The sequence below is a fragment of the Pieris brassicae genome, chromosome W (assembly GCF_905147105.1).
Source record: "Pieris brassicae chromosome W, ilPieBrab1.1, whole genome shotgun sequence".
In the NCBI taxonomy this organism is placed as follows: Eukaryota; Metazoa; Arthropoda; class Insecta; order Lepidoptera; family Pieridae; genus Pieris; species Pieris brassicae.
Genome location: NC_059679.1, coordinates 634,111 through 778,289, shown reverse-complemented (window position 1 = coordinate 778,289; position 144,179 = coordinate 634,111). Strand labels below are relative to the sequence as shown.

The 144,179-nt window shown below is 35.9% G+C and overlaps 3 protein-coding genes across 3 annotated transcripts; all 3 read right to left on the bottom strand.

Annotated features, from left to right (window-relative positions):
* Window positions 1-33,997: 33,997 nt before the first annotated feature.
* On the bottom strand, window positions 33,998-35,098 carry LOC123718338 (cytochrome b-like). Its single transcript, XM_045674753.1, is given in 1 exon segment — window positions 33,998-35,098. A coding segment is annotated over 1 exon segment (756 nt). The 3' UTR covers window positions 33,998-34,342.
* LOC123718337 (NADH-ubiquinone oxidoreductase chain 6-like) lies at window positions 35,098-111,092 on the bottom strand. The gene is given in 5 exon segments (XM_045674752.1): window positions 35,098-35,367; window positions 35,369-35,688; window positions 110,399-110,513; window positions 110,945-111,006; window positions 111,053-111,092. Coding segments are annotated over 5 exon segments (807 nt in total).
* Window positions 111,093-118,221: 7,129 nt separating this feature from the next.
* LOC123718336 lies at window positions 118,222-119,464 on the bottom strand. Its single transcript, XM_045674751.1, has one exon. It carries the CDS (start codon window positions 119,462-119,464, stop codon window positions 118,871-118,873), a length of 594 nt encoding a protein of 197 aa, XP_045530707.1. The 3' UTR covers window positions 118,222-118,870.
* Between the last annotated feature and the right edge of the window lie 24,715 nt (window positions 119,465-144,179).

The following is a 144,179-nucleotide window of genomic DNA, read 5'->3' as shown; positions in this document are numbered from 1 at the left end:
ATTTATGTTTTTATATCAATTTTACATGATAAATTCACTTTTGTGAATATAAAGGGATCATAATAGATTTAGTTATGTAAACTATATTGTAAATATAAAGGATCAAAATAGAGTTAATTAGACAGTTATGTATTTTTTTTATTTATTATAAAGAGATCACATTAGATTTAGTTATGTAAACTTTATTGTGAATCTGTTGTGAATATGAAAAGGTTACAGCAGATCTGGTTATGTAAGACTATTGTGAATGATCAATTTTACATGATATATTTACTTTTGTGAATATAAAGGGATCACAATAGATTTAGTTATGTAAACTATATTGTGAATATAAAGGATCAAAATAGAGTTAATTAGACAGTTATGTATTTTTTTTATTTATTATAAAGAGATCACATTAGATTTAGTTATGTATACTTTATCGTGAATCTGTTGTGAATATGAAGAGGTTACAGCAGATTTGGTTATGTAAGACTATTGTGAATGATCAATTTTACATGATATATTTACTTTTGTGAATATAAAGGGATCACAATAGATTTAGTTATGTAAACTATATTGTGAATATAAAGGATCAAAATAGAGTTAATTAGACAGTTATGTATTTTTTTTATTTATTATAAAGAGATCACATTAGATTTAGTTATGTATACTTTATCGTGAATCTGTTGTGAATATGAAGAGGTTACAGCAGATTTGGTTATGTAAGACTATTGTGAATGATCAATTTTACATGATATATTTACTTTTGTGAATATAAAGGGATCACAATAGATTTAGTTATGTAAACTATATTGTGAATATAAAGGATCAAAATAGAGTTAATTAGACAGTTATGTATTTTTTTTATTTATTATAAAGAGATCACATTAGATTTAGTTATGTATACTTTATCGTGAATCTGTTGTGAATATGAAGAGGTTACAGCAGATTTGGTTATGTAAGACTATTGTGAATGATCAATTTTACATGATATATTTACTTTTGTGAATATAAAGGGATCACAATAGATTTAGTTATGTAAACTATATTGTGAATATAAAGGATCAAAATAGAGTTAATTAGACAGTTATGTATTTTTTTTATTTATTATAAAGAGATCACATTAGATTTAGTTATGTATACTTTATCGTGAATCTGTTGTGAATATGAAGAGGTTACAGCAGATTTGGTTATGTAAGACTATTGTGAATGATCAATTTTACATGATATATTTACTTTTGTGAATATAAAGGGATCACAATAGATTTAGTTATGTAAACTATATTGTGAATATAAAGGATCAAAATAGAGTTAATTAGACAGTTATGTATTTTTTTTATTTATTATAAAGAGATCACATTAGATTTAGTTATGTATACTTTATCGTGAATCTGTTGTGAATATGAAGAGGTTACAGCAGATTTGGTTATGTAAGACTATTGTGAATGATCAATTTTACATGATATATTTACTTTTGTGAATATAAAGGGATCACAATAGATTTAGTTATGTAAACTATATTGTGAATATAAAGGATCAAAATAGAGTTAATTAGACAGTTATGTATTTTTTTTATTTATTATAAAGAGATCACATTAGATTTAGTTATGTATACTTTATCGTGAATCTGTTGTGAATATGAAGAGGTTACAGCAGATTTGGTTATGTAAGACTATTGTGAATGATCAATTTTACATGATATATTTACTTTTGTGAATATAAAGGGATCACAATAGATTTAGTTATGTAAACTATATTGTGAATATAAAGGATCAAAATAGAGTTAATTAGACAGTTATGTATTTTTTTTATTTATTATAAAGAGATCACATTAGATTTAGTTATGTATACTTTATCGTGAATCTGTTGTGAATATGAAGAGGTTACAGCAGATTTGGTTATGTAAGACTATTGTGAATGTGTAGAGATCACAATAGATTTGGTTATGTAAGACTATTGTGAATGTGAAGAGGTCACAATAGATTTGGTTATGTAAGACTATTGTGAATGTGAAGAGGTCACAATAGATTTGGTTATGTAAGACTATTGTGAATGTGAAGAGGTCACAATAGATTTAGTTAGTAAGACTATTGTAAATTATTGATAAAATTGATGACTTGATATTTTAAAAAGAGTACCGAGAGTTTTTTACGCCGGCTTTTTCTCTCGGCCTACACCCTGTGTCTTCTTTGCCGATGAGTAGGGATGTCTACCGAGACAAATTCATATTACCCATAATAAATAAACATAAATAATTAGTGACGTCACAATGGATTAAATTTAACTCTCTGTAGTTATAGATGTAATTCGAGAGTTAAAGTTAAAATTTCGTTTCAAATTTGAGTTGTATGTTACAAAGCATTCTTTTTGCGAGACGCAAACATTGTCAGGAAAGGCCGACGGTTAGCTTCTAATATTTATTTAATTAAATTCTAAACATTTTTATGAAACATATTCTTAAGAATCTTGCTACAAGTGCGCATGTGCAATAGTTATTCATTTGACTCGTTCGGTTGTTTATGAATTGTTACGAATTGACTCGACCATCTTCACGAAGTGGAATGGTCGAGTCGGAGGAGGGAGTTGTGATTATAAAAGAGGTTGTGACACATGCGCACAGGCCTTTTTCTTTGCACAAGTTTGAAGTTATACAGTTCACGTAAAATCAGTGAAGTAAATTATAGTGAATTAAGTCATCATTGAAGTGTTTAATTTCCTACCCTAAGAACTAAATCAACTACCGCTAACAGTATAATTATAATACCTTTTACTATTTATTATTATATCACAGCCTGTATGGCTAAAATCACAAAAGTAATATCTAAGACAGTCTTTTTTTAAAGGGACATTTATAAATTTTGATAAAAACTTTCGTAATATTTAGGTATAATATTTTTCTCAATAAGTTTGAGTATACCTTGTTTTTACGTCTCCGATATTGTAAGTTTATGATTATACAACTTTTTTGGCACTATGTTGTAATTAGTAGATGATTTAGACATCATTTTTGTCAGCGTGGAGACTGAGATGAATTCTTCGCTTTCGTATGAAGTTTATATAAAAACTGGTGTTTATGTTCCCGGTGGACTTTCAATATTTTTATCTCGGACCATTTTACTTTTTGCCCATCTTCGGATGTGACAAAATTTCCAACACCCAAGCATTTTAAATCTAAAAAACTGTCATGTGCAAGTTCGTGAACTGCGAAAGGTGTGCCCTTTTTCTTTGCTGTCTTAATAAGAGTAATATACTGGTCCGGCACATAAATGGGTGACGATTTTAAAGCCATTGAAATATTTCGTTGAATTAAAGAGTGGGCGGCATCCCCCTCATTTTGGGTATGTCCCTTTATTAAAAACTTATAAATGATACTTCTCAATTTCGAATATATTTTCACAGCATATTGGTATGTTGCTAGCATGTATTTGTTTTTTTGTTGGCCGCAACAATTATCACTATAAAAAACTACGTCGAAATCACTCGCAGCTTCATCGTTCAAACGTTTCAAATACACGAGCACGCATGATCCAATTTCATTCACACCCCGACCCCCTTCCCCCTCGTGCCATACAAAACAATCTGAACCATTCTTTCCTAATTTAGTAATTGTCAAATTAAATAAATTCAATTTAGAAATACAATAAAAGATAGAGACTTCACCTCGCGGACAAGGCATAACTGCTTGTAGATCATATACACACACTACATAATCATCATTAATATTTTGTTTATCCTCTCCTTTTCAGATCTAGCGAGACATTTTTCTTGTAAATGCAAGTCGTACTTTTCTTTCAAAACAAATTTATCATCTGCATTTAGGTAAGCTGTACAGTCTTCACACTGGTCCTTTTTAGGTTGCCAAAAGGAGATGTTAAAGTCCTCCATGAATATATTATAATATATTTTATATAAAACATGTGGCTTATTTTCTTCTTTGCACTTGACAACGTACAGGCGATGCAAAGCAGCAATTGACATGTTTCCCCCAATATATTCACGTTTTGTGTGAGCACGGCAATAATGGCTGTCAATTCTAGGGATTGAATTGATATGTGCTTTGACACCATCTTTCAAAGAGGCCTCTAACTGGAACTGGTTCCCATGTTTCCCTCGATTTTCTTGCATTAATCCAAGTCGTTCAGAATTCTTTTTGACAACAGTTCTTATAGTTTTATCAGAAATAGCAAGTGTATTCATAAAGTATACTTTGCATACTCGAATGCGTCTATCGTTTTTAGGAAAATAATATGCGTGATTAAAGTTCTGACGAGTGCTGCCAACACGGACATAGCAATACTTAGGTTAAATTTTTGTCATGTTGTCGCTAATGAAATGCCTCTGATTTGTCAAGTCACCCATCTTCAAAAAGTTCTCAAATAAAGCCAACCTTTCTTCCCGTGAAAATTGGTTAGCACATTTTAATTTGCATTTATCGGAACATTCAAGTCCAATTTTCTTGGCTTCTATTTGTTAGTTTGATTTGGACATTGTTTCATATACCTTTCCGCTGTTTTAAAGAGCCTTGGATTTATTTATCTTCCAAGATGCTGGGTTACATTTTCTTTTTCGGGATAGCAGCTGAGGTTCCACGCTGGGTGGTTGACAATCAATGCTAGGGGGCTGGGTGTCAATGCTAGTGGGCTGGGTGTCAATGCTAGCGGGCTGGGTGTCAATGCTAGCGGGCTGGGTGTCAATGCTAGCGGGCTGGGTGTCAATGCTAGCGGGCTGGGTGTCAATGCTAGCGGGTTGGGTGTCAATGCTAGCGGGTTGGGTGTCAATGCTAGGAGGCTGGATGTCAATGCTAGGAGGCTGGATGTCAATACTAGGGGTATGGATGTTACTACTGGGTGATTGTGGTTGTTCAGTCTCTAAGATAGGTGCCTCAGTGTTAGAAGGCTGCATTTCCAAGTAGTTGGTTTCATCATTTGCCTTGAAAGGTCCCGGTCGGGGTGAAAAAAAATGGTACTTAGGCCGTTTCAACTCTATGTATTTCTCAAGTAGAAAATTAGGATCCTTTCCACTATCATCCGAGGAAAAATCAGTTAAACTAGATAACGTAGAACAGTTCGCGTCACTGTCGTCAGAATCGCTGTCTGATGAGTCAGTAGGTGGAAGGATTTTAATAGGTTTTTTTCAAGTACTTAAGCTCTCTTCATCATCACTAAACAACGATATATCGTAATCAGGCTGGCTGTCAGGGTAGGAGTCCGTATCAAAACTAAAATTTGCCGTTTCTCTTTGTTGTCTAAACTGTGCTGCTATTTGAGGTTCCTGGGTGATGTCATTTTCAAGATTAATTAAGGTCAAATCGTTAGGGTTAGGTTGACTGATTGGATGGCACTCCGTAATCAAAATAATCCTTACCCGTTGTAATGTCTTGTTAAACTCTTGCTGGAATATCACAATCCTGAATTTGTTCAGAGTTGATAACGGGCAGGTATTGTATGCTTTCTGATTCGTGATGATTTTCTGAATGGCCGATTGCCATGCTTAAAATTATTTTTGCTCTGCTATTCATTCTGTAAATAATTATATAGACTATTATTTCTCGTGAAGCAATGCGTATCATAAATTGGGTGCAAAAATGAGATGAAGGTGTGCGAAGTTTTCATCAAAACTAGCATTTTATTTATCTGTGAGGAAGATAAATTACTTTGGAAATATAAAAACCAACCTAACAATTTTGAAGTGGTAAACTTAACCACCTCTAACTGTGTGAACGTAAACTCTAAGAAGTAAATGTTGATTTAAAGTAAATAAACATTTTATGATACTTCAATTATACCTCTAAAATTTACAAATTTTGAAAACATGCAGTTTAGCTGTATTTAAATTATTATTACCTCTGTAATAATTCAATACAAAAAGTACACATTTGTAAATATGGCATTGTTCTTTTTCAGATTGCAATGCAAAATGTACGTTTTCCAAAATATGGCTCTGTTGCATTAAAAATCAGATTGTACTCACTTGAAATTGGAATGCAAAACGGACGCATTTCAAAAAGTGGCCCCTTTGGACATAATAATTACACATGACCCGGGGGAGGCCCAGCGAGGCGACCAGCGGTCGAAGCCGCGGTTGCTGCCCTGATGTCGTCGGGACCCGCGGAGAAGAGCTCACGCGGGTACTTGTATTGGTCGGGCGGCCTGGAGTGCCACGGCGCGATGTTTTGGAGGTGAGGATGTTGAGAGGCGTCCGCTGGATCAAACATCCTCATCGCGAGCCGTGCGACGAACTTGTCGATCGACTCCATCCGCAAGTCTCGCGCTATGGTTGCGTTCCTCACGTAGCGTGGTGCCTTTACAGCGCGCCGTAAGACGGTGTTTTGTACGGTGCGCAGTCTTCGGCGGTTGGTCTCCTTGGCATAGGAGAACCACGCCGGTGCCGCGTACGTGAGGTGAGGGCGCACATACAATTTGTGTAGCGCGAGCTTGGTGCGGAGAGGTAGGTTGCCTGTGAAGAGTGGGCAAAGCGTGTGCGCCGCCCACTTGGCTCTCCCTACAGCCCTGGAGATGTAGTGCGTCATGGTCAGACTCCGGTCTATAGTGACCCCTAGATAGGTGACCGGCGTCTTCCACGGCACGTCTCGATCCAGGAAGCGTAGGGGTGGTGGCAGCCTACCCCGGCCGAAGGCGGGTCTCCACTTGTCCAGCCACTCTGGCAGGAGGTCCAGAGCGCGTTGGAGTTTTTGAGCAGCGTGCGAGGCCCTCAGCGATGACGCCACGTACGCCGTATCGTCGGCGTAGAGGGCGAGTGTGCTCCCCTCGGGGCACGGAACATCGTCGGTGTAGAGCAAGGGCGATAGCACGCTGCCTTCCGGGACGCCCGCCGTGATGGGTCGCGGTCTCGACGCAGCCTCTCCCGTCGCAACGAAAAACGTGCGCTCGGCGGGGCAGTGGAGACTCGATGAGCTTCAGCACGAGGCCGTCGTGCCAGACACCCATCCCCCAGAACACCCCCAGAACCCCCCCAGAACCCCCAGCGTCAGGATGCCAGTCAGGTTGACGGCCTGGATAGCGCGGTGAGGAATACTCCTTCTAACCAGCACTGCCAGGCCGCGCATGGGCGCCCCGTTGATCGCCTGATGCTCTTCGCGGTAGACGAAGTAGCCCGCAGCACTCAGATGGTCGGTGGGGCGCAGGTGCGTCTCAGAGATGAGCGCAACATCCACGTTGTGTGAGCACAGGATGTTGCGCAGGTAGGGGCCTTTCCCCCTAAGGCCCTCGGCGTTCCAGTGTAGGAGGCGTAAGATCATCCTCTATGTTGTTGAGTTGTTGTGCGTCTTACGCCTCTACTGCGCGGCCGGCGTCCTCCGTAGGTCGGGGCAGGCGCAGTCAGGTAGAGGGCGTTCAACTCATTGTTGACCGGCTCAGCAATCGCTGTCTCGCTGTGGAACATCTGGCCCCTCAAAGGGCCCCCACTGCGGGGGCGTGCGGCGCGCTGTCCGGCGGTCCTGGAGGCTCCAGCAGCTGGAGCGGAGTGAGGAGCGACCCTACTACGGCCCTCTGCGAAGTGCGCGGAATTTTCCGCGCGCGGGGGGGGGGGTTGTAACCCCCCGGCCTCTTCTTTCTCGGGGGCGCCTGCGTTGGCCTCTGGGAGGCTCCGCAGGGTACGAAATTAATTCCACATCCTGCGCTATCGCTATGATCCTCAGCGGCGATTGCTTTGGGATTTAATAAATAAATCCACGGCAATACTTGACGTAAAGGAGGCTCGTTTGCACTATAAAGGCAGAAGACCGTCCGCACGGGTCGCCCCGTTTTTTTTTTTGAATAAGGAATCTCGCTGTTGGCCTTAAGGGCCTTTACAGCTCAGCTCGGGCTGTTTTGGCGAGCGTAGCTCGGCCAGAATGGCGTTTTATCCCGCGGCTAGCGCAAGGGCGTCTCCTGTGAGACTCAAACCTCGGCTTGGGCCGCCGCGGGGCGGTCAATCGCCTGAAGGGCAGGACGGAAGCTCACTGGAGTGAGCGAAGTGCGAAGTAAAGGTCCTCGCCTTCCCCGGTGAAGGCGGTTTTTTACCCTAGTCTGTGAATTTCTATTTTTATTATTGACCGCGCGGGCGGCATTTAATTTATTGTTTGCTACAGTAATTGGATCGTCCGGATCCGTTAGTATGTGTCGGGGCCTCCTACGAGACTTTTTTGTCGGGAAGGGGTAATAGTTGATGCTATTACGCACCAGCGGATTGGGATGGTGTTTAGCCTTGTCAAAGTGGCGTGTGGACGCCAACTTCATCCATTGGGCTTTGGTAGGGAGCTCCATCCAGGTCGTGGTGGAGATCGACGTTTCTCACATAAAAGGGCGCACCGGTCCGACTGAAGCACCTGTAGCCGGTAAATTTAGGAAGGGGCACAATGCAGGTCGGATGCAGGCCTTGTACAGGGTCACCTTGTGTCTGAGAGACATGTGACTCCTTTTATTTAGGAGGAAATGGAGGCGAGAGAGGACAAAATAGGCCTTCTTGCGAACGGCGGCTATGTGCTTACGGAAAGACATGCCGCTATCGAGCGTGACTCCTAGATATTTGACGGACTTTTGCCATGGGATGGCTTGCCCGTATAGGGTTACCTCTGTCTTGAGGTGAAATTTATCCCTAGCTTTAGCACCGGGGTTGCCCCTGGCAAAGAGAACTGCTACGCTTTTCTCGGGATTTGTTTGGAAGCCCCATTTCCGAAATGGCCCGATGTCGCCGGTATACGGCGTGAACAGAAGGGGCGAGAGGACCGAGCCCTGGGGGACTCCGGCCATGATGGGGCGAGGAGACGATAACGTTCCTTCTACGCGATAGCGCATTGAGCGGTCGGACAAGAAGTCGTGTACGATACGCACGAGTCTTAGTGGCACATTAAGGTGGTAGAGCTTGTAAACCAAGCCGTTGTGCCAGACCTTGTCGAAAGCTTTCGCTATGTCGAAGAAGAGCGCACCCGTGGCTCTCGGTTTCAGGGAGCTATTCATCCCGGAGAGGATGTGCTCCGTGATTCGATGGACTTGATGAACGCACGAGTGGGCCGGCCTGAAGCCAAACTGCTCATCGGGAATGAGCCCCTTATCTAGGGCAAAGTCTAGGAGGCGCTTTTTAAGTACCTTCTCGTAAAGCTTGCTAAGCGTATTGAGAAGGCTGATAGGGCGGTAACTGGTGGGGTTGTTACGGGGTTTGCCTGGTTTGTGAATACCAATGACAAGGCCTCTTTCCACTGCGCCGGGAAGGTGCAGTTTTCAAGGAGGCAATTGAATATTGGCACTAGTAGGCATATCAGATGGGGCGGGAGGCACCGGAGGACCTTGTTCGAGATGGCGTCGAGATCTGGAGATTAACGAGGCAGTGAACTATTTATTAGAGTTTTGACCTCGGCGATCGACGTAGGAGGGAGCGGCTCGGGAGGGAGGGGCAGTGCTACGATGCGTTCGACCTCGCGGTTCACTCGTTCGACGTGCGCCGGGTCGCTATGATCGAGATACGGGGTGCACTGCTCCACTAGGTTGACGGCTAAGCACTCGGCTTTTTCGTCGTCGTCGAATGCGTCAGGCAGATTTGGACGCTTGAGAGGGGGCATGGACGCCACCGTGTCGGTTTTAAGGGAACGCGCGAGAGACCAATAGGCCGTGTGCGAAGGTGACAATTCGCTGGTAAGACGGTCCCAGCGTTCGTTTCTAATTTCCCGCAGCTTATTCGCCGTAGCTGTATTTAATGTCACCTATTCACACTTTATAATAAGCGTATGCAGAAAGTACAATTGTGTTTACGGAACATATTTAGGCACATAAATACATTATTAATTATTTACATACATATAGCAGAGCGATTTCTTTATTTTAACACCAAACGCCTTCTTCATGTACAATAGAAAAATAATTTAACGATTAACATTAAACGATTAAGTAAACTAAAAAAAATTTTATGTCGCGGGGGGAAAACATGCAGTTAATAAATAACTGCATTATTCAGCACATTCTAAAGTACACGAACTATTTTAAAATGAATTATTTATTTCATTTTGGTTTTTATTTTTATGTTACTATTTTTAAGATGCTTTCAACATTAATGAACATTAGTACAATTAATTATTTTCATATTAACGGATAAGAGACAGCGACATGGAGACGGTTGAAAACGCGGAACCAACACAACAAGCGGGTTACGGTCATCGAACACGAGTGAAGATTTCAACAAAGGCTACAACTTGCTACCACAACGCACCGCAACGCGCGTCTACGAGACGCTGCAGCTTTACCAGCTTTGCCGACTTTGTGAGGCGCCAGTATGTTCAGATTTCATTTGAACATAGACCAATTGCTGACTCGACTCACTTATGTTCCAAAATGTTAATAGCTGAAGGTGCGCAATACACCAACAGCTCACTTAAATAATTTTTTATTTTATTTATTTACACTTCGCTCGTTACACTACAAAAAAAAAAATAACATAATTAAATCAAAAGGAGGGCAACTGGCGGCCTTATCGCTTACGAGCGATCTCTTCCAGGCAACCACTGTGTGTAAAGAAAAAAGAAATGTATTAAATAAGATAGGCAAGTAGTGCAAAATACATGTAATACACAGTTATTAAAACAAAAACTAAACAGGAATAAAATATTAAAGATACTGTACGGTTCCTGGGTCAACGGGATGCTTCAAATAATAGAGATTTATTGATTTACTCTATATTTACCACTCGCGTGTTACAATAGAATATGAGCGAAATAATGACGTGCTAATTGCTATATACCGAATGAATACAATTTAACAGTCAAAGAGAGTGCCTACGTCTGGCTATGCTCTCGGGGTGTAACTCCGACGATTTGGGAAATCGTCACGCTTATAAGTGATCGAAATGTACATCCATGGCACGTACAAACATAGGAATTTGTCAAGCTTGTAAACGAGCAAGAATGTACGAACCTTGGCACGTACATAGGGATCATCACGCTTATAATTCTAAGATAGCCTGAGTGAGCAAAATGTACAGCTTTGGCTCGTACAGATACATTAAAGAGTAAAAAGACACGTGATTTATCACGATAATTTAAGATAAGTCTCACGTCAGTTAGTAGTTAGTAAGAAAGTTAGGGATACAATGTGGACAGGTAATATTTGTAAAGAAGAAATTTAAAGGAAGATAAAGAAGGAGCTAAGCGAATAGGGACGGGAAGTGAATTCCATAGCCTAACTGCGGAGACCTTAAAGGAATCGCCAAGAAAGGAGGAGTTACGAGATGGGATTTCAAGGGTATAGTTTTCGGAAGAGCGTAAGCTATAGCTATGGGCTCCCAAAAAATGAAATCATTTTTGAGATAGGAAGGAGTTTTAGGGTTGAACAGGATGGAATATAGGAGATGAAGAAAAGGAGCATCACGTCGCTGACGAATTGGCAACCAGCCTAGCCGCTTACGGAACGCAGAGATATGATCGTACTTTCTTAGACCGAATATAAATCTGATACAGAAATTTTGGAGACGATCCAGTCTATTTAGCAATTCCTCGTTAAGATCGGAGGAGCAAGAATCGGCGTAGTCCAGTAAAAGCAGGAGGAGAGATTGCGCCAGTGAGGTTTTGGTACTAAAGGGAAGAAAATTACTGAGACGTCGAAGGATACTGGAGGCACCGTATAATAATCGGCTAACTTCTTTAACATGCTGCTCCCAGGATAAATTTTGATCAAATAAAACCCCCAATTTTTTTACTGTACGGCTAAAATTTAAAATTACACCATCGATATGGATTGGGGGTATCCTGGCCCAATCAATTCTCGTCGTGAAATATGGTCTGCCAATAATTAATACCTTACTCTTTTTGGGATTGATTAGAAGACCAAAATTTTTACTCCAGTCAACTATCTTTGCCAGCTCATTGTTAGTAGATTGTATGGCTTGCGGGAGATCATCGAGACTTGATTGTACGTAGATTTGAAGATCGTCAGCGTATAAATGAAAATTAGTTGAAAGTCGGAAAGTTAAGGAGTTAATATATATAGCAAAAAGAAGAGGAGAAAGTACGCCACCTTGCGGAACGCCAGATTCAATCAAACTCCACTGAGATATGCAATCGCTTGTCTTAATACACTGGCGGCACCCATTAAGATAGTTAGAGAACCAGTTAACAGCATGAGAAGAAATATTAATAGATCTAAGCAACCCCATTATAATTTTAAAATTAATAGTATTAAAAGCGTTGCTGAAATCTAGCAGTGTGAGAATTGTGAGTTGTTTGTGGTCCATGCCTTCGCGAATATCATCGGCTACTCTGACCAGAGCAGTATTCGTGCTATGTCCAGGTCGAAACCCAGACTGAAGTGGATTCAGTATGGAATTTTGGTTTAGGAAATGATTTAATTGCTCATGTATGAGGCGTTCAAATACCTTGGATAGAAATGGCATAATCGAGATGGGTCGAAAATCAGAAAAAGTACTAGGATTAGCCTTTTTGGGGATAGGGATGATAAGTCCATCCTTCCAGCAAGAAGGAAATTCACCTATAGAAATGGAGAAATTAAAAATATGTGTGATTACAGAAAGTATAATAGAGAGAATAGGTATGATCATAGCATGACCAATCAGGTCAGAACCAACACATTGGAATGAATAGATGAAATACTCGATTCAACTTTCTGACTAGAGAATTCAGCGCAAGAGAAAGATGGAAAACTAGGACGAGGGAGAGATGATATATACTCAAGTGATAAGACCAGATCGATATTACTTGAAGTGGAGTGAGAGGTAAAATGGGCGTTTAGGCTGTTTACGTCGATATCGGGAGTCATGACAGTACGTGGTGGCTTACCGATACCCAGAGATTTTAAAAATTTCCATATTTTTGAGGGATCCCCATTAGACACTGAGTCGTGAATGTGTCGTCTCTGCGCATTGCGACAACGCGTGTTGCAAGGGTTGCGCAAGGTTTTGTAAAATACATGTTCCTTATCCGTTTTGGCTGTTCTCATCTTGGCCTTAGCACGGTTTTTTTGTTCAATCAAAGATTTGATTTCACCGTTGAGCCAAGGAGCAGGTAAATGCTTGAGTTTAACGGGCCTCAAAGGAGCATGTATATCAAAAAGATTAGTGATGGAGGCATTTAGTAAATCAACTTTACCATTGAGGGTGGGACACTCGTAAATCGTGCTAAAGTCAATTCTGGCCGCATCTATAAGCAGACGCTCGGTGTCGATCGCAGCAAAATTACGCCTAAGGACTACGGTGGGTTTTAGTTTAGGAGGTTTAAGATTGAGAGATAAATAAATGAGGTCGTGATGAGAAAAAGCAACAGCAGGAAGTTGGCCATGGTTGGTAACTAGGTCAGGAGAAGAGGTTAATATAAGGTCCAATAAGGAAGGAGTGGAGCCTGGGACTTTGTGTGTGGCATTAAGTGGCAGGTTATGAAGATTATAAGATTCGGTGATGGAGAGCAACTTTTTCGATCGGCAGTCGTCTTTGATTAAGCAGGTATTGAAATCACCCAAAACTATTATGTTTTTATAGAGAGGCGAAAACTTTTCAAGAGTATTATCAAAGCCTGCGAAATAGTCGACTAAAAGAGAAGGAGAGCATGACCTCGACCAGAAGATGCTCGCATTCATTAGGTGGTGGTGGTTGAGGAGACATATTGATAATAGTGTAAGGGATGTGCGATCGTAGGTAAATAGCGACGCCACCTCCACGCATTCCAACTCGATCATTTCTTATTAGGTTGAAGCCGGGGATAGAATAGCTGAGCGAGGACAGGGTTGGACACAGCCAAGATTCTGATATAAGGATAGCGTGAATTTCGTTGGATACAAATGTTGTCAACAAGTCCAAATGGTGAGCAGGAACGCTTTGAGCATTAATATGGATGACATTCAAGTGTCGCGATTGGTCTTTGAATAAAGCTGTGAGGATACTATGCAAGGGAGGGGGAGATATCTCAGCGCTATGGAATGATTCGAAATCCGACGAAGAGACCGATGTAAATTCAAGAGATTTACTATCGTGATTAATGAGTTAGCCAATAATATTTATGTATAAGTCTACTAAGTATATAAATTTTTAATTCATGTACAAAAATGATCCTGTGTTCACACTCAATCGCTAATATTAGTGAACAGATAATATAGTTAACTTAACTTAACTTAAAGGGCTTCAATAAACTAATTGTAACTATTTCCAACAAAAAAAAAAAAAAAACAAATTAACAAGAGAATTTATATATCGTTTGCAGTGATAAATTACTGTAAAAGCTTTTTATAAGAGAATAATTTTATGAACTGTGGAAATAGATACAATCTATCATTAATTGACAATCACAACCTTTGTCAGTGTCACATCACTTTTGCTAGTTATTTGTTATAATCTGTCAGTGGGCTTTAAAAACACTAAGTTAACAAAAGTTAAGGTTATGAGATACTAAATAATCATTTTTTAAAACAAAAGGAAAACAAAAAAGAACTGTTTAACACTTAAAATTAATGACATCAAACCAGTTGACAACAAAGTTGATTATAACCCCGGAACCATGGAACACCGACACTGAAGTTAATGACCCTTCTTTGGAGCCTTCTTATTACGGGTCATGTCATGACGGGATGCTGCCCGGGACTGAATCAAGTTCCTTCAACGAAGAGATGCGGCGAAGTTTCCCATCACTTGTACACGTCCATCCTGGTTCCTACATTTTGAGACACCAAACCGCTTTCTCGCCTCCATAAATAGTGAGTGCCTTGTTTTTGTTAGGAACTCAGACAAGGTTATACCAGCGCCTTTAAGGCTAGTCTTGGCAGCCGAGATCCTTAACTTATCGGCATGTTCACGAAACTTTAATAATGTAGGCCTAGGCTTTTCATTGGATCTTAATCCTACTCGATGGCAACGGGTAAGGCACTGCTCCGTGACATTTGGACACTTTAAAAGGATGGATATCATATTTGCAATGGAGGCCAGGCTTTCATCCTTCGCTTCATTTACTCCATGCAGCAACAGACACTTTCGCCTACTACGCATCTCTTGCTCATCCTGCACTTTAAACAGAATCGCCATCTGAGACTGGAGATTCTCTAGGCAGAATAAAACAGAACTTTTAAATGTTTCAAACTCCCTAGCAAGTGGAGTTTGTTCCAGCGATGGGGACCTATTCTGAGCTGCAATAAGGCGCTGCTGGAACTCCTCCATTCTGGTAGACACACATTTCGGATACATCCCTTAAAGACTTTTTAAGATCCTCCATAATAAGGTGCAAGTGAAAAATTAATAGTTCAAATGAAGGTACTTGAAGAAGTGATTATCGAACTTTAAGTTAATTTTAGTTAAATAAAGGATATTATTAAGGAAAAATTGCAATTTATGTGTAGTGGAACATGAATTCATCAATGGAACTGTAAGTAACAAAGTTCAAACCCAAATACTATTTTATTTTAGTACAAATCACAAGACACACCAATACACGTTGCACTACCCACGATTCATTTTGTTTGTTTTGATAATATTACGTATGTGTGTGTCTTTGAACAATAAATCAGATTTGAATATTGCTCTGTCGTATTCATTTCTCGCTTCCTCTCAAAGTGGCGAAGACTACTTCAAGTCCTTAATTATCGTGGTGAGCCTGCCCGATAGTTTTGAGATAATCCCACCACCTCGAACCTGTGATCCTACCCGTAGGGCTCCGCCTGTTACCTTAGGTCTCTTGGTGCAGACATCCCATACTTATTTATAAATTCACTATTTATGTGTCAGTAGTATAGTACAGATGTAGGGCTTAGCGATCCGTAGGGTTGTTAGGTTCTTACATCTCACCCTCTCATTTATTTAGTTATCTAGTGCAGCTTGCTCATACATACATTACATATACAATACAGATACTCCTGACATTCAATACATATAAAGATTAAACAGACATTTCACAGTCCACAAGCTAGCAAGCTGTACAGAGCACTTGGGCGTTCGACGGTAATTTCTTGTTTTAATTATTTTCTCATCGAAATTATTTATGATCTCTGAATTAATAATATTTGCATTATTTTGACAATATAATTGAGATTTAGAATAAGAATAAGCATTATAATTAGGCTATGTATTATGAAGCGTTAAGATCAGGACAAGACAGGACAAGGCGGGACAACGCGGGACAAGGCGAGACAAGAATGTACAAATTCTTGTCACGCCATGTCCCATGTGACAGGACATGGCAATTTTTCAGGCTGGATAATTCCAGGAAGTTTTAGCGTCATTATAAAAGTTTCTTGAAGATTTTTATATTCTTTAGGGAGTTTGGTTTATGTTGATTGGTCCTTATTTGGTTAAAATAAAACTTCCTAATAATTCGTTGAGAAGAGGTGAATATGGAATGTGGAATGTGTTTAATTTTTAAAAACTGTAGATTTATATACAAAAATTATCTTACCTGGCCACTAGTGGTAACATGTGGTACCAAGATGCGAAGGGTGCGTAGACAATAAAATCGAGGCGCGGCAAAAAGTTGTCCTTTTTGTTGCGCGCAACCGTCGAAGGGTACGAACGTGTTCTTCTCGGAACAGTTCGACATCGTGGTCTAACGGTAACGCAATTAACTGTTCTTTTCAGAACAAATTATTGTTTCATGACGACACGTACTAATCACCTACAGGATTCCCCCTCTAGCGAAGCGTACCGGCAGGCGTATAACGCGGCCTCGGCGAGTTGTTCTTGTAGGTATTGAGGTGTTCCCAGTGTCTTGTTGTTTCAGGTTGTTGTCATCTTGATGTTTCAGGGTGTTGTCATTTTGATGTTTCAGGCTATTTGATGGTTCATGTAGTTCGCTCGCACTTGATGTGTTTTGCTTGTTGCAGGTACTCGTTGTTGTATCAGTAGGCACATCTTGCTCGGCGATAGTGTAGGCAGGTTTGAGTCTGTCGATAGAGATATTCATTTCACGGTTAGGTAACTGCAGCGTGAATATCTTGCTGTCTCGTTTCAGCACGCGATAGGGTCCGTCGTAAGGTGCTTGTAATGGCTTCTTTACGGCGTCTACGCGTACGAATACGTATTCACATGTTTGCAGGTCGCGGTGAACAAATATGGGTTTTGTGTTGCTGTGTGGTTGACTCGGCATTGGTTGCAGGTTACGTATTGCGTCGCGCAGCTGATCGATGTAGCCAGAGTCCATGATGACGTCATTGCGGGTCGTTGATAAGAAATCACCGGGTAAGCGTATGTTGCAACCGTAGGTAAGCTGAGCGGCGCTTACGCCGGTGTCACTTCGCATAGCGGCGCGTAATCCGAGTAGGACGGTTGGGAGCTCCTTGATCCAGCTTCTTGCGGTCTGTAGTCTTGCTTTTAATGCGGCTTTAAGGACACGGTGCCATCGTTCGATGATACCGTTACACTGTGCGTGGTATGAAGTTGTACGCGTTTTTTCGATTCCTAGTAAGCGAGAAAGAGATGCAAATACTCTGCTTTCAAATTGGCGTCCTTGGTCCGTTGTTATTGTTACAGGACAACCGAAACGGGAAATCCAACCTTCGTATACCGCTTTGGCGACGTCTTCAGCTGATATTTCGCATAATGGGTATGCTTCGGGCCATCTTGTTGCTCTGTCGATCATTGTCACGAGGTATCGATGACCGCCGGCCGCGGTAGGTAGCGGACCAACAATATCGATGTGAACGTGTTCGAATCGTTCGGTTGGTGAAAAAATTGATAATTGACTTGATGTGTGGCGTTGTATTTTGGCGCGCTGACACTGTAGGCATATTTTTGCCCACTTGCCGACGTCTGCGTTCATTGAGGGCCAGAAGTAACGTTGCGTAATTAATTTTCTCGTAGTTTTTATTCCAGAGTGGCTAACGTTATGTACTGCGTTGAATGCGGTACGTCGATATTCTTCTGGTAGGTACGGACGTAACTGTGAGGTTGAAGTTTCGCAGTGTAATTTGATGTTTGAGACGGGCAGGTTGACTTTCTTGAAACATAAGTTGCTCTGTAGACTGAGTGCTTTAATGGTATCGCTATCGCGTTCTTGAGCTTCTGCAAGTAGATTGTAGTCAATCGGCGATGGACAGGTGATTGCTTCGACACGTGATAATGCATCTGCGGCTGCATTTTGAGATCCACTAACGTGTCGTATATCAGTGGTAAATTCGCTGATATAAAGTAGCTGTCGGGTGCGTCTGGGTGATTCGCTGTTTGTATTTGTTTTTGTGTAAGCGAAAGTTAGCGGCTTGTGGTCGGTAAATATAATTATTTCTCGTCCCTCGAACATTTTGCGGAAATGTTTGACAGCCATGTAGATGGCGAGTAGCTCTCGATCGTAGGTACTGTAGCGAGTCTGTGCGTCGGTGAATTTCTTCGAGAAATAGCCGAGTGGTTGCCATGAGTTGTTGATAAATTGGTTGAGTGCGGCACCAGCTGTTTTGTCGCTAGCGTCGCTGAATATAGCAAGTGTCGCCTGGTGAGACGGATGAGCAAGTAAAGCGGCGTTTTTTATGCTCTCTTTACATGCTTCATAAGCTTGCGTTGATTCAGTGGTCCAGTCGATCTTAGTTTTGTCACGCTTCTTGACGTTGTGCAGGTAGGTAGGTAGGATTTAACGGCGCTTGTATGGTGGCGGCATCTTTGATATTTTCACGGTAAAAGTTTATCATACCGAGAAAACGTCGTAGTTCTTCTACGGTTTGTGGTTTTGGAAAGTCTGTAATAGCTTGTACCTTCTCTTGGGCTGTATTCCTTCCGCTGTGACTTGGTGACCGAGGAATTTCACAGTTGGCTGGCCGAAAACACATTTTGATGGGTTGATGGTGATGCCGTATTCTTCTAGTCGCTGTAATACGATGCGAAGATGTTTTCGGTGCTCTTCCTCGTCGATTGATGCTATGAGTAGATCATCAACGAAAGGAAATACGAAGTCGAGTTCGCGCAGTACTTCGTGAATAAAGCGTTGGAAAGTCTGTCCGGCGTTCTTTAGACCAGGACACATGCGCGGAAACTCGAAAAGACCAAAAGGTGTGATGATAGCGGTTTTCTCCACATCTTGCTCGCTGACTGGCAGTTGTTGGTACGCGCGATTGAGGTCAAGTGTGGAGAAAATTTTCTTCCCTGCGAGTTGGTATGTGAAGTCACGTATACGTGGTATGGGATACCGATCGGGCTTGGTTATGGCGTTGAGCCTTCGGTAATCGCCACACACGCGTAGGTCTCCATTCTTCTTTGGCACGACGTGAAGAGGTGATGCCCAAGGGCTTTTGCTTGGTCTGCATAACCCTTGATCGATCATGTTTTGGAATTCCTTCCTGACCATTTCGTAACGATGCGGTGCAATGGGGCGTGGCTTGCAGTGAAGGGGCGGTCCATTTGTTTCAATGAAGTGTTCAACGGAATGTTTGGGACTAAGCTTCATTGAAGTGATTCTGGTTGTGCCTGGGAAATCTGCTAGAATGCTGTGGTAACTTTGCTCAATGTCTATACTACGAACTGTAGGTGTCTCTGCAGTACTGAGTTGAGCGTTTGTTACCAGCTTTGTTTTTCCGTCGATCAGTCTTCTGTTTTTTACGTCGACAATGAGGTGGTGGTACTGCAAGAAATCTGCTCCCAGGATTGCCTTAGACACATCTGCCACGACGAATTTCCATGTATATGGTCTTCGGAGGTTAAGATCAAGTTGGAGTGACTTCTCTCCGTATGTTGGAATGACCGTGTTGTTGGCGGCGTAGAGTTGAAACGGCAGTGGTTTTTCGCGTGAGCCTTTTGCCTTTGGTAGCACGGAGATATTGGCTCCTGTGTCGACCAAAAACGTAAGTTTCGTTACCCTGTCGGTAACGAAAAGGCGGTGTGATGATTCGGTAACGCCGGTTCCCGCCGCGGCCAGCGTTACTTTTAGTTTTCCGACTGGTTTATGGGCTTGAAACTGCATGGTGGTGCGCATTTCTTCGCGTCCATACCGTAGCGATGATGGTAATAGCAGTACGGCATTGGAGATTTTTTCCGGCTTCGATCTTCCATCTGCGACTCTCGTCGGTTTTCGTCGCGCTTTGTTGATGCGTTCCGCGAGCGTGATTGTGAATGTGAATGGTGGCGAGAACGACTGTTGCGGTAGTTGTCGCGCGGTTGTACTCGTAGCTCGGCAACTTCCAAAGACAACCTTCTTATTTCACCGATGAGGGTGTCGATGGTTGGTTGTTCTGGAATTGGTGGCGATACTACAGGTGTGAAAGGCGTTGCGACGGCAGCGATGTGTTGCGACGGCGTGTGGACTTCCATCATCTTGTCCGCGAGCAAGGTCAGGTCGTCAAGCGTCGTTTTGATTTTAAACGCTTCGCTGACGGCTAGCACGGAACGAATGTGTGGCGGCAGATGCTCGAGCCACATCATTTTGATGGTGCTCTCGGGAAATTTGTCCTTGTTAAGCTGCTTCATTTGCCTCATCAGCTGGCTGGGTTTCTGGTCTCCAAGCTTAACTTGCGACAGTAGCTTCTTCGTTTGTGCGCTGTTAGATTCTTCGTATAGCGATATTAAACGGTCTTTAATGGCGTTGTAGTAATCTGCTTCCGGCGGCGAGCAAATGAGATCAGCGATGTTTTGGATATCTTGCTTTTCAAGCTGTGCGATGACCATCTGGGCGAGCTGGGCCTGGCTTCGTTTCAGATCGGCGGTTGCTGCTTCGAAACTGCAGAACCAGAGCGGCTGGTCGCGCCAGAATGGTGGCACACAGAGTGACAGTGAGATACCGGAGACTTCTTGGCTCGACGGATGTGATGAAACTTGACGCTCTGCACCGGAATTTTCTGTGTTCGACATCTTCAAATTTTTTGGTGATCACGTCGGGATCACCACTTTAGGGAGTTTGGTTTATGTTGATTGGTCCTTATTTGGTTAAAATAAAACTTCCTAATAATTCGTTGAGAAGAGGTGAAGATGGAATGTGGAATGTGTTTAATTTTTAAAAACTGTAGATTTATATACAAAAATTATCCTACCTGGCCACTAGTGGTAACATGTGGTACCAAGATGCGAAGGGTGCGTAGACAATAAAATCGAGGCGCGGCAAAAAGTTGTCCTTTTTGTTGCGCGCAACCGTCGAAGGGTACGAACGTGTTCTTCTCAGAACAGTTCGACATCGTGGTCTAACGGTAACGTAATTAACTGTTATTTTCAGAACAAATTATTGTTTCATGACGACACGTACTAATCACCTACAATTCATTAATATTTACACTGGAATAGATGGACGCACATACAATAGCGCATGCTTTCGTTTGAAAAACTGTCTTCTTGCAACCTTCGCAAAAATTCAATTTGTAAGTGTATGGAAAAATATGATTAAGTTTAGATTTCCGTAATTGCACAAAAATAAATGCTCTCTTTTAAAATGGCACTGCAATAAGTGCTCTGCACAGTTATTTGTACGTATTAGTATACTTTATCTTTAAGTAACTCAATGATATTACATACATACGCCCGTTGTCATGGGCGTTGATACAAAATAACCACATAAATAACCACAGAAAGAGCTGTCAATTTGGGTTCTCATTTCACTTGAATCAATTAGTTCTTAGTTCAATTGTTCAATTTATAGACACTAACACAAAAACACTTTTGAAAAGTCGTATTATTTCTATATATTCCGTACTCTACAAAATACCTATCCCTTCCAGAATAAAATAAATAGCCACTATTTACGTGTTTCTCTCTGGTTTTACAAAAATATTGTTAATAAATGCGTTTCACAATAAGGACTTGCTACCCTCTTTGAGTGTTATTGATGAGAACTATTAGCAACATCCTGGGTTTTAAAAACATCTTGCGTTTGACTTAGTTACACCCTTGAGGAAAGAAACTATGTTTATAACTGATGCCCGCTTCATTGTAATCAAAATATTATTTTCAAATGTTTATGAGATACCAATTTTTAGTTTGGCTTTTTCGTATTAAATACGAATATGACGAGGTAAGTAATTGTTAATTTCAAAGATTCCACGCTTAAAGTAAAATCCTAATTCGCCGAAATAGCATCAATGTAACCTGGACTCATAAAACCTATCTGCACGGTTTTTCAATTATACTAATAAACAAAATGTTTTTGAAAATTTAGCTTATTGGGATAGGGATTAAGTAATTTCAAAGAAAGACAATGGTATCATTGTGTTTTGCATCTCACTCTTTTCTATCAGGTAAAAACGAGATCGGGAGAAACAAAAGAGGTTATATTTGACTATGATCATCCCCCATACTTTTGGCTTTTGATATTTTGCAAATTCGATCAGTGTCTTTTAGCTTATTGGAGTGAAAAGGTCTCGAAGTACCTCAGTGTTCTTTTCATTTGTTTATGTGATTTAACTCGCGTAAAATCTACTTTTTAATGTAAGTACTTGGCAATTTTTTCTATATTGTGAGATGTTAAATTATTTCATTCTAGTAAAATATAATATTAATAAATATACACACTTTTTTCTTTATAAAGAATTGAAAAACTTTTGATTGGAAAAAATAAACCATTTTAGTGTATAAGTGAATCATTTTTAAAAGTTATTTAATAAATCATATCAAAATGTTCGGTATATTTATATGAATTTATATTTATATGTTATAGCGTCGGAGACTATTTTGATTACAACAGTTCCACTTGGGGAATAGGAAAAGCTTCATCAACATGTATTTGTAGTCGGCTTAATTTTTCTGTTTTATTTTTAATACGCAACATAGTCTATGTTGTCGTGACGTGTACAGTCTTTCTAAATAATCTTTTCGGCATGAGGCAAATATTTAGAATTATACTTGCAGAACAAGCTGATTACTGCTGTAAGATTCAATTACGTTCCTTTAAAGTATATGATGTAAGTATAATACTTTCGAGTGTTCCTAAACATCGGAATATTTGTAGAATGTCTATGGAAAGTTTCGAAATCGCCGCCGTCCAAGCTCTGTTGGCGCTGCAGGGATCGATAAGCTTTCCTCCGTTAAATGGTAAGTATACCTATGAGAAAACTGTCGGTTTGTGAAAACCTTGCCACCACCACATAAATCAGTGAATTTAGTCGGAAAATAAGAAAAACACTTTTTGAACGGATTAAAGCTATATATTATTATTAAAAACTTATAATTATTTACATAATTCTAAATTTTAAATTTTCCGACGTTTCGTTTCGTTTTTCTTAATGTGTAAAAGCTATTTTAAATTTTAAATACCATTACTTTTTTAATGACTATTTTGGTTCGAGAAGAAATTTATAATTATTATTTTAACGTAGAGATGGGCATCGCTGAAATTCTCGCCGCAGAAGCCTTATTAAAACTTGGGGGAAGCGGAATTCAGTGTCCTCCAAAGCCTCGTAAGTACTTACTGTGATTATTATATCTCTAATTATATTTTATAGGATCCTATTGAATTCTAATCAGTTCGATGCTAAACGGCTTAATTTGGCATATATACAATTTTAGCTGGTGTTGGTTCGCTTTGCCAGCTCATAATAAAGCCTCCTGCTGTGCCATCAATCCGATGCCTGAACTTCAAAATGGTGGTATGCCAGCTAGGTTTCAGGAAACGGAAGATCTGGGCATGTCAGAGAGGCTTTCTTCAGTAACAGTGGACGAAAGTAGTTCGTCGATGATGATGGAGGAAGAGGGCCCAACAAGGAGTCGTAAACGGACTCGCAGTTGCACTTCAGTAAGTTAAATAATACTAGAATAACTAAACATTCTACTAAACTACATGGGAAAACTATTTAAAATATCAATAAATCTTTTTATAACAGGAACTATCAGACCAGAGTGTAAGTGAAGTAAAAAAATATTTTTAATTGTTATTAAATATTTTGAGACTTCCATTCTAGCTTTCTTCAAAATAAGAAAAATTTCTTCGAAATAAATTTCCTTTATATTAATTTTTATTATTACTATGTAGGTTATGAAAATTGTGAATACTGTAATTGTTTGATTGTTATAACGGCAAATGTCGATCGAAATGTAAGAGTAGACCCGGTGATAGAATCTCGAATCGAAGCACTAGTATAAAACAAGAGTCGAAAATATTATTGATTTATGCTAGTGTTACTTACACTTTGAGATATATATTTTGAAATAATAATGTTATAGATGATAGTCGGCGATGGAAACGCCAAAATCCCAGTGGAAATTTACACATCCATTAAGTGGAATTCCTATATTGTACAGGCTACCAGGAAACTATTGACAGCCGTATTTTCTCGACAGTAAGTGCTTATTATATCAATTTATAAAAGTTGTATAACGCAATTACATTTTTAACGTGATGTGTTTGTTTGTGTAATGCAGCATTCTCGCAACACATTCTCTTACTGGGAAACGATCACCAGCGTTCCTCAACAGACCGGCCAAAGAGAAACTAGACTCCAAGCTTAAATAAAAGTCGATATTTAGCTAAATCAATAGCTAAGTTTAATCAATACGCAGACAATATTTAATATTAATCTTATTGTATATTTACAATTAGAAGTACCATAAAATATAACATATCTATTATGTTTTCAGAATGGCTATCACAAACAAATGCGCCGATGAGAGTAAAATGTTGCGTCAGCGGAAAAAACATAAAATAGAAGATGATGATGATGATGAAGAATAGGTATTTGGTTGGACAAGGGCTCGTCAACAGTCTTCTTGAAAAAGGAAAAACTCGACCGAAAGAAAAAATAAGTATTTTTGTTTTTTCTATCGGAACTGTAATAGACGGCTGTAGATTTTAATATTGTGTTCGTTTTTCAGATGCATCTATTAAGCTTCGATAGGATTGTTCCAGCGATTGTGAAATTCTTCCCAAGTGCACAACGAGGGCGGTAAACGGTAATTGGAAGAAAATAAATTGAGAAGATCTTTGACTGTAGTTTTAAGGATACATTTTGTATTAAGAAATTTATTATCACAATTTTATTATTACAGCTTTGGTTGGGAACCTGTGGTCAGTTATACAATATCACTGTGTATCAAAATAACACTTGTATATTATGTATTTCAAGTATTTCCACCGCTACTCCTTATGTTAAATCTGCAAAGTACTTTAACAGTATTGTGGCGAGGGATAAACATAAATAATCTTTCTTGTACGTAGCGCATCTCTATTTTGTAATTTTCAAAATCTATGATTTGCATACAAATGCAGCAACAGATAATATATTAAGAAATTATTCGTTTTAATTATTAAAATAACGATTGTTTTTAGTTATTTTTCTTCAATATGTTTTAAATATAAACGTATATGTATGTTGACGTAATCACCAATTAATAAATCAAAGACACCCAGAGGCCCTCCTGTAGTGCTTACGAGATGCTTGAAAGGGTGACTATGACTTTTTATTCGTTTCTAATTATTAGATTTATATTTAGTTATTTATAGCCTTATATCAGAAATACAAAATATATTCATTATAACTATTGTTTTTCTTTATCTACGATAACCGATTCTGTGTGCTTCGGGTAAAGGCCTCCCCCATTGTCCTCCATTTTTATTTAAAGTACACTAATGTCTTCCAGGTCATTCCAGCCATTTATTATTAGTTTTAGAACCCCTTAAATACTAGCCTATCAGGCATATTTCACATATTTGATGATCTTATGGCAGACTTTCTCCAGCAGCGATCTGTGTTCAAGCAACAAGTCAGATAGTGCATCCCGGGATAACCTCATGTCATTATCGAGCTCGAGATCGTACCTAACTCTTTCAAAAGTCGGAAAGTAAATGAGAATACCAAGACAGGGACCGACCATACGGTACCATCTTTTGGTCAGTTTGAATCTGTGTGAATAGTGTCCAAAAGCCTCGTGACCAGTATGTACCTGCGCCATGTCTTGATTTGTTTTAAATGCCGCGTTATCCTTGAAAAACATTTTCGTGACACAGGGTGTTTCTTCCCTATAATAGCGACCGTTCCAGGAGTCAAGCGTAGAATCTTGTCAGTCGTCGCAAGTTATCTGTGTGTGATGATCTATTCATAATACACTTATTGAAGTAATCGGGTTGTGTCTTAATTATCACAAATTAAAAGTTCGCTTCTCCACTAAGCAGTCAACAGAGAAAAGCTGCTCGACCTTATGGCCTGTATTCACTTTGATTAGTGCGAGTGCAAGTGATGAGTGATTAGTAGAAAACAAGTGTGGACGGTGTGTTTGCAGTTGCCTGGAAGAAATCACTTGTTAGCGATAATGCCTCCTGTTGCCTAATTACTTATGTAACCTTTTTTTTACATGTATTTTTTTGTAAAAGAAGTGTGAATAAACTGTACCGGTTACAATAGTGATTAGCTTAAGACTTCCGCTGGCCATAAACAGACCGCATATTGCAGCCGAGACCGACTGCCCTAGAGCGGTCGCCGCACGGCGATCTGCAGTTTCCATAGTAAATTCATATCCGCAATACACGGACCGCTCGAGCAATTCCTGAGTGGTCGGAGCAGACGCATTCATCAAGTGAAACCACGGACATTCTAAAATTGGGGATACAAAGTATGAAATATTCCATGCTGTTCTCTTGTTTGTAGTATTGGACGAACCCACATACTACGGTGTCTTCTACGCTTACGCTTGCGTAATAGTAGTACAAGAAGCAGCTTCATCAAAATCTATCTTGTAAATGAACTCGCATCAGCATTATTTTACGGTCGAACATAACTGCTCCAAGCAGACGTAGTCGACTGCATTGTGCGGTCGTGTTGCAGCTGTGTACGACTTCAACGCGACCGCACTACAGCAGTCAGTCTCGATTGCAACATGCGGCCCGTCTATGGCCAGCGTTACTTATTACCTATTATTTGTGACTGGGAGCTAGACAGTCCGTGAGCAGGATTCTTGACAATACGCGTGGGCGTTTCTCATTAAAGATTAGAAAATATTTCTTGGGACTGTGTCAGTTACACATATAGATTAGATAGGTATAGATTTTATTTTTAATTTAGAGCCATAGGTTAGATTAGTGTATGTAGGAAAGTAGATAACTATAATGATGATTTCGTACTGAGTCGGTAATTAGATACAGATTGGGAAGTTGGTTCAGAAAATATTAGCTGATCAGGTGGTGATAAGTAATTAGCCAGGGTTTTGGGAAAGCTATCTCCGGAACGCTTAGAGTAACGGGATATATTTAAATTAAATTGGCTCACGTTCCTCGTTTCAGTGGTGCCTGCCACGCACGCGCGCACGGAATTAGATACCTATTTAGAGCTTACGAAGTATTAGACGAAATACTTAAACACACACATATATATATATATGCGAAAATATATAAAAAAAACAATAATATCTCTGTGTGTTTGGTATGTAATTAAATGTTAAATAACAAAATCAAAATATGAAAACTGCACTAAAAATAATACCAATTTTTTCCTACATGGAGGTACCCGCTATGAAAATTTACAAATAATTTTAAACAATTACTTAATCTCACTATTTTAAAAGATTAGAAAATAAAATACTTATTTGCACAAATAATTAAATTAATGACACAGTTCGGAACACAAAAATAAAAGGACAAGGAACACTTAACTTTTGCTTAAATCTTGGTGGACGTGTGGCACTTTAGCTGTACTACTGCTCGGTCGATTAATTATTGATTAATATTCTATTTCTTCTTTGTTCCCCTCATGGGCCACCATGTTCATTCTTTAGGGAATGACTGGGCCGGTAAATGAAACTTTTTACACTTGTTGTACAATTTGTATTATTTCTTTACACGACCTTTCGCTGGTCAAGTACAATTAGAAGTGATGGAGCATGTCGCCCCACCTTACATACTTTAATTATAATTAAAAAATGCGCCTGATATAAAACTTGTGCAATGCCGCACACTATATGTTGGAGTTTGAATATGAAAATAATGGCAGGCAACACTCGTGACAAGTTAAGAAAAAGTTTTATGGTAAAAATGGTGCGACATTAAAACTCTTTCGAGTAAAAATCTTCACACTTAGTCATAAAATCTAGAACTTAGAAATAAATGTATCATGCAGAATAATATCAATGGAAGAGTTAGCAAGAATTACTCCAGTTAATCCTCCTACTGTAAATAAAAATACAAATCCTAAACTTCATAATATTGAAGGTCTATAATTAATTTGAGTTCCGTATAGTGTAGCTAATCATCTAAAAATTTTAATTCCTGTAAGAACAGCAATAATTATTGTTGCTGATGTAAAATAAGCGCGAGTATCAATATCTATTCCTACAGTAAATATATGATGAGCTCAAACGATAAATCCTAATAACCCAATTGCTATTATTGCATAAATTATTCCTAATGATCCAAAAGTTTCCTTTTTTCTCTTTCTTGAGAAATAATGTGAGAAATTATTCCAAATCCGGGTAAAATTAAAATATAAACTTCTGGATGCCCAAAAAATCAGAATAAATGTTGATATAAAATAGGATCTCCTCCTCCAGCTGGATCAAAAAATGATGTATTTAAATTACGATCTGTTAAAAGTATAGTGATTGCTCCTGCGAGAACAGGGAGAGATAGTAGTAATAATAAAGCAGTAATTCCAACTGCCCAAACAAATAAAGGTATTTGATCAAAAGATATATTTCTAATTCGTATATTGATAATAGTAGTGATAAAATTAATTGCACCTAAAATTGATGAAATTCCAGCTAAATGGAGAGAAAAAATAGCTAAATCTACTGATGCTCCACTATGGGCAATATTGGATGAAAGTGGGGGGTAAACTGTTCATCCTGTTCCTGCTCCATTTTCTACGATTCTTCTTGAAATTAGAAGGGTTAAAGATGGGGGTAATAATCAGAATATTATATTATTTATTCGGGGGAAAGCTATATCAGGAGCTCCTAACATTAAAGGTACTAATCAATTTCCGAATCATCCAATTATAATAGGTATAACTATGAAAAAAATTATAATAAAAGCATGAGCTGTTACAATAGTATTGTAAATTTGATCGTCTCCAATTAAAAATCCTGGATTTCCTAATTCAGTTCGAATTAGTAGACTTAATGATGTTCCTACTATTCCAGATCAAATTCCAAAAATAAAATATAAAGTTCCAATATCTTTATGATTAGTTGAATAAAGTCATTTTCGCTAATAAAATGGCTGAATTATAAGCGATAAATTGTAAATTTATTTACGGGAAATTTCTCTTTTATTAAGTCTTATAGTCAAATTATGATATAAAATTGCAAATTTTAAGGTGAAAATTTCTAAGGCTTAAAGAATTTCTTTATAAATAATTTTGAAGACTATTAGTTTATTTAACTTAAAACCTTAAAAAAATATAAAAGTATTTAAAATTAATCCTGATAAAGAAATTAATAAGAAAAAGTTAATTACTGAGAAAAAAAATATTTTTAATTTTAATTTTAAATCATTTTAATTTAAAAAAAATTAATATAAAAGAAAGATAAATAATACGAATATAAAAAAAATAATATAATTAATCTAGATATAATAAAAATAAAAGAAATAATATATATATTTATTCTTATTAAAAAATTAATAATAATTCATTTAGGGAAAAATCCTAAAAATAGAGGAAAACCTCCTAATGAAAAAAAATTAATTATTTAGATATTTTAATAAATGAAATTAAATTAAAATTTATTATTTGATTAATATAAAAAATATTTAATATAGAGAATATAAAACATAAAATTAAATTTAAAAATGAATATAAAATAAAATATATCAATCAAATATTTTCTCTAATTATTATTCTAGCTATTAATCATCCTAAATTGTTGATAGATGAAAAAGCTATTAATTTTCGAATAGAAGTTTGGTTGAATCCTCTTACTGCCCCAATTATAGCATTTAATATTATGATGATAATAATAAAATTATTATTTATATAATAAGAGAGGAGGATTATGGGTGAATTTTTTTGTCATGTCATTAAAATAAAGCAATTTATTCAAGAAAGTCCTTCCATAATATTAGGGAATCAGAAATAAAATGGGGCTGACCCTATTTTTATTAATAAAGAAGAATTAATTATAATTGAGAGAAAGTTATTTATTTCAAAATTTTTAAATAAAATTATTTTCAAAATAATAGAAAATAAAAAATTAATTGAGGCAATAGATTGAGTTAAAAAATATTTTAATGTTGCTTCTGTATTTATTAAATTTTTTGTATTAGAAATTAGGGGGATAAATCTTAGTAGATTAATTTCTAATCCTATTCAACAACCTAAACACGAATTAGAAGAGATTGAGATTAAAGTTCTAAAAAATAAAATAAAAATAAAAAATATTTTATTAGAATTTCTATAAAAGTAAATTTAAAATAAAAAAAATTTAAAAGAAATTTAAGTTCTATTTATTAAATATTTTAGTGTAAGAAGCACAATAATTTTTGATATTATTAGGTTTAGTTTAATTCTAAAAAATATAATAAAGGTAAAAATTTACATAATTTATCCTATCAGAATAATCTTTTTATCAGGCACTTTATTTAAGAAAAAGTATAAGTTTATATTTGGGGTATGAGCCCAATAGCTTAATTTAGCTTATTCTTAATGTTTATTAATTATATATAAATATTGTTGAGAAAGGTTTAAAAATAAAATAATAGAAAATTATTTTAATATTTTTTTTTATACTATAATTATAAATATTAACTAATATATATATATATATTCGCGCGCGTGTGTGTGTGTGTATATATATATATATATATATTTATATATTAAATATTTAATATATATAAATAATTATATATATATATGAAAAAAAAGAAAGAAAGAATTATATAAAATTTATTATAAATTTAAATATTTAATATAAAAAAAATCTATGCTAAATAAATATAAAAAAGATAAAAATTTATGATTTAAAAAATTTATTTTAAGTTTAATTTACATATAAATTTTAGTGTTAATTTTGTTAAATTTAAATAATTTTACAATAAAATTCATAGTAATTAAAATTAAAAATTTAAGAAATTAAGATTTAGTAATACTAATTTTTAAATAACAATTTTTGTGCCAGCAGTTGCGGTTATACACAAATTTAAATAAATTTTATTAGTAAAAATAAATAATAAAAATTAAATTAAAAATGAAATTATTAAGTGAAATTTTAATTTTGATTAAATTTAAATTAAAATTATGATTTTAAAAATTTTATAAAAAACTAGGATTAGATACCCTATTATAAAAAATTAAATTTTATTACTAAAATAGTATATAATTATTTATTGAAACTTAAATAATTTGGCGGTATTTTAGTTCATTTAGAGGAATCTGTCTAGTAATTGATAATCCACGAATAATCATATTTAATTTAAAATTTTATATATCGTTGTTAAAAAAATATTTTTAAAGAAAAATAATATTTAAAAAAATTTATATAAAATTAATTCAGATCAAGATGTAGATAATAATTAAAATACAAGATGGATTACAATATATTTATATAAATGAATATTAATTTTGAAATAGTTAATTGAAAGTGGATTTAAATGTAATTTTAAATATTTTTTTAAAATGATTAATAATTGAAATATGTACATATTGCCCGTCACTTTCATTTTAAAATTGAAATAAGTCGTAACAAAGTAGGGGTACTGGAAAGTGTTCCAAGAAAGACAAATTAGAGCTTGTTAAGTATTTCATTTACATTGAAAAAAAATTATAAATTTAATTAGTTTGAGGGGTTAATTTAATAAAAGTAAAAAATATGAAAAAAAAATTAATATAATATATTTAATGGGGGTTAAAGTATTTTTATAGAAAAAATTTTAAAATTTATAGTGGAATAGTATTGTAAAAAAAAAAATTTAAAATGTTGAAATAGAAATTTATTTAAAAGTAAATTTAATTTATTGTATCTTGTGTATCAGAGTTTTTTAAGTAAATAAATTCGGGGGAATTTATTTCGAAATTAAAAGAGTTAATTAATTAAGAAAGTTAATATTGCATAATTATTTTTAATAATTAATTGGAAATGAAAAGTTAATCGTTTTTAATGATATCTAATTTTTTTAGAAAAAAGTTAATTATAAATAGTTAATTAGTTTTTTAAAAATTTAATTTTATATTTTAGGGGATAAGCTTTAAATTAAAATATTATAATAAAAATAATAAAATTGAAATTTTTAAAATTTATATTTTTTAAAAATTATAGTTTATTATAAATAATTTCATTTAATTAAAATTTTATTTTAATTTAAATTTTTATAAAAAAATATTTTTTAATAAAATTAGAAAAATTAAAAAAATAGGTATAATGATAAAATTAGTATATAATTTAATAATTAATATAAAAATTATTTAAATTAATAAAAAGGAATTCGGCAAAAATTTATATTCACTTGTCATGTCTTTTTGATAATAATTTAAATTCTAATCTGCCCACTGAATTATTTTAAAGGGCTGCAGTATATTGACTGTACAAAGGTAGCATAATCATTAGTCTTTTAATTGAAGACTTGTATGAATGATTTGATAAAATATAAACTGTCTCTTTATTAATAATAGAAATTAATTTTTTAGTCAAAAAGCTAAAATTTATTTAAAAGACGAGAAGACCCTATAGAGTTTTATATTTAAATTTATATTAATTCTTTATAAAATTTATATTTAATATTTTTTTAATTATTTTATTGGGGTGATAGAAAAATTTATTAAACTTTTTTTAAAATTTTTACATTAATATATGAAATTTTGATCCATAATTTATGATTAAAAGATTAAATTACCTTAGGGATAACAGCGTAATTTTTTTTTTAGTTCTTATAAGAAAAAAAGTTTGCGACCTCGATGTTGGATTAAGATAAAATTTAAATGCAAAAGTTTAAAATTTTGATCTGTTCGATCATTAAAATCTTACATGATCTGAGTTCAAACCGGTGTGAGCCAGGTTGGTTTCTATCTTTACATAAATTTAATGATTTAGTACGAAAGGATCAATTATTAGAAATAATTTTTTAATTAGGAATGTTATTAATTTGTGCTATTTTGGCAGAAAAATGTAATGGTTTTAGAAGTCATAAATATATAATTATTTATATAAGTAGTAATGATATTAATGGAAAGATTTAATGTTATTTTAGGTTTTATTATTTTATTTATTGGGGTTTTAGTAGGAGTTGCTTTTTTAACATTAATGGAGCGGAAAGTTTTAGGTTATATTCAAATTCGAAAGGGTCCGAATAAAATTGGTTATATAGGAATCTTACAGCCTTTTTCAGATGGGATTAAATTATTTAGAAAAGAACAAACTTATTTAAATTATTCTAATTATTTATATTATTATTATTCTCCTATTATTGGTTTTTTTATCTTTAGTTATTTGAATAATAATTCCTTATTCTTTTAATATTATTATATTTAATTTAGGGGCTTTATTTTTTTTTTGTTGCACAAGAGTTGGGGTATATATTTTATTGATGGCAGGTTGGTCCTCAAATTCTAATTACTCTATATTAGGGAGATTACGTGCAGTAGCTCAAACAATTTCTTACGAAGTTAGATTAGCTTTAATATTTGGGTCTTCTTTAATTTTAATTATGGATTTTAATATATTAAGTTTAAAAAATTTTCAGGAAAATATTTGATTTTTATTTTTAATATTTCCTTTATCTTTATGTATATTTTCTTCTATGTTAGCTGAAACTAATCGAACTCCTTTTGATTTTGCTGAGGGGGAAAGAGAGTTAGTTTCAGGGTTTAATATTGAGTATAGAAGAGGGGGTTTTGCTTTAATTTTTTTGGCTGAATATTCTAGAATTTTATTTATAAGATTAATATTTGTTTTACTTTATATAGGTGGTTATACATTAAGTTTTATTTTTTATTTTAAGTTAAGATTTATTTCTTTTTTATTTATTTGAGTTCGAGGTACACTTCCTCGTTATTGTTATGATAAATTAATATATTTATGTTGAAAGGTTTATTTACCTATTTCTTTGAATATAATAATTTTATATTTAGGCTTAAAAATATTTATTATTTAATAAATATTTTTAGTATAAATTAATAGAATTATCATTCTTTCTTAAGTTTTCAAAACAAATGCTTTTACAAGCTCATTAATTAATTAGTTGTTGAAAATTATTTTATCTCATATTTTATTTATTATAGGATTAATAATGTAATATGAAAAGTAAATAATTGTAAGAATTTGTCCTGTTAAAATATAAGGAGTTTCAACTGGTCGTGCCCCAATTCAGGTTAATAGGATAATAGTAATAATTATGGATCAAAAAATAATTTGATTGATAGGGTAAAATTGGATTCCTTGTATTTTTTTGTTAAAAGTAAATGGAAGAATAGCAATAATTAAAATTGATATTAAAAGAGCAATTACTCCCCCTAACTTATTAGGAATGGATCGTAGAATTGCATAAGCAAATAAGAAATATCATTCTGGTTGAATATGGACTGGTGTAACTAATGGATTTGCAGGGATAAAATTATCTGGGTCTCCTAATATATAAGGATTAGTTAGTGTCAGTTAGCAGTAAGATTAAAATAAATATTATAATAATAAATCCAATTAAATCCTTAAAAGTAAAATAAGGATGGAAAGGGATTTTATCTAAATTTCTATTTATTCCTAAAGGGTTATTGGATCCTGTTTGATGTAAAAATAATAAATGAATTATTGTTATTGCTAAAATAATAAATGGTATAAGAAAATGAAAAGTGTAAAATCGAGTTAATGTTGGGTTGTCTACAGCAAATCCTCCTCAAATTCAATTTAAAAGTGAATTTCCTAAATATGGGATGGCTGATAATAGATTTGTAATAACTGTTGCTCCTCAAAAAGATATTTGCCCCCATGGAAGGACGTATCCTATAAATGCTGTTATTATTAGTAAGAATAAAATAATAATACCTATTATTCAAGTATTGATAAAATTAAATGATTCATAGTAAATTCCTCGTCCAATATGAATGTAGATACAAATAAAAAAGAATGATGCTCCATTTGCATGTAAGGTTCGAATTATCCACCCATAATTTACATTTCGACAGACATAATTTACTCTATAGAAAGCTAATTCGATATTTGCATAGTAATATATGGTTAAAAATAATCCAGTTAAGATTTGGGTGATTAAGCATTAAGCTAAAAGTGAACCAAAATTTCACCAAATTGAAATGTTAGATGGGGAAGGTAAATCAATTAAAGAATTATTTAAAAAATTTATTAATGGGTGAGTTTTTCGAAGAGGGTGAAATTTTTTTTTCATTAGTTAAATGATCGTAGTGGCCCAAAAAAAATATTAGTAATTTTAATAACAGCAATTAAAGTAATAAATAAATAGATAATAATTATTATAATTATTAAAAAAGTTTGAGAGTTATATAATTTTGTTAATTTTATTTTATTTTCATTAAAAAATATAAAGTAATTATTTAATTTATTTATTTCATTATTTAGAAAATTATAATTATCTAAAAAAATTATATAGTTTATTAATTTTAAAATTGAAAAAATTATTATTAAAAAAGTTATTATAAAAAAAAATTATTTTTAAGGAGAATTTTATTATTTCATTTGATGCAATTCTTGAGACATAAATAAATAAGACTAATAATCCCCCAAGAAATACTAAAAAAAGAATATAAGAAAATCAATAAGTATTAGCATATACCCCTAAAATTAATGATAGTAGTAAAGTTTGTATTAAGATTATTAACCCTATTCTTAAAGGATGTGAGGAAAAAAGTATAGTAAATGAAATAAAAATTATTAATATTAGTAAAAAAAATATAATATCAAAGAATAGTTTAATGAAAATAATAATTTTGGAGATTATCGATGAGAAAAGATTCTTTTCTTTGAAGTTTTTAAACTTTTTATTATTTTTGGTTTACAAGACCAATGTTTTTTTTTTAACTATAAAAACACAAATGATAAAATTAGTAATTTTAATTATATTTTTTTTTTTTGGTAATATAATTTTTGTTATAAAACATAAACATTTATTAATTGTTTTATTAAGTTTAGAATTATTGTTTTAAGAATTTATTTTTTATTAATATATTATTTTTAATAATAAATTATGATATATATATATATTAATATTTTTTTTAGTTTTTTCTGTTTGTGAGGGGGCTTTAGGGTTATCAATTTTAGTTTCTATAATTCGAACTTTTGGAAATGATTATTTTCAGAGTTATAATTTATTATGATAAAATTTTTATTATATTTATGTTTTATAATACCTTTATGTTTTTTTTTAAATATATTTTGATTGGTTCAGATAATATTGTTTTTTTTTTATTTATGAATATAAGTATAAATTTGATAAATTTTTGTAATATAAGTTATATATTAGGGTGTGATATAATTTCTTTTGGTTTAATTTTATTGAGAATTTGAATTTGTTCTTTAATAATTATAGCTAGAGAAAATTTAATAAAAATAAAATATTATATAAATTTATTTTTAGTAAATATTTAATTTTTATTAATTATATTATATTTAACTTTCAGTTCTATAAATATTTTAATATTTTATTTATTTTTTGAAGGTAGTCTAATTCCTACTTTGATTTTAATTTTAGGGTGAGGCTATCAACCTGAACGAGTTCAAGCAGGCTTATATTTATTATTTTATACTTTATTTGTTTCTTTACCTTCATTAATGGGTTTATTTTATATTTTTAATGATATTAATACAATAATTATCTTTATATATATAAATTCTATTTTAATACTTCTTTAATTTTATATATATCAATGATTTTAGCTTTTTTTGTCAAAATACCTATATATTTTGTTCATTTATGACTTCCTAAGGCTCACGTTGAAGCACCTATTTCAGGTTCAATAATTTTAGCTGGGGTTATGTTAAAATTAGGGGGTTATGGTTTATTACGGGTTACAGTTATTTTTCAAGAAATTAATATAAAAATTGGGGTAATTTGAGTTGCTATTAGTTTATTAGGGGGGGTATTTGTTAGCTTAAAATGTTTTTGTCAGGTTGATATAAAGTCTTTGATTGCATACTCTTCAGTTGCTCATATAGGAATAGTAATTGGGGGTATTATAACTTTAAATTATTGAGGGATTTGTGGTTCTTATATTTTGATAATTGGCCATGGATTATGTTCAACAGGCATATTTTGTCTTTCTAATATTAATTATGAACGTTTAGGAACTCGAAGTTTATTTTTAAATAAGGGTATAATAAATTTTATACCTTCAATAAGATTATGTATGATTTTTATTTATGATTGGGAATATAGCGGCCCCTCCCTCAATAAATTTTTTTGGGGAATTAAAATTAATTAATAGATTAATTAGATGATCTTGAGTGACAATAATTATATTAATAATAATTTCTTTTTTTAGAGCGGGTTATAGATTATACTTATTTTCTTATTCTCAACATGGTCAATTTAATTTAGGCTTATATAGATTTTATTTTGGGGTTTCTCGAGAATATTTATTATTATTTTTACACTGATTTCCTTTAAATATTATAATTTTAAAATTTGATTTTAGAATTTGAATTTAACTTAAATAATTTAATAAAAATATTGATTTGTGGGGTCAAATATGTGGGTTATTCCATTTTAAGTTATTAAAAATTATAATTCTATTTGTTTTATTAGATTTTTTTTTGTTTATTTTTATATTATTAAATTTAGCATTTATATTATATTTCTTAACGGGTAGAACTGTTATTTTTTTAGAGTGGGAAATTTTATCATTTAATTCTATAAATATTGTTTTTTCTATTTTATTAGATTGAATATCTTTGTTATTTATAATATTTGTTTTTTTAATTTCTTCTTCTGTAATTTTTTATAGAAAAAGATATATGAGATCTGAGTTAAACTTAAATCGTTTTATTATTTTAGTTCTTATATTTGTTTTATCAATAATATTATTAATTTTAAGTCCAAATATTATTAGAATTTTCTTAGGTTGGGATGGTTTAGGGTTAGTTTTAGTAATTTTTTATCAAAATACGAAATCATATAATGCTGGAATATTAACTGTTTTGTCAAATCGAGTTGGAGATGTAATATTATTAATAGTAATTGCTTGAATAGTAAATATAGATAAAGTTATATATAGATTTCAATTGTATGACTTCAATAACCCGTAAAATAGCTCAATAGAAATTTTTCGAAATACATAATTTAAATTTAATAATTTTTGATGAAGGTAATCTCAAATATTTTTTCTCGGCCGACCGTCACATTTGTTAGTTGAGTCCTTGTTGAGATTTACTCGGGCTGCGTTAGACACATTTTTATTTTGATATATACTTTTTGTTAATTATAATTGGTAATAGTTACATCCAATATTTGGAATTTCATGGTGAGTGTTTGGTGCGTTTTTGAGAACTATGGTGAGGCAAGGTATTAGCATCAGTCTAACCTCTCTTTGTTCCCAAACTAACAGAATTTCTCCAAATCCTTACGGCTGATAATATTGTGTGCCTTTCTTCCTGGTAAGAAGATATTGTAACGAGGTATGTACTCGGAACTTATTATTCTAGTATAAGATTGTTTAGCGACGGCCACCGAACCGTTCTTTGTGGTACAGAAGTATATTAAGCAATAAAAGGTCACTCAATTGATATAAACCTAAATTATTTTACGAAGTAACGTTGGTTTCGTATTTTAGGTTTTCTCTACATTTGTTATGCTATCAAAAGTAGCTTACGAGTATAAAGTTCTGTTCCTTTATTAACGGAAGACTGTGCTATTGCGTAGGAAGTGTGGAACTGTGCTATGTTTTAGGATTTCTAAAGCGTTTACCAATTATAACCACTCGGCCCTGTCTTGTCGTATTAGTTATATCGATAAAAATCAAAGCTACTTATATATATGAAAGAAAAAAAGGCCTATACTAGTATAATTTCTTGTTTAATTGTAGATATGACTTTGAATTGTCTGATTTCCTTTTCACGCTCTAGGACGCAAAGAACATTTTACGTCATTTTTTATTTTTAAGAGCTGTTACATTATATATTTTTATAATACTTACCGTTTTTATGAAGTCGAAATAAATTTAATAAGTATATAGGAAAGTTTATAATCTTTATTTATAAGAGGTTATTAGGCGAGTGAAGCGTTTATTTAGCTAGTTATAGAGGCGTTATGTGAAATAATATATAGTATTTCTCACGCCTTGGGTGTGAACTGAATGCCATAGTAATTTGTAAAAATATTCTTAGGCTATGTTCACCCGAGATAACGTAGGGTTCTAATCGTAAAATAATTTGTATAATTGATTTCGGGGCCTATTCATAGCAAACAATCAAATCTTGTATTCGTATTTTTTTTTATAATTTTCACAATTTTTAGAGATTCTTAGGTGAGTTGAATATAAAGTTATTTTTTTTTCAGAAATATTTGATTTTAATTTATTATTAATTTTAACCATTAATTTAAAATTTACCTTAATTAAATCTATAATATTTTTATTATTTTTAGAAGTCCCAAGTCAGTTTAATATTTAATATTATAATATTATTATATTTAACAGGACTAATTTATTTTAAATATTTTTTTATAATAATAATTTTACCATTTTTAGAGCTTCTTAGGTGAGTTGAATATTTTATAAAGTTTATTTTTTTACAGAAATAATTGATTTTAACTTATTAATGATTTTAACCATTCTTTTAAACTGACCTTAATTAAATATATAGTAATTTTATTATTTTTAGAAGTCCCAAGTCAGTTTAATATTATAATAAGGTTCTTACCGGACTGATTTCTTTTAATTTTTTTATAATCATAATTTTACCATTTTTAGAGCCTCTTAGGTGAGTTAAATATTTTTAAAAAGTTTAGTTTTACAGAAATAATTGATTTTATTTTTTTTATTAATTTAAACCATTACCTTATTTAAATCTATAATATTTTATTTTTATTTTTAGAAGTTACAAGTCACTTTAATATTATAACAAGGTTCTTACAGAACTAATTTTTTTTTTTGTTTATAATAATAATTTTACCATTTTTAGAGGTTCTTAGGCAAGTTGAATATTTTTATAGTTTTTTTTACAAAAATAATAAATATTAATTGTTATAATATATTTTTTTTACAAATTTTATAAAATCTTAAGATAATAAGGTATTTACATAAGCAATTTACTTTAAATAATTTTACCATTTTGAGAAGTTCGCAGTGATTTTAATATTATGATATGGTGTTTACAGAATTTCTTTATATTTTTATACAATTTTTACTACATTTGCAAATTCTGAGACGAGTCGAATATTATAAAAGGTTTTAACAGAAATAATTAATATTAATTCTTATAATATCTTTTTTTACAAATATAAGAAATTCTTAAGAGACTTTAATATTATAGAGGAAGATAGAGAAGGAGGATAAACTTTCCAATATGGACCGTCGATTTAAATGCCCATATTTTTTTGTAGATAGTACTCACTAAAAGAAAGCGTTTTGCAAAGTTTTAGGTTGAGAAAATTTACAGTTCATAAGATATATTTTTTTAAACGTTTCAAACAAATTGGTATGCATGCAATTACAAAATATATTTGACAAATAATTGATGTCAAACGTCAATCGCTTGGTGTAGGGTTCCTAAAATTTTGAAAGTATCGATACTACTCAGGTATCGACGATAAACTTTCCAACATGGTGCATCGATTTACATGCCCATATTTTTTTTGTAGATACTACTAAAGTATTTGAAAGTATCGATACCTATTGCGGATCATTAAATTTGTTTTTAGGCCATTCTTTTTGTTTAATAGCTACCAGTCATCGTTTGTCAAAAACCAAATCAGAGCACCCCACTATCCACGTGGTCTTGTCTGCCCTACCCCTAGAGTATATTTGAATTTTTCCATTTTAAAAAATTCACAGTGAGTTTAATAAGGTATTTTAAAAAGTAAGTAGTTTTCACCATTTTTATTTTAAGGTCAGATTAATATCAAATTATGCCTATGTTAGACGAAAATTACATTGAAACATAATACAGTATTATATATTAATATAAATTTAAATTTTGATTTAAATAGAAAATATCTTGGTTAGAATCGATGCCAATACTTTTAAGATTCACATGGCGGGAGTAGTAATGTACAATGTTTTTCTTATGTGTAACGTTTGCTTCCAGTAGTATGGCAATAAGAATCCAGGGTTTTAGTCCTGAGTTACGACATGGTTTTAGGGACGAGGCATATAGAAGTCGAACTTCATGTTTATTTCATTGATGAGACTAAAGCAGCTCGCTTCCCAATGCAGTAGGAGCAAGACTATAGGGCAGTCGTAAGTTAACCTTACCACAAAAGTCGCAGTAGAGCGAATAATTACGCAGGCGTTGCCTCACGGAACTACCATCACAGGACTACGCAGTCCCAGAATTTAACCACAAAAGTAAGGCACGCGAACGACGATTGCAAGAATAATGGAGGCCGTGAAAATACAGCAAACAGCTGATTAATTTTTTGCTACATTATTCATTTTGGTTAACCTTACACATAATATGCTTCTATGAGCACTAGTGTTTAAACTAGGCCTAACCTGTATCTTTAACGCTAGTTCCTTCCAGTGTCAAAAAGAAATTGGTTAAGTAGTTTGTCAGTAGATATTTATTAATTTTATTGTTTATTAAATTAAATGAAGGTAGAATCTATTTAAGTTGTTGCAATGGGTTAGACTGTAGTAAGTGTGAACTTCGACAAAGATTTTTAAGTCTTGCGGATGAGAAATTTGAATACGAGATATGAATTTAGTGTCGTTATTTAGGCAATTATGGAAACTAATATTTATTGTTAAGATTTTCTATTTAAATTTAATTTTAAACAATATAACAGATTGAAGTTAGAAGTTTTAAAATACGATCTTGGTCCCAGAATTCAATCCGGATAAAAACATTACAATTTGTCAAAATAGTAAGTCACTAAGTGATATTACGACTCAGTACATTATACGACATACACATATCACGATTATTTTCATTCACGCAAAATATCATCGGTGTACGGTCTAAATTATTGTTTACGTATATCTCACGTAGCGGCTACAAATTTAAATCCGTGGCGAGACAACTAGCAGATCCTTTGCCAAAACGTAAAACATATCTCTTAAAATCGATTGGACAAATGTAGCGTTCCTTTGAAGAAAGATTCAGATCAAAGTTGATGTCTAGAACCTCGAAAGGAAAATGAAAATTTTAAGTGAACATTTACATCGATAACTCGAAACAAATTACACCGTTAGATAGGAAATTTAATGGCGAACAGGGTAGGTTTGGTTCGGTTAGGTTAGGTGAACTTTTTTTTTTTTTTTATGAGATATGAGCGTTTATAATGTTGGAAGGTTTACATCGATTACTCAAAAACTAGTTGATTTATTTTAAAAAAATTACACTGTTAGATAGGAAATTTAATGGCGAACAGGGTAGGTTTGAAAATTAAGAGGAGTTATTTTCATTATTGGCAACCGTTAATAGAACTTGTTATTACACGTCCATAAAGTAGAAAAACGTCAATATGAATGAAGTGAGAATGATAACAGTGGAATCGCTATTACTATTGACTGTTGAATAGTCGTTCATTTGTAAACCCAAATTATGATTAACATTAATAAGGAAATGGAATGAAAATATAGATACTTATTTGTAGTTGGATTCTTCAAATAAGTTTAGCGATTGGTTTTTAAAACATGTACAGAAATTATGATAGAGCTAAGCGACAGGTTTTTACCCGTAATACTGCCTGAAAGAAGATCAAACGGTAAAACAAAAAACAAAAAAATATCCAGAACAGAAGGCCTGGTAATTTGTGCACTGTCCTAGGCTGTGCACTTTGCCCCCTACCGCGAAATGATGATCAAGTGGACAATACTTCAGTCAAGGGTGTTGCATTACACTGGGCCTTGCAACAGGGTACTATTAGAAAGCTGATGGTATTTGTGGTTTTAAGTGAGCAAGGGTGGCAAAGCTGATAAAGATGATATGAAATACTTTTATATATGTCTGATGATAAAAATATCGTTCAACAGAATTGATAAGATATTGCAATGAAATTGATTGTAAGGAAATTATTGTATCAATTTGATTGGTTACCAATGAGTTTGTATTTGACAAATTGATAAAGTAATGTCAAATTTACGTCATCTACAGAAGTAATAATATTGTTACGAAGACGGGTCGACTGCAATGTTTCTAGATTTTTCCACTACTTAGAAAACTTTTCAGCAGGCTGTAATATGATTTCTGACCGTTTCAGGAGAGGGTTAATCACATATTAGAAAATTGTAATTTCCATAATGTTACCTTAGTTTTCAGGAAGCTGAAACCTTTTTTCAGTCAGTTTCAGAACATGTGTAGTCGATTGGTGCAGTTTTCAGGAGACCCGTTTTCAGGCGTTTTCAGGCCTAGGTATACCCCTTTGATGAAGGAATATTCTAGACCGAACTTTCTAGGTGTGAGACAAGGACGAAATGATAAGAGAGAGAGAGAGAGAGAAGATCAGAACTTTCTCAAAACTAGACTGAGCACTCTAGAACGCCGTACAACAAGGACGGAGCAACGTGCGAAAGAGACAAAGAGTGCGGACGTTCTAGAATTGTGCAATCGCTACTCAGTAGCAAGCCCGCCTAGAAAGTTCTCGAATATTGTTTAGAATTATTCCCAGGGATATATAAGCGAGCCGAAACGCGACTAGTCGCTTTTAGTTTTGAATGCGATTACACGAGAGAAACACCGAAGCGATAAAGTGTGAATATAAGTGATAAAGTACTGTGTGAAGTGTGCATAAGTGAAGTATTTAGTCACTGTTTTTGTGTGTGCAATTAGTGCATCTCTGCGATTAATTTGTGCCCATAAATTCCTCATTGATTTACCAAGAAATAAACCCTTGAATAAATCTACGGCATTTTCTATCCGATCCCCTAGCTCGTAACAATATCCTAATAAAAGCGATGGCTCAATATAATATGTAAGTTTTGAGTGAGTTGAAATATCTTGATGAAACATAATACTAAGGATAAGTAGGGTTGTAGTAGTAGTAGTAGTAGTTGTTGGTGTTATTAATAAAATTGTGTATTTTGTGAGAAATGAAAGTGCTTCAAGTAATTGTTGTGCTTACGATAAGTTTATTTTTTTTTAATTTGTGTTTTTAACACAGACTAGAATATCAATTTTACATGATAAATTCACTATTTTGAATATAAAGGGATCACAATAGATTTAGTTATGTAAACTTTATTAGATAGTTATGTTAATTTTTTTAAAGATATCACATCAGAATATCATTGATCACATAAAACTCCCATCCTTAAAGTAGGAAGCTAAGTAAAAGATTTATATGTACACTTACATGAAATACGAATAATTATTGATTTTGAGGCGTCGGGACGTGACGACGCCCACTGGTGAAATAACGTGTGACAGAGGTTATTTCACCAGCGCAATCAGTCAATCCCTTCCTAGTGGGAGTGCCATGCTGTTGCCTCCTGGCTTCAGCCAAACGGGCAGGCACGACCGGGGTAGTACCACTGTCTTTCAGAAAACCGGCGTAAAGTGATACAAAAGGTTCGCCCCTTCTTGTACTCGCGTTTCGTGCGGTGAGAAAGATTCCCGGAGCCCACCCCCCCCCCCTACAAGAAATATGAAGGTGCAGAAGAATCAGAATCTACCCCAGGGGGGTACCACACGTGCTTGCGGTGGAGAATCCCCCTCTGGGCGTCCACCACCGGGACACTCAGCACCCGGTGGTGGACGCACAGGCTGCCCTTCGTATTCTGGGGGGGGGCAATTCTGCGCTCTTTAAAAAAAATAATTATCGGTCTCGGGGCAAACGGAGCAATCCAACAAAGGCACCCCCATCCACACTCGCCGTGGACTTCACAAATATTAGGGGGCTCAACTCCAACATCCACGCTGTCCACTATCATTTAGAGACTGCGAAGCCGGCCTTGCTCTTTCTTACCGAGACTCAGATTTCCTCCCCGGCTGATACTTCTTACCTCTCCTACCCGGGGTACAAATTGGAACATCCGCGATTCTACGCATGCCTGTATAGGTCCCATAGCGGAAATACCGAAACTGACCGACTCATTGAGCACATCCAAATGGCTACAGATTCCCTGCTCGAAGGGGTTCCTACCGCTGAAATCGTGATACTTGGCGATTTTAACGCTCACCATGACGATTGGCTCGGTTCGGAAACCACCGATCACGCGGGAAGATCCTTTCACGACTTTGCTTTAGCTTACGACCTGTCACAAATGGTCGCTGCGATTACGCGAATACCAGATGTGGATGGTCATAAACCCTCTTTGTTGGACCTTCTGCTGACTTCACATCCGGAGACCTATCAAGTCTCTGTTGACCCGCCATTGGGTTCATCAGATCATTGTGTGGTACGGAGCATTGTGCCGCTCACGCGCCCTTTACGGCCTAGCTTTGCGGGCTGTCGCCGTGTGTGGCACTATAAGTCAGCAGATTGGGACGGGATGCGGTCTTTTTTTGCGTCCTACCCTTGGAGACCCATTTGCTTTTCGGTGAGTACTCCGGATGCCGTCGCCGACTCTGTCGCTGATGTGGTCCTGCAGGGCATGGAACTTTTTATTCCATTCTCTGCGGTGCCGGTCGGTGGCAAGTCCCAGCCTTGGTTTAGGCGTTCGGGCAAAGAGGCTTTGCGCCGTAAGCGTGAATGCTCTTTGAAGGCACTCTCCTTAAAGCCTCAGCTAACATCGGAATATTGGGCGTTGACATATCGAATAACGTCCAGTTTCGCGGTCATTTGGAAGGGAAGGCTAAATTAGCCTCCAAAAGCTTGGTGTGCTCAGCAAGGCGAGACGGTACTTCACTCCGGGCCACCGCTTGCAACTCTATAAAGCGCAAATACGGCCCCACATGGAATACTGTTCTCACCTCTGGGCGGGAGCTCCCCAGTACCAGCTCCTTCCACTTGACCGTATTCAACGAAGAGCGGTTCGAATCGTCGACGACCAATCACTTTCCGTGCGGCTTGATCCCTTGGCGTTGCGTAGAGATGTTGGGTCCCTCTGCATCTTCTACCGCATTTACCATGGGGAGTGTTCAGAAGAGTTGTTCGGTCTAATACCCGCAGCTGAGTTTCATTATCGGATGTCAAGGCAAAATACAAAATACCATCCGTATCACCTCGACGTCCGTCGTTCCACAACTGAGCGTTTTCTAAGGGAGTTTTTGCCGCGCACCACCACTATGTGGAACCAGCTGCCCACTGAAGTATTTCCGAACCAATTCGACTTAGGGTCCTTCAAGAAAAGAGCGTACCAATTCTTGAAAGGCCGGCAACGCACTTGCGAGCTTTCTGGCAAAGTGAGTGTCCATGGGCGGCGGTATCGCTTCACATCAGGTGAGCCTCTTGCCCGTTTGCCTGCTATTACATTTAAAAAAAAAGGATTAATACGCTTTTAGAATACATTGGTATCATCCATAAAGTGCCTGTAATGGAAATACTAATTAAAACCACAAGCGCTCTTATAAATAAATACCAACAAGATATTGTTTATGGTAAGAATGAGTTTGATGAAATATTATTCGGTTATTTAAAATGTATAAGGCTACTAAATACTTCACTTCACACGAAAAATGCAACAATCAGTGGTATAAAATAAAAAATAAATCAGTGACGCTACAACCTTTTTAGGTCTGGGTCCAGTAGCGGATCAAGCTAGCGCGGGGCCTGTAGCAAATTCTATCAAGGGACCTTTGGTTTGCTTTAGATTCTCAAGTTTAGGATATTGAATAAAACAAAACCGTTACGAATAAATATTTCTGGATCTAGATTGGCAAATTAAGAGATAGTAACACAATATGGACTATATATTCTTTAAGCAAATCATGCTCTATATTCAACAAAGTAATATGATAAAGACGTTCTTATAAAAAAATATTTCCACTTGAAATGTAGATGTGGTATAGATGCTAGTCTAAAGATATCGATTATAATTAAACATTAGAACATTACGGTAAAAAGTTTGTAATATACCTACTTATCTTCAACGATTTGACGTGATGAATTCGAGTTTTAGATTTTTAAGTGGAAGTGAAGCAAGATATATTACGCTCCTATGTAATATTTTTTTTTATTACGGTAAGGTTAGGTTAGCATGTTGGAAGGCGGGGCCCCCAAATTCGCGAGCCCGTAGAATTTGCTACTCTTGCTATATGGCTAATCCGGCACTGTGCGTAGTTACGGTAACAAATCATCGTGATGAATCCAGCATCTCACAATCTATGACTTATATTATTGATAAGGTCGTTGTAATTCTGTATTTTATATAAAGTAGCTGATTAGGTAGTGATAAGTAATTAGCCAGGGTTTTGAGAAAGCTATCTCCGGAACGATTAGAGATATCGCTGCTGCAGTACTGCTTTCCAAACTTTTTATTTAGTTTTGTTCAGTCATGCGCTCATAGCGGCCAAGAGCAAGTTAGGTTGCGGAACTTTGAAGTGAGCCATAACACGGGAATCCCTACTACTCATAATGCAAATATCACAACTGGGGCGAAACGTAGATTCAGTAGATTTTAGATAACAAGTAGTATTCATTCGAAATTAAAAAAAAACATCAAAGCACTAATGAAAATGATTCGAAATTCAAATCCACACAGCAAAGTACTTTTTAATATCATTCGAAATTCGAAAATTACACCAAAGAACAAATGGAAATGATTCGATTTTCAAAATAAATTTGAAATTCGAAAAATACACTACAGCACAATTGGAAATGATTCGATATTTATAATAAACTAGCGGACCCCACAGACTTCGTTCTGTCAAAAAGATTTGAAATGTGGCAGTTTTTTATATCCAATTTTATAGTCGACGCAAAAAATTCTCATGAACTTAGGGTTCAAACCTGATTGGAAAATAATGTAAAAGAATAGTGGGAACCTAAAAGTAACAAATATTTAAAAATTGTGTGCCTCATTGATATATTTTCCTATAATTATGTATTCAAATAATTTTGCTCAGATAGGGATACTAAATTAATAATTCAAAAATGAAATCCTATTTTTAACGCGATTTGTTTGACAGATGTAATGACGTGAAGACATATGCATTTTATGTCACATGCCGAAACTAAAATAAAAGAAATAATATCGCGAAGCCAACCAAACTAAAAATCAGTAATGATCTATAGCTCTCACATTTTTTGACTTATCGATTTGGTCGGGATCGCGATATTATCTCTTGTTGTGTTTCGGAACGCAACATTGATTAGACATCAGTGAGTGCTTGTAATTTAATATGAACTTTGTTGAATAGCAATAAAGTTCAAATTGACTCTACATTTGATTTACAAAACGTTTGTATGGGAAAATGAATGGCTGTTTTAGGGTTTTCCCGTACATTATTCGAATTTTTCTCGGCGTAAAAACCATCCTTAGACTTCAACGAACATTTAAAAAAAGAATTGGTACAATTGGTCCAGGCGTTGTAGAGTTATGCGCTTACCAACACATTTTGCGATTCATTTTTATATTATAGAAGATTGAAATTCGAAAAATACATCAAAGCACTAATTGACATAATTCGAAATTCAAACCGATACTCCAGATCACTACTCGACATGATCCGAAAAAGGAAAACGCGTGATTGACGTTTAGAAATCATTTTATTGATATTTTTATAATTTATTTTCTAATCATATAACCTATTTATATCGGAACGCTTGTTGTTGTGACAGCATCATTGAGACTGACCCACCTATAAAAAGGAATTATTATTGAAACAGGTGCATTTCTTTTTATATGCAATAAATATCAGGAGTATCTGTATAGTGTATGTATATGTATTACCAAGCTGCACTAGTTTACTAAATATATGAGAAAGGAAGAACAACAACTAACAACACTACGGATAGGTAGTAGCAGACATATGTACATATATGTCTGCACCAAGAGACGAGAAGCGGTTTAGGTATTTAATATTAAAATATAGTATGGACACTCCACCCTCGGACATGCACCAGAGCAGATAAAAATATAAATATATCTTTCCTCCAAATTCGATTTTGTGCCCTTTGGAATAGGCTTGGGGCTTGGTTCAAATGCTATCCTCGTGTAATGATATTGCAAGGGAAATGCCAGCATTAAAAGTCTAGCACAAGGCGTTATTAAAAACCATTATCCACTCACCTTTGGTTACACATCAAGTAATAATTAACCACTGTGGGTGAGTTTAAAGTATGCTGATCTTATTGTATATTTACGCATATTATAAACGCATTAAGTTTCGTTTAAATCGAATTAAGTCTGGGGTCTTATAAGTACTTGAATAAATGTTAGGCTCAAGTAGGCAGAATACAACATACCATCCGTATCACCTTGACGTCCGTCGTTCCACAACTTGTGCAGATCTATATAATGATGTAGAGGTATAAATAAGTGATAACAATCAGAAAAAATATATTATATTTTAAGGAATAATGTTTCATTGTTTTTCTTTGTTATATGCTCTTCATACCTAATTAATTAATTGAATATTATTAAACATAGTTGGTGCAATTGTTTGTATGTGTGATCTTTATTTAATCAGCACATTTTGTTTGGTTTATAAAATCTGTGTAAATGCGAATTTATGACTAAATGCGGTTTTACCTCTTCCACATATAAATAAATGAATAAGATCTTAAGTATCTAAATTAATTTTAATTGAAAATATTTCATAGCCTCGCAGTGAGCGTGATAGGCCAGTTTCACCATAACCTCTAAGAACAAGTCGAATTGTATTAAGATTGTTTGCATTGTATTAATAAAATCGTAATTATATGAAATAATCTTTTAGCCCAATTGTTGATGCTACATTTTTATGTGAGTTACTGCCAACAGCAAAATTTCTGAATTCGAGCTCTGGCTCGAAGTCCGCTCTATGTTTCTTAATTGTGACCTTGAGGTTAGTGTTTAATTTAAAACCCGAAAAGATTCGTTTAACTGGCGTTTACATCTAAGTATGTAGACCTTAGGCAAAGGTGATACATATATGTAGCAGGACAGCTACCACAAAGAAAAAACTATGATAAGAGTACAAAGTGACGTCAAACGACTGGGATATGTGAGCATTTTCATACGATGGAATTTATCCGGTCATGTTTTCGCGTTATCGCGTACCGCGTTTATATATTTATAGTATCGAGTTTAGGATACCTTTAACTGGGGCTGCAGTATCTCTAAATCTATAATGCTTAAAATTTATGAAAAATAGTCATAATAATTTTATGTTAATTATGATTCTCCATCTACACGGTGTCTAATCTTCATTTAGACTGTTTTGATAATTGAACACAAAGGTTAGGAAACTGATTTTTGTCAATATAACGTATCTTGTTAATTACCTATAGACAATATTTTTTTCACTGATTGATTGTGATTCCTGGTGCCGTATCCAGCACAACACGACAAATATTTTTTTTTGCTATAATATAGAAACCACAACAAAGCCACCGGCTTCTACCCACGGTGTAAATTTGTAAATTTTATAGAATAATTATTATACTCGAGCTTTGTCCTCAAGATCAGCATAGATTACATGTAGTACATATCGTGATGCCATTCCGCACTGTGGTTGAGGGTAGATAAAACACATATTTTAACATTTTCACTCATTTTTTAAATTGAAGGTAATGTTGAAAATATTCTGTTCTCTGCCTAACGACGATCGTCATTTACTTTTTAGTGCTCCGCCACTTGGCACATTTATGTCGTTGGCCAGCACAGCGCATTTTTTTCTTAAAAGTTTTCTAGATTAGTAAGCGTAAACTCGAGTGTAACGATTTCGAGTATTTATAGAAAAAACTCAAGAAATTAAAAATTAAATTATATGCACAAGCACAACGTCCTCGACATCGACAACATTGAGGTGATTCAAGATTGGATGTCCCGCCACTGATGCCATCACGAAGCAGATCACCGTCACGTCCCGCTCCAGCTGCGTCGCGTTGTCCTAGGCCTCGTGCTTCTGCTGGAGCCGCTCGCAGCTTTGTCGCTGCCCCTTACACCGTTGCAGGAGCTGTCAAGATACGAAGGTTGGTTTTGTTCTGCATCGACGTTTCTACGTGTTCTTTATAAATCAAATTTGCGGGTAACCTCTGGGGTTATCACTTTATTGAAGAACATGTTATTAACCTTATAACCCTATAACCTTATGTAGGTACTTTTCACGTAAATATTTAGTGCTGCGGGTCGTCTTTGGGATTACCACTTCACTAATTACGTGATTTTAGGTATGGTAGATGTTTTGTGGGCCGTCTCTGGGATTGCCACTCACAATAAATTAGTAATGCGGGTCGCCTTTGGGGTTATCACTTTACTAATACGGTAAGTATTAGTACCTACATACTACCGGTACTGACGTGTGCAAATTGCCACAACTTTTGGAGATATCACTTTACCAATGGGTACCTACGTATCTAGTATAGTTGATAACTTGTGCAGACGTGTGCAAATTGCTACACGATAAATGTAGTAATGCGGGTCGCCTCTGAGGTTATCACTTTACTAAATATTAGGTATATTATACCTACCGTCGGTAGTTACCTACCTGTGCAGACCTGTACACGTGTGTAAATCCAGTTGTAATGTAGCATTTACCTTACTATTCCAGATGTACCCTCGAACGAAGGCGTACATAACCAAAAGCGTTACGCACGGCCGTCGCCCGCGCCGCCGGTATCGGGCGCTAACAACCACTTGTCGCTGGATGAGACGATGAACTGCTGCAGGTATTGGGAGAAGATCCATCAAAGTCTAATACTCCAGGTAAAGACATACAGTCTGATCTTGCAGTACGCCTACAATACATAGCTACAACTGGGTTTTCTAAAGAAACAAGAAAGGAACTTTTATCTAAGTACCTACTGCCAGGGAATTGTACCCCAATCAATGCACCTGCACGATTTATATAGAGACCAAGGTTTCAAATGAAACCAAATGCTACAGCTACTTCTTGTTTAGCAGAGGTACTCACAATGTTCTTGTCTGCGGAAACAAGAAATATGACCCTTATAAAATTACTTATGGATGCGAGTAAGTTGTTGTGACACCCAATACCAAGACTCAGTCAGTCAGTCACACGACAAAACTTCATTCTATATGACCTTAAAAGATCTAAAAGAACAACTTCAAGCAACATAGGTATACAAGTACCTATTTAGTAAGTGATTAGTTGACACTTTGAAAGCGGTGGAAGCCATATTTACATCTGCCGCAGATTAGAAACAACCTACAAGCACGCATCAAACTCAGAAAAGGACAAATAAGGGCAAAAGAATTTAAACTGGTGAGCTCCTCTCCGGAATCATAGGTAAAAGGGGCATCGAGGATGAAGGAGCTTGCTCACAGCCTACTATAGGCATTCGCGTTCAGCGCCGCCGGCAGCTCCGCGCGCGCCACCTCGAGCTCACTCGTAGTTTATCCAACTCTAATAAACAATGCTCACTTATTACTTGTGATACAACTCTATTATCGTGGATAAAAGGTTATAAAATACCATTTTCTTGACTAGTTAATTATATCCTCAAAGTTAATTATATTCAGAGTTCAGTCTCTGAAAGCCAATTCGAACAATCTATAAATGACCATCTCTCTATTGGCGCCATCTCGGAATGTCAGCCTTACGAAGGACAGTTTATATCTCCAGTATTTTTGATTCCGAAACCAAGCGGCAAGAATAAATTTATAAATACATACAAAGCATTATTTCAATAAGAGGATTTAAAAACGGCTTAAAACTTATATCTAATGATTGTTTGATGAGCCCTTTACACCTCCAAGACGCATAATTGATATAATATCTGCGTTTTAGTTTCTCTGCAATACTATACGAATGTAACGTCTTGCCGTTTGGTCTCAACACTGCTCCATTGGTGTTAACAAAAAATATTAAGCCTGTGGACAGTTTACTGAGATCTTGTGGCTATCTACTAGATATTTGGACGATAGTGTTCTCAGTTGATGGGGACTTACAATGGTATTGTGCGATAGACCAACCTATAAATTAAACAAGATGACTTTTTGTTTAGAAATTTATAGTGATTCCTCAACTATGGGGTGTTGCGTAGCATGTGGGGAGGAACGAGCGAGTGCAATGTGGTCTCATTGAGAATGCTCATATCACATTCACCATCTAGAATTACTTGCTGCATAATATTCTGGACAGAACATTTTTGCTAAATAATATTGAAATTGTCAAATACTCCTGCGAATTGATATTGAATTTCGTATATCAATCGCATGGGTGGTGTCCAATTTCGCCATCTTACTAAAATTGCTAAAGAACTTTGGCAATGGTCCGAAGTCCTCAATATTGTGGTTTCCGCATTATACATTAGATTGGCTGACAACAGTGTAGCAGACGCTGTGTTACAAAGAGTTCACATAGACATAGAATGGAAATTGTCAAACTATGCCTTTCATTATTTAAGATTGTACATCACTTTGGTTAACCACAGGTCGACATTTTTGCCAGTAGATTAAATTGCAAATGTACTGTAGTGACGAGTGATAGAGGTGAGGTGAGGTTTCCTGGTCAATTTTTTTATGGCCTTCCACCGTTTGCTATCATATTAAAAACATTAGGGAAAATTATTAACGACAATGAGTTTGGCATCATCGTTGTTTTCCTATGGGCTACTCAACCGTGGTATCCAACTTTCAAAAGGCTCTTAGTTTCAGGACCCATAATTTTCTAACCTAATAAAACCTTATTATCTCTCATTTCAGCAACCGAGATGTACATCAAAGGATTATCCTGGTTGCCGGAGTATCATCGAAATGTCCCTTCTAAGAAGTGTGCCCTTATCATCAGTCTCCACCATGATGTTTGTACCATATGTTTGTTTCTGTGCAACATAACATAATAAGGACATTACTAAAATATAAGATATAAAATTTTGAGCCTCTTAAATAAAGGTACCCAACTAAAATACCTTATTTACTTCGATTGAACCACCCCAAACTATAATTCCTTGTCTAGTAATAGATAAAACATATGCATGATAAGCAGGCAATACCGTATCATGGTTAACAGTTTCTCTTAGTCGTTTTAACACAAAAACGAAACTCTATTTTACATAATATGGGAATTAAAGTTATTGGTCTAGAATTAGTCATTGGTGTTATTGCTTCTTTTTTATGTAATGGATAATTGATATTTAAAATATGTATGTCAGTGGATCAAGTAGGTATAAGCGCATGATTTAATTGTTTTGCTATCAAAATTATCGTATCCTGTAGATTTTGTATTTTTTAAAGACGTAATATTTTTTTAATATATCCGTTCTATTTATGGGGGAGAGAAAAATACTTTTATGATATAGAGCGATTTTGGCTTCTGGCAAATTGTTTGTTTTACTTTTAGTAGGCAGTGAGGTAAAATAGTCATTAAATAAGTTTTATATTTCATGTGGTGATTCATATGTTTTGTTATCGATGTTAATTGCTTCTATCTTCTATAATATAAAAATGAATCGCAAAATGTGTTGGTAAGCGCATAGCTCTACAATACTCTAACGCCTGGACCAATTGTACTATTTTTTTAATGTTCGTTGAAGTCTAAGGATGGTTTTTACAGCGAGAAAAATTCGAATAATTTCTGGGAAAACTCTAAAACAGCCCTATTCTTTTTCCCATAAAAAGTTTTTTATAAATAAAATGTAAATTAAATTTGAACTTTATTGCTATTCAATAAAGTTCATATTAAATTACAAGCACTCACTGTTGTCACAAACAATGCACGACACAAGCAATGTCGCGTTCGAAACACAGCAAGTGATAATATCGCGAACCCGACCAAATTGAATAGTCAAAAAATGTGAGAGCTATAGATCATTATTACTGATTTTTAATTTGGTTGGCTTCGCGATTTTATTTCTCTAATTTTAGTTACGGCATGCGACATAAAATGCATATGTTTTCATGTCATTACATCTGTCAAACAAATCGCGTTAAAAAAAGGATTTACTTTTTGAATTATTAATTTAATATTACTTCCTATTACTAATAGGAAAATATATCAATGAGGCACACAATTTTTAAATATTTGTCACTTTTAGGTTCCCACTATCCTTTTAGATTATTTTCCAATCGGGTTTGAACTCGCCTCTTAGTTTGAAGCCCTCTAGCAGAGATCCCAGTCGGGGTTTTTAGTGGGTCACAGAAGAGTGGCCAAAGTTTGTGGAAGCGAAGATACTTTGGTCACCCGAGCTGAACCTCACACATCGGTTTATCATCAGGGTGATGGCAGAACCAAGGGAACAAAAAACTGCCACATTTCAAATCTTTTTGACAGAACGAAGTATGTGGGGTCCGCTAGTTTCTGAATAAAATGTCATGTCTCGTGTTTTTGTTTTAATTACATTCCAGGCTGCTCTAGTTTTATTTTTTTGCGCAATTTATGTACTCTGCATTAGCAAGTTGATGGGATTTTTGAATACATTTTTTTAAAAATAGATGCTTTTTTATTATATGCTGATTTATTTTGATTTTTATTGTGCTTATTTAAACAATATTTTAGGTGTAACGTTCTTTTTCTTATACATTTCTTTAGCTAAGGTGCTAAATTAGAGTGATAGTATAGTATTTTTGATAGGTTTGAATGTAGTTTTAGTTTTTAAGATCGAAAACAAAAATTGTAAAATAATGTTATAGTGTCATGGAAGTTGTCCAATGCTTCATTTCCCTATTGAGTTCTCGTCTATGTATAATAAACCAGTACTTTGAAGTATCTTTAAAATTTACGTTTCCTTTGAGTGAAAAACAGCGATTGTGCGGTCTCATGGTCGGAAATGCCAAGTAGTGGAGGGCCGATTGTGTGTCATTTATGTTGCTTGCTATAAAGTCGAAGCAGGAGTTTTTACGTGTTGGGCGCTTTACATGATTTTGTGAATTATTATTTTGAAGAGTAGAGAGTAAGTTCGCGGAAACTTTTATTATTTCTTAAAATATCTACGTTCCAGTCTCCAAATAGTAAAAGGTTTTCTTGCGTTTACTGCATAGCTTACCTAGAAGTTGGTCTAAATTATATAAAAAAGTTGTTACATCTAAAGTAGGAGTCCGGTAAATAAATATTATTATTAAGTTGTATTTACTTTTTTCAACGCGACAATATTCGAATGGAAGAGGTATTGGAGGTCTAGAGTAACAAATTTCCTTGTATTTTAAATTATTTTTTATTAAGACGCACAAACCTCCTCGGCGGTGATTAGGCCGAAAATATCAAGAGATTAATCTATAATTATTTATCTTAACGTTGGATTCGCTTCCCCGTTTAATAAAAGTTTATGTCAAACATAACATGATGTTTACATTTCCTAAATGTCTTTGCAGGTCTGTTAATTAATTATTAGTTAATAAAGTTAATTAATTTTACATTTATGTGAGTATTATACTGTATATTCGTTAGTTACCTATTGCTGTCGCAATAGATATAACGCATTACACAATTGTGAGATGAAGGTATAAGGACGTTTCGTCGTTTGCACCAATTATTAATACTATAATGTCTTTTGAGTTGACTTAAAATTTGTGCACTCGTTACATGGGGCTTAATAAACGAAGTAATATTGTAACTGTTATTTTTCATGTTAAGTCTTGATTTTATGAATTTATGTGTCAAGCAACAAGCTTGCTGATCCAAATATTATTATTTTGGGTGGATTTTCTATTGCTTGAGCATTTAAAGTCATGACATTATCGTTTTGAATAACAGATTCTGTTGTTCTTATAGGGACATCTATTGGCAGCTCCTTAATTATCTGAGTGTGAATCTCACATCAGATCCACGGCTATTAAATGAGCTAGTTCGAGATTTAATAGCTATTGTTATAAGAAGTGATTGATTACCAAGAGTAAATCTTCAGAAATGGTTAAAATACGAATGCGACTGATTCTATGACTAAGTGTGAAGATTTTTACTCGAAAGAGTTTGAATGTCGCGCCATTTTTACCATAAGGAACATGGATTATCACATTGGAATGATCTTTATTTCTATATCCGGAATAATCATCATCAGCATCATCATCATCTATTCTTAAAATAGAGAAGTACTAGCAAATAACAGAAAACAATCTTTTTATATAAAATTAAAACAGGTATTCCAATATTCTACACTAAAACTTTTTCTTAAGTTGTCACGAGTGTTGCCTGCCATTATTTTAATATTCAAACTCCAACATATACTGTGCGGCATAACACAAGTTTTATATCAGGCGCATTTTAAATTATAATTGTAAGGTGGGGCGACATGCGCCATCACTTCTAATTGTATTTGACCAGCCAAAGGCCTTGTAAAGAAATAATACAAATTTTACAAGAAGTCTAAAGAGTTTCATTTACCGGCCCAGTCATTCCCTAAAGAATGAACATGGAGGCCCATGAGGGGAACAAAGAAGAAATAGAATTTTAATTAAGAATTAATCAACCGAGCAGTAGTACAGCTAAAGTGCCACATCGAGAGATTTAACCAAAAGTTAAGTGTCCTCAATTTAATTATTTGTGCAAATAAGTATTTTATTTTCTAATATTTTAAAGTAGTGAGATTAAGTAATTGGTTAAAATTATTTGTAAATTTTCATAGCGGGTACCTACAAGTAGGAAAAAAATGGTATTATTTATAGTGTAGTTTTCATCTTTTGATTTTGTTATTTAACATTTAATTAGATACCAAAGACACGGAGATATTATTGTTTTTTATATATTTTCGCATATATATATCTTTAAGTATTTCGTCTAATACTGCGTAAGCACTAAATAGGTATCTAATTCCGTACTTAGGTAGTTAAATTCAAGCGCATTTGCCGACTTTTCCAGGTTTTTCGCGTCGACACGGAAGTTGCATTGCACCGGCCGGGAGCCGTGAGTAAGCAACGAAAGCATTGTGTGGCAGGTACCACTGAAACGAGGAACGTGAGTCTATGTAATTTAATTGAAATATTAAATTTTTTTGTTATTGTTTTCATTGTGGCTTATCATGTCTGTGGAAGCAAAATTAAGACTGAAAGAATTAGATATTAAAAGGTCGTCTACAAAAGGACAAAAAACTAACTTTAAAAATTATTGAAGTAGTATTCATGATAAGTTGGAATTCAATAATATCGAGTTTTATAGAGTTAAAGTTAAAACTAGCTACATTTGAAGCTATGTCGGTTAGGGTTGACGATTTGCTAGGTGAAATAGACGTTTTAAGTCCTGAAAATATAAATATATGTCGGAGAATGAATATTTTAAAATTCCCGCCACTCTGAAGTTAGTCGTAGAATGCGGTGTGTTTAGGTAAGGTAGGCTGTCAACGTTGACAATTGACAATTGACAATGCCTAGTCTGTGTGATCTACCAAATGTCAGTGGCGCGACTGTTTCGTGGCAGTAAGTGAATTCTTTAGTCACTTGAGTTTCGAACGTCGCCTGCGCCGGACGTACGCACTGACTGTATTATAATGTCGGACGACGGTAGTAACACCAATTTTGCAAATATTAATCGCGTTGAATCTGCGACATCAGAAGTGGGATCGCTCCTATCCGTGACAGCAGCAATGGCCAGTACGTTGAGTAATGGATGTTTCACGCCTAATGCAACTCCGGACCAAGTGGCTAACGATCCGTCCACGTCAAGCCGCAATGAACGTGGCACGCTATCATCACCCGAGGCGTGGTCATTATTCCTCAAGAATATGATGACCAGCTTCCAGGATCCTATTCCGCAGCCATCTACATCTGCCGCAGCTGCTAGGAAACTGTGATCGAGTGAAATATTTCTGCCATCTTTTGATCCGGATGAGTGTCAATTCACTGAGTCACAATGGTGTGAAAAGATTGAACATTACATGAAAAATAATTCCTGGAGCAACTACGAAACAAGAAACGCAGCGTTCACGCACCTACAAGGCCGCGCTAAAAGGTGGGCTACGCGTTTATATCCACTGTGCAAAACTTGGACTGAACTGAAGGATCGGCTGACTAGCCAGTTTGTTACGACGAGAAGATTTCACGATTTGTTTCGTGATATGGTGGAGTACACGAGTGATCAGGCCGTGACGTACGTCGAGTATTCTACAACAAATTGGCACTTAAAGACCGACTAGATACTGGATGGGGTGAGTCCAACAAAATTGAAGTTGTGATCTATGGCATTACTGATGTCCAGGTAGAGAAATATTTAAGACGCCAGGTTTGATTTTTGCTCTTGGTAGTCAAGGTGCTGGAATTACTCGCGATGTTTACGTTTGCCTGACTATAACTCAGTGTTGGACCAAATTGGTACCGATTTAACTAACGAAGAAGATATTGATAGGTTAAGATTGATACTGGAAAGATGTAAAACTAATTTTACTACTAACGATTCTAGCACTACTGTTAAAACTGGTGAAATGCAAATAGGGCTAGGGAACCCCGATAAAATTGTGCAGCGACGGCCGTGTAGGCTGGCCCCTTCTGAGCGCGCCGTGATGCGTGAAATAATAGCTGATTTAGAACGTGAAGGTATAATTCGTGAGAGTTCCTCACCTTTTTCTGGTCCGGCTTTGTTCGTCAAGAAGAAGGATGGGTCTGACCGTCTTTGCGTGGACTTTAGAGAACTCAATTCTAACACTGTGCGCGATAGTTACCCTTTACTACTAATATTCGAACAGATGGACACCCGAACATATCAAAGCTCATTCTACTATAATAGGTTACCTCACTTCTGCACCTGTTTTAACCATATTTCATCCCAGTAAACCAATTGAATTGCACACAGATGCAAGTTCAATCGGATATGGTGCAATTTTGTTTCAAAAATTTGATAATCAGCTAAAGATTATTGGATACTTTAGTCAGAGAACAGCTGGTGTAGAAAGTAGGTATCATAGTTACGAGCTCGAAACTTTAGCGTTTTTCAAGGCCCTTAAACATTTTCGCCATTACCTTCTTGGTAGAGAATTCAAAGTTGTCAACGACTGTAATGCTCTTAAGGCATCCCGTCACAAACGCGAACTTTTACCCCGTGTTCACAGATCGTGGGCATATATGCAAACATTCGACTTTGAAATTGAATATCGTAAGGGAGACAGAATTCCACTTGTAGACTACTTAAGTCTTAATCCAATCGACTCCAAACAAGTAAATGTATCCTGTAAACATGACGAATAGTTAAGAGTCGAACAAAGACTAGATCCCGATCTCAAAAACATAGAGTCCATAGAAAATGATACCATCGATGCCAGCCTCAGATCGTCATATTCACTGGAGGACAATTTATTATTTAAAAATTTCCAAATTGATGGCAGGACTTTAAGCCGCGTGATAGTTCCAAAAAAGTTTTCGTTGGCAAATAATTCAGAGATTTCACGACGAATTAAAACACCTCGGTTGGGATAAAACACTGAGTAAAATTAGGGAGTATTTTTGGTTTCCAAATATGACTTCAAATGTTAGAACTTACGTTAATCATTGTTTGCCTTGTAAGATAAATAAAAATCTAACTGGTAAGAAGCAATCCCTTTTACACCCTATTGATAAGGTCGCGGAGCCATTTCATACTGTCCATATAGACACCAGTGGTAAATTAACCGACGGAAGGGTTTCTAAAGAGTACGTTATCGTTATCGTTGACGGTTGAGTTTCGACCGTCGCCTGCGCCGGACGTGCGCACTGACTGTATTATAATGTCGGACGACGGTAGTAACACCAATTTTGCAAATATTAATCGCGTTGAATCTGCGACATATATGTTTAAGTATTTCGTCTAATACTTCGTAAGGTATCTAATCCCGTACTTACGTAGTTAAATTCAAGCGCATTTGCCGACTTTTCCAGATTTTTCGCGTCGACACGACAGTTGCATTGCACCGGCCGGGAGCCGTGAGTAAGCAACGAAAGCATTGTGTGGCAGGTACCACTGAAACGAGGAATGTGAGTCTATGTAATTTAAATGAAATATTAATTTTTTTGTTATTGTTTTAATTGTGGCTTATCATGTCTGTGGAAGCAAAATTAAGATTGAAACAATTAGTTATTAAAAGGCCGTCTACAAAAGGACAAAAAACTAACTTTAAAAATTATTGAAGTAGTATTCATGATAAGTTAGAATTAAATAATATCGAGTTTACAGAGTTATAGTTAAAACTAGCTAAATTTAAAAATAGCGAAATTTATAAGCGTGATAAATACAGCTAATTAAAGATCGACATTCAATCAAGCATTTTGATTCAAATAAAGCAGCGACGAAAACGTTTAATTATCTGTCTAAAACAAGATGGCAAAACAGGACTACGCCATGATTATTTCATTTGTTATTATTTCGGTGTGATCGTAAAGAACTGAGAGCTTGGAAATTCGGTGTTTTGTTTTATTGTAAATGGTTAGGTCTTGTCTTGTTGCCTAGGAACGTTTAGGAAACTTGTTAAACGTTTTCTTTTTTTTTATAAAATAGAGAATAGAAATATATAAAAATGAATTGCTGTTCGTTAGTCTCACTAAAGCTCGAGAACGGATTTATCTTATTTTAGTCTTGAAATGTTCGTGGAGGTCTAGGGAGCGTACCAATTATTACTAGGCCGGCAACGCACTCGCGAGCCCTCTGGCATTGAGTGTCCATGGGCGGTCACTTAACATCAGGTGAGCCTCCTGCCCGTTTGCTATTTTATAAAAAACTAGCGGACTTCGTTCTGTCAAAAAGATTTGAAATGTGGCAGTTTTTTGTTCCTACCAATTTTATAGTCGGCGCAAAAAATTCTCATGGCAGAACCATCACCATGATGATAGGCCGATGTGTGAGGTTCAGCTCGGGTGACCAAAGTATCTTTGCTCCACGAACTTTGGCCACTCTTCTGCGACCCACTAAAAACCCCGACTGGGATGTCTGCTAGAGGGCTTCTAACTAAGAGGCGAACTTAGGGTTCAAACCTGATTGGAAAATAATTTAAAAGGATAGTGGAAACCTAAAAGTGACAAATATTTAAAAATTGTGTGCCTCATTGATATATTTTCCTATTAGTATGTATTTAAATAATTTTGCTCAGATAGGGATATTAAATTAATAATTCAAAATTTAAATCCTTTTTTTAACGCGATGTGCTTGACAGATGTAATGAAAACAAGCATTTTATGTCACATACCGAAACTAAAATAAAAGAAATAATATCGCGAAGCCAACCAAATTAAAAATCAGTAATTATCTATAGCTCTCACATTTTTTGACTATTCAATTTGGTCGGGTTCGCGTTATTGTCACTTGTTGTGTTTCGGAACGTGACAGTGCTTAGACATCAGTCCAGTGCTTGTAATTTAATATGAACTTTATTGAATAGCAATAAGGTTCAAATTGACTCTACATTTGATTTACAAAACGTTTTGTATGGGAAAAAGAAAAAGGCTGTTTTAGGGTTTTCTGTGAATTATTTGAATTTTTTTCGCCGTAAAAACCATACTTAGACTTCAACGAACATTTAAAAAAAAGAATTGGTACAATTGTTCCAGGCGTTAGAGTATTGTAGAGCTATGCGCTTACCAACACATTTTGCGATTCATTTTTATATTCATGAGTAGTAGGGATTCCCGTGTTATGGCTCACTTCAAAGTTCCGCAACCTAACTTGCTCATGGCTGACCAAAAAACTTTGGAAAGCAGCACAACAACAGCGATATCTGTAACCGTACCGGAGATAGCTTTCTCAAAACCCTGGCTAATTACTCATCACATACCGAATAACAAAGATCTTATCAATGTTAATTTTAATTATTAACAGTTATTTATTTTATTTTAATTGAATTATTACACTTAATTCTTAAACCTTTAACCTTATTAAAAGCTTGTGACTGTTTATATTTAACGCGTATCGAATCATCCCTAGTAGCTGTCTAACATACGTCATGTGAGATGCTGGATTCATCACGATGATTTGTTATCGTAACTACGCACAGTGCCGGATTAGCCATATAGCAAGAGTAGCAAATGCTACGGGGTCAATTTGGGGGCCCAACCCTCCAACGTGCTAACCTAACCTTACCGTTATAAAAAATATTACATAGGAGCGTAATATATCTTGCTTCACTTCCACTTAAAAATCTAAAACCCGATTTCGTCACGTCAATTCGTTGAAGATAAGTAGGTATTTTACAAACTCTTTACCGTAATGTTTAATAATAATCGATATCTTCAGACTAACATCTATGCCACATCAACCTTTGAAGTGGCAAGTTTTTTTTTTATAAGAACGTCTTTATCATCTCACTTTGTTGAATATAGAGTATGATTTGCTGAAAGAATATATAGTCTACTAGCTGCCCCCGCGAACTTCGTTTCTCCTTAATGTGGTTTTAGTTAGCCTTAATACCGTGACACGAAATAATAATTTCACTGTATTATCGTCACTATAATTTGAATTTGATTTACACTTCGGTCTAAGTAACACGTGGTTGGCTACGCTATTATGAATACCTACAATTACGATACCACCTCGTTCGAATACTAAACTAAAATATATGCTTACTAAATTAACGTGTTTTATTAAAATATTTTCAAGACTCGGCATTCGAGGTTGGATGAGAATGTTGCAGATACCATGGACTGCAAAATCAATAAATCCATTTTCAACCATCTCAAAATCACCACTAGACTGTCAACTATCATTTACAAATGCTTAGGCCATATTGCCAGGAGAAAACCGAATAGTCTCGAACTGTTAATGGTAGGGAAGGGTGATGGCAGAAGTCGGGGTCTCACCAAATTAGGGCAATTATGATGCCCTCATGCCAGAGCTGAGGATGGAGTTGTGTGGAGGCAGTCGAGGTACGAGATAAGGGCTTTTCAGGCACGTCCGTAATAATTAAGATTTCAATTATAAAATTACAATAACTCGTACAAAACACGAATTAATCATTTAACAACTTGGAATTAATATGATTCTACGAATATGTAAAATACTAGCTGCCCCCGCGAACTTTGGTTCTCCTTAATGTGGTTTTAGTTAACCTTAATACCGTGACACAAAATAATAATTTCACTGTATTATCGTAACTATAATTTGAATTTGATTTACACTTCGGTCTAAGTAACACATGGTTGGCTATGTTAAAACCAAAAATTAATTAGAAATAATTGAATTTCACGGTATTTCGTTTACTACAAAATAAATTTAATTTATACTTTAGACTCAATAACACGTGGTAATCATGGTATTGAATTGTAGCTTATATGACACGTTTGTCGGTTTACCATAGCAGTGCCATCTATTGATTACTTACTCAATCCAGTCGATAAGTATCGACATCCGTTAGAATCTTTTGGAGTTAACAGATAACTGTCAATGATAGACAAATAATTTGCAATAAAATAAAATTGCGACTATAATTCAAGATCTAAGCTATCCTATCTCTTTAGTTCAGACTGCTCACGGTGTGCTAATTTAATTTAAAATCGGTTAAGTAGTTTAGGAATCCATCGCGGACTAACATTAAGCATTAAGCTTGTTATTGAGATTATTCACTCAATTCAAAATACAATTTAAAAAAAGCTTAAAATTAATATTGTAAGGTATAACAAATTGACATCACTTATTATTATTTTTTATTAATTATTATTCATGATATAGACATATTAAGGCCGACAGGGGTCAAGTGCAATCTTGTCTTCATAAAAAATGTAATTTTTTTATTATATCAATCAATATAAATAAATAATCTGTTAAAATATTGTGGCAACATTCAGCATGGGATTAACCAGAAAATCTAAAAAAATATTTAAACCTGATCCAAAATATGAAGCAGCTGACATTTTATTCGAGATTTCAAGTATGCATAACTTAAAGTATGATTCTGACCCAACCTATATAACAAACACGACATAACCTAAAAATATAGCACCGGCAACTTACATTTCCTTGTGTGCAGTACTGAGGTTGTATTGTTCCTTATATTTAGTCCAGGACATAATCCTCGAAGATTCTGACAGTTTGTATCTTATTTTCTTTCAAAAATTCAGTGAAAAACTAACAAAAACGCAGCTCTGACGTTACCGGCTCGGGTCGAAAACTGTAACTTGTAACTTGTTGTAACTAAAGAATATGGCGGAACATCGAGAGATGACGTCACGAGCGAGCGTGCCTGTGATTGGTTCATTTTCGGATATACGGCAAAGAAGCACGCGCTGCGAATTTCGATACTGGATGTTGGTCACTTGTTGGTGGTAAGCCATACAAGCGCGCAGAGTAAAGTTCATAAAGTGGATATTGATTTTTTAAACCGTGTATTGCTCATTTATTTGTATGGTTACATGAGTCGTTCATCTAAACTGTGTAGAATTTGGTTCTTAAGCATACTACATTCAAAGGTCATTTTCGTCAAAATTGGTCTGTTGGCCAAACAAGCACTGAGGCGACGATTTCTATATAATTTGGACATCGTAATTTTAATCGAAGAAAGAGGGAGTTGCGCACTGAGAACACTAGAGCGTAGGTCCATGCAAAAAGCATCATTATAAGATGCCTTCTTATGGCGTTTAACCAGATTTTCGTATTTTTATTTTAATAATCTCAATATATTCAATATAATAATATATATATATATATCAATATAATTTCAATATTTGTAACTCCCTATAGCATCAGTGACTTCAGGATTCGTAGCCAGCCCAAGGTTCCTATATATTGAGGTTGTGGAGGAATGAAGGCCATGGCGAGTCAAACCGGTGACTGGCTTCAAGGCCTAAGTGGCTGAGATTAAGAAGTTGTTTATAACCATAGCAGTGTTGGCCTTGTGGCTCCAGTGTGCGACGCTCATCCCTATGGTCGTAGGTTCGATCCCCGGCTGTGCACCAACGGATTTTCTTTTTATGTGCGCATTTAACATTAGCTCGAACCGTGAAGGAAAACATCGTGAGGAAAACGACTTGCCTTGGACCCAAAAAGTCAAAGGCGTGCCTCAGGCACAGAGGGCTGATCACCTACTTACCTTTTCAATTTACTAATTATCATCAAAGAGATACAGAAATCGCTATATGCTATTTGAAGTATCACCTGTGGTATAATAAAATACGGTCACGAGTTTTATATATTTTATTGGGTTTACAAAACTAATAAGTCATCTATCGAAAATTTTGTGATTTATAAAATTTGTACGCGTTAACGCAGGCTCTGATTGGCACACACACAACGACACAAATAAGTGGCGTCAGAGCAAGATACGTGAAGATCTGTGTTCTCCGCTAAAGTTAATGCCGTGACGAACACCACCTGAAAATATATTATTATGTAAATACCAAAATCTGAGGCCAACGGTAGAAGCTCCAACGTTGTTTTTCGGGTATTTTTTTTGTAATCCCCCTGTAATGAATTGTCGTTTCAAAGAAGAAATAGCTCCAGCATCCTACGCCTGAACATATGGAGACTGTCATGTTTACTGCTGATAGAGATCTGTTTAGAGGAGCATTACAATTCATGGTAGTTCCACCCGAGCATTACAATGGTGGTGGTTCCACCCGAAAGTAAAAAATGTCTGAGTAATTAATGATATAATCTGCCATTGGGCATCGATTCTGTTGAAACACACGTTCTCTTCAGTTGCAATATTTACATCCGAAGTAAAATAATGGCTCCGATACACATAAAGCATTGCAACTTACTCGAATAAACATCAGTGGCATCGTTAATCCAGTCATAATCGAATCCACGCTTTCTAGCAGCGCTATCCCACCCTCGAAATAATGAATTAATTAATAGCCAGAAAGCAAAAACAGTCCAGATAGACTTCGGGATCGAGAGAAATTGTTTTATAAAAAGAAGTCGTCAATTCCTTACAACACAATAATCTATAGCAAAAGATTTTGAGAAAATAATGTATTTTATATGAGTTAAGAACTTGTGAGTTTGTAAGATATTGAAATAGAATTAAATGAAGAAGGAATAACATCCTTAATGCTTAGGAAACAAGATCGATTTAAACTTGTTTCAGAATCATAGAAAAAATTGAAAAAAAAAAACTTAATAACAGAGCACACTCATTTCAGCGTTTCAATGTTTATGAATTGAAACTAAAATGTTCATTTGTTTGTTACAATTCAATTCATTTACCTGAAAAACAAATACTCAGTAATGCAATATATTGAATGAAAAGTGAAGTAAATACTTCAAATCTGTAAAATTTATTAAATTAATTATTAAAGTAATCATTAAAACCAAATTTTATTAAAGTGAAACTTCTTTATTTTTTGGTTACGCGTCACATTTGTACTAGTGTACACACGTAACGGAACTACTTTGTGACCTTATTTTTTGAAAAATTATCTGCAGAATTATTTACAGAAAATGGGTAAATAAAGTTAAATTAGATAAAGTTTAACAAAAGGCTTTTATTATCATAGACATGAATACAAATAATACAATTATTTCATTTTACCTTATTACATTAAGATTAATTAAGAAGAAAGAGAGAAAGAAGAAGAATTTCATTGTAAATTGTAATATAATTATTACTATCATTGTTATCGTTATTATATATTTTTGTTATTAATGGCTTCGAATTATTATATACCTAATCTTTTAAGAAAGAGTACTTACACAAATTTCACTTTATATTCAAATATGTATGGAGAGCCGTTTTAAGTCATAAGTAGGCAACGGTCATATTATATGAAATTGCAAGACTACTAAATACCACCGTTGACATAAAAATCAGTTTGTAAGCTTCTAATAGTTATACAATACCTATGTGAAATTGTGTGGTGTGTGGCGCACAATTCTTTTAAATGCATTAAAAGAATTGTGCGCTATGGCCAGGACATAGCGCACATAGCGCACATAGAATTGTGCGCTATCTACTTATTATAATATTTTTTACATAATAATAATAAATCATTTATTTGCAAATGTGCTACATTCAGATTAAAAAAAACCAGAGTAATATAAGAAAAGCAGGAAATACAGGAAAAATTGGTAAGACAGGAAATACAGGAGTTACTGGAAATACAGAAAAAGCAGGAAAGGCAAAAAAAGATGAAAAGACTGGAAAAGCAGGAAATAAAGGCCAGGGGCGCTGACTCTGAAGAAAATAGTGGAGGGGACCTACTACTACCTCAACTACCGCAAAAGTATTATAAAAGTGAATTATGTAACAATAAGCATTCAACGTAAACCTAACATGTGAGCAAAGTACCTACCTCATTTTCTTTTTAAATAAAAAATTTAAGATTAAAATATTTCGTTTTTTAATAGTAACATATTCAGGTACCTATCATATTGCGTCAGCAAATTCATTTTGGAAATAAATTAAATTAATTGATAAATAAAAAAAAATATTATGACGAGTAGCTAATTTTACTTAATTTAAATTTGTAAATTTTATTTTATTATATTTCATGCCACAAATATTTTTTATTCAGGCCTGTCAAAATTAATTTCTAAAGATTCTTGAAAATTTATAATAGTAGTAGTTTTAATTTCAAACCCTGTATTGTGAAAATAGACTATAGGGCAAACAAGCACAAATTACCTTTGGTTGCTGTTTAGCTAACATCCCAAGGCCTATGGTCTATATCCAATAGCATAATTATATTTTCACTTCGTTGTCCAATATCCATTTTGAAACCGGTTTTTCGCATGTAAAATCGAAAGTTTTTTTTAATGTTTATAGATATTACAAGTCTGTATGTACAATATTTTTGGAAACTACCGTAATATTACTGCTTTGTTTGCGCATAACATGGAAAAACAAAAAACATTTCTCCTGTAAAATTACCCAAATGGTCTGTTGGCCAAACAAGCATTGGGGCGACGAAATAGCTAACTGGATATAGACATCTATAATATTTTTGAAACTCGTTCGAGATGGACTTAAAAGTTTAACAATAAATAGACGCAGAATGATATATTGGTAAATAGTTACGTACCTTTGCTTAAGAAGCTCAAAGTATCTATTCCCTGTCTATATAAATATATATATTACTAAAAATAGTAATGTCCCTATTCGTTCGTAAAAACATAAATATTTCTAAGTCCATTGTCGAGTAGAGATGGAGAGATGTAGACATTCAAAGATCTTACTACTAGTGTTTTTAAAAATCGACATAATGCACTCACTTTTGAAAAAAAAACCTTATTCGATTAATCGTTATTTGCGAGAGACATTATAATTAATGTAATTTTAATAATGTGACGATTGTAGTTATAATAATATCTGCTACTTTGAATGGTCCAGTGAATAGGCTATCTCGCTCTTACAACTTGATTACAAACATCGATGATGATTGATGGGTTTTACAACAGTCTGCCAAGTTACCGTAACCTTGTTTATGTTTATCGTGCTCTTAATGAGGTTTAAGATTTCATTTAGTTGAGGTTATTATTGTTATTTTGTTGTTTTATGTTTTTATTTTTATTATTATATTGTCTTTGTTTGTTTTAATTTCCTCCATTGACAGATTACTTATATTATAATATAATTGATGTGTTTTTTATGTGTGTCAAATTTGTGATGTCATATTTTCTTGTATTTTTTAAGGCATGCACATTGCACATTGTTTTAGAACGTGTAAATAAATAAATAAATAATATGAGAATTCACTTGATATGACTCACGATGTAATTGTAACTTCTAGTCGTCGTCTTACTGATAGCAACTTCTTCCTTCAAAATTATTGTAGTAAAACAAAATGCTTGTAGGAGATTTATTTGGAGAATAAAGCTATTTTTTTTAATAAGTCTTTACTCTTCTGTATTTGTGTTAAGACATAAGCAGTGTCGTCTTGTTCGGAATCGTGGAGTATTTGCTGTTTCAACTTGTTCCTGGTGATGTCATTGAGGAGTGGTTGAATGATCTTAGACTTAACTTTACAATTAACGTTTTCATTTTTGTTTATGTAATAGAAGGCAAATGGGCAGACGGCTCACCTGACGTTATGTGATACCGGCGCCCATGGACACTCACCTTGCCAGAAGGCTCCCATGCGTGATGATTCTGGGGTGTTCTGACGTGAAGGCTCCCATTCAATTGTGTTTCGTTAAAGAAACGGGCAGGCTTGCCGTGTAAGTATGGGAGTTTGAGACGATTGTAAACACCGGAGTTCTGGTTAAGAACCGCTTTATTTTCGAATAATATGACGTGACAAATATAGGTCTTAATTATATACTTAATTGCCATTTAATTCTGCTTCTTTCTAATAGCAATACGATTACAATATTGTGTACTTGTACCACAAAATACGAAAATGAATTTCGTCAGTGGCGGATTTACTTAAAGGTTTTTTGAGCTGCAGCCGAGGGCCCAGTGGATACAAAGGGCACTCATTCCTCACTGAAAACAATAGGAGATATTTTTAATTAAAAAAATATATCTCGAATTCTATAAAATCAAATCATAACGTTGGAATCCCTGAGATCTATCACCTCATGTGCGATGCGCGTCTATCGAACGGATCGGGGAATCACCCATCGCTTGTTTAAGATAAATACGGCTGATTGTGCGGTTTTTTTTAAATTAATAAATCTGAATGTAGTACATCCTTTGCAAATAAATGATTTATAATTATTATCTATAAAATATTATATTAAGTAGATCCCCCTCTGGCCGTGGCGCACAATTCTTTTAAATGCATCGTAGTGCATCACGTGCCCACACACACCACACAACTTCACATAGGTATTGTATAACTGTTTGAAGCTTATATAATTGATTTTTTTTATGTCAAAGGTGGCATTTAGTAGTCTTGCAATTTCATATAATATGACCTTTGCTTATCACTTAAATCGGCTCTGCATACAATCTTTGAATATAAAGTGACATTGGTGAAGCCATTAACAACAAAAATATATAATAACGATAACAATGATATTAATAATTATTTTACTATGAAATTCTGTAATAATCTTAGTAGTAATAAGGTAAAATGAAATAATTGTATTATTTGTATTCATGTGATAATAATAGCCTTTTGTTAAACTTTATCTAATTTAACATTATATAACCAATTTCTATAGAGTTAGTTGCATATAGTAGATCATTTTTCGAAAAATAAGGTCATAAAGAAGTTTCACCCAGTACACCCACGTAACAAGCACTAGTAAACGCAAACATTTTTTTAAATTAATAGTTTTGTACTGTATTAGTATTAAGATACTGTAAAAATAAATAAACCTTTTGCTTCAACACATGTCATTTACACGTTATATACAGAAATAGGCCCAGGCTATATGGTGTGTTAGCATAGTAAAATTCCATATGTTTGTAGGTATTAAAAAAAAACATATTACAGTTACGGAGTTCGCGGGACCGCTAATTGTTAAAGTAAAAATAAAATTTCTTCGTTTAGTTTAATCGTAATCTTGAAATAACTTCCTTGGAAATTCTTATTTTTTATATTGATTAAATATATTAAAAATATTGTAAAGTAAAGACCCAACTTAAATATAAGAACGTATTTATATTAATAAATTAAAAATAAAATGCCTTTCCCGCCATTTACATGAGTCAATGTTGAGATTAATTTTCAGTCTCTTTATCAGTTCATATAGCAAGTATTTGTCTAATAAAGTATACATTATTCAATAATTTTCTCTAATCTAATCTAGGCAAAACAATTAAACTCTAGACCCAAAAATGCGTGTGCTCACGGACTTTAAACAAGGCGGAATGCAATTATAGTTTTACCGAAAAATAATGCTTAGCCATAGTATTTGGCACCACACCGTAAAGTTTGGGTTACATTTATGGTCGTCGGTTCACCATAGTTACAATTTCAATTCAATTGTGAAGATCCGGGATCCAGACTAAAGTTGATTACGAAATAGTTTATAAAAAAGGAAAAATTAGCACAAATGCTTAAACTAAATCCAAATTCTCATTTACCAAATATCGATGACAATTCAAACAATTCTTTGGACGATCAGTTTTCTCAATTATCATTTCCTAAACCACTTTTTTTCAATGATAAAGAAAAACTTTAAACAAAATCCTATTCAGAATGCTTTACTTAATCCTATACTAATCTCTACACTCACATTTCATTGCCAATTAGATTTAGATATTACAAAAGACGACATTAATTTAGATTTTGACTCACTCCAAATTGCGTCACCTAATGAATCCAACTCCGATAATCCTTCCAATACCCATGATGATTATTTACAGTTTATAAAATCAAATTCTAAAACAGACATTACTTATAATACTACATTATAATAACACAACGAATACCAGTTGAAAACAGCAAATAAGAAAAAAACTTTTTGAACGGATTAAAGCTATGTATTATTTTTAAAACTTATAGTTATTTTTAAAACATGTAACACATCATTTCGACCAAATTGAAAGCGGCGCTAGCACCTAAATCAAATTCAAAGTATAATTCGTAGTATAATATATTATACCCAATAATTTCATAAATAAAATTAGCATCTCACATAACATCTTATTCAAGTTATAATTCCATAGGTTAAAATAAACTAAGACGATAAGCAACGAACATTTATTTATATAGTCACTCAAACATATAAATAAAGTTTATATAATTAATCATCTATTATTCAAATTTAAGTAAGGACTATATATATTTTACACGAATTAATTATATTATTCCATTTCAGCGCACTAGGTGAGGTGGACACATCCTCTGGCTATTTTCGTAAAACCAAGGAGAAACACGTAAACGGTGGCTATTTATTAACAGTTTATCTAATCCAAGGCCAAAACAGTTAACAAAAAGTAGTTACTACTTTCGTCCAGTATTCGTCCATCTGTAAGGCGTCCACTTCCACTTCAGTTTTTGGCGTGGCTTAGAGCATCCATTGCTTTGGTCTCTGATCTTATTCATATGTGTATTATCTTGTCTACCTCTTTAATGTTTAGCATGCTCCTTTCCATGCCTCGTTGACATGTATTTATATTGTTTTTTGTTTTATTTGTAAATCTCCATGTTTGAACTAACTAACATATGGTTAGCCATGCAATAAGGTATGAGTCCAGAACTCTCTTCTTAAGCATTATAGATCACTCTTAAATATTTCTACTCTCTATCGGTAGTTCGCGCTAAATCTCGTTTCTGTATCTTACCTCAGGGCCAGCCATTCTGGTCGAGAACCATCTTTAGGCTTTAGAAAGAGTCCAACGTTCTTCCTCCACTTTAAACTAAAATCAAGATTTCTAAATCCGCCTTTGTGATACTGCGCAGGATTTTAACAAAGATTTTAATCATTTTAGAGAAATGGAACTCTGATCGAGAGTGATAAAAGCAAAGGCGACCTGGGATCACACAAATGGATACAATTGAAGATTTGAGGTAATTATTTTTTTTTTAAATACAGCTGACTGTTTAATCTTAGAAATTTATGTGTCTGTCTCTTTTACTGTCGCTTTTTCGTTTCATCGACTTTCAAATCACAATGATACTAAAGAAATTTTCACTTCTATACTTCTTTTATATATAACCAACGGGATAAACAAGGCGGAATGCAATTATAGTGTGACCGAAAGATAATGTGTGTGTCTCTGTGGTAAAAACCTGCTTTTGAACTTAATTTGGGGATAAAGTCAGGACCTAACCCAAAAAACGTCAAATCCAATAAATTTTTAACGTATGGGAGCCATACATAGAGTGGCCATGGGCGGAGCTGTCTCTGCACCTCCTACTTCTTGTCCACTCTTGCATTAACGTTTGCATGAACGTTTTTGCTGATGAAAATATTTCATACATATATATTACTATAACATACTTCTTGTTACAGATATTGATACGAATCGCGCATTATTTGCATTATGCAAAATCACAACTGAGACGTGCGAGGCGTGGATCGAGTAGATTTTCGACAACAAATAGAACACATTTAAAATTCGAAAAATACATCAAAGGACGTGATTCGAAATTCAAATTACCGCACCACAGTTCTGTTCATATTTCGAAATTCAAAACACGCTACAAAGATAAAATTTGAGTATTTGTGTTATTATTGGGAGAAAATAAATAAAAATTATGTTGTATTCCATTTTTTATAATGTATATACATGTATATAATTTAATTGCAAACTATATATCAATTATTTTTCTACGATTCTCCAATGACAACATCTAAAATCATCATTATCATCATCATCATCATCATCCTGGTTGTCGTTTTTAGGACTTATAAACGTCATACCAAGGATGTTAATTTTCTACCAGTTCAATCAAGAGGAAAAGAACTGGCAAGTCCGTGTCATTCTTTTTACTCGCTAAGTTTTGTTCAAGGCAAATGCACTACAACCATGACGCCTCGCTTCACTTGAGATATTGATACATATCTTAACTTGAATTAAATTCAAAAATAGGTTCGAATTTGAGGGAAATTTCAGGATAAAATCATTCAGAACTGAAAACATCCTTCCTTATTAAGACGGGTAGAAATGTAGACAAAAGATGTACAGGCAGTCTTTCTGGCCAGAAATAATAGATCACTGCCGTGTAATGGAAAGTGATTACATTTTTAAAGACAAGGTGTCTACGACCTTCAGGTTGAGAGTCTAATTTTGATTAATGCGCTCAATTACAATATAATATCTTACAATAGATTGATCCATTGCTCAACACTAAATCAATCTGCACTCTTTTAATTTAGAGTTACGGTTCTTGAATGAATGTAGCCTATATTTAAAACCTGTTTAAATAATATAAAAAAAACATGTTGGCAATTTAAACATGGTAGAAGTGAAAGCTTCAAAATTTTTGGTTTCAAAATAATGAGATGAATGTAAATTTAATTTTAAGTTTAATACCGATTATTTGTTTTGATAAAAACTACAAAAATTAAAAAAGTTTTTATAAATAATTATAGTATGTAAATTAGAATATTTTTCACTATCTCAATGTAGTTTGTAGACTTTTCTTAAAATTATTGAAACGAAACTTCTCTATCGACGTTGGAAAAACATTTACCGTCATATATTTCCGTTACGCGCAATCTTTTTCTTGTCATTACCATGGTTGATTCGAATATATTCGAAGCCAATAATACCAAAATTATATAATAACGATAACAATGATAGTAATAATTATATTACAATTAATGAAATTCTGTAATAATCTTAGTAGTATTAAGGTGAAATGAAATAATTGTATTATTCGTATTCATGTCTATGATAATAAAAGCCTTTTGTTAAACTTTATCTATTTTAACCTTATTTAACCAATTTCTGTAAAGTTGCATATAGTAGATCATTTTTCAGAAGTTTATATCATTAATTATATGTAATAAATTTAATAAGTTTCTTTTAAAAATTTTATTATCTCTTATAAAATCATTTATTGATATATGTAGCATAATATACACTTATGAACGTCAAATAAAAGTGTATCGAAGATCAGAAACGATCCGGGCGGTCATGCGTTATTAGAACTAAAAGACTGTTCATGCTGTTAAAGCCAGAATTCGTCGAAATCCCATTAGGAAGCAAAAATCTTCTCGCGAGAAATGAAGATTAGGACACTGTCGAGTATTATAAAATTTGTAAGGAGCTGCAACCATTACATCATTTTCCACGAGATATCTTAAGTAATAAATAATAATAAAATAAATTAAAAACAAAGATTGGTCTCAGATTCAAGATTTTGTCAAAAATCCTCTATCATGCAGTTTCCATACTAAATTCATATCCGCAATACGCGCTCGAGCAGTTCCTGAGCGGTCGGAGTAGACGCTCTACGGTCGACTTTCGCTGTGCGGTCGGCTGCTTAGAGCTGCCGGACCCACCATACACGAAGCGCTACAAGCGGTTGCTGCCGCCCACGTCCCACTCCGGCTCTCGGCTTAAAATACCAATTCATCAAATTAAACCATGGACATTCTAAAATAGTTGAAAAACTCTTCAGTGTCTTCTCTGAGCTGGGGATACAAGGTATGAAATATTCCATACTGTTCTCTGGATTGTAGTATTGGACGCACCGACATAATACGGTGTCTTCAACGCCTACGCTTGCGCAATAGTAGTACAAGAAGCAGTGTTTCAGTCAAGTTCATTGACAAGATGGATTTCGATGACGAAACTTGTATTGACGGTATTATTTTCCGGTCGAACACAACTGCTCCAAGCAGTCGTGTGGTCGCGTTGAAGTCATACACGGCTCTACAGCAGTCCGTCTCGACTGCAATATGCCCAGCATAAGGCGTTGATATAAAAAATTTAAAAAATGGCCGCTTGAAAGGAAGACGTGGTATAGATGTTAGTCAAAATATGTCTGTCGATTATAATTAACCATTACGGTAAAAAGTATGTAAAATACCGACTTATTTCGAATGTAACGTGACTTAATCCACTTTAAGTGCAAAGGATGTTTTGTTACGGTTACAGCTACGTTGGAGTGCGGGGTCCGAAGCAGTTGCTACTCTTGCTATGTAGCTAATCCGGCACTGCTTGCGAGTAGACATTACCTTCAGTATAGATATCGGTAAACATTTTGTACAAATGTGCTGGTCTGCGCAGAAGCGATTTTTAGGTATCACTTCGGCGGGCGGTAGTGCGCGACGGCGCGAGAGTGACGTGTCGATCGCGTGATTGGTAAATCAGTTGACGATTGTGTCCCGCGCTGTATACGATGCGCTAACTTTCCCCCACTCCCTTGTTTAATGCTCAAGAAGTTTGCCGGTATCTGTAATTTGAATTCTTATTAGTCGAGTGGGAAATGAATTTAAAACTAATAAATTAACTTTATTTAATGTCTGAAATAGATGTTTAGCAGCTGGTTTTTCTCCTCATGAAGGAAGAAGACGCGTGCGGTCGGCATGCTGTCCCGATGATGTGACAATTGTTTTTTTGATGAGTTTCTTAGAATAGATCACATTTTTGTTACCATAGTAACGATGTTATGTCAAATATACGGTAACCATGGTAACAGACACGGTTAAGCCTTTTATATTTTATTTATTAATTAGGCTCTCCGAGCATAGTTCACGAGAGAGATTAGGAATTGAAAATGTCATCAATTCATGGTCAAAATCAATTGTTATTAACTAAACAATTTATTTTGGGGTTAGTGAATTGCAAAAACATATAATTATAGTTCATTAATGATTCATGATTGTTTGTAAGCAAGATATATTGTTTGCTTCCATTTTTGTAAGCAGTGTTGGCCTAGTGGCTTCAGCGTGCTGTGGAGTTCCCCAGGGGTCGGTTCTTGGGCCCCTTTTGTGGAACATTGGATTTGATGCAGTCCTTCGAGGTAGACTGATGCCAGGAGTAGGCTTAATATGTTATGCTGACGATACCCTTGTGACGGCCAAGGGATGTAATTATCAAGAGGCGAGTTTGTTAGCTGCTGCTGGAGTAGAACAAGTAGTGACTCGTATAAGGCGACTTGGTCTTCGAGTGGCTTTACAAAAATCTGAAGTCATTTGTTTTGCTAGGAGGTCTCCACCTAGAGGCGCTGAAATAATTGTAGATGGCGTTCATATGGCAGTAAAGTCGACTTTGAAATACCTCGGGTTGGTTCTCGATGCCCGTTGGACTTTCAAAGCTCATTTTGCAGCCCTGGCATCCAAGCCAATGACCAAGAGTCAACTGCAATGGCTTTGGGTCGTATAATGCCAAATATCGGTGGGCCAGGCGAGGGCTGTAGGCTTCTTTATGCTGGTGTAGTACGTGCGAAAGCTCTTTATGGTTGTCCGATATGGGCGGATAAGTTGACATTTTACAACAAAGGTATACCGAGGCGGTCACAGCGTAAAGTTGCCATTAGAATTGCGAGGGCATACCGTACAGTATCATGTGATGCAGCATGTGTCATAGCCGCTACTCCACCTTGGCACTTGGAAGCTCTGGCTTTGGGAGACATTTTTTGGAGAAGAGCTGAAGCCAGGAGTGATGGTTTTGACCCACCTCTGGAGGTAGTCAAGGTGTGGAAGGAGGAGTATCGCCGCTTAATTTTGCAAGAATGGAGGGAAGAGTTAAGTGAATGTCGGTTTGGTTTACATACCGTTGATCTTATTCGTCCCTTTTTGAAACACTGGGTGGACCGACGGTGGGTATCGCTTTCCTATCGGCTCGTGCAGGTTCTCTCTGGCCATGGATGCTTCGGAAGTTATCTGCATCGAATCGTTGGAAGAACGGCGACACCCGCTTGTCATCATTGTGACTGTATAGATGATACGGTGAGGCATACAGTGGAGGAGTGTCCGGCTTGGGACTACTTTCACTCGGTGCTCGCTGATAGCATTGATGGCAATCTATCGCTTCCACTAATTATTCAAAGAATGGTGGAAGCTGACAATGACGGTCCTTGGAATGCCTTCAAGGCTTTTTGTGAGGCCGTCATGAGTCAGAAAGAGAATGCGTCAGCGTGAAAATGATTCAGATGCTCCGCCAGTAAGGAAACGACGACCGGGGCAGCGACGCCGTGTTTTCGCACGTCTGCCCTAAGTTAAGATTTGGAAGATTTGTGTGGGAGAGGAGTCATGTGGCATTGTGGCATTCGCGTTTGGCGGGGCTAAGGATAGGGCTCAGCTGTTACCTGCCGTCACCTTTTGGCGAGCTGAAGTCATCCGTCAGGTTTTAGTGGGTAGGGTTTATTAACTCTGAGTCTCACATAATCCCTGCTGGTGTAAAATACCGTAGTGATATGCGTAAAAGCATTTCCTGACGAAAAAAAAAAATGGCTTCAGCGTGCGACTCGTCGTAGGTTCGTTCCCATGCTGTGCACCAATGGACTTCCTATGTCCCCATTTAATTCACATTCGCTAAAACGTCGAAAGAAAACATCGTGAGGGAACCGGCTTGCCTTAGACCCAAAAAGTCGACGGCGTGCGTCAGGCACAGAAGACTGATCACCTACTTGCCTATTAGATTAACAAATGATCATGAAACAGATACAGAAATCTAAGGCCCCGACCTAAAAAGGTTGTAGCGCAATTGATTTATTTTGTTTTATACATTTTTGTATTGAAGTGTCTCCAATTCATTGATATTAGGTACTACATTGATATACTAAACAGTTAACTGTTTCGTATATCAAACCACGCCCTATAAGTTAATACCAACATAAGTTGTCTAGTGAACACATCAATATTAAAAGTCTTTAATGTTGTAAATAATAACTACCTAACGATCGCACTAAACAACCTAATTTACTGCAATGCCAATATCAATGACAATAAACTAGCTGCTGTGATCTCTGGGAGAATGACCAGCGCTGTGGAACTTTCTGCTCCTCAGCAAATTACCACCTCAACACACACGCATTACACACTTGAAACGTACAGTGTTCTTAAAAAGAAAAAAAATGTGATAACAATTTTGAACAAAAAAAACTTCTTTTCTTTGATTATTGTTATTTTGTGTGTTATGTTACTGATAAATGTTATAGCTTTGTCTTATGTATACAATAGACAAAACCATGGTTCATGGTTACTAAAGGCTTGTGTTGGTATAATTCTGCCATGTGTTGGCTTAATGGGAATGGATTATGTACTAAAGATACCACGAAAGCTGGATCAGTAATATGAAGGTTCTTTGAGAGGCCGACCTGTGGTTTATGATAAGGAGGGGTGGTCTGTTCATCCAGACACCAAAAAGAGAACAGTACGTCTTGTGAGCAAGTATGTATTTAAACAGAGTTGTAACACTTATTTTTAGCCTTATGATTTCTATTTACGTTTATATTTTTATTTTTTCTCCTTGGCTACATATTAATAAAACCTAGTATAATGGTAATACTGTTTCTTGAACTGAAACTTCTTTATTTAATATATATAAATTACGCGTCACACTTTACCGTTATGTGCCATCTTTTCCTGTCCCTGCTACGGTTAAGATTCGAAGCGTTTAATAACAAAATATATACAATAACGAAAAAATGATAGTAATAATTATATTACAATTAATGAAATTCTGTAATAATCTTAGTAGTAATAAGGTAAAATGAAATAATTGTATTATTTGTATTCATGTCTATGATAATAAAAGCCTTTTGTTAAACTTTATCTAATTCAACTGTTTTAAACCAATTTATATAACATAGTAAAAGTTATATAACATAGTAGATAATTTTTCGAAAATGAAGGCCGTAAAGAAGTTTCACTTAGTAAAACACCCCTCAGTCAGATGCGATGCAGACTAAAGTATATTAAATTCGTATTCATAGAATATACAATAGAGGTTTAACTATATTCTTGGTAGAATAATGATGTGATGTGATGAAAACGAATATATATATCTAATACATTTTCAAATTAGTAACATCTTTTACGTAAAATTTCCAACATTAAAAGATTATTTTTGTAGAAACGTTCTATAATATTGTACGTATTTTTTTTGTTCTATCAACAGTTTCCACAGAGCACGTGATGCAGATCCCTATTTTTTTTAAATTTGTTATGCGAGCTGCCTGCAGTGAATTTAGATGGTGTCGCGAAAGACTACTTCCATGTAGATCCTAATACCAGTCACTTAAGAATTGATCAATGTTTTTCATTAATATATTTGCCCGTACACTTCACTTATTTTAACAAAATCACATTAATTGATATTAATATTATCGCGATAAATTTACCTTGTATGTAAGCCGTATCGCTAGACTTATTAGTACTAGACACTAAGGGACTCCCAAAAATGGCCCATGGACACCAATTTTAGTGGATGCGTTCCCGTTTTGACCTGCGGGACAGAGTTTAGTTTAGTTTAGTAATCAAGTTGTAAGAACGAGACAGCCTATTCTTTGGACCATTCAAAGTAGCAGATATTATTATAACTACATCGTCACATTATTAAATTTACATTAATTATAATTTTTCTCGCAAGTAACGATTAATCAAATAAGTTTTTTTTCCAAAAGTAAGTACATTATATCGATTTTTAAAAACACTAGTAGTAAGATCTTTGAATGTCTACATCTCTCCATCTCTACTCGACAATGGACTTAGAAATATTTATGTTTTTACGAACGAATAGGGACATTAATAATTTTAGTAATATATATATTAGGTCCTTACATATGAAATTGGCGTTTTGTATGGGAGGAACAAAAATTCGAATATTTTGAAATATAGAATAAAAATATATTATATATTTAATTAATCAAAGTATGAACCATTGTTTTCTATGCACTTTTGCATCTCATAGGTGGTTCATTGATCCCTTTACAAAAAAAACCAGTCGGACGGGAATCAATAAAATAAATATACATACAGGGAATAGATACTTTGAGCTTCTTAAGCAAAGGTACGTAACTATTTACCATTATACCATTCTGTGTTTATAGTTTAACTTTTAAGTCCATCTCGAACGAGTTTCAAAAATATTATAGATGTCTATATCCAGTTTGCTATTTGTATACACCTTATACATCGTAATTTTAATCGAAGAAAGTGGGAGTTGCGCACCAAGAACAAGAGCGTAGGTCCATGCAAAAAGCATCATTATAAGATGTCTTCTTACGGCGTTCAACCCAATTTGCATATATTTATTTTTATAAGTTCAATATTCAGATCCCTATTGGAAGCTTTCTAGTAAGCGCTAATGTTTTGTAACTCCCTATAGCATCAGTGACTTCGGTTTCGTAGCCAGCCCAAGGCTCCTTTTATATTGAGGCTGTGGAGGAATGAAGGTCATGGCGAGTCAAACCGCTGACTGGCTTCAAGGCCTGAGTGGCTGATATTAAGGAGTTGTTTATAACCATAGCAGTGTTGGCCTTGTGGCTTCAGCGTGCGACGCTCATACGCTGAAGTCGTAGGTTTGATCCCCGACTATGGCAATGGATTTTCTTTTATGTGCGCATTTAAAATTAGCTCTAACGGCGAAGGAAAACATTGTGAGGACAACGACTTGCTTTAGACCCAAAAAGTCAAAGGCGTGCCTCAGGCACAAAAGGCTGATCCTGACCTTTTAAATTTACTAATGGTGTGGTGGTATAATAAAATACGTTCACGAGTTTTTATATATATTTATTGTGTTTACAAAACTAATAAGTCATCTATCGAAAATTTTGTGATTTATAAAATTTGTACGCGTTTACGCAGGCTCTGATTGGCACACACACAACGACACAAATAAAATGGCGTCAGAGCAAGATACGTGGAGATCTGTGACATCTCCGCTGAATTTAATGCCGTGGCTTTCATCACCAACACCACTTGAAAATATATTTTATGTCAATACCAAAATCTTGAGGCCCACGGTCGAAGCTCCAACGTTTTTTTCCATACGGGTTTTTTTTTTAAATCTCCCTGTCGCTTGTTGAGCGGGATCTTATATATATATACGTACATATGTATTTGCAATTATCGTTGCAAAGAAGAAATGGCTCCATCATGGCATCTTACGCCTGAAGATATAGGGACTATCATGTTTACTGCAGGTAGAGATCTGTTTAGAGGAGCATTACAATTCATGGTAGTTCCACCCGACCATTACAATATTGGTGGTTACACCCGATAGTAAAAAATGACTGAGTTTCTTTTAGGTGAAAAGCACGAAACTATAAAGAACACTACAATAAGCAAAATGATATAGTGTACGGTCACAGTTCTAAAGGAGCTGCTCAAGTGGTCGGAAAGGTACAACTACAACTAGGTTACAAATATAATGACAACCGCATACAAGATACCGCAATTCAAGAAATGATGTCGTAATGTTAGTCGTACATTGTGGATTCACCACTAAAGACAGATACTTACAAACGTAATTAATGGTATAATCTGCCATTGGGCATCGATTCTGTTGGAACACAGGTTCTCTTCAGTTGCAATATTCACATCCGAAACCAAAAACATGGCTCTGATACACATAAAGCATTGCAACTAACTCGAATAGACATCAGTGGCATCGTTAATCCAGTCATAATCGAATCCACGCTTTCTAGCAGCGCTATCCCACCCTAGAATTAATGAATAAATTAATAGCCAGAAAGCAAAAATAGTCCAGATAGACTTCGAGATCGAGAGAAATTATTTTATAAAAAGAAGTCATCAATTCCTTACAACACAATAATCTGTAATAATTTTTTATTTCCTTAAGACAAAAAAGAAATTTTTGGGACAAATTTGCCGCCCCCTCAAATCCGCCGCCCTAGGCTCAGGCCTACTCAGTCTGCTGGTAAATCCAGCCCTGCATACTATTTTTATTAATTATAATTCATAATGTTACATTACTTTTTACTTGGGTTGAAATAACGATATTGTACAGCTTGCTAACTAGTGTACTGTGAAATGTGTGTTTAATATTTATATGTATTGAATGTCAGGAGTATCTGTATTGTATATGTCATGTATTTATGAGCAAGCTGCATTAGATAACTAAATATATGAGAGGGTGAAATGTAAGAACCTAACAACCCTACGGATCCCTAAGCCCTACAGATGTACCCTAACACATAAATAGTGAATATATAAATAAGTACAGGATGTCTGCACCAAGAGACCTAAGGTAATAGACGGAGCCCTACGGGTAGGATCAAAGGTTCGAGGTGGTGGGATTATCTCAAATCTATCGGGCAGGCTCACCACGATAATAAGGGCTTGAAATAGTCTTCGCCACTTTGAGAGGAAGCGAGAAATGAATACGACAGAGCAATATTAAAATCTGATTTATTGTTCAAAGACAATATCTTAAATACTACTTACACCTATTCACACATACATAATATTATTTAAGTGAGCTGTTGGTGTATTGCGCACCTTCAGCTATTAACATTTTGGAACACACGTGAGTCGTGTCAGCAATTGCTTAATATAATATCGATCTTTTTTCGCACTCCTCTACTGCTTCATTATCTTTCTTCTTATTTTGGCTACTAGTATATCTGTTGTTCTACCGATCTATAAATTTTGTATTGTCTACTTAAATATTTTGTTCTCTGTCATGTCACGTTTTGTTTTGCTTTATATCCTTTTTTTTATCAGTGAAACTTTTTGTGGATATGTCCAATGCTTTAATTCTTATGTTTATATTTCTTTTCTGACTTCTACTTTTAGAGATGTATCTGTTTGTTTCCCAAATGAATAAATAAATAAATAAATTTGAATAAGATATAATTCAAAATTATTCTTCAGCTAATAATATTTGGAACACACGTGAGCCCTGTCAGCAGTTGGTCAATTTTAAAATGAAATCTGAACAAAAGTTTTTATTAATCAATAGATCCAAAGATTTCACTACAAACAAACATTTTCTATTGAAATTATATTGAATTAAAATGATATTTTATTTTAAAAATATTAATATACAAACACATAAGTACAGAGAACACACGACACTCTTAAAGACAATACATGCACGGGCATCAATAACAGCAGTACACAACGTTTTATGAAAAATAGTACAATGATAGAAAAGAAATACTGTTACAAAAATAAACGACAATAAACTAGTTTGAAAAAAAAATGCAATTTAAATATATACATTTATATGATTAATAATAAACGGCACAAATATAAGTCTTTCCTCAACTTCTGGTGGAAGGTGTTTCTAGTCGTCGGTTAAAGTATGGGGAATCCATCTGGTACAAAGCTTCATGACGCCTAAATGTTCTTGTAATATTTTTTGAACTTGACTCAATACCACTGCCTAGGCTTGCCCGTATCTGCTGATAACTCACTCTCTTATCTTCCTCTATCATGCGTCGCACAGCACTGATGTTATCTTCAGTACTCGCTGTTAAAGGACGTCCCTCATGCGGATCATCATTGCGATTGTAATGTCCACGCAAAAACTCGTTAATCCAATTGTAAATAGTGGCACGAGATGGGGCTAATCGAATCTCGGCTCGAAGCTTTGTTGTTGAGTAAGCCAACTAGAAAGTCATACGAAATCATTGACCGAACATTTTCTCGCGTTAGGTTCCGGCTCAGCTCAGGCTGACGTCCTTATTTAAAACGTTAAATTTGTTTGCCTACCCATATATGTATGTACTTTTTGTTACAACTCAATATGACTTTGCTGTGAATCCATATCACAGGTCCTTACCTAGTTTGGAAACCAGTATCCCAATACCTTCTCAACTGTAATCTTATTTATTGTTGTAAATGTTATATGGAAGAAAATAAATAAATAATAAATTGCTGCCTGCATTAACATAATATGTTTTTAACATATTCAAACTCCAACAATTTTTGAGATAATCTCTAAACTTGAATGAAACTCACTCGCACTCAAAACGGTTCAAACCGATTTGTACGATACTCGCATGAACATAAATAATGTCATACGAGATCGTGTTTATACTAGTCGAGTTTCTCGTAAGTAAGAATCTTCTTACTTTTTAGTAAGACAATTCTTACTCAATGTGTAAACAGACTTAGGAAATTATCGCCTAGCGATAAAGCCCTGGCGATTCTCGTATTACATAATCGTAGGTGTGAATTTAGTTCTTGCCGGTATGTAAACATTTTGATACGATAATACTATGGCGATTATTGCTGGCGATAGTAGCAATAATCTATAAGCAGATCACTGCTGTAGCAGTAATAGCAGATAATAAAGTTCTAACATTTGAAGTCATATTTGGAAACCAAAAATACTCCCTAATTTTACTCAGTGTTTTATCCCAACCGAGGTGTTTTAATTCGTCGTGAAATCTCTGAATTATTTGCCAACGAAAACTTTTTTGGAACTATCACGCGGCTTAAAGTCCTGCCATCAATTTAGAAATTTTTAAATAATAAATTGTCCTCCAGTGAATATGACGATCTGAGGCTGGCATCAATGGTATCATTTTCTATGGACTCTATGTTTTTGAGATCGGGATCTAGTCTTTGTTCGACTCTTAATCATTCGTCATGTTTACAGGATACATTTACTTGTTTGGAGTCGATTGGATTACGACTTAAGTAGTCTACATGTGGAATTCTGTCTCCCTTACGATATTCAATTTCAAAGTCGAATGTTTGCATGTATGCCCACGATTTGTGAACACGGGGTAAAAGTTCGCGTTTGTGACGGGATGCCTTAAGAGCATTACAGTCGTTGACAACTTTGAATTCTCTACCAAGAAGGCAATGGCGAAAATGTTTAAGGGCCTTGAAAAACGCTAAAGTTTCGAGTTCGTAACTATGATACCTACTTTCTACACCAGCTGTTCTCTGACTAAAGTATCCAATAACCTTTAGCTGATTATCAAATTTTTGAAACAAAATTGCACCATATCCTATTGAACTTGCATCTGTGTGCAATTCAATTGGTTTACTGGGATCAAATGTGGTTAAAACAGGTGCAGAAGTGAGGTAACCTATTATAGTAGAATGAGCTTTGATATGTTCGGGTGTCCATCTGTTCGAATATTAGTAGTAAAGGGTAACTATCGCGCACAGTGTTAGAATTGAGTTCTCTAAAGTCCACGCAAAGACGGTCAGACCCATCCTTCTTCTTGACGAGCAAAGCCGGACCAGAAAAAGGTGAGGAACTCTCACGAATTATACCTTCACGTTCTAAATCAGCTATTATTTCACGCATCACGGCGCGCTCAGAAGGGGCCAGCCTATACGGCCGTCGCTGCACAATTTTATCGGGGTTCCCTAGCCCTATTTGCATTTCACCAGTTTTAACAGTAGTGCTAGAATCGTTAGTAGTAAAATTAGTTTTACATCTTTCCAGTATCAATCTCAACCTATCAATATCTTCTTCGTTAGTTAAATCGGTACCAATTTGGTCCAACACTGAGTTATAGTCAGGCAAACTTTAACATCGCGAGTAATTCCAGCACTTTGACTACCAAGAGAAAAAATCAAACCTGGCGTCTTAAATATTTCTCTATCTGGACATCAGTAATGCCATAGATCACAACTTCAATTTTGTTGGGACTCACCCCATCCAGTATCTAGTCGGTCTTTAAGTGCCAATTTGTTGTAGAATACTCGACGTACGTCACGGCCTGATCACTCGTGTACTCCACCATATCACGAAACAAATCGTGAAATCTTCTCGTCGTAACAAACTGGCTAGTCAGCCGATCCTTCAGTTCAGTCCAAGTTTTGCACAGTGGATATAAACGCGTAGCCCACCTTTTAGCGCGGCCTTGTAGGTGCGTGAACGCTGCGTTTCTTGTTTCGTAGTTGCTCCAGGAATTATTTTTCATGTAATGTTCAATCTTTTCACACCATTGTGACTCAGTGAATTGACACTCATCCGGATCAAAAGATGGCAGAAATATTTCACTCGATCACAGTTTCCTAGCAGCTGCGGCAGATGTAGATGGCTGCGGAATAGGATCCTGGAAGCTGGTCATCATATTCTTGAGGAATAATGACCACGCCTCGGGTGATGATAGCGTGCCACGTTCATTGCGGCTTGACGTGGACGGATCGTTAGCCACTTGGTCCGGAGTTGCATTAGGCGTGAAACATCCATTACTCAACGTACTGGCCGTTGCTGCAGTCACGGATAGGAGCGATCCCACTTCTGATGTCGCAGATTCAACGTGATTAATATTTGCAAAATTGGTGTTACTACCGTCGTCCGACATTATAATACAGTCAGTGCGTACGTCCGGCGCAGGCGACGTTCGAAACTCAAGTGACTAAAGAATTCACTTACTGCCACGAAACAGTCGCGCCACTGACATTTGGTAGATCACACAGACTAGGCATTGTCAATTGTCAACGTTGACAGCCTACCTTACCTTAACACACCGCATTCTACGACTAACTTCAGAGTGGCGGGAATTTTAAAATATTCATTCTCCGACATATATTTATATTTTCAGTACTTAAAACGTCTATTTCACCTAGCAAATCGTCAACCCTAACCGACAAAGCTTCAAATGTTTTCTTGCTTACTCACGGCTCCCGGCCGGTTCAATGCAACTGTCGTGTTGACGCGAAAAATCTGGAAAAGTCGGCAAATGCGCTTGAATTTAACTACTTAAGTACGGAATTAGATACCTATTTAGTGCTTACGAAGTATTAGACGAAATACTTAAACATATATTTATATTTTCAGGACTTAAAACTTCTATTTCACCTTGCCAATTGTCAACCCTAACTGACAAAGCTTCAAATTTAGCTAGTTTTAACTTTAACTCTATAAAACTCGATATTATTGAATTCCAACTTATCATGAATACTACTTCAACAATTTTTAAAGTTAGTTTTTTGTCCTTTTGTAGACGACCTTTTAATATCTAATTCTTTCAGTCTTAATTTTGCTTCCACAGACATGATAAGCCACAATTAAAACAATAACAAAAAAAATTTAATATTTCAATTAAATTACATAGACTCACGTTCCTCGTTTCAGTGGTACCTGCCACGCAATGCTTTCGTTGCTTACTCACTGCTCCCGGCCGGTGCAATGCAACTTTCGTGTCGACGCGAAAAACCTGGAAAAGTCGGCAAATGCGCTTGAATTTAACTACCTAAGTACGGAATTAGATACCTATTTAGTGCTTACGCAGTATTAGACGAAATACTTAAAGATATATATATGCGAAAATATATAAAAAACAATAATATCTCCGTGTCTTTGGTATATAATTAAATGTTAAATAACAAAATCAAAAGATGAAAACTACACTATAAATAATACCATTTTTTTCCTACTTGTAGGTACCCGCTATGAAAATTTACAAATAATTTTAACCAATTACTTAATCTCACTACTTTAAAATATTAGAAAATAAAATACTTATTTGCACAAATAATTAAATTGAGGACACTTAACTTTTGGTTAAATCTCTCGATGTGGCACTTTAGCTGTACTACTGCTCGGTTGATTAATTCTTAATTAAAATTCTATTTCTTCTTTGTTCCCCTCATGGGCCTCCATGTTCATTCTTTAGGGAATGACTGGGCCAGTAAATGAAACTCTTTAGACTTCTTGTAAAATTTGTATTATTTCTTTACAAGGCCTTTGGCTGGTCAAATACAATTAGAAGTGATGGCGCATGTCGCCCCACCTTACAATTATAATTTAAAATGTGCTTGATATAAAACTTGTGCTATGCCGCACAGTATATGTTGGAGTTTGAATATTAAAATAATGGCAGGCAACACTCGTGACAACTTAAGAAAAAGTTTTAGTTTAGAATATTGGAATACCTGTTTTAATTTTATATAAAAAGATTCTTTTCTGTTATTTGCTAGTACTTCTCTATTTTAAGAATAGATGATGATGATGCTAATGATGATTATTCCGGATATAGAAATAAACATCATTCCAATGTGATAATCCATGTTCCTTATGGTAAAAATGGCGCGACATTCAAACTCTTTCGAGTAAAAATCTTCACAGTCATAGAATCAGTCGCATTCGTATTTTAACCATTTCTGAAGATTTACTCTTGGTAATCAATCACTTCTTATAACAATAGCTATTTAATCTCGAACTATCTCATTTAATAGCCGTGGATCTGATGTGAGATTCACACTCAGATAATTAAGGAGCTGCCAATAGATGTCCCTATAAGAACAACAGAATCTGTTATTCAAAACGATAATGTCATGACTTTAAATGCTCAAGCAATAGAAAATCCACCCAAAATAATAATATTTGGGGATCAGCAAGCTTGTTGCTGGACACATAAATTCATAAAATCAAGACTTAACATGAAAAATAACAGTTACAATATTACTTCGTTTATTAAGCCCCATGCAACGAGTGCACAAATTTTAAGTCAACTCAAAAGACATTATAGTACTAATAATTGGTGCAAACGACGAAACGTCCTTTTACCTTCATCTCACAATTGTGTAATGCGTTATATCAATTGCGACAGCAATAGGTAACTAACGAATATACAGTATAATACTCACATAAATGTAAATTTAATTAACTTTATTAACTAACAATTAATTAACAGACCTGCAAAGACATTTAGGAAATGTAAACATCATGTTATGTTTCACATAAACTTTTATTAAACGGGGAAGCGAATCCAACGTTAAGATAAATAATTATAGATTAGTCTCTTGATATTATCGGCCTAATCACCGCCGAGGAGGTTTGTGCGTCTTAATAAAAAATAATTTAAAATACAAAGAAATTTGTTACTCTAGACCTCCAATACCTCTTCAATTCGAATATTGTCGCGTTGAAAAAAGTAAATACAACTTAATAATAATATTTATTTACCGGACTCCTACTTTAGATGTAACAACTTTTTTATATAATTTAGACCAACTTCTAGGTAAGCTATGCAGTAAACGCAAGAAAACCTTTTACTATTTGGAGACTGGAATATAGATATTTTAAGAAATAATAAAAGTTTCCGCGAACTTACTCTCTACTCTTCAAAATAATAATTCACAAAATCATGTAAAGCGCCCAACACGTAAAAACTCCTGCTTCGACTTCATAGCAAGCAACATAAATGACACACAATCTGCCCTCCATTACTTGGCATTTCCGACCATGAGACCGCACAATCGCTGTTTTTCACTCAAATAAATCGTAAATTTTAAAGATACTCCAAAGTACTGGTTTATTATACACAGACGAGAACTCAATAGGGAAATGAAGCATTGGACAACTTCCATGACACTATAACATTATTTTACAATTTTTGTTTTCGATCTTAAAAACTAAAACTACATTCAAACCTATCAAAAATACTATACTATCTCTACTAAGGCGCTAAAGAAATGTATAAGAAAAAGAACGTTACACCTAAAATATTGTTTAAATAAGCACAATAAAAATCAAAATAAATCAGCATATAATAAAAAAGCATCTATTTTTAAAAAAATGTATTCATAAATCCCATCAACTTGCTAATGCAGAGTACATAAATTGCGCAAAAAAATAAAACTAGAGCAGCCTGGAATGTAATTAAAACAAAAACACGAGACATGACATTTTATTCAGAAACTAGCGGACCCCACAGACTTCGTTCTGTCAAAAAGATTTGAAATGTGGCAGTTTTTTGTTCCCTTGGTTCTGCCATCACCCTGATGATAGGCCGATGTGTGAGGTTCAGCTCGGGTGACCAAAGTATCTTCGCTTCCACAAACTTTGGCCACTCTTCTGTGACCCACTAAAAACCCCGACTGGGATCTCTGCTAGAGGGCTTCAAACTAAGAGGCGAGTTCAAACCTGATTGGAAAATAATCTAAAAGGATAGTGGGAACCTAAAAGTGACAAATATTTAAAAATTGTGTGCCTCATTGATATATTTTCATATTAGTAATAGGAAGTAATATTAAATTAATAATTCAAAAAGTAAATCCTTTTTTTAACGCGATTTGTTTGACAGATGTAATGACATGAAAACATATGCATTTTATGTCGCATGCCGTAACTAAAATTAGAGAAATAAAATCGCGAAGCCAACCAAATTAAAAATCAGTAATAATGATCTATAGCTCTCACATTTTTTGACTATTCAATTTGGTCGGGTTCGCGATATTATCACTTGCTGTGTTTCGAACGCGACATTGCTTGTGTCGTGCATTGTTTGTGACAACAGTGAGTGCTTGTAATTTAATATGAACTTTATTGAATAGCAATAAAGTTCAAATTTAATTTACATTTTATTTACAAAAACTTTTTATGGGAAAAAGAAAAGGGCTGTTTTAGAGTTTTCCCAGAAATTATTCGAATTTTTCTCGCTGTAAAAACCATCCTTAGACTTCAACGAACATTAAAAAAATAGTACAATTGGTCCAGGCGTTAGAGTATTGTGCGCTTACCAACACATTTTGCGATTCATTTTTATATTATAGAAGATAGAAGCAATTAACATCGATAACAAAACATATGAATCACCACATGAAATATAAAACTTATTTAATGACTATTTTACCTCACTGCCTACTAAAAGTAAAACAAACAATTTGCCAGAAGCCAAAATCGCTCTATATCATAAAAGTATTTTTCTCTCCCCCATAAATAGAACGGATATATTAAAAAAATATTACGTCTTTAAAAAATACAAAATCTACAGGATACGATAATTTTGATAGCAAAACAATTAAATCATGCGCTTATACCTACTTGATCCACTGACATACATATTTTAAATATCAATTATCCATTACATAAAAAAAGAAGCAATAACACCAATGACTAATTCTAGACCAATAACTTTAATTCCCATATTATGTAAAATAGAGTTTCGTTTTTGTGTTAAAACGACTAAGAGAAACTGTTAACCATGATACGGTATTGCCTGCTTATCATGCATATGTTTTATCTATTACTAGACAAGGAATTATAGTTTGGGGTGGTTCAATCGAAGTAAATAAGGTATTTTAGGTGGGTACCTTTATTTAAGAGGCTCAAAATTTTATATCTTATATTTTAGTAATGTCCTTATTATGTTATGTTGCACAGAAACAAACATATGGTACAAACATCATGGTGGAGACTGATGATAAGGGCACACTTCTTAGAAGGGACGTTTCGATGATACTCCGGCAACCAGGATAATCCTTTGATGTACATCTCGGTTGCTGAAATGAGAGATAATAAGGTTTTATTAGGTTAGAAAATTATGGGTCCTGAAACTAAGAGCCTTTTGAAAGTTGGATACCACGGTTGAGTAGCCCATAGGAAAACAACGATGATGCCAAACTCATTGTCGTTAATAATTTTCCCTAATGTTTTTAATATGATAGCAAACGGTGGAAGGCCATAAAAAAATTGACCAGGAAACCTCACCTCACCTCTATCACTCGTCACTACAGTACATTTGCAATTTAATCTACTGGCAAAAATGTCGACCTGTGGTTAACCAAAGTGATGTACAATCTTAAATAATGAAAGGCATAGTTTGACAATTTCCATTCTATGTCTATGTGAACTCTTTGTAACACAGCGTCTGCTACACTGTTGTCAGCCAATCTAATGTATAATGCGGAAACCACAATATTGAGGACTTCGGACCATTGCCAAAGTTCTTTAGCAATTTTAGTAAGATGGCGAAATTGGACACCACCCATGCGATTGATATACGAAATTCAATATCAATTCGCAGGAGTATTTGACAATTTCAATATTATTTAGCAAAAATGTTCTGTTCAGAATATTATGCAGCAAGTAATTCTAGATGGTGAATGTGATATGAGCATTCTCAATGAGACCACATTGCACTCGCACGTTCCTCCCCACATGCTACGCAACACCCCATAGTTGAGGAATCACTATAAATTTCTAAACAAAAAGTCATCTTGTTTAATTTAATTTAATTTATAGGTTGGTCTAACGCACAATACCATTGTAAGTCCCCATCAACTGAGAACACTATCGTCCAAATATCTAGTAGATAGCCACAAGATCTCAGTAAACTGTCCACAGGCTTAATATTTTTTGTTAACACCAATGGAGCATCCTTCATCCTCGATGCCCCTTTTACCTATGATTCCGGAGAGGAGCTCACCAGTTTAAATTCTTTTGCCCTTATTTGTCCTTTTCTGAGTTTGATGCGTGCTTGTAGGTTGTTTCTAATCTGCGGCAGATGTAAATATGGCTTCCACCGCTTTCAAAGTGTCAACTAATCACTTACTGAATAGGTACTTGTATACCTATGTTGCTTGAAGTTGTTCTTTTAGATCTTTTAAGGTCATATAGAATGAAGTTTTGTCGTGTGACTGACTGACTGAGTCTTGGTATTGGGTGTCACAACAACTTACTCGCATCCATAAGTAATTTTATAAGGATCATATTTCTTGTTTCCGCAGACAAGAACATTGTGAGTACCTCTGCTAAACAAGAAGTAGCTGTAGCATTTGGTTTCATTTGAAACCTTGGTCTCTATATAAATCGTGTCTCAGTTAGCGGTCTTTCCCTCTGGGTTCAAATCAGGTGCATTGATTGGGGTACAATTCCCTGGCAGTAGGTACTTGGATAAAAGTTCCTTTCTTGTTTCTTTAGACAACCCAGTTGTAGCTATGTATTGTAGGCGTACTGCAAGATCAGACTGTATGTCTTTACCTGGAGTATTAGACTTTGATGGATCTTCTCCCAATACCTGCAGCAGTTCATCGTCTCATCCAGCGACAAGTGGTTGTTAGGTCCCGATACTGGCGGCGCGGGCGACGGCCGTGCGTAACGCTTTTGGTTATGTACGCCTTCGTTCGAGGGTACATCTGGAATAGTAAGGTAAATGCTACATTACAACTGGATTTACACACGTGTACAGGTCTGCACAGGTAGGTAACTACCGATGGTAGGTATAATATACCTAATATTTAGTAAAGTGATAACCCCAGAGGCGACCCGCATTACTACATTTATCGTGTAGCAATTTGCACACGTCTGCACAAGTTATCAACTATACTAGATTCGTAGGTACCCATTGGTAAAGTGATATCTCCAAAAGTTGTGGCAATTTGCACACGTCAGTACCGGTACTATGTAGGTAGGTAAGTATTAGTAAAGTGATAACCCCAAAGGCGACCCGCATTACTAATTTATTGTGAGTGTTATTACAAAACATCTACCATACCTAAAATCACGTAATTAGTAAAGTGGTAATCCCAAAGACGACCCGCAGCACTAAATATTTACGTGAAAAGTACCTACATAAGGTTATAGGATTATAAGGTTAATAACATGTTCTTCAATAAAGTGATAACCCCAGAGGTTACCCGCAAAATTGATTTATAAAGAACACGCAGAAACGTCGATGCAGAACAAAACCAACCTTCGTAACTTGACAGCTCCTGCGACGGTGTAAGGGGCAGCGACAAAGCTGCGAGCGGCTCCAGCGGAAGCACGATGCCTAGGACAACGCGACGCAGCTGGAGCGGGACGTGACGGTGATCTGCTTCGTGATGGCATCAGTGGCGGGACATCCAATCTTGAATCACCTCAATGTTGTCGATGTCGAGGACGTTGTGCTTGTGCATATAATTTAATTTTTAAACTCTTGAGTTTTTTCTATAAATACTCGAAATCGTTACACTCGAGTTTACGCTTACTAATCTTGAAAACTTTTAAGAAAAAAATGCGCTGTGCTGCCCAACGACATAAATGTGCCAAGTGGCGGAGCACTAAAATGTAAATGACGATCGTCGTTAGGCAGAGAACAGAATCTTTTCAACATTACCTCCATTTTCACAAACGAGTGAAAATGTTAAAATATGTGTTTTATCTACCCTCAACCACAGTGCGGAATGGCATCACGATATGTACTACTACATGTAATCTATGCTAATCTTGAGGACAAAGCTCGAGTATAATAATTATTCTATAAAATTTACAAATTTACACCGTGGGTAGAAGTCGGTGGCTTTGTTGTGGTTTCTATATTATAGCAAAAAAAAATTATTTGTCGTGTTGTGCTGGATACGGCACCAGGAATCACAATCAATCAGTGAAAAAAATATTGTCTATAGGTAATTAACAAGATACGTTATATTGACAAAAATCAGTTTCCTAACCTTTGTGTTCAATTATCAAAACAGTCTAAATGAAGATTAGACACCGTGTAGATGGAGAATCATAATTAACATAAAATTATTATGACTATTTTTCATAAATTTTAAGCATTATAGATTTAGAGATACTGCAGCCCCAGTTAAAGGTATCCTAAACTCGATACTATAAATATATAAACGCGGTACGCGATATCGCAATGACATGACCGGATAAACTCCATCGTATGAAAATGGTCTCATATCCCAGTGATATTTGACGACACTTTGTATCTCTTCTCATAGTTTTTTCTATGTGGTAGCTGTCCTGCTACATATATGTATCACCTTTGCCTAAATTATACATACTTAGATGTAAACGCCAGTTAAACGAATCTTTTCGGGATTTAAATTAAACACTCACCTGAAGGTCACAATTAAGAAACAGAGCGGACTTCGAGCTCTGAATTTTGCTGTTGGCAGTAACTCACATGAAAATGTAGCATCAACAATTGGGCTAAAAAATACATTACTACATTTAATTAAGATTTTATTACTGTATATCATAGGCAAACAATCTTAATACAATTCGACTTGTTCTTAGAGGTTATGGTGAAACTGGCCTATCACGCTCACTGCGAGGCTATAAAATATTTTCAATTATAATTAATTTAGATACTTAAGATCTTATTCATTTATTTATACGTGGAAGAGGTAAAACCGCATTTAGTCATAAATTCGCATTTACACAGATTTTATAAACCAAACAAAATGTGCTGATTAAATAAAGATCACACATACAAACAATTGCACCAACTATGTTTAATAATATTCAATTAATTAATTAGGTATGAAGAGCATATAACAAAGAAAAACAATGAAATATTATTCCTTAAAATATAATATATTTTTTCTGATTGTTATCACTTATTTATACCTCTACATCATTATATAGATCTGCACAAGTTGTGGAACGACCGACGTCAAGGTGATACGGATGGTATTTTGTATTCTGCCTACTTGAGCCTAACATTTATTCAAGTACTTATAAGACCCCAGACTTAATTCGATTTAAACGAAACTTAATGCGTTTATAATATTTATAATATGCGTAAATATACAATAAGATCAGCATACTTTAAACTCACCCACAGTGGTTAATTATTGCTTGATGTGTAACCAAAGGTGAGTGGATAATGGTTTTTAATAACGCCTTGTGCTAGACTTTTAATGCTGGCATTTCCCTTGCAATATCATTACACGAGGATAGCATTTGAACCAAGCCCCAAGCCTATTCCAAAGGGCACAAAATCGAATTTGGAGGAAAGATATATTTATATTTTTATCTGCTCTGGTGCATGTCCGAGGGTGGAGTGTCCATCCTATATTTTAATATTAAATACCTAAACCGCTTCTCGTCTCTTGGTGCAGACATTTATATATGTACATATGTCTGCTACTACCTATCCGTAGTGTTGTTAGTTGTTGTTCTTCCTTTCTCATATATTTAGTTAACTAGTGCAGCTTGGTAATACATATACATACACTATACAGATACTCCTGATATTTATTGCATATAAAAAGAAATGCACCTGTTTCAATAATAATTCCTTTTTATAGGTGGGTCAGTCTCAATGATGCTGTCACAACAACAAGCGTTCCGATATAAATAGGTTATATGATTAGAAAATAAATTATAAAAAAATCAATAAAATGATTTCTAAACGTCAATCACGCGTTTTCCTTTTTCGGATCATGTCGAGTAGTGATCTGGAGTATCGGTTTGAATTTCGAATTATGACAATTAGTGCTTTGATGTATTTTTCGAATTTAAATCTTCTATAATATAAAAATGAATCGCAAAATATGTTGGTAAGCGCATAACTCTACAACGCCTGGACCAATTGTACCAATTCTTTTTTTTAAATGTTCGTTGAAGTCTAAGGATGGTTTTTACGCCGAGAAGAATTCGAATAATGTACGGGAAAACCCTAAAACAGCCATTCATTTTCCCATACAAACGTTTTGTAAATCAAATGTAGAGTCAATTTGAACTTTATTGCTATTTAACAAAGTTCATATTAAATTACAAGCACTCACTGATTGCGTTCCGAAACACAACAAGAGATAATATCGCGATCCCGACCAAATTGATAAGTCCAAAAATGTGAGAGCTATAGATCATTATTACTGATTTTTAGTTTGGTTGGCTTCGCGATATTATTTATTTTATTTTAGTTTTGGAATGCGACATAAAATGCATATGTTTTCTCGTCATTACATCTGTCAAACAAATCGCGTTAAAAAAAGGATTTAATTTTTGAATTATTAATTTAGTATCCCTATCTGAGCAAAATTATTTGAATACATAATTATAGGAAAATATATCAATGAGGCACACAATTTTAAATATTTGTTACTTTTAGGTTCCCACTATTCTTTTAGATTATTTTCCAATCAGGTTTGAACCCTAAGTTCATGAGAATTTTTTGCGTCGACTATAAAATTGGATATAAAAAACTGCCACATTTCAAATCTTTTTGACAGAACGAAGTCTGTGGGGTCCGCTAGTTTATTATAAATATCGAATCATTTCCAATTGTGCTGTAGTGTATTTTTCGAATTTCAAATTTATTTTGAAAATCGAATCATTTCCATTTGTTCTTTGGTGTAATTTTCGAATTTCGAATGATATTAAAAAGTACTTTGCTGTGTGGATTTGAATTTCGAATTATTTTCATTAGTGCTTTGGTGTTTTTTTTAAAATTTCGAATGAATACTACTAGTTATCTAAAATCTACTGAATCCACGTTTCGCCCCAGTTGTGATATTTGCATTATGAGTAGTAGGGATTCCCGTGTTATGGCTCACTTCAAAGTTCCGCAACCTAACTTGCTCTTGGCCGCTATGAGCGCATGACTGAACAAAACTAAATAAAAAGTTTGGAAAGCAGTACTGCAGCAGCGATATCTCTAACCGTTCCGGAGATAGCTTTCTCAAAACCCTGGCTAATTACTTATCACTATCTAATCAGCTACTTTATATAAAATACAGAATTACAACGACCTTATCAATGTTAATTTTAATTATTAACAGTTATTTATTTTATTTCAATTTAATTATTACACTTAATTCTTAAACCTTTAATCTTATTTGAAGCGTGTGACTTCGATTCGATACGCGTTAAATATGTTTATATTTAAAGCGTATCGAATCATCCCATGTAGCTACCTAATATAAGTCATAGATTGTGAGATGCTGGATTCATCACGATGATTTGTTACCGTAACTACGCACAGTGCCGGATTAGCCATATAGCAAGAGTAGCAAATTCTACGGGCTCGCGAATTTGGGGGCCCCGTCTTCCAACATGCTATCCTAACCTTACCGTAATAAAAAAAATATTACATAGGAGCGTAATATATCTTGCTTCACTTCCACTTAAAAATCTAAAACTCGAATTCATCACGTCAAATCGTTGAAGATAAGTAGGTATATTACAAACTTTTTACCGTAATGTTCTAATGTTTAATTATAATCGATATCTTTAGACTAGCATCTATACCACATCTACATTTCAAGTGGCAAGATTTTTTTATAAGAACGTCTTTATCATATTACTTTGTTGAATATAGAGCATGATTTGCTTAAAGAATATATAGTCTATATTGTGTTACTATCTCTTAATTTGCCAATCTAGATCCAGAAATATTTATTCGTAACGGTTTTGTTTTATTCAATATCCTAAACTTGAGAAACTAAAGCAAACCAAAGGTCCCTTGATAGAATTTGCTACAGGCCCCGCGCTAGCTTGATCCGGTACTGGACCCAGACCTAAAAAGGTTGTAGCGTCACTGATTTATTTTTTATTTTATACCACTGATTGTTGCATTTTTCGTGTGAAGTGAAGTATTTAGTAGCCTTATACATTTTAAATAACCGAATAATATTTCATCAAACTCATTGTTACCATAAACAATATCTTTTTGGTATTTATTTATAAGAGCGCTTGTGGTTTTAATTAGTATTTCCATTACAGGCACTTTATGGATGATTGTATTCCAATGTATTCTAAAAGCGTATTAATCCTTTTTTTTTTAATGTAATAGCAGGCAAACGGGCAAGAGGCTCACCTGATGTGAAGCGATACCGCCGCCCATGGACACTCACATTGCCAGAAGGCTCGCAAGTGCGTTGCCGGCCTTTCAAGAATTGGTACGCTCTTTTCTTGAAGGACCCTAAGTCGAATTGGTTCGGAAATACTTCAGTGGGCAGCTGGTTCCACATAGTGGTGGTGTGCGGCAAAAACTGCCTTAGAAAACGCTCATTTGTGGAACGACGGACGTCGAGGTGATACGCATACTTGTGTCTTCTTGGGGTTAAATTGGACTAGATTTAGTCTACCCCAGTCCGAGACTCCACGTAAAAGAGTTTCGACTTCAGACACAAGTTTGTTCCGGCACTCATCAACAACAGCCCAAGAAATATCTGCCCGGCCCGTGTAAAAAGTATCCCCAGTGCTGTCGTCCGCATAGCAATGAAGGTTGCTAAGTTGCAACATATCATTAATATGCAGAATAAACAGGGTCGGGGATAGGACACAGCCTTGTGGGACATCAGCATTAACGGGTTTAAGGTCGGAGCATGCTCCGGCGATGACGACCTTAATGCTCCGATCAGCGAGAAAGCTGGAAATCCAGTTGCATAAATTCTCGGGGAGCCCATAGGCTGGAAGCTTCGAGAGCAGTGCTCTATGCCACACCCGATCGAAGGCTTTCGCGATGTCCAAACTTACCGCCAGCGCCTCCCCCTTGGACTCAATTGCCTCTGCCCACCTATGTGTAAGGTATACAAGGAGGTCACCAGCTGAGTGACCACGACGAAAGCCGTACTGAGAATCGCTAATCAGCTGGCTGCCCTCTAGATACCTCAAGAGCTGGCCGTTAATAATGGTTTGCATTATTTTGGAGAACAAGGAGGTTATTGCGATTGGGCGATAGTTGGACGGATCAGAGCGATCGCCTTTTTTAAGGATCGGGTGTATCAAAGCTGTCTTCCAGCACTTCGGAACAGTGTTGAGGGAGCACAGGTACCGGAAAAGGCGCGTAAGGACCGGAGCCAACTCAGGAGCACAAGTATGCAGCATAATTGGGAGGATGCCATTAGGCCCGCTCGACTTATGGATGTCCAGGGAAAATAAATGTTTACGGATAGCACGTTGCCGGATTGTAACTTTAGGCATCGTAGTATCACACCGCAATAATGTTGGTGGTTCCTTCCCCTGATCATCCAAAGTTGAGTTCGACGTAAAGAGACAGCCTAGAAGATCGGCCTTCTCTTTTGCAGTATAGCCGCATCACAGGATGTCGCCGCTTCTGCCCAGGCTTTGAAGCATTCACACTTACGGCGCAAAGCCTCTTTGCACGAACGCCTAAACCAAGGCTGGGACTTGCCACCGACCGGCACCGCAGAGAATGGAATAAAAAGTTCCATGCCCTGCAGGACCACATCAGCGACAGAGTCAGCGACGGCATCCGGAGTACTCAACGAAAAGCAAATGGGCCTCCAAGGGTAGGACGCAAAAAAAGACCGCATCCCGTCCCAATCTGCTGACTTATAGTGCCACACACGGCGACAGCCCGCAAAGCTAGGCCGTAAAGGGCGCGTGAGTGGCACAATGCTCCGTACCACACAATGATCTGATGAACCCAATGGCGGGTCAACAGAGACTTGATAGGTCTCCGGATGTGAAGTCAGCAGAAGGTCCAACAAAGAGGGTTTATGACCATCCACATCTGGTATTCGCGTAATCGCAAGGACCATTTGTGACAGGTCGTAAGCTAAAGCAAAGTCGTGAAAGGATCTTGCCGCGTGATCAGTGGTTTCCGAACCGAGCCAATCGGCATGGTGAGCGTTAAAATCGCCAAGTATCACGATTTCAGCGGTAGGAACCCCTTAGAGCAGGGAATCTGTAGCTATTTGGATGTGCTCAATGAGTCGGTCAGTTTCGGTATTTCCGCTATGGGACCTATACAGGTATGCGTAGAATCGCGGATGTTCCAATTTGTACCCCGGGTAGGAGAGGTAAGAAGTATCAGCCGGGGAGGAAATCTGAGTCTCGGTAAGATAGAGCAAGGCCGGCTTCGCAGTCTTTAAATGATAGTGGACAGCGTGGATGTTGGAGTTGAGCCCCCTAATATTTGTGAAGTCCACGGCGAATGTGGATGGGGGTGCCTTTGTTGGTTTGCTCCGTTTGCCCCGAGACCGATAATTATTTTTTTTAAAGAGCGCAGAATTGCCCCCCCCAGAATACGAAGGGCAGCCTGTGCGTCCACCACCGGGTGCTAAGTGTCCCGTTGGTGGACGCCCAGAGGGGGATTCTCTACCGCAAGCGCGTGTGGTACCCCCCTGGGGTAGATTCTGATTCTTCTGCACCTTCATATTTCTTGTAGGGGGGGGGATGGGCTCCGGGAATCTTTCTCACCGCACGAAACGCGAGTACAAGAAGGCGAACCTTTTGTATCACTTTACGCCGGTTTTCTGAAAGACAGTGGTACTACCGGTCGTGCCTGCCCATTTGGCTGAAGCAACAGCATGGCACTCCCACTAGGAAGGTATTGACTGATTGCGCTTATGAAATAACCTCTGTCACAGGTTATTTCACCAGTGGGCGATCGGGTCGTCACGTCCCGACGCCTCAAAATCAATAATTATTCGTATTTCATGTAAGTGTACATCTAAATCTTTTACTTAGCTTCCTACTTTAAGGATGGGAGTTTTATGTGATCTATGATATTCTAATGTGATATCTTTAAAAGAATTAACATAACTATCTAATTAACTCTATTTTGATCCTTTATATTCACAATAAAGTTTACATAACTAAATCTATTGTGATCCCTTTATATTCAAAATAGTGAATTTTTAATGTAAAATTGATATTCTAGTCTGTGTTAAAAACACAAATTAAAACAAAATATTAAAATTAAAAAAAATAAACTTATCGTAAGCACAACAATTACTTGAAGCACTTTCATTTCTCACAAAATACACAATTGTATTTGTACGGTTCCTGGGTCAACGGGATGCTTAAAATAATAGAGATTTATTGATTTACTCTATATTTACCACTCGCGTGTTACAACAGAATATGAGCGAAATAATGACGTGCTAATTGCTATATACCGAAGGAATACAGTTTAACAGTCAAAGAGAGTGCCTACGTCTGGCTATGCTCTCGGGGTGTAACTCCCATGATTTAGTTCGCTATGAACGAATGTAGAAGAGAGTGCCTGCGTCGGGCTATACTCTCGGGACGTAACTCCGACGATTTGGGAAATCGTCACGCTTATAAGTGATCGATATGTACAGCCATGGCACGTATAAACATAGGAATTTGTCAAGCTTGTAAATGAGCAAGAATGTACGAACCTTGGCACGTACATAGGGATCATCACGCTTATAAACTAAGAAAGCCTGAGTGAGCAAAATGTACAGCCGTGGCTCGTACATACTCCCCCAGGCAAAAAGTGCAAGATAAATATGTAGTGCTTTACAAGATGAATCCATTATATGCTTAACTTAAGGAAATGTTTAACAGTCTCTACACTTATGTTATCACTTCTTACACTATTCCACGGCACTATCACTAACACTTCCGTCCGGTCCCGGGTGGGTCTCCCTAACGCTACTGCGAAACCGGTTGCTGCTTCAGCTGATGCTACACCTACTGCTTCGTGACGTCTCTTGATCTTTATATGATCGTAATGTCCTATCCACTACCTGTCTTGAGCACATTCTGAGAACTATCATGAGCATAAAAAGTAGATTACTGTGTTGTTGAATGAAACCATGACCTAGGTTAAATATGATTGTTATAAAATGCAACCGTACCTCGGTAATTTGATATCTACATAATATTATTCATTGTATTTGACGTCTTTCACAGTAGGTCAATCCACTAGCTAACATATGATATTTTGCTGAACTGGCATTCCATGTATTGTTTATGATATTATATTAATCATCCTTTTTCACGTTATAAAATTAAATATGAATAGTTACATATGTAATAATAACTTTCACTCAATATTGAATGTAAAGTTTCGACGATGTATGTTATACATAAATGGAAGTGTATTTATGTATGCTTTAAGGAATTTTAAGTATAATTTTATAGATGGTGCTTTTCTTTCTTTTCCTTTGGTTACTCATATTGGACTCATAGGATTGCATTACTGAATAAGTTTGCTGTATGTTACTTTTATGAAATCCTGAATCGGTGAACCTGCGATAGTGCGGAGCGATAACGCTTCGCAATCTTCCCCTTTTACGAAAGATATCACTCTTTCTGACCTTTCTTTTTGACCTTCCTGTAAATTCCTTTCTATTTTTAACTCCTTTTTTACTTCGAACCTTCTGCTTTTTCACGAATGCTTGTTGCTTAATATATTTCTTGCCTTTATTGATAGGCAAAACATTTAATTTGTGTACCACCTTTTCTGATCCATGCGAACGTTTCCTATTACTGTTTCTAGTTATGATTCTATTGTTTCTTACAACTTTGTCGGATCCTTGTGTTAAGTTGCGTTGCTAATGCGGTCGCGTATGCAACTGAATCGGTGCTTCTGACAAAGGCTTAGAGAATACTAAGCTGCGATTTAGGTTTTTATTATTCTTAGAAGACATGGACGAAGACAAGTTTTGATTATCTTCTGTTTCTTGCTTGACTTGTAAGCATTTCATTCTCTTGATACCCACATTAACGCGATGTGATTTATCTTCTCCGCTTACTTTACAATCAAGTTGCGTTTGCTGCTCTATGGGTTGCCATGTCGGCTTGCTAATGGATTCAATGGATAATTTACTATCAATTTTCTTTTTAGTACTCACATTGAGGTTATTATTATGAACTGAACAACTGGTCATTGTAACTTGACCTGTATTATGTTTTAAGGAACCCCCTTCTGCCCCGGATATGATGCCATGATGCTCCATGCTATCTGAAGTTAACGATTGTACTACGCTCTTTACTAATTTGGATAATTCTCCTCCTTGGCCAATATCTGCATAAGTACTGTGCTTATCCATAGGTAATTTACTACCAGTTTTCTTCTTAGTAGAGAGTAGCGGAATTTGATCCGTACTTTTGTGAAAGGTCTCTCCTACCCCGGAAATGAAGCTGTGATGTTATATGCTGTCTGAAGATAACGATTGTACTACGCTCTTTACTAATTTGGATAATTCTCCTCCTTGACCAATATCTGCACGTAAACTGTGCTTGTCACCATTTCCTGCTATTTCTTTCACCCTTGCCGAAGACGAAGAATTTTTCTTTTCCATTTTATATTGAAATGATTGCTCTTCTTGCGTAGTAGAATAATTTAAATTTAAATTAAATAGTGCATCGTGCAGGATCGTGTTATGTTTTTGAGAACAAATCATGCATCTTTTATGCGAGAAGCAAACTTCCACTTCATGTTTAAGTAAACAATTTGTGCAAAGCTGCAATCTTAAAATTGTATCAACCCTGTCATTAAAATGTTTTGCTAAAAATGATTGACAATTAAACAGGCCATGGTTAGATAAGTTGCATAATTGACAATATTGTATTTTATTTACATTTCCTCGTTTATTTAAATTCGTCGACAGCGATTTTTTGCTGATGCTACATTTTGATGAAGGTCGCTGTTGTTTTGCAATTAAATCTTGTCCGGTTTGATTATTAGCCATTTCCAAGGCATATAATGAATTTTTTGAATTATGTGAATCCCTAAGTACCAGTGATTCCATATGAATTTCTAGAAAATTCTTCTGTAGGCTTTTAGAATGTAATTTGAGATTTATCTCTCTTCTATGGTGCCTATATATAGCTTTCTGCTCGTAAAATTTATTCTGATACTCCGTGTTGGAGCCTCCAAGATCAGCATCTATTTCGATATGGGTTTTAAAGATTAACCCCCATCGGAATTTTAATATTTCTAGGGCTTCTTCAACATCATATTTATCCGATGACGAGTATCCATTAGATCTATACTATCAAAGGACCCAAATAAAGCTGCTTGTTTACGAAGCAATTCTTCGGTTTTTTTTGAATACCTGAAGGATTTCAGGCTGTCAGTGAAAGAAGCTTGGAACAAATTCTCCATTATGGTATATATTATTAACTAGTTTATATATAATATACTTAGTAAATTCTTAAACGAATGTTTTATAAAATACGTAGTAACAATGCGTTACCATACGCTTCTGCCTGATAAAATGCTCAGAATAAATGAGATAATTCTCAGAATTATAGTGCTCAAAACAAATGGAAAGGACTTACCTACTGCAATGGCTGCTTTCCTCTTCTTGTTATGTTGCGTGTAGATTAGTACCCGAAGTCTTCCGCCACACCGTGTTGACGGATACGGGATTGTTTATTATCTTTTAAAAGGACTTCTTAGACCTTTTGCTTGCTTCTCTACTACGCTCCTCTGTAAATGCTTGTACCTCCAGGATACATTCTGTGCTTTAAACAATTGGAGAGGACTTACTGTATCGAGCGCTGTCGCTTGCCTCTATATGTTGAGCTTGACGTCCGTCGCCTTGTTCTCGGTTGAAAGGACGCCGATACATTTTGACCCGTCTGGATTCTTGAAAAAAATTGGGAGAGGGCTTACTGCAGTTTACCTCTCTCCGTTGAAGATTGACGTCCGTCGCCTTGTTCTAGGTTGAAAGGACGCCTATATATTTGGACTAGTCTGGATCCTTGAATACGTTGCTCTCCTCTTTTCTATTGATGCGGATGATGGTATTTGATTTGCTTGATGACCCAACGAACCAGTAGTGGGATGTTTTTCCACGGCGCCGATTTTCAGTAAAACGGAGAAAAACGCGAACGCGATCAACTGAACGCGAAAGACCCGCTATTCCCGGATAGCTCGAAGGACCAAAATGTACGATTCTGGATGGCTCGAAGGACCAAAATGTACGGTTCCTGGGTCAACGGGATGCTTCAAATAATAGAGATTTATTGATTTACTCTATATTTACCACTCGCGTGTTACAATAGAATATGAGCGAAATAATGACGTGCTAATTGCTATATACCGAATGAATACAATTTAACAGTCAAAGAGAGTGCCTACGTCTGGCTATGCTCTCGGTGTGTAACTCCCATGATTTAGTTCGCTATCAACGAATGTAGAAGAGAGTGCCTGCGTCGGGCTATACTCTCGGGACGTAACTCCGACGATTTGGGAAATCGTCACGCTAATAAGTGATCGATATGTACAGCCATGGCACGTACAAACATAGGAATTTGTCAAGCTTGTAAATGAGCAAGAATGTACGAACCTTGGCACGTACATAGGGATCATCACGCTTATAAACTAAGAAAGCCTGAGCAAAATGTACAGCCTTGGCTCGTACAGTATTAATAACACCAACAACTACTACTACTACTACAACCCTACTTATTCTTAGTATTATGTTTCATCAAGATATTTCAACTCACTCAAAACTTACATATTATATTGAGCCATCGCTTTTATTAGGATATTATTACTTCTGTAGATGACGTAAATTTGACATTACTTTATCAATTTGTCAAATACAAACTCATTGGTAACCAATCAAATTGATTCAATAATTTCCTTACAATCAATTTCATTGCAATATCTTATCAATTCTGTTGAACGATATTTTTATCATCAGACATATATAAAAGTATTTCATATCATCTTTATCAGCTTTGCCACCCTTGCTCACTTAAAACCACAAATACCATCAGCTTTCTAATAGTACCCTGTTGCAAGGCCCAGTGTAATGCAACACCCTTGACTGAAGTATTGTCCACTTGATCATCAATTCGCGGTAGGGGGCAAAGTGTACAGCCTAGGACAGTGCACAAATTACCAGGCCTTCTGTTCTGGATATTTTTTTTGTTTTACCGTTTGATCTTCTTTCAGGCAGTATTATGGGTAAAAACCTGTCGCTTAGCTCTATCATAATTTCTGTACATGTTTTAAAAACCTAAAAAAATGTCCTAAAAACAAATTTAATGATCCGCAATAGGTATCGATACTTTCAAATACTTTAGTAGTGTCTACAAAAAAAATATGGGCATTTAAATCGATGCACCATGTTGGAAAGTTTATCGTCGATACCTGAGTAGTATCGATACTTTTAAAATTTTAGGAACCCTACACCAAGCGATTGACGTTTGACATCAATTATTTGTCAAATATATTTTGTAATTGCATGCATACCAATTTGTTTGAAACGTTTAAAAAAATATATCTTATGAACTGTAAGTTTTCTCAACCTAAAACTTTGCAAAACGCTTTCTTTTAGTGAGTACTATCTACAAAAAAATATGGGCATTTAAATCGACGGTCCATATTGGAAAGTTTATCCTCCTTCTCTATCTTCCTCTATAATATTAAAGTCTCTTAAGAATTTATTATATTTGTAAAAAAAGATATTATAAGAATTAATATTAATTATTTCTGTTAAAACCTTTTATAATATTCGACTCGTCTCAGAATTTGCAAATGTAGTAAAAATTGTATAAAAATATAAAGAAATTCTGTAAACACCATATTAAAATCACAGCGAACTTCTCAAAATGGTAAAATTATTTAAAGTAAATTGCTTATATAAATACCTTATTATCTTAAGATTTTATAAAATTTGTAAAAAAAATATATTATAACAATTAATATTTATTATTTTTGTAAAAAAAAACTATAAAAATATTCAACTTGCCTAAGAACCTCTAAAAATGGTAAAATTATTATTATAAACAAAAAAATAAAATAAATTAGTTCTGTAAGAACCTTGTTATAATATAAAAGTGACTTGTAACTTCTAAAAATAAAAATAAAATATTATAGATTTAAATAAGGTAATGGTTTAAATTAATAAAAAAATTAAAATCAATTATTTCTGTAAAACTAAACTTTTTAAAAATATTTAACTCACCTAAGAGGCTCTAAAAATGGTAAAATTATGATTATAAAAAAATTAAAAGAAATCAGTTCGGTAAGAACCTTATTATAATATTAAACTGACTTGGGACTTCTAAAAATAATAAAATTACTATATATTTAATTAAGGTCAGTTTAAAAGAATAGTTAAAATCATTAATAAGTTAAAATCAATTATTTCTGTAAAAAAATAAACTTTATAAAATATTCAACTCACCTAAGAAGCTCTAAAAATGGTAAAATTATTATTATAAAAAAATATTTAAAATAAATTAGTCCTGTTAAATATAATAATATTATATTAAATATTAAACTGACTTGGGACTTCTAAAAATAATAAAAATATTATAGATTTAATTAAGTTAAATTTTAAATTAATGGTTAAAATTAATAATAAATTAAAATCAAATATTTCTGAAAAAAAAAATAACTTTATATTCAAATCACCTAAGAATCTCTAAAAATTGTGAAAATTATAAAAAAAAATACGAATACAAGATTTGATTGTTTGCTATGAATAGGCCCCGAAATCAATTATACAAATTATTTTACGATTAGAACCCTACGTTATCTCGGGTGAACATAGCCTAAGAATATTTTTACAAATTACTATGGCATTCAGTTCACACCCAAGGCGTGAGAAATACTATATATTATTTCACATAACGCCTCTATAACTAGCTAAATAAACGCTTCACTCGCCTAATAACCTCTTATAAATAAAGATTATAAACTTTCCTATATACTTATTAAATTTATTTCGACTTCATAAAAACGGTAAGTATTATAAAAATATATAATGCAACAGCTCTTAAAAATAAAAAATGACGTAAAATGTTCTTTGCGTCCTAGAGCGTTAAAAGGAAATCAGACAATTCAAAGTCATATCTACAATTAAACAAGAAATTATACTAGTATAGGCCTTTTTTTCTTTCATATATATAAGTAGCTTTGATTTTTATCGATATAACTAATACGACAAGACAGGGCCGAGAGGTTATAATTGGTAAAATCTTTAGAAATCCTAAAACATAGCACAGTTCCACACTTCCTACGCAATAGCACAGTCTTCCGTTAATAAAGGAACAGAACTTTATACTCGTAAGCTACTTTTGATAGCATAACAAATGTAGAGAAAACCTAAAATACGAAACCAACGTTACTTCGTAAAATAATTTAGGTTTATATCAATTGAGTGACCTTTTATTGCTTATTATACTTCTGTACCACAAAGAACGGTTCGGTGGCCGTCGCTAAACAATCTTATACTAGAATAATAAGTTCCGAGTACATACCTCGTTACAATATCTTCTTACCAGGAAGAAAGGCACACAATATTATCAGCCGTAAGGATTTGGAGAAATTCTGTTAGTTTGGGAACAAAGAGAGGTTAGACTGATGCTAATACCTTGCCTCACCATAGTTCTCAAAAACGCACCAAACACTCACCATGAAATTCCAAATATTGGATGTAACTATTACCAATTATAATTAACAAAAAGTATATATCAAAATAAAAATGTGTCTAACGCAGCCCGAGTAAATCTCAACAAGGACTCAACTAACAAATGTGACGGTCGGCCGAGAAAAAATATTTGATATTACCTTCATCAAAAATTATTAAATTTAAATTATGTATTTCGAAAAACTTCTATTGAGCTATTTTACGGAATAGTGAAGTCATACAATTGACTGATTTATGTATTAATTTAGATAATATTGCGATAAATAGCTAAAAGTTTGTTGTTAACTTTTTACATACAGGTAGGTAAAAAAAGATGCAATTTTGTATTAAATAACAAATTTAGGTGCATAAAAGGCTGTAATTGTTGATTATAAATGGCTAAATATTGCTTTTTTAATATTCTGTCAGGGTCAGTAGAAATAAAGAGCAAATAAATTATAATTCACTTTATTTAACATTTCTAATCACTTAATACATATACTACAACTATAACGAGTAATATAAAATAACTCAAGTTACTTCTGCAGAGCTATTAAATGATGTAAAGGTTACGTAGGGTATTAACAATAATAAATTTATGGGCTAAATGTCTAAGAGCTATATAATATTAATACAATTTACTCAAGTAAAACACAGAAATACAGTTTTTAAGTGTTTTCTTTCGATCAGCGACATCTCGTTAGCTTAAACCTATCAATGTTAACAGTTTACAAACTTGACGTGGTGTCAGTACTATCATAGAAAAAAAATAACAGCGCTAATGTGATAGGCGTAGTAAAAATGATTAATATTCATTTGAAGTTTCGCGCAAATTTTATTCTGGGGGACTGTTTTGAGTAAGCATGTGACGTATGTTGCGAAGTTTTCGATTTCCCGCTCTTCGTTCTCCTTTAGATAGATCATGTACCAGTATTCTTTGTGGTAGCTGATTCGTCGCTTGGGTCGTTTGGGGGTGCGCGTGTTTGATTTGTTTCGAATTCGCTGGAGGTCGTCGTGTCTAACTCGTCGTTGTTTTCCTGATTCTGAAAAAGAAAAATTATGTGTAAACTCATATGTAATTATATCTTCATTGTGTCAACTATGCTTCCAATAATATAAATTAAAGTACTGGAACTATAATCTATTTAAATAATAATATCTTTGGTTTAGTATTTATTTATTTATTAACACTTCATTGCATACAGAAATATAACACAGTTGATATAATTGAATGAAGAATACAACGTGCGGCCTTATCGCTTTCGAGCGATATCTTCCAGGCAACAACTGTGAGAAAAAATTACAACGCTAACGGATGAATGAGAAACGGTTTACAATCGGGATATACAACGGAGAAGGGAAAAACATTCCCAGAAATGATGAGCCTGCATGTTAATTGTCATGAAGGTGGATGAAGTGAGAGGTATGTCAGTCTCTCTGGAAGCATTTCATTCAAATACTAAGTAATTTTTACCTCTTGTCCTATATCCGGCAGATCAATTTCCTTACTTCTTTCACCCACATCTCTGTCTATATCTGATGTTGTTTATAAATTAATTATTGTATTCATAATCAACGTCACAATTTCCATTTAAAGCTTTGAACTCTCTGCATTGGTACATCTTGAAATTTTGTACCGGATTAAAACTGATAAGATTTTTCTATTATTCCTACAGCTAACTAAAATTATACATTACTATATGTAACATAATTATACATACACTAAAAATAAAGCCAACAATGAAATACGTAATATATATAAAAATGTTCATAGTTAACCAAACATACAAGATATACTTAATGTTTTACCAAATGAAAATTGAACTTAGTATTATTTAATTTAATTAGTATTAATCTTGTTTAGATTTATTACTGGTATCATATCGCCCTACAATTGTGAAGATTTATTGAGGAAAATAAATTTATATGAAAAATATGCTTAATACAAACATTCAGAACATATACCTTTCAGTAATCCTGTGTTATATTTCCAAAGTTTTCAATTTCCTTACTTTGGTTTTTATTCGGTTCAATATATTAAACGTCTCTCTCATCTCATCTCTTGGGTTGCACTTCAAAAAACTGTATCCTGATCCTCCTTTATCGATTCTTCTTCTAGGTAAATTAATTACTTCTGTAAAATTTTATTCATTGTCTTTGTACTCCAGGTTCTGGGATTTTTAAGTGATATATTACATACACATGAGCCAAAGGGTATATTTTGGATGTGACCTAAGCCTATATCTCACCTTCCAGTAAGATGCTGGCAATCCTGTAAGATAAGAAAAACACATATTTTATCAGAAATAGACAAATTGGTACTGTTCTTAAATTATATTATATTGCTACTCTCTATCGGTAGTTCGCGCTAAATCTAGTTTCTGTATCTTACATATCAGGACCTGCCATTCGGGTCAAGGATCATCCCTCCCTCAGGAGTCCAACGTTCCTTCTCCACTTTAAACTAAGATCTAAATTTCTAAATCAGCTCTTGGAATACTGCGCAGGATTTTAACAATTAATATAAAGAAATGGAACTCTGATCGAGAGTGATTAAAGCAAAGGCGACCTGGGATCACGCAAATGGATACAGTTGAAGATTTGAGGTAATTGTCGATGTCCAGAGAATTGTTTTAAATACAGCTGTCTGTTTAATCTTATGAATTTATGTATCTGTCTCTTTTACTGTCGCTTTTTCGTTTCATCGACTTTCAAATCATAACGATGCTAAAGAAGATTTCACTTCTATACTTATTTTTTATATAACAAACGGGATAAACAACGGAATGCAATTATAGTGTTACCGAAAGATAATGTGTGTGTCTCTGTGGTAAAAACCTGCTTTTGAACTTAATTTGGGGATAAAGTCAGGACCTAACCCAAAAAACGTCAAATCCAATAAATTTTTAACATATGGGAGCCATACATTGAGTGGCCATGGGCGGAGCTGTCTCTGCACCTCCTACTTCTTGTCCACTCTGGCATTAAAGAACGTTTCTGCTGATGAAAATATTTCATACATATATATTACTATAACATACTTCTTGTTACAGATATTGATACAAATCGCGCATTATTATCATTAATCACAACTGACACGTGCGAGGCGCGATTTCGACAACAAGTAAAACTCATTCAAAATTCGAAAAATACACCAAAGGACGTGATTCGAAATTCAAATTACCACACCACAGTTCTGTTCATATTTCGAAATTCAAAATGCGCTACATAGATAAAATTTGACTATTTGTTTATTGGGAGAAAATGAATAAAAAATATTTTGTATTACGTATTTCATTTTTTTAATGTATATAATTTAAATGTAAGTGATATATCAATTATTTTTCTACGGTTCTCCAATGACAACATCTTAAAGTGCTCCTAGTTGTCATTCTTAGGACGTATGAACGTCATACCAACGATCTAAATTTTCTATCAGTTCCCAAATCAAGGCAAAAAGCGGGGGGAAAGAATTGGCAAGTCTTGGTCATTATTTTTCCTCGCTAAGTTTTGCGCAAGGCAAATGCACTGCAACCATAACGCCTCGCTTCGCGTGAGATATTGAAACATATCTTAACTTGAATTAAATTCAAAAATAAGTTTGACTTTGAGGGAACTTTCAGGAAATCATTCAGAACTGAAAACATCCTTCCTTATTAAGACAGCCAAAAATGTAGACAAAAGATGTACAGGTAGTCTTTCTGGCCAGAAGTAATAGATCATTGCCGTGTAATGAAAGTGATTACATTTTAAAAGACAAGGTGTCTACGACCTTCAGGTTGAGAGTCTAATTTTGATTAATGCGCTCAATTAAAATATAATATCTTACAATAGATTGATCCATTGCTCAACACTAAAACAATCTGCACTCTTTTAATTTAGAGTTACGGTTCTTGAATGACTGTAGCCTATATTTAAAACCTGTTTAAATAATAAAAAAAAACATGTTGGCAATTTACACATGGTAGAAGTGAAAGCGAAACATTTTTGGTTTCAAAATAATGAGATGAATGTAAATTTAATTTTAAGTTTAATACTAAATTGTTTTGATAAAAACTACAAAAATTAAAAAAGTTTTTATAAATAATTATATAATGTAAATTAGAATTTTTTTCACTCTCTCAATGTAGTATGTAAACTTTTGTTTAATTATTGAAATGAAACTTCTTTATCGGCGTTGGAAAAACAATTACCGTCATATATTCCCGTCACGCGCAATCTTTTTCTTGTCCTTACGGTGGTAGATTCGAATAGATTCGATGTTGATGTCTTTGATAATAAAAGCCTTTTGTTAAACTTTATCAAATTTAACCTTATTTAACCAATTTCTGTAAAGTTGCATCATTTTCATTGATCATTTTTCAAAAGTTTATATCATTAATTATATGTAATATCGAATTTCTATTTAAAAAAATATTAAATTAACGTCTTATTTAATTTTTTTGCACATCTTTGTTTTTTTTAATTCAGAAAATGATCAAATACACACTTACTAGTCTGGCCATGAATACCGTTACATAAAATTACAATATGGATCCATTCCAGTGTTGAAGAAAATAGGATTGCAGTGATCGCCTTGCACAAAATGGGAATGGAGCCGTCGGTCATATTCCAGACGCTTTAAAAGCTTGGTACGTATATCGTACTATCAACAGATACAAAAACTCTTCGTTTTAAAATTCAAAATCACTTATTCATATATGTAGCATAATATACACTTATAAACGTCAAAAAAAAGTCTTTCGAAAATCAGAAACGATCGGGGCGGTCGTGCGTAATTCGAACTACAAAGGCTGTTCATGCTGTTAAAGCCAGAATTCGTCGAAATCCCATTTCCTCGCGAGAAATGAAGATTAGGACACTGTCGAGTATTATAAAATTTTGTAAGGAGCTGCAACCATTACATCATGTTCCAAGAGATATCTTAAATAATAAATAATAATAAAATAAATTAAAAACAAAGATTGGTCTCAGATTGTCAAAAATCCTCTATCATGCAGTTTCCATACTAAATTCATATCAGCAATACACGCTCGAGCAGTTCCTGAGCGGTCGGAGTAGACGCTCTTCGGTCGAGTTTCGCCGTGCGGTCGACTGCTTACAGCTGCCGGACCCACCAAACACAGACTGCTACAAGCGGTTGCTGCCGACCGCGTGCCACTCCGGCTCTCGGCTTAAAATACCAATTCATCAAATGAAACCATGGACATTCTAAAATAGTTGAAAAACTCTTCAGTGTCTTCTCTGTGCTGGGGATACAAAGTATGAAATATTCCATACTGTTCTCTTGATTGTAGTATTAGACGCACCCACATGCAAGAAGCAGTGTTTCGTCATCGAAATCCATCTTGTAAATGAACTCGCATTGACGGTATTATTTTGCGGTCGAACACAGTTGTGTGGAGCAGTTGCTCCAAGCAGTCGTGTGGTCGCGTTGAAGTCGTACACGGCTCTACAGCAGTCCGTCTCGACTGCAACATGCCCAGCGTAAGGCGTTGATATAAAAAATATAAAAAATTGGCCGCTTGAAAGGGAGATGTGGTATATATAGTTGTTAGTCAAAATATGTCTGTCGATTATAATTTACGGTAAAAAGTATGTAAAATACCAACTTATTTCGAATGTAACGTGACTTAATCGACTTTTAGATTTTTAAGTGCAAAGGATGTTTTGTTACGGTTACAGCTACGTTGGAGCGCGGGGCCCGTAGCATTTGCTACTCTTGCTACGTAGCTAATCCGGCACTGCTTGCGAGTAGACATTACCTTCAGTATAGATATCGGCAAACATCTGGTACAAATGTGCTTGCCTGCGCAGAAGCCATTTTTAGGTATTACTTCGGCGGGCGGTAGTGCGCGACGGCGCGAGAGTGACGTGTCGATCGCGTGATTGGTAAATCAGTTGACGTTTGTGTCCCGCGCTGTATGCCGGTGAAGTTTGCCGGTATCTGTACTACAGCGGTTCCAGAACTCACTTCTATAACTAGCAAAGCGCTCTAATTTTATTGCGTTCTGACAAGTCCCATTTATTTATTTTTATTTTATTTATTTATTTATTGTTGTATAAGTGTTCTTAATATAAAGGTAGTTGATGTGGTGGAAACACAAACTGTGTACAGTTTTTCTATCCACCAGGACGTCGAACATAATTAAATCATTAACACACATATATATATACTAAGGCCAGTGACATATACGCTGTAAATTTAAATTTATAACAATCAAACCATTCAAACGATTTAAAATTGCACGTAAAACGTCATAAACAAATCTAAACACTGACGCGCCATAGTTAGCCGACGCAAGAAACCTGTTCTTGTCGAGAATTCTCATTCACATACAGGATGAGTTCCTATATTCGAATATATATATATTTTAATGACGTATATGGCATAATTTATGTTATGCATAATTTATAATTGTTTGACTTATGTAGTATTTTTTTAATTTAAATTTAATATTGTTTCTTGTTATATTCGTAAGAAGTGTAGCTGGTATCGAGTTTATTAAATTTGGAATAATGTAATCTAATGTTTTTTTCCCATATAAATTATTGTATTTGGGTAATAGAAATTCGTTTTTTAATTTTCTACGTGTTGAGTAGTGATAGTGAGTTTTAATTGTTTTGAGGTAATTTTCTGTAAAGTAGTTTTCATTTAATAATCCTAGTTGTACTTTCTCGTGTATAGGTATAATTTTGAAAAATGCAAATAGCTTTCTGTAGTCCGCTTTATATTGTGATTTTAATTTTAAGGGAGCAATTGTTTTTAAAATACGTATTTGTATTGCAAATATTTGATTTAGATAAGTTTTGCATGTTCTCCCATAGCTTGTAAGTCCATATGTTATAATGGATTCGGCTAGTGCTTTGTATAATAGTAGCAGAGTTTTAAGTGGTATTTTATTTTTTATTAAAGTGAATTTGGCAAGTATCGCTCTTAGCCTATCACAGACAGAATTAATGTGCATTTTCCAGGACATTCGGTCATCTATTGTAAGCCCCAGGTACTTATGGTTATGAACTAATTCTAAGGCGTTGCAGTTGCAGCTATTGGGGTACGAGTTATAAGAATGTGCACATGTGTGGTTGTGTAAGATTAAGATGGGTGTACGTGAATTTAGATTGTGACTGGATCGGATATGCATGAACTTTGTTTTGTTAGGATTTAGTACAAGTCCTACGTCGTGGGACCATTTAGCCAATGTATCGAAATCAGATTGTAGCTTTGTTTCTGCTTCTTGGATGTTAGGCCCTGCAGCTACTAGGCATGTATCATCTGCAAATTGGAATATCTGACAATACTTTATTATGTTAGCTAATGTGTTAACATAGGTAAGGTAGTGTAAAGGCCCAATGACTGAGCCCTGAGCCGTACCTTCTGTAATAGATATTGGAAAACTTTCTTCGTTGCACACTTTAACACGATAAGTTCTGTCTTGCAGATAGTTTTCACACCACTTGAGTAGGTTTCCTCGTACTCCGCAGTCATTTAAGTTCTGCAGGATTACGCTGTGCTTTAATGTGTCGAATGCCTTACTGTAGTCAATAAACACTACTAGAACATGATCTTTTTTATTTAAATGTTTATAAATGTGGTCTGTGAATGCGGATAGCAATTGTGTGGTATTTTTATTTGGTTGGAATCCATATTGTTTGTTAGAAAGAATATTGTGTTTTTTATAATAATTTTGAATTTGTCCACATATGTATTTTTCTATTATTTTGTTAATTGTTGGCAATATAGTTATTGGACGATAATTATTATAGATTTTTTTGCTACCATTTTTGTATATTGGTCGAACTATGCCTGTTTTTAGTAAGTTAGGATATTTTCCAGTATAAATGCTCGTATTAATAAGGTTAGCTATGACTACGTTGATTTTATTACATAATGTTTTAATATCCATAGCTCGTATTTTATCTGCACCTGGAGACTTTCTGTCGTTTAATGATTTAATTATCTTTGCAACTGATTTAGGGTCTGCTGACTGAAATCTCATACTAGTATTTTCTGTATGCTGGTAGGAGCTTTTATCTAACAGTGGATTTACACAGTTGGTTGCTATATTACTAATACTATTGTGGAAGGAAGTTGCAAAATTATTTGCAGTATCTTTACATGTAATATTTTGGTTTGCAAATGCGTTTTGTATAGCTACGTCCATGGATGTTTTAATTTTTCCTGTTAGTTGGTTTAATATGTCCCATAGATTTTTTAGATTATTTTTATTAGCTTCTATATTGATTCTAATTGTTTTATTTTTAGTTTTATTTATTAATTTATTGACATAATTTCTGGTTTTATTATATTTTTGTTTGAGTATTAAGTTGTTTGGATCTTTTATATATTGAGTAAAAAGTTTATCTCTGTACTGACATCCTTTAATAATTCTATTATTAATCCAATGGTTACTATTTCGAAGAGAGTTAGATTTAAGTTTAACTGTACATTCAGATTTTTTATATGCTTGTGTTAAGTTATTTTGTATGAAGTTATATATACCAATAGGACACTTCATTTCTAATGTCGGCTTCCAATCAATTTGCTCTAGAAGGATCGTTAATTTATTATTGTCAATTAATGTTTTATATGTTGGAACATCCTGTGACTGTGTTTTAGTGCAAGCAAGCACGATCGCTCGATGGTCCGCTAGTTTTGTGCCAACCGTTGCCGTGTATAGGTCGTGTGTTTGGGATCGAGCGTATATGTGGTCTATGCATGATTTTGTAATGGTTCCTTGGTATAGTTCCGCCCTAGTGTAAGTTGTGATCCCACACATAAGGCCTAAACTGTGTAATGTGTTGCAATATTTATGTTTTATAGGAATGTCTAGCTTTAGATTTATATTAACGTCTCCCAATAGATACAAATCAATATTTTTCTGACAGTTGTTCTTAATAATATTATGAAGTTCGTCAATAAACAGGTTCTTGCTTAGGCTAGGTGGGCGGTAAATAGCACAAATTTGAGCAGTGTATTTTGTCTGAGTTGTGATGGTAAAAAGTATATTCTCGAAATGTTGGCTTTTTACAATTTTCATATTAAATTTATGTTTCTTTTTTACATATACTACGATACCTCCACCTTTCCTACCGTTTCTGAGTGCCGAAAACATATGGTATCCATCTAAATTATACAGACAACTGATTTTATCAGAAATGTTTACTTCTGTAAGCACAATAACGTCAACAGCGCCAGCCGCATAAATACATTGCTCAAGACTATCAAAGTATTTTATGATTGACCTTATGTTTATGTGTACACACAATAGATTTAAATGTCTACTGGGAATTTTACTCACAAAATCACTTATGTTTATACAGTCTTCTAATTCACAAATATCACTAGTTAAACTATCCATCTTAATAATAATAATTTATATGCATTTAAATTGGTCAGTTAATTGGCATTCTGTCTTTTTTTTAGCACTTGTATATCCAACACTGATCTTAGGTTTTGTATTTTAGTGTTTTCATCCTTTCTTGCACGCACCATACCGTTTTTAAACCATACGTATTTATATCCTTGTTTATTCTTTAATTCCTGTTTGGCTTCCCATAAAACGCTTTTGTTGTGTTTAGTCATTGCTTCCCTGATGAATACTATTTTGTTATTGTTGGGTTCATAGGGGCAAACATCGGCCACCATAGTTTTAATGGTTTTTGCAGCTTTAATCCACTTTTCTTGGGTTGCTTTATCATTAAGTTTTACTTGTATAATGCCCGGTTGGTCGTTTTTACCTTGGTATCGCATTGTGTTACGGATACTGTCGAAGGGCTGTTTAAGTTTTAATGCTACATTTTCAACTAATTTTCTCACATTCTCTTCACTCGCAGGGGGGACGTTTGCTATTTCTATAAAATTAGAAAGTTTCTCCTGTTCCATCTCATGGAAACGCTGCTCCAATGCACCTACCCTCAATTCCAGATTGTTGTTTTTGTGTATTAGTTCCGTGTTTTTTCTTTCTAAAACTTTTATGGTGTTTGTAGACATGGACACATTCAATTTTAATTGCTGTCCAGATCTTGGATGAAGCTAAAAAAAAACCTTACAAGTATTGTATTAAACCGAAGAATTTATTTTGGTTAATTAGAAGAACTTGCATATACTTTATAGGTGTCATTGATAGCTTAATAAAAAATAGTAATTTTAGTTTGTCATTCTTTATATTACAAAATAATATAATATAATCATTAGAAAACCGCTGTGGTTTGTGTAAATGTAACCATAGCAGTCTTGTTTAGGGAACAAATGCATATAAAAATAGTTTTTCAATTTCATTTCACATCGGATTCGCATTTGGAAGTTATATATTAATTGTTATTGAGACGATAAAAATGTTTTATCAAAATTGAGACCAATTTGAATGACTGGGAAATGAAAATAAAACTAATAAATTAACTTTATTTAAAATATTTATTGACTGGATTTTATGAATTTTTGGAATATATGCTCTAAGGTGACGATGGCATGCTATCCCGACGATGTGACAATTAACATGTCTATTATTTTTATTGGCGTTTTATTTTTATTCCTTCTATTTGGTGAGTTTCTTAGAATAGATTTCATTTTTTGTTACCATGGTAACGATGTTATGTCCAATATACGGTGACCATGGTAACAGACACGGTAAAGCCTTTTATATTTTATTTATTAATTAGGCTCTCCGAGCATAGTTCACGAGAGAGATTCGGAATTAAAAATGTCATCAATTCATGGTCAAAATCAATTGTTATTAACTAAACAATTTATTTTGGGGTTAGTGAATTGCAAAAACATATAATTATAGTTCATTAATGATTCATGATTGTTTGTAAGCAAGATATATTGTTTGCTTCCATTTTTGTAAGCAGTGTTGGCCTAGTAGCTTCAGCGTGCGACCCTCATCCCTGAGGTCGTAGGTTCGTTCTCATGCTGTTCACTATTGGACTTTCTTTCTCCGCATTTAATTCACATTCGCTAAACAGTGTTCTTTAAAATAAAAAAAGTGTGATAACAATTTTGAAATAAAAAAACAATAGGAATTTTCTTTTCTTTGACTATTGTTATTTTGTGTGATTTGTTAGTGATAAATGTTATAGCTTTGTCTTATGTATACAATAGACAAAAGCTTTTTTTCAGGGTAATTAAAGACTTGTGTTGGTATAATTCTGCCATGTGTTGGCTTAATGGGATTGGATTATGTACTAAAGATACCATGAAAGCTGGATCAGTAATATGAAGGTTCTTTGAGAGGCCGACCTGTGGTTTATGATAAGGAGGGGTGGCCTGTTCATCCAGACACCAAAAAGAGAACAGTACGTCTTGTGAGCAAGTATGTTTATTTAAACAGAGTTGTAACACTTATTTTTCGCTTTATGATTTCTATTTACGTTTATCGTTAGCTGTGTCCTTGATATTTATTCTCCTTGGCTACATTTTAATAAAATCTAGTATAATAGTTATACTGTTTTTTGAACTTAAACTTCTTTATCGTCGTTGGAAAAAAAATTGCGCGTCACATTTTACCGTTACGTGCCATCTTTTCTTGTCCCTACCACGGTTAAGATTCGAAGCGTTTAATAACAAAAATTTATAATAGCGATAACAATGATAGAAATGGGGAAGATCCTTTCACGACTTTGCTTTAGCTTACGACCTGTCACAAATGGTCCCTGCGATTACGCGAATACCAGATGTGGATGGTCATAAACCCTCTTTGTTGGACCTTCTGCTGACCTCACATCCGGAGACCTATCAAGTCTCTGTTGACCCGCCATTGGGTTCATCGGATCATTGTGTGGTCCGGAGTACTGTGCCTACTACGCGCCCTCCTCGGCCCCGTTTTTCGGGTTGTCGTCGTATTTGGCACTATCGGTCAGCAGATTGGGATGGGATGCGGTCTTTCTTTGCGTTCTACCCTTGGGGGCCTATGTGCTTTTCGTCGGTAGCTCCAGATTCCGTCGCTGCCTCTGTCGCCGAAGTGGTTCTGCAGGGCATGGAACTTTTTATTCCATTCTCTGCGGTGCCGATCGGTGGCAGGTCAGAGCCCTGGTTTAAGCATTCTTGCAAGGCGGCATCGCGTCGAAAGCGAGAATGCTTTAATGCATGGGCGGAGGCGGCGATATCTCGTGATGCCAATACCAGCGAACATAAAAAAGCATATAACTCAGCCTCCAGGTCCTTCAAACGGGAAATCGCTAAGGCAAAGTCAGAGCACATCGCCAGATTTGGCGAGAGATTGGCCCAACTCCCTTCTGGGACCCGAGCCTTCTGGTCTCTCGCCAAAGCTGTACAAGGGAATTTTTGTCAGCCATCGATACCACCGCTGCACAGAGAGGATGACTCGCTCGCCCACACTGCGAAGGAGAAGGCCGACCTCTTGGGCTGTCTCTTTGCGTCCAACTCGACTTTGGATGACCGGGGGAGATCACCACCGGCGATTTCGCGGTGTGATAACTCAATGCCGGAAATCACATTCCAGCAACGTGCTGTTCGCAGAGCACTATCTTCCTTGGACATTCATAAGTCGAGCGGGCCGGATGGTATCCCTCCAATTGTGCTGCGTACATGTGCTCCTGAGTTGGCTCCGGTCCTGACGCGCCTTTTCCGGTACCTGTACTCGCTCGGCACTGTCCCGAAGTGCTGGAAGACCGCTTCGATACATCCGATCCCTAAAAAAGGCGATCGCACTGATCCATCCAACTATCGCCCAATCGCAATAACCTCCTTGTTCTCCAAAATAATGGAATCCATTATTAATGGCCAGCTCTTGAGTTATCTAGAGGGCCACCAGCTGATTAGCGATTATCAGTACGGCTTTCGTCGTGGTCGTTCAGCTGGTGACCTTCTAGTATACCTTACTCATAGATGGGCAGAGGCAATTGAGTCCAAGGGGGAGGCACTAGCGGTTAGTTTGGACATAGCGAAAGCCTTCGATCGGGTGTGGCACAAAGCACTGCTCTCGAAGCTACCAGCCTACGGGCTTCCTGAGAAATTATGCGACTGGATCTCCAGCTTTCTAGCCGATCGGAGCATCAAGGTCGTCGTCGACGGAGCATGTTCCGACCTTAAACCCGTGAATGCTGGGGTCCCACAAGGCTGTGTTCTGTCCCCGACCCTGTTTCTTCTGCATATCAATGACATGTTGCAACTTAGCAACATTCATTGCTATGCGGACGACAGCACTGGGGATACTCTTTACACTGGCCGGGCAGGTATTTCTCGGGCAGTTGTCGATGAGTACCGGAACAAACTTGTGTCTGAAGTCGAAACTCTTTTACGTGGAGTCTCGGACTGGGGTAGACTAAACCTAGTCCAATTTAACCCCAAGAAGACACAAGTTTGCGCGTTTACCGCGAAAAAAATACCCTTTGTCGCTACTCCTCTTTTCGAAAACACTCTTCTTGAAGCCACAGCCAGCATCGGAATACTTGGCGTTGACATATCGAACGACGTTCAGTTTCGCGGTCATTTGGAGGGAAAGGCTAAATTAGCCTCCAAAAAGCTTGGTGTGCTCAGCAAGGCGAGACGGTACTTCACTCCGGGCCACCGCTTGCAACTCTATAAAGCGCAAATACGGCCCCACATGGAATACTGTTCTCACCTCTGGGCGGGGGCTCCCCAGTACCAGCTCCTTCCACTTGACCGTATCCAACGAAGAGCGGTTCGAATCGTCGATGACCAATCCCTCTCCGAGCGGCTCGATCCTTTGGCGTTGCGTAGAGATGTGGGGTCACTCTGCATCTTCTACCGCATTTACCATGGAGAGTGTTCAGAGGAGTTGTTCGGATTAATACCTGCAGCTGAGTTTCAGCATCGGACGTCGAGGCAAAATACAAAATTCCACCCGTATCACCTCGACGTCCGACGTTCCACGACTGAGCGTTTCTCAAGGCAATTTTTGCCGCGCACCACCGCTATGTGGAACCAGCTGCCCACTGAAGTATTTCCGAACCAATTCGACTTAGGGTCCTTCAAGAAAAGAGCGTACAAATTCTTAAAAGGCCGGCAACGCACTCGCGAGCCCTCTGGCATTGAGAGTGTCCATGGGCGGCGGTATCACTTAACATCAGGTGAGCCTCCTGCCCGTTTGCCCCCTATTTTATAAAAAAAAAAAACTTATTGTAACAAAATCACATTAATTGATATTAATATTATCGCGATAAATTTACCTGGTATGTAAGCCGTATCGCTAGACTTGTTAGTACAAGACACTAAGCGACTCCCAATTTTCCCAAGTGTGCATTTGGGCCCTAAAGTTTCGTAAAGATTTTATATTATTATTAATTCACTTGACAAAATACATTTTTATTGCTTATTTTATTTATTGTTCAGTCAAGATTATGTTGATCTTTCTATTTGCTTTTTACTTATCGTATCCACTGTACCTACTTCTACTGATGTCACGTACGTTTTCACTAGTACTCGACCTCCGACGTAATGAAGGCCTCCTCCAGCTTTTTCCATTTGTCCCTATTCCTTGCGACAATGTATCCCTTATATTTCCCAAGTTTTCGGTGGGCATTCTGTCTTTTCTTCCCAGTGGGAAGAAACATTTCAATGCCATTCCAATTAAGGTTCTTTTTGATTCAGCTGCCATCACAAATGCCTCATTAATATTAATTAGAAAAGAAAGAGTCAAAATGTTCTAGAACGTGGAGCCAAGACGGCGGAGGCGTAAGGGTGACATGAGGAAATGGATGACACCTCAAGTGCTTCGGCACTAAGTGCAGATATTTGGGACTACGGTCTATCTCCAAAAGGCGAGAATAAATGCGATTGTGTAAGATTTTTTATATAATAATTCGTGCAGATAAGGTTTTTATTATATACACTAGTTGTTAACCAAAATTTCTTTGAGAGAAATGTTTCCTAGTCGCAATAACCAAAACAATATTTGTTTAATGTTATTCAACATTCACAGAACAAAAAATTAAATTCATTCGACTTAGTGTCCTTCAAGGAAAGAGCGTACCTAGTCTTGAAATGCCGGCAACGCACTTGCGAGCCTTTTGGCAAGGTGAGTGTCCGTCCGCGGCGGTATCACTTAACATCAGGTGAGCCGTCTGCCCATTTGTCTTCTAAAACATAAACAAAAATGAATTTATTATATTTGTGTCTCACACAGACAAGCACTCCTCAACAGCATCACCAGGAACAAAGAGAAACAGCAAATACTCCACGATTCCGAACAAGTCGACACTGATTATGTCTCAACACAAATACAGAAGAGCAAAAAGTCCTTAAACACATAGCTTAATTATTTCAAATACATATCTTACAAACATTTTATTTTACCACAATAATTTTGAAGGAAGAAATCGCTATCGGTAAGACGACGGATATTTATATTAGCGACGTTGTTATTTAGGAAAATAAATATTTTTTATCAGTTACGTTTTCACGCTTATGGTCGTTGCTCAAAATTTAGACAGCTGGAATTACGGGCTATAGATAGTCTGTGCGGAATAAAAATCAACAACTTGAACCATTCGCTAGGAAGAGAAGTGTCTAGGCAGTCTATAATATAAACTTGCAACAACTAGAGCCGTTGTATTAATAATAATAATTTATTGGCAAGAAAACGGTACGAAAATGTTATGGTTATCTAAAGTTCGCATATTCTGCCACACATATTTTCCTTAAAAGGTAGACTAGAAGTTACTATTACATTGTGAGTCATATCAAGTAAATTATTATTTTTTACACGTTCTAAAACAATGTGCAATGTGCATAACTTAAAAAATGCAAAAAAATATTTGTCGTCACAAATTTTACACACCTTAAAAAACACATCAATTATATTAGAATATAAGTATTCTTATAACTCGTACCCCAATAGCTGCAACTGCAACGCCTTAGAATTAGTTCATAACCATAAGTACCTGGGGCTTACAATAGATGACCGAATGTCCTGGAAAATGCACATTAATTCTGTCTGTGATAGGCTAAGAGCGATACTTGCCAAATTCACTTTAATAAAAAATAAAATACCACTTAAAACTCTGCTACTATTATACAAAGCACTAGCCGAATCCATTATAACATATGGACTTACAAGCTATGGGAAAACATGCAAAACTTATCTAAATCAAATATTTGCAATACAAATACGTATTTTAAAAACAATTGCTCCTATAAAATTAAAATCACAATATAAAGCGGACTACAGAAAGCTATTTGCATTTTTCAAAATTATACCTATACACGAGAAAGTACAACTAGGATTATTAAATGAAAACTACTTTACAGAAAATTACCTCAAAACAATTAAAACTCACTATCACTACTCAACACGTAGAAAATTAAAAAACGAATTTCTATTACCCAAATACAATAATTTATATGGGAAAAAAACATTAGATTACATTATTCCAAATTTAATAAACTCGATACCAGCTACACTTCTTACGAATATAACAAGAAACAATATTAAATTTAAATTAAAAAAATACTACATAAGTCAAACAATTATAAATTATGCATAACATAAATTATGCCATATACGGCCTTCTGGTAATGTGAGTGTCCATGGGCGATGGTATCACTTAACATCAGGTGAGCCTCCTGCCCGTTTGCCTCCTATTACATGCCAGAACTTATGGCTGGACTAGGTATAATACTAAATTCATAACATAATCGCTACTGTGACGTCACTCTGCGAACATAATATAAGAATGTCGATAGTGTCGGAGATAGCATTCAGTAAGCGCAACGACATTTAAAATGTTGCAAGATTTCATTGACAAAGATAATGTCAGTAAAAACTTGCATAGGAGAACACTTCGATACCGCAATTCAAGAAATGACGTCGTAATGTTAGTGATTCATCGAATGAACAAACAAGGCATCGTTAATCCAGTCATAATCGAATCCACGCTTACCAGCAGCGCTGTACCACCCTAGAAATAATGAATAAAATAATAGCCAGAAAACAAAAATAGTCCAGATAGACTTTTAGATCGAAGAAAATTGTTTTATTCAAGAAGGCATCAATTTCTTACAAAAATAATCTGTTGCAAAAGATTTTGAGAAAGATGTATTTTATATGAGTTAAGAACTTGTGAGTTTGTGAGATTCTCAAATAGAAATAAATGAAGAAGGAATAACATCCATAGAGATGAATACAAATGATACAATTATTTAATTTCATATTATATTCATTTTACCTTATTATATACGGGAAAATGTAACGCGTCACGGAATAATGTGACGTGTAACCGAAAAAATTAATTTGATTTTTTACAACGCCGATAAAGAAGTTTCACTTCAATATAATTTCGTTTAATGATTTAAAGTAATTTAATTTAATAAAATTTATACATTTGCTGAGAAAGTGGTTGTAGCTGCGCTTTATTTTGTGTTATATGAGTCTTAGCTTGTTGTATGCTACCATCGTGAGTTGAGAGACACAAACGTTTCAAGAAATAGATTTGAATTTTAATTAAAATACTATTTTATGAGAATCGAAGTATGGTAAGTCATAAAAGTCGTTCATTCATAATTCTGTCTTGTACACTACTTACGTGACTTTTATTCAATATATTACGTTACTGAGGATTTGTTTTTCAGGTAAAATATATTAATTGAATTGAATTGTAACAAACGAATGACAATTTTAGTTTCAATTCAAAACAATGAAACGCTGCAATGTGTGTGCTCTGTTATTAAGTTTTTTTTCTATCATTCTAAACATACAAGTTTAAATAGATCTTGTTTATAAAGAATTAAGGATGTTTCCTATTTTATTATAATAGTTATAAACAGACACGGTAAAGCCTTTTATATTTTATTTATTAATTAGGCTCTCCGAGTATAGTTCACGAGAGAGATTACGAATTAAAAAGTTCATCAATTCATGGTCAAAATCAATTGTTATTAACTAAACAATTTATTTTGGGGTTGGTGAATTGCAAAAACATATAATTATAGTTGATTAATGACTGTTTGTAAGCAAGATATATTGTTTGCTTCCATTTTTGTAAACAGTGTTGGCCTAGTGGCTTCAGTGTGCGACCCTCATCCCTGAGGTCGTAGGTTCGTTCCCTTGCTGTGCACCAATGGACTTTCTATATCCGCATTTAATTCACATTCGCTAAAACGTCGAAGGAAAACATCGTGAGGGAACCGGCTTAGACCCAAAAAGTCGACTGCGTGCGTCAGGCACAGAAGGCTGATCACCTACTTACCTATTAGATTAACAAATGATCATGAAACAGCTACAGAAATCTAAGGCCCCGACCTAAAAAGGTTGTAGCGCCATTGATTTATTTTGTTTTATACATTTTTGGTATTGAAGTGCCTCCAATTTATTAATATACTAAACTGTTAAATGCTATCAAAACCATTACTAGTAAAACACCCCCTTTTTTAGTCAGATGCGATCTAGACTAAAGTATATTAAATTCGTATTCATAGAATATACAATAGAGGTTTAACTATATTCTTGGATGAATGATGTGCCTATTATACCTATAATTTAATTTATTTACTAGCAACACTTACACGTATAATCAAATCCAAATTTTAGTTTACAACGAATATATATCTAATACATTTTCAAATTCACGATTCAATGTTCAAATTTACGTAAAATTTCCAACATTAAAACATTCTTTTTGTAGAAACGTTCTATAATACTGAACGTATTTTTTTTGTTCTATCAACAGTTTCGACAGAGCACGCGATGCAGATTTTTATGGATGATTTTTTCACACCTATGTTATTGCACTTTTACTACCCTATTTTTTTTATATGTAATGCGAATTGCCTGCGGTAAATTTAGATGGTGTCGCGAAAGTATTCACTACTTCCATATAGATCCTAATACCAGTCACTTAAGAATTGATCAATATTTTTCATTAATATATTTGCCCTTACACTTCACTTATTGTAACAAAATCACATTAATTGATATTAATATTATCGCGATAAATTTACCTTGTATGTAAGCCGTATCGCTAGACTTATTAGTAAAAAAGACAGTCATCGCAGGCCATGAACACCCATTTTAGTGGATACGTTCCCGTTTTGACCTGCGGGACAGAGTCTGTGTTTTTTATAGAACAGACGGAGATTTTAAATTGACTCTATTGCAGGCCAATGGAGTTCATATTAAACTTGATTATGTTTGTTATCTTACCGTGTATACTCTTATGGGAAGCGGTTACTTATGGAATGCAAATCATAAATAAATGTAAAACAGAGGAAAGTAGCAAAACACGAATAAATGTTTAAGCAGTAAAGATATGCAGGTGTGCTTACATAATGGATAAATCAATAGATTTCTTGACCAAGTGGGAATATGAATCTGTCAAAAGTGTCATCATCGTATACGTACACGAAACTGTCATGATTCGTTATATCGCGAGGTCTGGTCGTGTCACAGAGGAGGCCCATTTGGGCCCTAGAGAATCGTACAGCTTATTATTATTAATTCACTTCAAAAAATAAATTTTAATTTCAGTCAAGATTATGTTGACCTTTCTATTTTGACCTTTTTACTTTTCCTATCCACTGTACCTACTTCAACTGACGTCCTAATTTAGATTAATAAATAAAATAAAAATAGCTTTTATTCGAGTACACTAGAATTACACTAAGTCCATGTCATTTATGTTTTCACTAGTACTCGACCTCCGACGGAGTGAAGGCCTCCTCCAGCTTCTTCCATTTGTCCCTATTCCTTGCGACAATGTTTCCCCGCTATACCTTTTATTTCATCTTCCCAAGTTTTTGGTGGGCATCCTCTCTTTTCTTTCCAGTGGGAAGAAACATTTCAATGCCATTCCAATTAAGGGTCTTTTTGATTCAGCTGCCATCACAAATGCCTCATTAATATTAATTAGAAAAGAAAGAGTCTAAATGTTCTAGAACGTGGAGCCAAGATGGTGGAGGCGTAAGGCTGACATGAGGAAATGAAAGACACCTCAAGTACTTCGACACTAAATGCAGACGTTTGGGACTACGGTCTATCTCCAACAGGCGAAAAGAAATGCGATTGCGTAAGATTTTTTATATACTAATTCGTGTAGATTAAGTGTTTATTATATACAGTAGTTGTTAACCAAAATTTCTTTGAGAGAAGTGTTTCCTAGTCGCGATAACCAAAACAATATTTGTTTAATGTTATTCAACATTCACAGAACAAAAAATTAAATTCATTCGACTTAAGGTCCTTCAAGGAAAGAGCGTCCCAATTCTTGAAAGGCCGCAACGCACTTGCGAGCCTTCTGGCAAGGTGAGTGTCCGTCGGCGGCGGTATCACTTAACGTGCAGACGCCTTCCATATGCCTTCTATTACATAAACAAAAATGAATTTATTATATTTATATTTCACAGAGACAACCACTCCTCAACAGCATCACAATGAACGAAGAGAAACAGCAAACACTCCACGATTCCGAACAAGACGACACTGCTTATGTCTTAACACAAATACAGAAGAGTAAAGAGTTATTTAAAAATTACCTTTATTCTTTCAAATAAATGTCCTACAAACATTTTGTTTTACTTCAATAATTTTGAAGGGAAATATTGCCATCGGTAAGACGATGGACGTTTTTATTAGCGGCGTTGTTATTTAGGAAAAAAATAGTTTCTATCAGTTACGTTTTGACTCTTTAAGCCGTTGCTCAAAATTTTGAACGCTGGAATAGTGAACTATAGACAGTCTGTGCGAATAAAAATCAGCGTGAACTTGAAGCATTCGCTAAATTGCTATTTTTATGTTGTCTAGAAAATAAAATATCTAGAGAAGTGTGTAGGCAGTCTATAATATATATACTTGCAACAATCTAGAACCGAAATAATATGTAATAATAATAATGTATTTGCAAGATTACGGTACAAACATGTTATGGTTATCTAAAGTTCGCATATTCTGCCACACATATTTTCCTTAAAAGGTAGACTAGAAGTTACAATTACATTGTGAGTCATATCAAGTAAATTCTTATATTATTTTATTTATTTATTTACACGTTCTAAAACAATGTGCAATGTGCATGCTTTAAAAAATACAAGAAAATATGACATCACAAATTTGACACACACAAAAAACACATCAATTATATTATAATATAAGTAATCTATCAATTAAATAAAAAATAATAATTATAATTAATAAAACTTAAAAAATAAAACAACAAAATAAGAATAAAAACCCAAAAATAAATGAAAACTTAAACCTCATTAAGATCATGATAAACAAGGTTACGGTGACTGGCAGACTGTTGTAAAACCCATCATCATCGATGTTAGTAATCAAGTTGTAAGAGCGCGATAGCCTATTCACTGGACCATTTAAAGTAGCAGATATAATTATAATTACATGGTCACATTATTAATTTAATTTATAATTTTTCTCGCAAATAACGATTAATAGAATAGATTTTTTTTCAAAAGTAGGTACATTATGTCGAATTTTTAACAAAACAATTAGGAAGATCTTTGCTTGTCTATATCTCTCCATGTCTACTTCGACAATGGACTTAAAAATATGCTTTTGTGAACGAATACGGTCATTCCTAAAATATATATGTAGGAAATAGATACTTAGAGGTTCTTAAGCAAAGGTACGTAACTAGATGGTTTGCCTCAGAAAGTTACAATTAAACTATATTGCCTCTATTTATTGTTGAACTTTTAAGTCCATCTCGAACGAGTTTCAAAAATATTATAGGTGTCTATATCCAGTTTGCTATTTGTATACACTATTGACATTGTAATTTTATTGGAAGAACACCAGAGCGTAGGTCCATGCAAAAAGCATCATTATAAGAAATCACATAAGATAAGTTCAATATTCAGATCCCTATTGGTTAAGTTTTATAGTAAGCGCCAATGTTTTGGAACTCCGTATAGCATCAGTTACTTCAGGTTTCGTAGCCAGCCCAAGGTTCCTCATATATTGAGGTTGTGGAGGAAGAAAGCCATGGCGAGTCAAACCGCTGACTGGCTCAGGCCTGAGTGGCTGAGATTAAGGAGTTGCTTATAACCATAGCAGTGTTGGCCTTGTGGCTTCAGCGTGCGACGCCCTGCGGTCGTAGGTTCGATCCCCGGCTGTGCACCAATGGATTTTCTTTTTATGTGCGCATTTACCATTCGCTCGAACAGTGAAGGAAAATATCGTGAGGAAAACGACTTGCCTTAGACCCAAAAAGTCAAAGGCGTGCCTCAGGCACAGAAGGCTGATCACCTACTTACCTTTTCAATTTACTAATGTAATCATGTAACAGATACAGAAATCTGAGGCCCAGACATAAAAAGGTTGTAGCTCCATAGATTTTTTTTATTTATAACCATAGACTTGTCTTATAGGTATCCCTATAGGCTAATTGAAGTATCACCTGTGGTAAAATAAAATACGGTGACGTGTTTTCATATATTTTATTGTATTAACAAAACTAATGAGTCATATATCGAACATTTTGTGATTTATAAAATTTGTACGCGTTTACGCAGGCTGTGATTGGCACACACAGAACGACACCAATAAGTGGCGTAATATATTAATATGTAAATACCAAATCTGAGGCCTGAGGTCGAGACTCCAACTCCAACGATTCTGTTGGAACACACGTTTTCTTCTCTACCGCGTAGTTCCTCTCTTTCCCCGTAGGATCTAACGCTTGAGTGACCCACAGGCTTGTGAACCCCATTTGCATTAGTTTGTGGTGATCTTGAGTACGTAATTGTACTGAGTTGTATTCTATTGGAAAGCACTATTGCGGCAACGGATCGATCACTGGCCTTCCACCAGCGGATCTCACCAGTGTTTTGAGAAGTCGCATATACCGTACTGAGAGCGCAGATACGCGCAGTACTTAGTTGACTAGAGTAAGGATAGGAAAGAAGATATTTTGAAGAAAATAAGACTAACATAAAAGACAAAATCGATATACAAAAAATTAATACAAAGTCAGGAGAGTGATAGTATGGAAATAAAATGACTATTCAACAACCTATAGAAGGATCAAGTTCTCGAAAAGTGGGATTTATATACCATCAACTAAAGGAAGACTTAACTTTAAAAACATTAAATTACAAAGAACAGGATATTCGCACATAATTTTGTTTTTTAAGTAAATTAAAAAATGTATTCTTCGACATAAAGCAAAAGTACAATGAACCTAAATATAAACATTGTTGGTATTATGACATCGATGGACATATGATTAACGCCAATCGACAAAATTATGTTGTTTACTATAAAAAATATTTGTCAACGCTGCAAATTCCACGTCCATATAACGTAATATGTCAACGACCTGGTCATAATACATTACTTCATGTATGATCAATCCATAAAACTATCGTTAAAACTAACGGGTAAAAACTCGGTCACAAACATACATACAAAATTTTCAACAACGCGAATGTTCCTGGCACTTCAAAATATACAATAAAAACCGTACTGTTAGCCACAGCTATGGTAAATACAACATCATACGACAGATGCCACATGGCATACACAAAGACATTAAGGAAACGGTGATGAAAAACCGAAAAAGTTCAGAAACAGTATAGAAATAATTTTTAAGACCAAGACGTATTTTTGTGATAACAGATTACTTGTATCACTATTGTACCTACTACTAAAAATACCAAAAAAAGACGTAAATAAAGACTACACGACAAAACTTAGGTGGATTACTACAAATACAATACAAAAAGCTACATTTATAAGTAAAAATAAAATAAAGTACATTTATAAGACGACGACTTGGGCGACAGCCGCCAGAAAACTACAACACGCCAAATCCAAATGCATAAACTAAAATAAAGACAATTACATACACACAAAAAGACAGTATTGGAATGGAGCCAAGACAATATTGGCACCATTCATATACACAGACATGGGCGATTAGTGCATTGCTAAGAAATATTAAGATAAAATGAATTACTGAGAAAGAAGAAGAAATTCAAGACCATATACTATACTTATACTTCAAGACGTATTAAAGAAAACGACATGATTAAAAAAATATATACGTAATATTTAATATGTATTTAATGTCATCAATTGACACTTTACAATATGCGTATGCAGAAAGTACGTTTACGCAACATATTTAGACACAGAAATACATTATTTATTATTTACAAACATATAGCTGAGCCATTAATTAGTTTGGTGTTAAATGCCTTCTTCGTGTACCATAGCAAAATAATCAATAACGATTAACATTAAACGATTAAATAAACTAAAAAAAATTATGTCGTGGGGGGAAAAACATGCAGTTAATTAATAAATAACTGCATTGTTCAGCACATTCTAAAACACACGAACTATTTTAAAATGTTTTCATTTTGGTTTTTATTTGAATGTTACTATTTTGAAGATGCTTAATGAACGTTAGTAAAATTTATTTTCATAATAACGGATAACAGACACCGACATGAAGACGCGGAACCAACACAACAGGCGGTACGGTCTACGGTCATCGAACGCGCGTCTACGAGACGCTGCAGCTTTTGCAGACTTTGTGAGGCGCCAGTATGTTCAGATTTCATTTGAACATTGACCAACTGCTGACACGGCTCATGTTCCAAAATGTTAATAGCTGAAGGTGCGCAATATACCAACAGCTCACTTAAATAATATTACGTATGTGTGAATAGATGTAAGTAGTATTTAAGATATTGTCTTTGAACAATAAATCAGATTTGAATATTGCTCTGTCGTATTCATTTCTCAATAATCCCACCACCTCGAACCTTTGATCCTACCCGTAGGGCTCCGTCTGTTACCTTAGGTCTCTTGGTGCAGACATCCCGTTCTTATTTATATACTCACTATTTATGTGTTAGGGTACATCTGTAGGGCTTAGGGATCCGAAGGGTTGTTAGGTTCTTACATCTCACCCTCTCATATATTTAGTTATCTAGTGCAGCTTGTTCATCCATACATTACATATACTATACAGATACTCCTGACATTCAATACATATAAAGATGAAACACACATTTCAGAGTCCACATAAGACCTTATACAGATGTTTGTGTTTTCAAATGTAAGGAAAATTACCGATTCCTTTTCATTTTTATACAGAATTCATGTAAAATATGATGATTGATGGTTATAGACTGACATCTGGTTATTGCATAACAAAGAAATCTAACTAAGGTAACGTTGTATATGTTGTTGTATGTTCTATATGTATTGTATGTGTCGTTGAAAAGCCGTCTTAAAATGCTAATGATATAAAAATAATGGGTACTACACTAACAAACCCTTTACAAACTAAATGAAAGCAGGTCATTAAGAAGACTTACAGACCGGCAGTGGGCACGAACGACTGCCTGTTGATCAGCCGTCCGTGCCAAAAAAGAGAAAGAGACCTCTCTCTCTACTAAATCAATGACAGACAACATTGGATGAAAATGGAGCAGGCCAAATATGCAAGATTGATTTGTTAAAATCAACTAACATCATTAATCTAATTAAACATGTAGTGAAAAATCACTGAATTTCAAGGATAAATAAAAAGCTTATTAATCATTTAAGTATAAATCTTATTATTATTATATTTTATAGAAAATTCAATTTTACTACACAGAGTATTGATTACTTTTATGAAATAGTTACTTCAAATGACGTTTTACATAACTATAATTTCGTTAACAACTCTTTCTACAAAAACAATATTTTTTTATGGGAAGCAAGTTAAATATCAATGAGCTTAAATTGCGATAAGTATAGAGATATGTCACACTCGTGGCGAGGTTTCAGTAATTATTTCCATTCATTGTCCTTTTAGTTACAACTATACTAGTATTAAAAGTATCTTTGTAACTGAAGCCTATGCAAAATCCAGCGCTGCGATAGATACGAAGGTAGGTAATTCTATATATCCCTCAGTATGCTACTGTCACAATTCCTATAATATTTATTTAGTTATAACTACATCCTAAAAGGCTTCTAATGTCCCGCACAGTGTCAGCTGCTACGTGAAGAATGCCCTCAACTATATTTGGTCTGTACGCTGAGTAATAACGACCGATGATAGCGTTTTGGTATTGTTGTAAAACGCATTCTTATTATAATTTTAGTTGTGGTTTTGCATGTAATTGTTTACTGTATTTGGCATCGCTGAATCAAAGAATACCAGGCCTTTCAGAGTAGTAGGCCTAGTAGTAAGACATCAAAATAGATTTTATAAATTCAGTTAAAATACGAAGAAAACTGGATTTGAACGATGTAAAAAATCGTGTATCGTGCGATAAAGTGGGAAGTCAGTTACTACATTAGAAATCTGGGATACATGAATTATACCAAAAAGATAAAAATGAGGAAAGATCTGTATGTAAATATTGTTACGAAGACGGGTCGACTGCCATGTTTCTAGATTTTTCCACTAGTTAGAGAACTTTTCAGCAGGCTGTAATATGATTTCTGACCGTTTCAGGAGAGGGTCAATCACATATTAGAAAATTGTAAGTTCCATAATGTTACCCTACTTTTCAGGAAGCTAAAACCTATTTTCAGTCGGTTTCAGAACATGTGTAGTAGAGTGGTGTAGTTTTCAGGAGACCCGTTTTCAGGCGTTTTCAGGCCTAGGTATACCCCTTTGATGAAGGAATATTCTAGACCAAACTTTCTAGGTGTGAGACAAGGACGAAATGATACGAGAGAGAGAGACAGAGAGAAGATCAGAACTTTCTCGAAACTAGACTGAGCACTCTAGAACGCCGTACGACAAGGACGGAGCAACGTGCGAAAGAGATAAAGAGTGCGGACGTTCTAGAATTGTGCAATCGCTACTCAGTAGCAAGCCCGCCTAGAAAGTTCTCGAATATTGTTTAGAATCATTCCCAGGGATATATAAGCGAGCCGAAACGCGACTAGTCGCCTTTAGTTTTGAATGCGATAACAAGAGAGAAACACCGAAGCGATAAAGTGCGAATAAAGTGAATACAAGTGATAAAGTACAGTGTGAAGTGTGCATAAGTGAAGTAATTAGTGACTGTGTTTTTGCGTGCAATTAGTGCATCTCTGCAATTAATTTGTGCTCATAAATTCCTCATTGATTTATCAAGAAATAAACCTTTGAAGAAATCTACGGCATTTTCTATCCGATCCCCTAGCTCGTAACATTTTGGTGTCAGAAGTGGGATAGAAAAATGCCAATTACTCCAAGGGAGAATCAAGAGGAGTCTGTGGCAGAGTCTCCAGCTGCGGAGGGAGTGCAGACAAGGGCGCAATTAGCACGTGACGCCGCCCGACGACAAAGTTTTGATGCGAACCGTGGGATGGGCGAAAGCAACGAGGCCTTCCTGCTCTGCGTCAAATGATGGAAGAACAGGCACAGGCACGCCAAATGATTGAAGAACAGACACGCCGGCAGGAAGAGCAGGCACGCCAAATGATTGAAGAACAGGCACACCGTCAAGAAGAACAGGCACGCCGTCAAGAAGAACAGGCACGACAAATAATGGAAGACCAGGCACGCCGTCAAGAATAACATACACGCCAAATGATGCTGAGGCTTAGACACGTCGCATGATAGAGGAGCAGGCACGACGTCAAGAGGAGCAGGCTCGCCATATAGGAGAAAAACTTTATGACCTGAAAATACAGGTAGATAAAAAGATTGAGAATTTGGAATCTGATATGGATTGTAAGCTATCCAAGCAGGATAAACGTATCCTTGGAATAGAAAATGAAATCCAATGCCTGAAGACCACTGGTGTTGTCACGACTGTAACACCACCTGGAAATCTGAAAGTGCCTCCCTTTGATGATACATCTTCTTGGGGCGCGTACAAGCTGCAGTTTGAGACTGTAGCAGAGTCAAACGGGTGGACTGACGATCAAGCTGTTACCGCCCTTATTCTGGGACTGCGAGACGAAGCCCTTTCCATATTAGATACCAAGAAAGGTAGGGTGACGTTGAAGAAACTGCTAGATGCCCTGGAATCACGGTATGGAGACGCACATTTAGAGCACGTTTACAGGGCTCAATTGAAGGATAGAATACAGCAGACAAATGAAAGTTTGCAAAAATGGGGACTTGAAATAGAGAAGCTGGTAAGGAAGGCCTACGCATCCTCACCAGATGTTGCAGACAAGATGTTGGTTCCTCCCATGTATCCCCATAAAAAGTTAGTGCCATGTCATCAGCATAACAAGTGATGATACCTTTATTGATTTTGGTATTGCACATTTCATTGACATATATCAAGAACAGCGTTGGACCTAAAACCGAACCCTGAGGGACGCCGAAAGAAATCGGGTTTTCATTCACGTTACTAATTAAGTTACCTAGCTTGACTCTTTGAGTCCTATCTGTCAGATAGCTGGTCAAGAGGTTGAGAAATACTCCTCTAATACCAATATTATCCAGGCGCTTAATCAGAGTTGAAACACAAACAGTATCAAATGCCATTTTGAGGTCGATAAATAGTGTAAGACACTTTTGTTTCCGGTCAAGGCGTTCAACTAGGTAATTTATAACAGCTAGGATAGCATCTTCAGTAGTACAATTTGACCGAAAACCAAATTGTGTTGGTGAGAGGAGATTGTATTTATTAAGGTAGGATATTATTCTTGAGTTAATAGTTTTTTCTAGGATTTTGGATATAGCTGTTAAGATAGAGATTGGGCGGTAGTTACTGATGTCTTTTTTATCACCACTTTTGAAGACTGGATGGATAATTGAACTCTTAAGAATGGTAGGGAAGACACCGGTTTTATAACATACATTATAAGTGTAAGATAGATCTGGAAAAAGGGATGTTCAAGTGTGGAGAACAGGAAGTTTGTTTTAAAGGCAACTCTTCAAAAAGTGGTTATGACGCCTGTAGATCAATGTGGACGGACAAGTCAGTAATCAACAAGAGTGGAACACAGTTCGAACAGTGCCGGATAACTATAAGGAAGCCCTGTCAATACTTCTATCAAAGACAGAGGGACAGTTAAAGAAATTTTCTGACATGTTATCTACCCACGAAAAAGAGCTAAGAAGGAATTCAGATGATATGTCTCAGGGACTGTGCGAAAAAGTTAACGAACAGGATGGAATGGTAAATGACCACGTGAGGATACTACGGACAGACACCATAAGTACAGATTGGTGTGGGAAATTAATTCAGGAACAGCAACAACAAGATTATGACATTAAACCAATTCTGAACTGGATGAAATCTTCAGCTGTCAAGCCGCATTGGAGTAAAGTTGCATCAACAAGTGTCACTACTAAGAGTTACTGGGCTCAATGGGATAGTTTAGTTCTTTATAATGGAGTGTTATTTCGCAAATTGAAAAATGCTCAAGGCGATCATTTGCAGTTAGTTGTGCCAAGATTGAAGGTTCGCGACATATTAGAGATTTGTCATACTGACTGTCATACGGACACACTATTGCGAAGATGTAGAAGACTAGATCAATAAATGTAGAGCTTGTGCAGCTGTTGAGGATCAGCAGACTAGATCTCGATGGGAAAAGATAATGGCCCCCTGTAAAGAAGGTAATGATGCCCGGGACGAGCATGTCTAAGGAGGGGGTAGTGTTACGAAGACGGGTCGACTGCCATGTTTCTAGATTTTTCCACTAGTTAGAGAACTTTTCAGCAGGCTGTAATATGATTTCTGACCGTTTCAGGAGAGGGTCAATCACATATTAGAAAATTGTAAGTTCCATAATGTTACCCTACTTTTCAGGAAGCTGAAACCTTTTTTCAGTCGGTTTCAGAACATGTGTAGTAGAGTGGTGTAGTTTTCAGGAGACCCGTTTTCAGGCGTTTTCAGGCCAAGTTATACCCCTTTGATGAAGGAATATTCTAGACCAAACTTTCTAGGTGTGAGACAAGGACGAAATGATACGAGAGAGAGAGAGAGAGAGAGAAGATCAGAACTTTCTCGAAACTAGACTGAGCACTCTAGAACGCCGTACGACAAGGACGGAGCAACGTGCGAAAGAGACAAAGAGTGCGGACGTTCTAGAATTGTGCAATCGCTACTCAGTAGCAAGCCCGCCTAGAAAGTTCTCGAATATTGTTTAGAATCATTCCCAGGGATATATAAGCGAGCCGAAACGCGACTAGTCGCCTTTAGTTTTGAATGCGATAACAAGAGAGAAACACCGAAGCGATAAAGTGCGAATAAAGTGATTACAAGTGATAAAGTACTGTGTGAAGTGTGCATAAGTGAAGTAATTAGTGACTGTGTTTTTGTGTGTTATAAGTGCATTTCTGCAATTAATTTGTGCCCATAAATTCCTCATTGATTTACCAAGAAATAAACCCTTGAATAAATTCACGGCATTTTCTATCCGATCCCCTAGCTCGTAACAGTATGTTTGTAACAAATTGGCTCAAAAAGTACTGGACCGATTTTAAAATTCTTTCACCATTTGAATGCTACATTATCGCTGATTGCTATAAGCTTATACATTTACAAGAAGCACCAGCTGACTGCACATCCAACAAAAAGTGGTACCTGCCTCATTTTCCAGTGGTTCACCCCCTTAAAAAGAAGCTAAGAATTGTCTTCGACGCTGCGGCTAAATACAATGGAGTCAGCCTCAACGACGTTCTGCTGTCCGGTCCGGACTTACTGCAGTCAATATTTGGAGTGCTACTTCGCTTCCGTCAAGGTCCCGTAGCGGTAGCGGCCGATATAAAAGAAATGTTTCTGCAGGTGAAAATATCTGCAGAAGATAGAGACAGTCTCAGGTTCCTATGGCGGAAAGACAAGTGGGAAGCGCCAGCGATGAGGAGACGGGTTTAAATTCACGCCCGTCATCGGTCATGTCGACCCAATCCACTCCGGCGTTAGCGGCCGACGAAGCCGCACAAAATTCATCTTCCGAGAGCGACGGCTTTCAAACCGTCGGCCGGAAGAAGAAGCGTTCGGCCAACGGCAGTCCCCCCGCCAAAAGGCCCACTCAAGCCGCCAACCCTCCGAAGAGGGATCTTAGTTCCCTCTTATCGGGAAAACCCGCGCCCCCCGCCCCCGCGGACCGCATTAAAACCCCCCCGCCCGTATACGTTAGGGACAAGGGCGCCTGGCCGGCCCTATCAAAAATTCTCGACACAAAGTCGATAAATTAAAAGGCCCGAACGCTAAGGGATAACCTTTGCGTTCAGGTCTTTTCATCTGATCACCACCGCTTTCTAACTTCATACCTTCGCTCTGAAGGTATCGGTGGCCACACCTTCCCCCTACCCGAGGAGCGCGTCCTAAGGGTAGTCATTAAGGGCATCCCAAAGGAGATAGACTCCGGGATAGTCCAATCGGACCTCACTGAGCAGGGATACCCCGTAAGGGATGTATTCCGCATGCTCAAGAGAACAACCAAAGAAGAGTACGACATGGTACTCGTTGTCCTCGATCCCACCCCGAGTGGGAAAAAGATATTTAGCCTGAGAGAGTGTTGCAAGCTCTCGGGGCTGAGGGTTGAAACCCCCCTCAAACACTCCTTCACACGACAGTGTCACCGCTGTCAACTCTACGGGCATGCGGCCCGTAACTGTTTCGCTAGGGCACGGTGCGTAAAGTGCCTAGGCGACCACGGCACGGCGGACTGCAAAAGAACGCTTCCGTGCGCTGAGCCGCCGGCGTGCGTGCTTTGCGGGCAACAGGGCCACCCAGCGAATTATCGCGGGTGCCCTCGTGCCCCCAAGGCGCATAAGCCGGCGTCTGGGCGCACGGCGGGGCGCGATGCGGTCCGTCGCGGCGCGGGAGCAAAGCCCACGTACGCGCCGGCCCCACTTCCTAAGAATAGTACCTGGACCAAGCCCCCCGTTACGGAGGGCCCTCCCCAGCTCACGTCAGAGGCCTTCCCGCCTCTGCCAACAAAATCGCCACCCGTAAAGCCTTCCCAGGCGCCGGCGCCGACCCCCGTCATAACGGAGAGGCCCACACGCAAGGTGAGCCCTCCGGCTAAAGCCCTCAGCCACACGGCGGAGGCCGCCGCGGAATCAGAAAAGGTCCGCGACGCCTTAAATCTCGCGTTTAGCATCGTAGACGCGTTAGACATAGACGCTCTTGTCGCCTTCTCCGAGGCTTTCAAATCCGCCAATAACGCGGAAGACAAGAAGCAACTTGTAATCGAGCACGTCCAGCTCCTTAAGTCCGTGCGACAATTTGCAGACTCCACCACACCGCAATAGCTACGACCACGTCTAGGATCAAGGCTCGATCACTGTCCGTAGTGACTTTTAATGCAAACGGTTTCAAGCCGCAGGCAGATTTGGTTCGAGATTTCCTCGTTCGCCACCAAATAGATATTTTCCTAGTACAGGAATCTTTCCTCAAGCCCAGCGTACGCGCTCCCAGATTCGCAAATTACAACGTAGTGCGAAACGACCGACCTACGGCGAAAGGCGGTACGCTCATTTATTATAGACGAGCGCTTCACTGCTCGCCGTTAGACCCGCCCTCCCTTACCAACATAGAGTGCTCTGTGTTGCGCGTAGCCATGACCGGCCATCAGCCGATTATTATCGCGTCGGTGTACCTCCCTCCCGCCAAGGACATACTAGAGAGCGATCTCAGAACCCTGTTTGCGATGGGCCCCTCGGTCTTATTAGTCGGGGATCTCAATAGCAAACACGGGGACTGGAATAGTTCAAAACAAAACCCTAATGGGTTAGCCCTCTATAGGCTTATAGACGTGCTCAATTTCAACGTCATTGCCCCCATACAACCGACTCGCCGTGGCATAACAGGCAACGGCCTTCTCTCAACGGACGTCATAGACGTAGCGGTTTTACGTAACGTGGCACTACAGCCGCGAATCGTAGAGACGTTACACGAGTTAGACTCGGATCACTTCCCGGTTCACTTTGAATTCGGCCCTCCTAACACTCGAGAGAAGAGGTTCAAGTCCATTGTCGACTGGCAGAAGTTAGACGAGGCCCTCAAGCCCGCCGACACCTCTGCCCTCCCAAATGTCCCCGACAATTTAGTCTCGTCCGCTCACGCGTTAGACGCGATCTCCTCGGTCACTAATCACATTCAGACCAAGGTCGCCGAGTCGTCCCGGAAGGTCCCAGATGAGTTCGCTCAACGCTGGGAGCTTCCCCCGGACGCGAGGCGTCTATTGACCGAGAAGAACGCGGCGACTCGCGCCTTCGCCAGAGCACCGACCGATGAAAACCGCAGAGCACTCCGCGCCTCGCAGCGCCGAGTCAAAGAGCGCATGCGGGAAATTAGAAACGAACGCTGGGACCGTCTTACCAGCGAATTGTCACCTTCGCACACGGCCTATTGGTCTCTCGCGCGTTCCCTAAAAACCGACACGGTGGCGTCCATGCCCCCTCTCAAGCGTCCAAATCTGCCTGACGCATTCGACGACGACGAAAAAGCCGAGTGCTTAGCCGTCAACCTAGTGGAGCAGTGCACCCCGTATCTCGATCATAGCGACCCGGCGCACGTCGAACACGTGAACCGCGAGGTCGACCGCATCGTAGCACTGCCCCTCCCTCCCGAGCCGCTCCCTCCTACGTCGATCGCCGAGGTCAAAACTCTAATAAAGAGTTCACTGCCTCGTAAATCTCCAGGTCTCGACTCCATCTCGAACAAGGTCCTCCGGTGCCTCCCGCCCCATCTGATATGCCTACTAGTGTCCATTTTCAATTGCCTCCTTGAAAACTGCACCTTCCCGGCGCAGTGGAAAGAGGCCATTGTCATTGGTATTCACAAACCAGGCAAACCCCGTAACAACCCCACCAGTTACCGCCCTATCAGCCTTCTCAATACGCTTAGCAAGCTTTACGAGAAGGTACTTAAAAAGCGCCTCCTAGACTTTGCCCTAGATAAGGGGCTCATTCCCGATGAGCAGTTTGGCTTCAGGCCGGCCCACTCGTGCGTTCATCAAGTCCATCGAATCACGGAGCACATCCTCTCCGGGATGAATAGCTCCCTGAAACCGAGAGCCACGGGTGCGCTCTTCTTCGACATAGCGAAAGCTTTCGACAAGGTCTGGCACAACGGCTTGGTTTACAAGCTCTACCACCTTAATGTGCCACTAAGACTCGTGCGTATCGTACACGACTTCTTGTCCGACCGCTCAATGCGCTATCGCGTAGAAGGAACGTTATCGTCTCCTCGCCCCATCATGGCCGGAGTCCCTCAGGGCTCGGTCCTCTCGCCCCTTCTGTTCACGCTGTATACCGGCGACATCCCTAGGGCTCCCAATGTGGAGCTAGCCCTCTATGCCGATGACACCGCTCTCTATACCACCCATAAAGATAGAGGTGTCATTGTGGACAGACTCCAGACCGCTACCACGTCGTTAGGCGAATGGTTTCGGAAATGGGGCTTCCAAATAAATCCCGAGAAAAGCGTAGCAGTTCTCTTTGCCAGGGGTAACCCCGGTGCTATCGCTAGGGATAAATTTCACCTCAAGACAGAGGTAACCCTATACGGGCAAGCCATTCCATGGCAAAAGTCCGTTAAATATCTAGGAGTCACGCTCGATAGCGGCATGTCTTTCCGAAAGCACATAGCCGCCGTTCGCAAGAAGGCACATTTTGTCCTCTCTCGCCTTCATTTCCTCCTAAATAAAAGGAGTCAAATGTCTCTAAGACACAAGGTCACCCTGTACAAGGCCTGCATCCGACCGTGCATGACATACGCTAGCGTAGTCTTTGCGCATTGTGCCCCCTCCTATATACACCGACTACAGGTGCTTCAGTCGCGATTCATGAGAATCGCGACCGGTGCGCCCTTCTATGTGAGAAACGTCGATCTCCACCATGACCTGGAGCTCCCT

Bases quoted from the DNA above. Each gene is read 5' to 3' on its own strand.
- LOC123718336 (XM_045674751.1), bottom strand. From the start codon at position 119,464: ATGTCTACAAACACCATAAAAGTTTTAGAAAGAAAAAACACGGAACTA.